The 128,301-nt window shown below is 40.0% G+C and overlaps 2 protein-coding genes and 2 pseudogenes across 2 annotated transcripts; all 4 read left to right on the top strand.

Moving 5' to 3' along the window:
• Positions 1–13,915: 13,915 nt before the first annotated feature.
• Positions 13,916–24,117, top strand: LOC140241211 (centriolin-like). The gene is made up of 4 exons (XM_072320966.1): positions 13,916–14,129; positions 18,550–18,680; positions 23,184–23,456; positions 24,106–24,117. Exons 1-4 carry the CDS (start codon positions 13,916–13,918, stop codon positions 24,115–24,117), a joined length of 630 nt encoding a protein of 209 aa, XP_072177067.1.
• A 333-nt stretch (positions 24,118–24,450) lies between these two features.
• LOC140240812 (centriolin-like) lies at positions 24,451–118,890 on the top strand. Its single transcript, XM_072320584.1, has 40 exons — positions 24,451–24,622; positions 25,979–26,172; positions 30,295–30,420; positions 30,897–31,107; positions 37,686–37,795; positions 40,761–40,958; positions 41,479–41,632; positions 42,014–42,228; positions 43,425–43,601; positions 44,445–44,579; positions 44,991–45,260; positions 45,516–45,602; positions 46,525–46,623; positions 52,118–52,282; positions 66,661–66,810; positions 68,267–68,420; positions 68,887–68,997; positions 69,498–69,659; positions 70,258–70,856; positions 74,357–74,410; positions 75,306–75,377; positions 75,610–75,773; positions 76,167–76,371; positions 77,502–77,773; positions 85,181–85,307; positions 87,034–87,198; positions 88,079–88,354; positions 89,192–89,409; positions 89,963–90,120; positions 91,154–91,227; positions 91,655–91,897; positions 92,726–92,897; positions 94,854–94,942; positions 96,702–96,785; positions 97,454–97,594; positions 98,558–98,755; positions 100,196–100,288; positions 101,950–102,567; positions 103,588–103,720; positions 116,675–118,890. Exons 1-40 carry the CDS (start codon positions 24,487–24,489, stop codon positions 116,755–116,757), a joined length of 7,092 nt encoding a protein of 2,363 aa, XP_072176685.1. The 5' UTR covers positions 24,451–24,486; the 3' UTR covers positions 116,758–118,890.
• Positions 47,299–48,632, top strand: LOC140240810 (uncharacterized; annotated as a pseudogene).
• Positions 50,390–51,371, top strand: LOC140240807 (uncharacterized; annotated as a pseudogene).
• Positions 118,891–128,301: the final 9,411 nt, after the last annotated feature.

Raw genomic sequence — 128,301 nt, 5'->3', positions numbered from 1 at the left:
TGTTTGCATAACACTCTGATCATTGCTGATGAACAAAAAGTAACAAACTTTTTATTTTCTCAGTAGGACCAGCCTGTCATTAAACTAACATTCTGTATGCATGTGTGTCAGATTGTCAAATTGTTCTGCACTTCCATCTGCCTGTGTTGTCATTTTAATATTTGCATGTCCATGTTATAGTTTCACTACAGTGTAGTCAAATCATCATGGGGAGGAGTGCCAACTAACACTTGGAAGTATTTCCCATTCTAACATTCTGTGCTCATGTAGAATGAACTGCTTATAGTTGAAACTTTACCAAAATACATTGGTATTCACATTGCATTCGAACAGGTAATTTGTTACAGGGCCACTCTGTGCTCATATCTAATCAAACCATTTTGTTTGAACTATGGAAATGTTTTCAGACACTTCCCCTGCAAGGCCATCAAGATCCTCATATTTCCCTTCTAGGCTTCCCTGCAAGGTGTTTGCTTCCGTAGCATCACTTATTCATCAAGAAAACATATCAAATTCTTTTTCATGGTCTGTCTATAATGTGGACAAAGAAAAAAATTAATTAGTCTCATTGCCACTGCCAACTGGGAAAATACAATTGACTCACTTCTTCATAGATTCTTCTTTGATGCTCGATGAAAATGACGGTACTATGAAGTAAGTCCTTCCAGAGAAAATCTCCTGACAGAATGGCATAATTGTATTGCATTGTGTTCTGTGTGCTTAAGCCATTTATTTAAGAATTGTTTCAGCCTTCATTTCTGTATATGAATATGCAGTGGACTCAAGGGCAAGGTAGAGTCATACAATCTGTACTTATGAAAGAGGTCCTATAAAACTTATTTTGTTATTGGTGCTGTTGTTCATGATTTTGTTTAATGTTATTCCAATGTGCAAGGGAATTAAGGACACAGAGACAGATTTCAGCACAGTCATAAAGTCCTTGCTTTGGTAATGCTACAATCATATCAGTGACCATCTATTTGATTTGGACAGCATTCAGAGAGTTTGCTACAATTATCACAGCCAAAAGCAATACCAATCTGAGGAAGGATTGCATTTGTTGCATGGAATGATAAATTTTCCAGTGGCTGTTGCCGTAAACAAAGCTTTCATTGAAAGTCCAAATTTTACAACAAACCATAGATAACTTGCATCAGATTTTTTCTTTTTAAAATTGTGATCACTATTGACAATATTTGTCTGTCTTGTAAATGTATTGATAACAAATTCAGATGTTGAATGATGTTGCAGGGTCTATTCAGTAGTTTGAACTTGTCATTACATTAAATGTAGCACAGAATTGTGACTTGTGTAATAAATGTATACAGAACTATAGCTTGCTACATGAAATATTGCAATACATTTGTACAACTTGCAGTTTATAGCATTTATATGAGTAAGTTTTAATGACTATGGGTGTATGTGAAGAGGCTCACTGAAACGGTTTTTGAGAAGTGACAAATGATGTTAACATGATCTTACAATTTCAAATGCTACCTATGATTGTCTCACCAGACGAAAAGCCGGTTTTGTACTCTGTGATGTTTATACACTGTTGATGCCCTTCTGGCTGTCAACTGTCAAGTTATGCTTGTAAATATTTTCAGAATATAAACTGTATCAGACATTTGTAACTTATTGATTTGTATGGTTTTGCTTCTTTGTCACTGACATGTATTTTCCATAGATGAATAAGCTGAAACATTCAAATTAATGAAATTTTTGCATCAAGTTGTTTTCATTGCCACTGATTGACAATTGCAAGTTTGTTTGTTTGTTTTTATTTCTGCATTCAATCAGATACAATTTGAATACAAATTTCAAAAAGTACAAAGACAAAGAATAGCAAGTGCAGTGAAGTAAATCAATAACAGTACACAAATAGATACACATAGGTGATTGCATTGAGCAATGTAGATACACAGAAACATAGAATACAATGTAAAATGTACAGTATTTTTCAGTAAACAACAGAGATCATTGAATGCCGGAGACCACCACTGTAAGCGATTAAGCTTGAAATGGATGGAGGCCTCATAAAAAGACTATCCAATGACAAAACTCTCTTGGAGGAAAGTGATCAGGTGGGTGCAGTGCAGTTGCAGGTGTGATTGCAAGATGCAGTTGAAGGAAGAAAATAGAGATTGACAAAAAAATGGCAATCATTTACCATAAATATTTGTTATCTTGATTAGTTTGGAGAATATGATTGTATCAAATATCATTTTAGTGAAGCTTTCAAAGAATGAATACTTGAGCAGGACTTCATATTGTCTGGGAGATTATTCCAAATGTCCGGACTCGAATGTCTTATAGATTTACAGTATGTGTCACTAATAATTTGGGATTCAAAAGATGGAAATTTCTACCTATACGAGTAGGGTACGAATGGACAGAAGTATTAAACCTAAACATGTTATTAAACGATGGAAGTTGATCATGAATATATTTAAACAGAATTACTGCTACTTGAATAATATTCAAATCAAAAACCTTCAATGTTTTAAGTTCATGAAATAAAGAATCAGTATGAGCCAGAAAATGCAATCCTGTACAAATACGTATAACTTTCTTTTGTAAATTTGAAAATAGAATTTATTTTGGTAGAGCCGCAAGTTCCCCATACAACATTGCAATAACTTATATATGGGAGAATTAAGGAATTATATAATAGAAATAAATGGAACGAGGAAAAAAGAACTTCAGCTTGGAAATAATCCCTATATTTTTAGAAATACATGTAACATGATGCAAATGCTCATTCCAAGTCAAACTTTCATCTATATATACTCCCAAAATTTTGAATTTGTTTTCTTTTCTAATGGGATATCATCAATGTTAATATGTATCAGCGTATCTACATTACGAGAATGAAGTTTAAAATAAATGAAATGAGTCTTTTTTTTATATATTCAAAGAAAGTTTATTAGACTTAAGCCAATTTGATACTTTACTAATTTCAATATTTAAAGTATTTAAAATCTTAAGATCTTTATGAGAATAAAATATGTTGGTATCATCAGCAAATAAAACAAAAGAGAGAAGAGAGGATGTATTAATGATATCATTGACATAAAGAAGGAATAATAGTGGGCGCAGAATTGAGCCTTGAGGAACACCACATTTGATTAAAAGGGGATCAGATTCACAACCATAACTGTTGTCTTCTATTAGATAATCTTTAAGCCATAAAAGTGCTTGACCCCGAATACCATAATGACTAAGTTTGGAGAGTAGAATAGAATGGTCAAGAGTGTCGAATGCCTTACTCAAATCACAAAATATACCTGCAACATGTTCTTTATTTGCAATAGCACTTGTAATTTTATCATAAATTTGTATCAATGCTAAATCAGTGGAATAATTCTTTCTGAAACCATATTGATTGGGAATAAGTAAATCATACTTAATGATAAATTTAAGAAGTCTACTACATGTAGAAACAATTTTTTCTAAAATTTGGATATACTAGGCAACAAAGAAATGGGACGATAACTGCTAATTTCATGAGGATCATCTTTTTTATAAATAGGATTGACTTTAGCTATTTTCAGCAGATCTGGAAAAAATACCTCGTGATAAAGAAAGATTAACTATTTCTTTCAAAAGCGTCATACTTATTTTGTCAAAACCACAAGATTTGGAACTATTTAAAGATTTGGTGATATTGATAATTTCACTGGGACTTGTTGGGTTGAAATAAAAAGACTCTTGATTTTGGTCAAAAAGATAATCTGTAAAATGAGCAGAAGTATTGCTAATTTTAGTAGCAAGTTCTGGACCGATGTTAACGAAAAATGAGTTAAATGAGTTTGCATACGTATAGGGATCTTTTATTTTGATGCCGTTTAATGTGATATTATCCGTTGGCGGAGAATCGGGCTTTTTACCTAGGACCTCTGATGATTTTCCATGTTGCAATTACGGGATAAACGAATCGATTTTGTCAATCTATTTCGATAAACTTTATACATATTCAAATTAAATTCAGTTGGGTTACGAATGTGTAACTCATACAAAAAAATTTCGAGTGTTTATAGATTTCAAAATACCTTTTGTAACCCAAGGATTTCTTGGTTTACTTCAGTTATTTTTTATTCTACATAAAGGAATATTATTTTCCTAATAATACAACAATTTATCATCAAAACATTTATATGCCAAATTAACATTATTAATACTATCAATATCTCTCCATTCCTCCAAAAATAAATTCTGTTTCAGCAATTCTACATTGCGTTTTGATTCTTTATAATGCCATATTTTATCAAATAATTTGTTACAACCCAATTTACGTTCACAAATTGAGAATATTGGTAAATAATCAGAAACTTCAGAACATAATATACCCCCGTAATTGTGTTATTATATACATTCGAAAAATTATCAATCTGAGTTGATGAGTGCGGATTTATCCTGATGGGTTTATTGATAATCGACACAAAACCATATATATGAGTACATTAAATGCATAAAATTAAGGGAATTAGATCAGATGTGGGGGAAAAATTTATGTTGAAATCACCAAAAATAAAAACATGTTTACTTTCATTGCCTATCTTATGGAGATATAAATCCAATTCATCGCAAAATGATTTCACAGTTCAGATCAGGGGGTCGATAAATTAAACCTATAATAACATTTTTAGAAATTGGGTTATCAATTTCAATGAATAACGTTTCTGCATATCTTAATGTGATTTCAGAACGGATTTTGAACTGTAAATTTTGTGCAATGTAAAACGCAACACCGCCACCCCTTTTTCCTTGACGATCAGCCCTAATAACTAATTTATAATTGGGTAAATTAAAGATATCTGGGGAGTTTTGATGTAACCAAGTTTCACTTATTCCAATAACAGAAAATTCAAAATTGTTTAAAGAGTGCAAAAGATTTTCCAAATATTCAAAATTTTTATTCAAACTCCTAGAGTTTATATGAAGAAGTGAAATATTATCTGGACTATACGGTATGGTATCATTGAATTCAAGGGGTGTGTTTACTGTCGTGCATAGGCATAACGTCAGCAAGAATATCGGGAGTATTCACCTGTGACGCCATTTTGAATACAGAAATGTAAATTATCGGAGATTTGAAAGACAACTGCATAGGTGCTGATGTGCATTTTGCAAGTGCATACTACTGTGCAGGTGTGTGTACAAAGTGCAAATGTGTGTGGGGTTTCAATATACAATACAAAATTCGATACAATTAGACCCATCTTGGTCACAGTTGCAATAATTACTCAATTACAACAGATCACCAGGGGATAGCCGAACCACCCAGTATAAGGGTGTTGTGTTTTAAAACTTCATTGGCTCGCCTTTATTGGATAAGCAGTTTTCAGCAGCTTTTTTTGCTACACTAAAAATCAGAGATATGGTTCACACTTTTGGTGAGATATTCGATTTTTTTATTTTATTAAAAGAGTAAGGAGTAAGAAAAATATAAACTAGTACATGATTGTATTCAGAGAAATGTGAGGGGATGGACTGTGCGGGGATACCCCCCCCCCCCCCACACACACACACACACACGAAGGAGATTTTACATTTTCACACCTTAAATTCAGAGATCTGGTACACACTTCTGGTGATAATTATGTTCGGTAGAGAGTACAAAAAAATATAGTTATATATATATATATATATATATATATATATATATATATATATGTACATATAATATTATATATATATACATACCGTATGTTAAAAAAAAAAATACTACGGGACCCTCCACTAAGATAACTCTAAAAATAGTGAATCAATCCAAATACAATTTCAGAGTATGAAACTATAACTTACTACCCACATCTTACAGAAAACCTCATCCGATTTGCTTCAGTGGTCAACGAGAAATTAGGAGTCTTGTAGAGCATGTCACGAATCCCTTCCCTCCAAATATGTTCATTGTGTTCACACATTATGCAGTTACAAGAGCATCCAAGTGTTTAACTTGGAAGAATCACTCATGACATGCGTTAATACAGTGATCCACATATCTCTGTGATCACTCAACCAAATTGAATGGGGTTTTCTACATAATATAGCTGAGATTTTATATTCTAAGAACCTGACGTAGCATTTAGACGGTAAAATCATATTGGAAGCTATCAATGCGAAAAACCGATTGTGATTTTTGGGGGGACATTATTTTGTGTGTAAGGGGATAGTGTGGGAGAGGAGACAGCCCCTTTCCACACGAGGAAGATTTTGCATTTTTCTATCTGAAATGCACAGATATGGTGCACACTTTGGATGGAATGTTAAATTTTTGTTTCTATGTAATAAAAAATATTGATCAAAATAAGACTATAGTACAGTTTAGGACTATGTTAAGGGATGTTGTGGGAGCTAGGGGGTATAGTGGGAGGGGGATAACCCTTTCTACGTCATGAGCGAGGGTCTTTTTTTTATTGCTAGTCAATGATCTAGTACACATTTTTGGTGTTTGCAGGATGTTTGGAAAGTCTGATCCTCAAAGATTATAATAAAGTTATAATCTCTGTATCACCTCTATCAACTCTATCAACTCTTCAAACACGAAGAAGCTTTTGCATTATTAGAACTGAAATGATTATTATGACAATATGTCCTTTGCACATTATTTTTTGACTGAGAATATTGGACATTGTCAATCAAAAATTAGGATATACTAAATCTATGTAAGGAAACCGAGCTTCGGAAGGGTTCATTGGAAAGGAGTATGATCCTCTCTTTTTATTATGAGAGAACTTTGGTATTTTGTAAGTGAAAGATCTCATGCATACTTTTTGATGAAATATTAGGGAATTTGTCAATCCCCAAAGTGTACAAACAGGGGCGTCGATCCGTTTTCAAAACGGGGGGGGGGAGGGCAAAACTTTGATGGAGCTAGAAGATCTGTGCGAGGGAGCAGAGCGACCGAGCTTGATGGAAAGAGTGTGGGAGGGGGTGTGGGGTTTAGATTGGCAGACTTCAAAATGTTTCATCTAAAAGAATTTTTCATCTTAATTCTATATAAAATTGTAAAAGTCCCCCTCGCCCCCTATGCAGGGACGTCGATCCTGGAGGACGGGGGTAGGGGAGAGCAAAAATGTAATTTTGTTCCCCATTGATTCCCGAAAATCAGAGGAAAATTTTCTCAGTGCTTTGATAGAAAACTGTCCAAATATTCAATCCGTGTGCAACAGATTGCTGAATTTCAAATTCTGAAAATGAAAAATCTCTCAAGCGTGGGAGGGGGTACCCCTTCCAACCCCGTCCCCGCTCGGCCCTTTACCTATAATAGACTTATACAGTACAACAGATTTCCAAATGTTGCATTTACGTGTGCATCAGATCTATTACTTCAATTAAGTTCGTTTGTAAATGTTTGTATATGTGCTTGTCAATAAGATTGTGTTGTTAACTTGTTATAGTCCATTGCATTCTCTTTTTCTTTGTACGTGTACTTACCTGCATGTGAGCAGGTAGTATCAAAGGATTGTTTATTGCATGCTTTGATTTGTGAAGAAACAAAGTATGATACATTTTATTATAATATATCCCTCTTCCTCTTTTAATTTACCTTTTCCCCGCTCGGTTCCCATAAATTGATTTAGACTCTGCACACTGTGGGGATAGACAATTTTCCGAATATTCCACAAAAGTGCGCATCAGATCGTTGTATGTCAATCCTAAAATTGCAAAAACTCCGCCGTATGGGAGGGGGCTATACCCCTCCCACCCCCTCCCCCTGACAACTTTCATGCATATTGGGGGAGGCCGGTCTACACAGTGGTGTCGCACACGCAGAACAAGAGCTGAGATACCACGATTTAGTCATTCGATTATCTGTGAACATTTCTTTTTCTTACTTTTTTGATAGGAAAAAAGAAAAACAAAAACAAAATCTCACCAAAAGTGTGCACCAGATCGCTGAATTTCATGTCTGGAAATGCAAAATCTGTGGGAGAGGCGACCCTCTCCCCTCCGACACCCTCCCCCCGCTCATACAGTCTCTCCATCACTCCCTCGCACAGATATTTCAACTCAAAGTCCCCCTCCCCAAACGTGAAGACGGATCGACGCCCCTGCCCCTCCCATTCCATTCTCTCTCTCGGTCGCTCCGCTCTCTCGCATATTTTCCATGTACTAATCGCCCCACCCCACATCATTAAAACGCAACGATGCCCCTGGGGATAACTGCTTTAATATTGACTTAAATCAAGAAAATTGAGAAACACAATAGCTGATGTAAGGAAGTATCTACTACATGTACATTATTACATACAAAGAAATGGATATCCTTTTATTACCATTTTAATGATTTCATTTGCGCATAATGCCGGGCGACGCTGCGTTTTGAAAGGGGGGGGGGGGTCAAAACATCGTCTGTCAAGCAAAAAGAAAAGAGAAATAACAAAAAAAAAAGGTCTTCATAATTATTTTGAGGTGTGATTTTCCGCCGAAAGTCGGCTGACGAGCAAAAACAAACAAAACAAAACAAAACAAAAAGAACAAAAAGTGTCCAAATTTTTGCCGCCACTTCCCTCACACTTTATATTTCATACAAAAAGTGGGGGATGCAAAAAAAAAAAAAAAAAAAGGGGGGAACAGCTCTTCCCCCACCGCCACCCCCCCCCCCCCCCCCCCCCCGTGGCCCTACCCCGGCCCACGGTTGCGCCGGCCGATTATGGGCTTGTACTGTAATCGTGATTGTATGTGATTGTGACCATCGCCGAACATCCCCCACTCCTCGGTACGGATTTACGCCGTTAGCTTATTCTTGGGACTCTGCGCGGTGGTTGGATGCTGTTTGTTTGTTTATATAAATTACGTGTTTACGTGTTGTGGGTCTCTTTGTCAGTCCATTCAGGCGTATAATCATATTCATTTTTAATGTCAATGGGCCCCACTCACATTAAGCTCTGCTTCTTGGGGACTCGTATCCATTTGCTTCTAGAATGTTCATTCATTACTGTGACTATATTATGATATGTCTGGTTTTCAACAAATTGAAAGTGAAATTGGAAAAAAAAAAACAACAACAACAACAAAACCTCTCTCCAGCTGGTGCTGTGGTGGTACACGGTCGCTTTGCACGGCTCTGGGCCGCTGATCAAAGAGCCCGCAACAGACACCTTGCCCTGCGTGGCCCCGCGGCTGGTCACCCCAGGCCAAGCCGCCTGGTCATTCGAAGGCCCCATCGGGCATCCTAGCTGCCTAGCAAGGACATCACATCGCAAGATCAGCAGACCGTACGTGCAGCAGCGGGCGGCATTTTTAACGGCTTCAATGATCCGCCGCTCCGATCCGCCGTTTGAGTACGGCCTGTCTCGGCCTTGCGTCCGTACGGACGGCCGCGCGTCGAGGATTTGTTTTGAACACACGAATGAAGACCAAACCGATGCTGCAGCAGCTCCCTGTTCTGTGTGATGGATAACCTGTAGCAGGTAAAGAAAATCGATGTTTCAAGTATTAGTAGACATAGGTGCATGTAATGTTTGTTACTTCAAATAACAAATAGATTTGAGTTTTGACAGGCTCGAACCATGAACCAGAGCTAGAAAGGTGGTACTGCTTCACCAAGTCAGTACTTCAGTCCCGCGTGTTCAAATACGTGTTACTGAAATACTGTGTAGTTTACATCTATTGCAGCAGCCTGCATAGGCTAGGCCCCTACGTAAAAATAGGTGCATGAAACATGATGTATGGGACAGAATCCCAACAATTTTTTTTTTTTTTTAAGGTAAGCTTAATGGTCCACAATGACACACGTCATCATTAAATTTACTCCTAGCTTGTGCTCAGCGTCAGACAGACGGGGCCTCGCCATCTGATCAAAGTGGGGAACCACAACACATAGGGTAACATCCCCAGTATTCGGTCACTTAAGCTTTTTTGCAATATTTTTCAAACTAAAATAATACATACATACATCATATCTACAGCAATGTATGTGAAATATATCAAATTTCTTTAATCTCAACTTTCATTTCGTTAAATATCTCACAGAATTGCACAAAATCGCGAAATATTTCACCTTGAAAATTCCCCAGTATACGGTCATCGGCTCCAGTATTCGGTCACGCGATGTGCGCGTTCAAAGTCAATGCGTGTTCAAGGCAGCTGAAAAACGCGCGCGCGCGCTACCTTGTTGGCGCAGAATTGCATCGGGGACGTTGCGGCGACCGTTGGTGACCGAATACTGGGTCCTCGGCACTTGCATTCAACCCTTGTACATTGGGACACTGTATCGGCACGTACGGACATTTTGTTTTTCTTTTGCGTTTTTGAGGATACCATTACACTCCAAGCTTGCGATAAGCGAAAAATCCCGCGAGAGAACGGCGTAATTTCTCGATTTTTAGCGCTTTTTCGGCGACCCGTACTCTTATAACTGGGCCTTTATCCGCGCGCGCTTTTGGAAAGTAGCGCCGATTCTGCACTTTTGACGGTAAAATTTGGGATTTTGGATGGATTTTTGGAGGGGGCTAAGGGAGTTTCCTATTGTGAATGAGTGTGGAAGTATGTGAATTAATGTGATTTGCGTGTGTTGTGACAGTTGAACTTACTGGCTGGTGACTGGTGATAAGTGACCGAATACCGGAGGCTGACCGAATACTGGTGCCCTTACCCTAATAATAATAATAATAATAATAGTGGCTACTTGTATAGCGCACAGGTCCACTTTTCAGTGCTCATGGCGCTTCAAAAATGAAAAAATATCATATATTTACATGCATATACATATTCAAACATTTCAACAAAGAAAAAAATGGTAAACAAAAGCAAATATATACCAAATAAAGAATACAACATATATCAATTAAAAATACAATATTAATCCAATATTAATGACATACAGCAATTACAGTCCTCAGTATGAAAGGAACAGATAAGTTTTAAGTTTGGATTTGAATGACTCTGTAGATGACAGTTCCCTTAACTGAAGAGGTAACTGATTCCACAATTTTCATAGAGTCTAGGCCTACTACAAAACTTAGGCCTATAACAATTTGTTCACTTTATCATATAGTAGGGAGTTCGATGAAACGGCACTTTCTGAATTTATATCTGTTAACACGTGAAATTCGATGTTGCAAACTCGCCGATTAAAACTTTTTCCAATGGTATTTTACCTTTTCGAAGACATCTGCGTGTAGCCAAGAAGTTGCTTGTTCTTTTGATACCAATTACTTGAATTGAATCTCCGGAAAAGTGGAAATAGAGAGTGTTGAAATCCTCTTACATCTGAACACTATGCAAACGCTCGAACGCAGGAGGCCGCCATTTTGAAAAAATTTTCTGACTGACCTCTGCTCTTCGATATTACTTCCGGGGTATCAAACTCTCTTAAGGCACGTTGTGATGGTAATCACACGCTTCGGGAGATTCTAAGCTTTCATATGGTACCAAGATTGCCGGGTATTAGAGCATTTTTTCCGCTTTTCAAAGCCGAAGAAAAGTAAGTTTTTAATTTTGGGGTCTATTTATAATTATAATTATAATTATAATAATAATTCAAATACCAAGCTAGCACAGAAAATACCAACCACAACAGCAACAAGCATCACAAAAATACCAAAAACAGACAGACGAACAAAAAAGAGCCATGGTGAAAATCTTATCATGCATACAGGACGTGTGAGACATGTTCAGCTCGCACCTCCCTGAACTCTCACATGTCTTCACCGTACACCAGGCAAAGGAGGCGAGTTATTTCACCAAGATTAGGTCCTATATACAGGGTTGCCCAAAAAGAACGGAACACCTAAGATCTTTAATTTCAGCAATATTGTTGCAAATATGTCATTATTTTGCATACTATTAAAAAGGCCATTCTTTTTCCAATACAATGACACCAAGTTCTTTGATTTTAGTTAATGTGTTATGATTTTAGGACAATTTTTGTCAACCCCTTGCAATTTCCAAAATGTGATCATTTTGCACTCGCAGAGATACCGAAACCAGCAACAATTCGGCTTGTCATAGAACCAGTAGCGTTCACAATGTGTGGAATGTGGGGCAGACGATGACAATCACACCGATCAGACTGACCTCTTTATGTAAGAGTTCGTTTACTTGTTCATTGGGGCACTGATCCCTTGTAATCCCGTGTTAAGTGATAGGGAAAACCCTCAGGGCAAAGTGCCCACTCCTTTTTGTGTCTCGCCTCCCTGATTGAACAAAAAAAAAATGACGCTCTCTAGCGCAATCCCCGACTGTCGCTACGTCGGGGTTCATCATTGCAGAATTCAAAATGGCGCGTTGACCACTCAGCAAATCCAAACTATGCGTGCACGTGCGTGGCTGGAAGTGCAGCAATCTACTGCGTGCGTGCGTTCTTTTTAGCAGCACGGTCAACAGCGTGACCTTTAAAATTGTATTCCCGATCGCATGAACTCCCAATTTGTACCGTTCGCACATGCTGCATATAATCTTCATTTTCGGTAAGTTGTGAAATGTGTATATGTCAATATTGATAACATAGCTATTTCGTGTCATAATGAAGATTACATTTAATGAGTTTGAGGTGACAAAAAATGATGTCAAGTATCAAAACTCAAAGCGATCGTAAAGTGATCACTGAGCTCTCTTTGTGTTGTGGGCCATTCCGGTACAGCCCTGATGCTATTTATACAGCGACTGGGCTGTGTATAGTTACATTATTCCAAACTGGCACAAGATCCTTGGAAGTGACTGTAAGATGGGTACTATATACCATCAAGGGCAAAGTGGTATAACTTTTAGCAATGTCTATGCGCAAATCCATGAGATACGGACTTCTTAGCCACAAGAGGGGAAAAAAGGCTAGAGTCTCACACCAGAAAAATAAAATTGGGCAGCTCTACTGGCTCTGAGGCTCATTTCATACAGAGATTGGCATTAGACAGTGTACAAGCCATGCAATAAAAAATGCTGCGCCAGTATATAAGGAGAAACATCAGACGATCTTGGTATGTGATGTTCAAGAGTTTATTGGCTGTGACCGAGTCAACGGCACACACGTAACACATAGCGCGCACAACCACAGAACTCTCTGTGCGCACAACACATGGAAACTGATCAGAGTATGGAGAGCCACTTGATACAACATAACTACAATTAATGGCGTGATCCCTTTCTTCTTTCCTCCCATTACTGAAATGATGGTACTACCCTGTACATACAATCTACACTAAACTTCTGTTTCTGAAATAGCCTTGATCAACAACATGGTGTCAGGTTATGCATGAACAAGACGACGATACGCATTATCCTTCACACCACATAGGGCCTAACTTTGAACAATGTAACCAAACAAACCAACTATTAGTATTAACATCCTTTTACTGAATAAGGCCAAAAAAAAATTGGGCAAGTATTTTTGAACAATGGTAAATGCTTTCCCAAATTAGGCAAGCAAAAACTTTTGAAGTCACCTTTTTTTTTTTCACTTATTCCCCCAAACAAACCCACAAAGTCAACCATACAGAAGCCCTAAGATAATGGCTGTTTTGTGCTGCAACCTGCAACAAACTTTATAATTCATTTCATCAACTTTCAAACACTTAATTGAAGAAGCCCCAGTGCAATGCAATGGCAACACTTTATCGGACCAAGTTTGTAGCTCCATTGTGATTAGGCATGCAAATCAATGTGTGCTGTTCATTCAAATGATTGTGTTTTATTAAGCCCTTGACTAACACATGATTTTCTATATTATTTCCATGTAATTTGGACTTTCTTTTTGGGCAAGTGAAATTAGTGTTCAGGCAAGTGTTTTGCATCAAATTTGAAAATCTGCTTGCCCGACGGGGCAAGTGGTAAAGTAAAGCTACGGTAAATAGTTTTCTTTTGACAATAATTGCTTGGAAATGATTGTAATAATAGTCACTCTAACAAAAGTGCTCTGCCAATTCAGAAGATCTTATTTTTGATTATGATGAATTTCATTAATTTTCATATGATTCTCTACTTTGATGTCAACCCTAAAAGGCAGTCAATCTTCTTGTGGGAGACTGAAGATGCTGAAGAAACTGCCATGAAGAAAACACAAGGAAATGCTGTGAGAAAGAGACCAGGTGCTGGTGGAACCAAGAAACTCCCAAAGACTCCACAGAGGTCCACATCCACCAGGATCCTAGCTTCATCCGTTAGCCGTGATATCCATGAAGATGGTATGTGCCCTCAGTCTTTTTGGATCATGGAAAAATTAGCCTTTGTTGGGTGTGTTGCTTCTTGTAGAAATAATGGACATTGCATATTGCAGTGAAGTAAAACTAATCATAATGGGACAATACCAAGGAACATATATTTTTCGACAGATAACAGGCAAAAAAAAATAATGATGGTGGTACTAATTATGATAATTGTCATAAAAACTACAGTAATGATAATGGTAATAATGAAATATATTCCCAAGGGCAATTCCGCAGTTAGGTGGACATGACATGGATAAAAGAAATGTGCCTCTTTATCTTACCCTTTAATCTAGGTATCAACTAATGCCATGGATGTTCACCAATCATTAGGGTCTTTCAAATTCAGTAGATTTTAGTTTTCGTATTCATTGATTTTGTGAGATCTACAACCATCATTTGAAATGTACATGTGGGACTGGGGACGCTGAAATTCACTTAAATACAAATTACAGTGGGTTCCTTTGAAATTTTTTCCTCAAAGTTTTGCTAAAGGGTAAAAGATGAATACATTTAAATACTCCAGAAGTCATGTGACATTTTGTCAATTACAAAAGGGTGATATGACCTGCGGAATTACTCCGGACAAATGTAACGTTACTAACCGTAACGTTACTAACCATGCTTTTGGGGGTCTAGCTAAAAAATTATTGGTCGAACTGCTAAAAAAATTTGCATGAACATTTGTCATGATGCAATAATTGAAATGAATGCAACACTTTGTTTGAAGTACCTTGAATTTTTGCACACTTTTTGTTACAAGACATTGATTTTTTTGTCATGTCCTTTTTTCGTAACGTTACTAACCAGCCCTTTAAGTTGCTATAGCAATTCTAATATTTCTTGGATTGTGTTCATTCTTTTCTGTATCATAAACCTGGGAAGGATGAACATGTTTTTGACAAAATTTTGACTTGAAGTAAATAAATGGTAATTTAGTGGTAAAAACAAATATCTAAATTTGTTCAAATGTAACGTTACTAACCGCGGAATTGCCCCCAAGGATCTACATTCGTCATTGCAAAAACCCAATGTGTTTCATCTATGTGTGAGAAAAGGCATTAGGAAATCATTGATTTGAACATTTATATGCCTCCCCACAAAGTGTTGCCAGAGACATAATGGCCGAATTCACGAAGGTGGTACAAATGAAACCATGGTTTAAACCATGGACAAAACCCATGGAGCGCCAAATGCCGCATGGAATATTTTGTTACAAAATCAGTCATTTCATCGATGAAGTGATTATTTTGTAACAAAATGACAACATTTTGTAACTAAATGAACATTTCGTCTACGAAATGATAATTTCATTAACGAAACGGTCATTTTGTTGACAAAATGACCAATTTAGTAACAAAATATTCCGTGCGACACTTGGCGCTCCATGGTTTTTGTCCATGGTTTAAACCATGGTTTCATTTGTACCACCTTCGTGAATTCGGGCCATTGTTTTCAGGTTGTCTGTCCATCCATCCATAATCAATTTCTTGGACAGCAAAATTTAAGAACCATATTTGAGATCTCTTGAGTCATATTTGGCATTAAACTTTTGGCGCAGGCAGGTCATAGGTCGAGGCCAAACACTAAAACAGGGCTGCACACTAACCCATTTTCCTAATGGTCCGACCCGTCTGTTGAACCATAAGGTACCCAGTCTTTATGCCTCCGCCACGAAGTGGTGCCGGAGGCATTATATTTTCGGGTTGTCCGTCTGTCCGTCCTTCCGTCCGTCCTTCCGTCCATCCTTCCGTCCGTCCGTCCGTCCTTCCGTAATGAATTTTGTGGACAGGGTAACTATCAAAACCTTTTGAGGTATCCTAATGAAACTTTGCATGTATGTGTATTAGGGGATGAAGTTGTGCCTATCAACTTTTGGGTGCTCATGCTCAAGGTCAAAGGTCAAAAGGTCAAGGTCAAATGCTTAAAATTTCACTATTTCCCTCATATCTATGCAATGCCTGAAGATATTTTCTTGAAACTTAGTGTATACATGTATTACCCGATTAAGATTCTCTGGTGAAAGTTTGGGGTCATGGGGTCAAAAGGTCAAATGTCAAATGGTCAATTAAAATGTTAAAATTTCACTTTTTTCTCTGTATCTTGAATTGAATTGAATTGAATTGAATAACTGAAACTGCACTGGTCTTGCACTCGAGACACAGTGAACAGTTCCAGCACGTTTATTTTCATATTTCACTTGACATCAAAATACATCCAAAAAAAGAATACAAACCAAGTAAGATACAAAATATGTCATACGTCGGGAAATGAACAGAAAAAAGTGTGTCAGCATACACAATGTACATAAGACTATTCTCTATAACTTGTGAAATATGATGGAACCGCAAAAGCAAAGCTTGTAAACGCAGGTTCCATGAAAAAATACCGGTGTAAATTTGCTATGCAATCAATGGAGATAGGACACAAAGTAATAATGACGAAACGATTATGAAAGCTAAAATATCAAAGTACAAAGGGAAAAAGAAATAAGAGAATAAAAAGAAAAAGTTAAAAAAAAAGCAAAACAAAAAAGAAGAACCCAAAGAATAAGAACTAAATGAAAATATGGCATATATTAGGTACACAAGTATATACGTGCACATTATCTATAATCAACTTCATAATGAGTTCAAAATGTTAATACAAATACGGGTGCAGTGATTATATAACGGGAGCATAAACCAGAAATATACATTGAACGAGGATACTGCGCATATAACATATTGAAATATTCTAATCAGACTGATTATATTCATTTATTAACATTAATTTCAATTTTTGTTTAAATGTAAACATACTAGAACAATTGATTAAATCGGCGGGAAGATCATTCCAGAATTTAGGTCCGGTAAAAACAATTGTTTTTTGAGCAAGGAGTGTGCGAGTACGTGGAAGGAAATTGTTCAAGGTATTTTTATGGAACAAAGTATATATGCATGTACTGACTGGCAGTGGTTATCTATTGAATTTGGGGTTCATAGGGTAAAAGGTCAGGGGTCAAAGGTCAAGGGCAATACTTCAAAATTTTACTATTTTCCTTAATTAATATTTATGCAATGCCAGCAGGATTATTTTTTTATTATTTGATGTATGCATGTATAACCCACTAGAGATTCTCTGGGATTTTTTTTTTTTTGCTAAGAAGGTCAAAGGTCAAAAGGTCAAAGATCAAGTGAAAGTGCTGAACTTACTTCTTTCTCCATATCTGGGAAGTTTCTCAAGTTGTCTTGAAACAGTACATATTTGTGTATGTTCTGCCTGACAGTGATTCTCATATGAATCAAAGGCCAGATGAAAATGATAACAATTTACTGTTCAATACAGAAATTGCACTTTTTCTCCATGCTTTGAAAATTACATAAGTGCGTAAACTTATGAAAGGGTCAAAGTCAAGTCAAAGTTCTTAAATCCCCAAATACATGCTCTCCTATTCATCCAATTAAACATAGGTCAAGGAAGGTGAACATTCGATACATTTGTGACAAACATGTCATTTTAATATTCTGCCAATTTTGTGAAAATGTAATCACACATTATCCACATGTACTATAGACCTATCAGGAGAATCATGCATTATGGCGGAGGCATACCAGTCGCCATAGCGACATTTCTAGTTCCTTCTTTTACTGGTCAATTCCTGAAAAAATTACTGGTCCAACAATGATTTTCAACCGGTCAGGAACCATCGGACCAGTGCCAGTGTGCAGCATTGGCCAAGATATCACTATTTTCCCTTTATCTCTGCAATGCTTTAATGTGTCATTATGAAACTCAGTGTGTACATGTATTGCCAAATTAAGATTCTCGAAGGAAAGTTTAAGAAAGGTCAAAGGTCAGGTAAAAATGCTAAAATTTCACTTTTTTCCTCCATATATTGGAAATGGCTGAATGTACCTTCATGAAACTTACAACAGTACATATGTCTACATGTATAATATTACATTGAAATGGATTCTCTTTAGAAGTTTTTGGTCACGAGGTCAAGGTCAAGGATCAGAGGTCAGGTTGAAATGCTAAGATTATACTTTTTATGCTGAAATTGACTGAATGCATTTTACACTTACACTGTAGCATATTAATAGACTTTGTATGCATTCCTGCACAGTGATAATATAGGGAAAGTTTTTGGACGTGAGATCAACTGTTGAGTGAATATGCTAAAATTTCACTTTTTTTCAATATTTTGAAAGTGGCTATGTATGAAGGATAATGCAATGTTGTCATTAAAGGGATTATTCTTCAGAGTTGTGAAGTCTGTGGTTTTCCTGAACATATGAACTCCTAAAATTAAGAGAAAACTAAGAAATGCCCAGGTTCTCTTCAAAAAATAATGTACCAGAGATATGCAAAGCTGTGCAGTGGCCACTCTTTTTCATTCCCTCTTTTTTGTTGACAGAACCTGCAGCAAAATCTCCTGTTCGCTATATAACTGAGGGACTTATCAGGAAGGCAACTGGCAAGGAGAGCCTCAATGATGTCCTCTCTTTGCACCTGTCAGTCAGAAAGGAGGATGGGAAGAAAATCAGAGTAAGAAAACTCATTAAATTGCAATGAACTACAGAACAGAGACTTTTACTCCTGTACCGGTATGTTTTGTACTGGTAAAGAAAAATGATTATCAATTACCATTTGAATCCATATTTCTTCCATCAAAAAAAAGGGGGGAACATGAATTGTGTAAATTAGTAGATGATATTATAAAGTGATAGGCATTATTCAGTGATAGCATTACCAGAAGTTGTTCAGTTTGATGATGACGATGTTGATGATGATGATGAAACAACACTTGTATAGCGCCATTTATCTGTAGAAACATTCAAAGGCACCCAGCTCCCACAATGTGTCACACATCATTCACAAAGTTGCTGAAAAAGATAAGTCTTCAGTTCAAATTTGAAAGTATTGAGGCTGTTGCAATTCTGAAGGCGACTGGTAGAGAGTTCCACCGATGTGGCGCAACAGAAGAGAAGGCTCTATCCCCATACATTTTTAGGCGGGTAGCGGGAACATGGAGAGGCAGTCCAGTACAATGTAGTCCTGGTCATCGCTGATGTACACTGATAAAAAAGCAAAGTAGTGAGGAGACAAGTTATGGAGAGCCTTATAAGCCTTATAATTTGCGAGCATCATTTCATCACAAATTAAGAATAATAATTATTTTTAAATGTTAAAGGGGCCCTGAAATCCACAAATTTGAGCTCTGAGAGGGCTAAGATGTGTTTATTCTTTGATATTCTTTCACCAGTTGTTTGTAGAAAGCACCTGTGTGAGAGAGAAACCACTTTTGCCACCCTGATATTGCACATTTTGAAGTTCCTAAGCCCCGCCCCTAAAAAGAGTCAACTTGCGACAAACGCGAGTCACATGACCGCTAGCCTTTTGTCAAGGCCCTCTCGCTGTATGGTGAAGAGAGCCCAGCTGAGTGGGGTTGCGCGAGGGCCTTTTGAGATCTACTTCGCATCCTTTTGTTAGCCCTTTGAATTACCGACTTTTGCTCCCTGATTTCATGAGCAAAAGTCGACCAATCAGCGTGTCTGTCTGCTAGAACCGGATTTGAATAGAGCGAATGCACGCCGCTGCCGCAGACCTCACAGAACTCTGCACACAGAGTGTGTAGAGTTCCATGGCAGACCTCCTCGGGTGATCAGTGATGCATGCGAACAGGCATGACAACACCAAGGCTGAGGATGTGGGGAGCGCGCCATTCCATTGGTTGACCGGAACCCATTAAAATGAGTATTCAGAAGGGTTCACGTGTCATGAATGATAATGTATGAAGCGGATCTCAAAAGGCCCTCACGCTGGCGCGCTCGGCTGGGCTCGCTTCGCTTGCCCATTACAGCGAGAGGGCCTTGACAAAAGGCTATGTGACCGCATACGTCATCTCAAGAATGAAGCTTTCATAGCAGACGACAGCTGACAACATTTAGCCAATGTTCGAAGCACTCGTACCGCATATACCCGGCCTTACCCGTACACATACCCCGCTGTTGTCGTGTGTTGATTGCTCACAAGACGTTGGGTTGTCAAACGTTTGATTGTAAGAAAAATATTGTTTTAGATCTTAGCTGCACCTTGTAAACCATGCCTAGACGATGCATAGTTGCAGGGTGTAGTAACACAGCAAAGGATGGGGTGAGTCTTCACTCTTTTCCCATAAGATCCAAATTTGCTGAAAATTTAGACAGCAAGAGTAAAGCTGACGAGGGCCAACTGGGATGGGCCCAGCAGCTCAAGCTTGGTATGCAGCGCCCATTTCCTTCGAAGTGGGGCTGCATACCCAGATTGTTATCAAACGAACGCATCAGAAGGCTGAAACCCGATGCTGCACCTGTCATTCCAGGCATGGTTTGCAAAAAGTATATGACAAGTTCACCCGGTCAATACTTACAATGCCCCCCCCCCCCCCATAATACATGTAATACACTAGTAATGTATATCATGTGCCACGTTCCCACGCCTGGCTCAGTCGACACGACGTGCCAAGTTCACGTATTCTTCTCAAACACACAAACCCATTAGACTAATCGATAAATCCCAAAATTCCACAGTACGATGAAATAGTTTCTTTTGATTCTATTCCTGTCACGTGTAGCTTGCATTTTATGTGGTGACTGACTATAAAGTGGTGTTACGTACTGGCTTTGTGAGTAAATTCCAGGTTTCTGTCGCTGTTTTGTGTGCAAAAATCTGTGCCTCTACAGTAATGTAGCTATTGGTGATTTAAAAGAAAAAAAAATCTTAGATTTGTCATACAATTTACATCAAATCAAAGTTCCCCACAATAATTTGTCCACAATACCGGTAAGTATGATTTTTTTTTTCATAGTCCATTACCATAATTCAACATCATGCTTATGCAAATATGATTGCTGAAAGTTCCAAGAACTTATTTTTATCATTTCTTAAGCGAAGCAAATCTCAATTCTGCTCATGCAGTTTGAGTTCCTAGCTCAGCTCATGAAAAAAACGATAAATGCCGAGGCTAAGCCTCGTTACATATTATAGCTACGGCCAAGGCGCGGTCAAAGTGCGGCGTGGCTAGTCTGGTTTACCAATCTCTGTTACCAAGCCGCCTTTCAATGTCTTCTCCATCATCAAACCGAGCGACAGCTATCTGCACCGTGGACTAGGCAAAACTGCAGGAATTTTGTCACAAACATCTGCATGTTCCGAATCTGAACTTGAAAAGTCAACCCTCTCTTCCACGCTACTATCCGATGAATCGCTCATGTTTGAGAAAGGGTTATCCAAAGAAAAATAGTTGTCTTATCCACTGTAGACGAACAACAAAAGCTAATAGAATCTGTATACAACATCGGGCAAATAGAGCTAAGTAGCGTCTGCTCGAACTCGCATCATTCTTGAGACGACGTCGTCAGGACGTACGCACACCGTTTGCATGTTTTGACAGAATTTCAAGGGGCGTTCGCAGAGCCGTAGCTTCTGTCAAAATAGCACTTTCATTCGTCAGAATCATCAAAAAGTAGTCGTAAATGCAAAATCAGCACATAACATTACGTAAAATTGGCCTAAACATGAAAATTAGGCTGATTTGGGCTTCAGGGCCCCTTTAAGGTCATTTCTGTAAGAAAACATGCTGAAAAAAGTAAGTTGTAGGTATTGCAATCCATTTGCGCAGTCAAGTTGATTTAGATGTAATATTATAATTGCTCAGGCAAAGTGAGTCAAAAGTTGCAAAAAAAAAAATAAATAGAATAAATTTCAATAACTGAGGTAACTGTACATCCAGAAATGGATTTATATGACAATAAGCTTTCAAGTTACATAAAATGAGACCCATTTCAGTCACCCTTTTAAGAATGAGTTTAAACTACAGTCAACCTCTTGTTAGTTTTATCTTTTCTTTTTCTTGAAGCGCCATAAGCACTGAAGGGGTGGACCTGTGCACTATGCAAGTAGCCATGCCACGCGTCTCGATGTCAGACAAAATAAAATTTTCACCAAACTTGGCAGGTCTTATCAGGGAGATGGGATATAAAGTGAGCACCATAACCCACTTGGGGCCCAAAACCCACAAATTACAAAATCTTTTTTTAAAACTGAAAATGACAGAGATAAAATGTCATAGTAAGTATGTTTGTGAGTGCAGATTCAAGTTTGTTCATGTCTGATCCAAGGGTGGCCTTTTGGGGGCTCAGGAGGACCAAATGGAGGGGGGGTGGGACGATTTCACATACTTACATCTTGAACAAAACACATGACCAAAATTTGTCACCAAGCTTCACAGTCATTTTCTCTAGGATGATAGAAAGACATTTGAACAAAAGGACCCAATGCACAGTGGTAAAATTCTGCAGTCCCAGTGGTTGAGAGCCGTGCATCAATTTTTTTGCTTGCTGCATGTTCAATATCATATAAGCATTGCGATCACTGGTGATAGACACTGAAAACATGCTGTCAAGCACAAGTTAGCGAAAGAGTTCATACACCTAGAGCAAACATTCAGGCACTTTAAAAGCAGGAGCAGACTAGCCGTGCATCCAGTAAATGTACTGTGGAATCCAGTAATTACTGATGCACAGTTGCATCTATGGCAAACCAAAAGGAAGTGCATCCAGTAAATTTGTGAAGCATCAGTACTGGGTATTTCTGTTTAAAGATCGACTTACATGGAACACAGTGCTCAGCATTGTATGTAAAGAATATAGGTTGTTGTTTTTTCTGTACCTAAACAATTATGACTGGTGGCAAGGAGTACAATTTTTTATCATCGTGTTAAGTAGTCTTGCCTTTTTTAACCAGTTGTACCAGAAGAAAAACAATCCTGAAACATGTTCTGTACCATTCATACACTGTAATTTTTCCCAATAAAATTTCATGACAGTCAATTTTGCAAAAACAAAGCGTTAATTATGCAAATCCTGTAAATGTGTGGAATTACACCTCTACACCCTCATAAGCAGTCAGCATCAATATAACATTTTTTTTTTCTGAACAGACTGTACATTTTGACTACTTTAAAGAATGCTGTCTTTTATACTTCCCTTCTATCCAATGCTGAGACAGTATATAGAAAATCTTGAAGGCTTGAAGCGGCTCCAGGTTCTAAACCTGTCCTTCAACCAGATCCAGAAGATTGAGCGCTTGGACCACCTGATTCGGCTGCGGGAGCTTGACTTGAGTTGCAACTGCATCACTCGCATTGAGGGCCTAGAGACCCTCCTTCACTTGCAGATCCTCAACCTGTCACACAACCTCATTGAGGCCATCCCTGCTTGGCTGGCCAAGAAACTACGGGCATTGAGGGAGCTGCGCTTAGATGGCAACATGCTGTTCTCTGTGAGTCAACATCCGGCATTATCACAGTTTTTTAGTTTGTTTTTTTTTTTCCCTCTGCCACAAAGTGGTGCCAGAGTCATTATGTTTTCAAGTCATCCGTCGGTCCGTCCTTCTGTCTGTAATCAATTTTCTAGACAGTTTATCTTGAGAACTGTTTTAGGTATCCAAATGAAACTTGGCATATGTATGTTTTAGTCCACAAAGCTATGCCTGTCAACTTGTGGGCACTCATGCTAAAGGTCAAAGGTCAATGTCAAATTCTTAAAATTTCAATATTTCCTCTTTCCAAGTGAAAATGCTAAATTTTCACTTTCTTGTCCATATCTCCAAAAAAAAAAAAAAAAAAAAGAAAAGCTCAAAATATCTTCATGAAACTACGGAGTTAATAACTCCTTGATGAAAATGAAATACATATACTGCCTGACAGTGATTCTCTTTGGAAGTTTTATGTCATATGGTCAAAATTTACGGTCAAAGGTCAGGTTAAAATGTTAAAATCATGCTGTTTAAAGGGTCCCTGCAATCAAATGTATGTTGGCTACTATTGATGTCTTTTGGTCTCTACATAACTAAATCACTAAATACTTCATAAAGATATGCATCATATATGTTTGAACATTTTTCTTCATTTTTTCTGCACCCTGTTAAGCCCCACCTCTAAAAGAGAAGCCTCCAGTTCATCTTTATTCTTGTTCCAGCTGTAATGTCATCTTCCAGTAACACCCGAGATGAAAATTAGGCACAGTTACACCATTTAATATTGCTATTGCTGCCTGCACTTACAACAGTATCACACATTCTTTTTTTAATGCAAATGTTTCTAACAAATGTTTGATGTAGTAATGAATGGTAAGGCACATTACTGTGATTATTGTTCAACTCACCTAATGTACAAATTTCCTTAACTTCCAAAATAATACTTATTGTTTTTCTCTAAGGATAGTATAAATTGAATGCTGATTTGTCTGTTCCTTCCTAGCTTACTGACATTTTCCGTCTGCGGCCATTAAAAGATCTTGTCAGCTTGTCCATGTTGAGTAACCCACTGTGTGACCTGGCCCACTACCGCCTGCTTGCAGTGTTTCACCTGAGAACCCTTGGAGTTCTGGATAGGGTGCAGATCAGCGGAGAGGAGCGAATTCAAGCAGAGGAAAGATTTGCTCAGGGTAAGACCCCCAGAAAAGGTTTGAAGGGAGTAATTACACAACAAATTATTTCTAGGAGCAAGTCACATTGGGAAAAAAAATGAAATGAATAATTTTAAAACTACAATTTTTTAATCTAAATTGGGCAAATAGTACACAGTTGCAAGTATTAGAATGTACATCATCTTACATGGTACGAGAGGGATAAGGCATAATCATAGCCCCACATTCATGATGAGACTGCAACACAGACTTGTGAACGTGAAATGCCCCTCATTTTTCTGTCTGATCTTTATCATTTTCTCACATTCTATCTACCTCTGTTCCTCATTGGTTCTCTTACCATACATCACAATTTTCCTTGTGAAACTTTTCTACTGCTATACTTCTTACCTCATTTCCAGAGTTTTCCTCACACCATGATATGAAAGTACCTCACTTAGAGGTTGGAATATAAAGTAACAATACTGTGACTATGAATATAAATGAGGGAGAAGAAAAAGGTGAAATTGTTATGATTTTTTTTCTCTGACATTACAGCATTGAAATAGTCATGATGAATAACTAAAATAAGTTTCTCAAAGCAAATGAGGAGGACTATCAATACATTGTCCATGTAGTTATGTACATGATGGTGCCAGTAGAATGCCATGTTGATAACACATTGAAACTTAGCTCTACAGGTTAACTTTCATTCATCTTGTATCATTTTGCTTTTTCTTCACTGATTCATTGGAATTGTGTGTAATTTTTAGGGTAGATACTTCTTTAACCAAAATTGTATGCAAATGAATGAATTCGAATTATGTTGTAAAGTGTCCAGATCCCAAAGTGATCAAAGATCATAAAGCATTTGCTAGAATGAATTACTCACCAGATTTTACACGCAAGTGTGTGTAGTTAGCAGTGTAGCGCAACAGGGGCCATGTTAGGAAGCAAGCGGCTAGATTCACAACGCACATATATTATGTGATCCTATGGAGTACATTTTGCCTCCCTTTTATATTCTCAGTTATGGAGGCATCCAGAATTCACTCCATAGGGTTACATGATATTGGCGCACCATGAATCCAGCAGTTTGCTTCCCAAAAAAGATATGTTGTGTGATCCTGTAGAGTGCATTCTGCCTCCCTTTTATATTCTCAGTTATGGAGGCATCCAGAATTTTTATACCATAGGGTCACATGCTATCAGCGTGCTGTGAATTCAGCAGTTTGCTTCCTACAATGTCACCCTTACACATACTACAGCTAAAGCATGTTAATGATTAATCTTAGGGTGTGTTATTCCTGTTCCACTTCATTTTACTACTCAAGATTTGTACATGCTGCTCTCATTTTTCCCTATTCCCTAATCTGATCTTATCCCATTTCCCAGAGGAGATTGAAAACCTTGAGATCCAACTGGAGGCTAGAGAGAAGCGATTTCAAGCCCTTGAAGCAGACCATACTACTGCCCTGGATGAGAAGAAAAAGTCTGAGGACCAAGCACTGATGTTAAAAAAGAAGACCAAGGCAAACCAGGAGCAGATCAAGGAGCTTGAAAATGAACTGAAGGCAAAGGATGAGTTGGTGAGACAAAATTCTATTTCGGTACATTTTTTAATGGTCTTTCTTGATTTCTCAACTACTTCTCACCCTCTGAGAGTGGAGGCAGCTCTAAGGAGTCCAAATGATGCCTGCTTGTAATCCAGCTAATATGTGAACTCTACGCATAGCCTCCATTATGACTGACCAAACTTAGGCTCGAGAAGGGCACATGGTATCTTCATTTTAAGCTTCTGTCCATGGGTCATGTATTATAGACCAACATTTTTTACGGTCAAATGTCATAGTTTACCTGTACAAACTCTTAAATGACAAATAACTTTCCAATAGCTTCTACAATTTTTTTACCAAATTTTGGTCAGTGCTGTGCATTTGGTATTATCATTTTATGAATGTAGCTGTCCAAGGTCACATTCTAAGGTCAAAGATCACTTCAGGTTACACGTAACCCCTATGTAGCATTACTTCAACTGTGAGCAAGCATGGATCAGAGATACACCTGGTGGATCTTGATGTAAAAACCCAAAAAATTGAGGTATCCTTACGCTGAGTTCCCACTGCTGTGTGATCTGCTATGCATTGTGCCACAATTGACCATTAGCAGCTCTGATCATTGGAATTTTGTGTATTTCTCACAGTTTGGGCCACTTCTAAAATCATGGTCTTAATCATGGAGTTGCCATGATGATCTCATAAGATCTGATCAAATCTTGAGGTCAGTTGTGGTGATCGCATTGATTGTAGACAATTTTTGAAATGTCCAAAACTTGTCTATGATCAATGCAATTGCCATGACTGACCTCAGGTAATAGTCTTCAAGAATGCATGAAAAGTGAACTTGCAATTCTCAAGTGAGCACTAGACTCACTTTGTCGCTTATTAAATCATTAGTCTTTACAGACCAACATTTTGTGTCGCAGGTGTTTTAGTCCTTGACATCCATGGTTTCTTGTGTGTGAGCTAAAGAAAAATAAATGACTAGATATTGCAAATTCATGGCTATCTTCAACACAGTTTTGTAAGTGTGATATTGACCTTTTTTTTTTTTTTATTTAAAATTAGACCAGTGGTAAAACGTTGAGACAGCAGTTGTTATGAAAATGTGATTACTGGCTTTCATGTTTGTGAAATTCGAACTAGGCTTTCAATATCTTTAGAAGTCTACAACCATGCCATCATCACAGAAACCTGAAAATTTGTTTCAGGATGCCATTGTTGTGATCATTATTTTCGTTATAACAGAACAAATACAGTGTAAGATGAAAACGTGCAAACCATTCATATTTTGCTTTTTGTTATTGACTACTCAGCATATACTGAACAGCAATGTGAAGTGGGATGCTATTTCATTAATTTCCTATGTTAAAAGTTGTTTGTACTTTCATGCTTAGTTTTAAAACACAAACGTTCGTTATTATGAGGATTTGTTATTTCGAAGGCTCATTGTTCCACATGTTTGCTATTCCCAGGATTCTTTGTTCCAAAGGTTTGTTAATTCAAAAATGAAATAAGGTTCATTATTCCTAAGGTTCAATATTCCAAAAGTGAGATAAAGTTTGTTGTTCTGAGGGTTTTTTAATTCGAAGATGAAATAAGGATTATTATTCAGAAGGTTTGTTAATCTGAAAATTAAAAAAGTTTGCCATTCTGTGAAGGTTTGTTTTTGCAAAGAAGATATAAGGTTCATAATTCAGAAGTACTAAGTGTATTCACCTTAAAGTATGGTGAACAAGAAAAAAATGTCGGTATTCATAAACAAAGTGATTTATATATTTCTGCAAAGCTTAAGTCTCTAGGAATATGAATAGTTAACTTTCAGAAGGTGAAAATGTCTTTAGAACGATTGAGAGATGGTGTTTTGAGGCCCTTTTTAGACCACCTGAACCCGATCTGATGGCGAAATTTTGGTGACCAAAATTATGACGTCATGACATGGACGAATCAGCCCTGCGCTCGCTGATGTGATACGATACCGCTAGCTAACTTTGCACCTAAGCTACGCTCTGTATCACGCCGCGCGCGCCGTGGTTCGCATTCAAAGCGTGAATTCCACATGATGGCCTGAGTGCACCGAGGTATCTGTACGTGTCTTGTTTACTCTATCAAGCAAAAGTGAGTTATAATTTCACTTATTTAATCCATCTTCCTTCGAATTACCATGAAGTATACCTTTTTAAATTTCTACTTGCGCTTTCGCGCCTCAGTCTCTAGCTCTTAAACGGCTTATAGTAACCGTTTAATAGGCCTAGTTAGTACAGTAGTAGAGCCTAACATTACGGTAGAACAAGAACTCTGACGTAGCTAATGAAGGATCTACGTAGTGGAGTAGCCTATGTAGGGTTGGACCTACTACTCATCGACCGCCTAATGTTTATTTGCTTGATAAGAATATTCAACACTGAAATTCACCTAAAAAACTTGACCTACGTGATTGAGAAAATCCAGCTCTATCAAATGCCGTTGTTCCCTTTTCGATTCGAAGTTTCAGTGCAAAAATGTCGCCGACGAACTAGCGTGGCCTCGTTTCAGCTCCCCGCGGTAAATCGCGTTATCAGGATCGACCGCTGTTTTTTTTTGCATTGACAATGCACGCAAACCGAGTTGTATTGAACACCGTGTTGTAGAAAACGTCAACGAAGCTTTTTAGGAACTTCCATAGACATTACATTGTGCTGTCATTACGATTCGGTGAAAATATTCATTCGAAATTTTGTCCTTGATTAAAACCATTAATGAACAGTGAATTATCGCGTTTTCCCACACCATCCTCATCTACATTCAAAGCCGATCCATTTTTATGTGCTTTGCGCGCAGACGAAGTGCGTACTAAGTGTTCAGTGTGCGAATTATACACGGTCGGTTTAAAAGAATGTGGTCGATATGTAGTGGGGCTACCATACACACCAAACTAGCTCTCCGGCGGGGACTCGGCGGTTCGCTACTGACGTTGCTTCAGACTATATTATTAGTATTATTATGGCTATTATTTATTTATTTATTTATTTATTTATTTATTCATTCATCTCTTCTTCTTTTTTAAATAATGGTACATTTTACCCTGCTGTTTCTGCCGATAAAGCAGATGCGACTAAAGACAGGCAAGGTACAGTATTGTATTGCATCCGCTCACAAAGAACTACGTGCTTTATGAATGGCGGACTCGATGTAGAGCTAGCTAGCGCTGCACACTCGATCGTAAAGGGTACGTTCGTCCATGTCATGACGTCATATTTTAGGGCCCCGAAAAAGACGGCCGTTCTGGAGCGAAAATCGGTGAAGTAAATCAGTCAGTTTTAACTCGCGATTTTTCAGTGGTACAAATATATTTTAAGAAGTCACATAAAAAATCTGTTTTAGCAGACATTTCCCTCTGCTTTGCCACCTTCTTTTGTATGATTTTCTTGATTTTAATATCTCGTTCACCATCCTTTAAGTTTTTTTTTTCCCCTTTTGGATTAACAAACCTCATTTCATGTTCTGATTAACAAACCTTCAGAACACGCAAAGATTGATATCAGTTTCACATGAAAGAACCTTCATAATGATAAACCTTATTTCATTTATGGATTGACAAACAAAAGGCAAAATGAACCTTCAGAGTAATTCCACAAATGTTTCTAATGACAGACCCTATTTCATTTACGAATGAAAGCACATCTAGGTATACATAATTATGGAATTTGTGTGTTTCGTAATAACAAACCTGTGGAATAACGAACCTCACTTCATTTTGTACTAACATGTACCAACACAAGTTCTGCTTGGAAATGGTGTGTGATACCTGCAATGAACGCAGAGCGCTTTCTATTTGAACACACTGAAATGTGAAGCATTCACCCATGCAGAGATGCTCTGTAAATGTTTGTTCTGCTATGTATTTTCGTAAGCAATCCGCATTTCGTTATGAAGGAACTAATGTCTTTTGTTTTTCTTTGTCAGTGGGGCTCTGAAATTACTTTGTTATAATGAAAATTTCGCTATAACCGTGTTTTGTTGTAAACAAATTTTGTACCATAAACCTTAATGATGACAATTTTGGGACCTGAATTTTTACTTAGAACAAAATTTCATTATTAATTATGTTCATTGTGATGAGAGTGCAATGTTATTAAGAGTGATACTGAGGTAACATTTGATTTCTTACAGCTTAAGAGGAAGACTGCTGAACTGACAAAGGCATGTGAAAAGCAGTTCAAGCTTGAGCAGGAACTGGCCTTCCACAAGATTGATGCCAAGTTTGAGCCCCTCCCTGATGCTGCCTTTATGGATCAGGTCAGTTGTAGTCCTGTCTTGGTGCAGCAAATAATTTCTGATATGACACTTTGTGTCTGTAATGTAACTGTACTGTTATAAGACTGGAAAGTTGATTTCACTTACATGGCTAATAAAATCATTTTGATATCAATATTTATCCCCAATTTGTAGCACCAGTACTATCCCCATTTGCTTTGTTAATTCTGTTTCACACATGCCCTTTTTGTCATAACACACGTAGTGCATAAGTGTTGATATGAAACCCTTCTGTTATTCTGATAATCAGTTTTTCTAAGCAGGAAAAAAAGCATTTTGTATCAAAATGGGTTTTTACAATGGAGGTAGAGTTGAATTTAAAAAGAAAAAAGGAGAAAAAGTGCCTTAAACCTGTGAGATACACCCTAGGCCACATGGTCTATTTTATGACCACTACTAACTTTTAACTTTCACTAAATTAGTAAAAATTGACAAAACTATAATTCTTTTTCCATCAGGTTGATGGAGGTACAGAGGAGAGCCCTTACATTGGTCGAGCAAGTTACCGTCGTAACCAGTATGCAACAGAGCAGTACTTGACCCCACGCAGTCAGCAGTTGAGGCTGTATCAGACCGGAGGGGAAGGGGATGTGGACCCCCTGGTGAAGAGGCAGTTGAATGAAACCCTGGACATAACCCTGGCAGATAAGGAAAAGGAGATAGCAAGGGGTAAGTGCACATAGCAACAAACTGGACACTCTTTTGATGAATTGACCTGGTTGATGATGTTATGATAAGTTTCAGGTAATATATTTTAGATGGGCATAACCAGATGTACAGGTATAAATCACCCAATACTTGTACTTGCCAAAGTATCCTTTATGACCTTTTTCATTTTGCAGATAAAGTTTATAATTTATTCATTTTCATATCTTTGCAATAAATCTCATGTTGGAGTTAATCTCCAAAAAAAAAAAAAAAAGAGAGAGAAAAGAATCAAATTATTATGTCCATAGATTCAAGAACATTGGAGGGTATTCATGCAGCTAATTGTGATTTATAAGAAAATATGGAATTAATGGTACTCATCAGTCTTGTCACTGATAAGGGGGATGACAGCAGGACGACCGGTGGCTGCATGTATGCTTTGAATAAATCCACAGCGGTCACATTCAAGTATGAGATCCTATCAGACAGTAGACAATGCTGTAGTGTACTCTGAGGTGTTAGTTTTGCGAGGGTTTAATTTTTGTGAATTTCGTGAATTACAGGAGAACCGCTAATTCAACAACTCGCGAAAATGTCGCCATGCGCTAGGGTTTTATAGCGCATTTACAATAGCCTCAGTGTCAATTCGCAGAAACAACATCATGCAAAAATGTCTCTGAGACCTCATTAGTTAAAATATATGTATGTGAAAATAACAGCTTCAAGTTCTTTTGGCACATGTATAGATAGAAACAACTTTGCTTATGGAGTGAATGATGTTTTGTGATTCAGACATGCTTGCGCACATCGGGATACTAACTAAGCTGGTAAATTTTGTACACAAACTGTAAAAGATTGGGAGAGACGTTGCTATGCCCACATTCACAATCGCTTTACATTTCCCTGCCAAGGTACGTGCGCAACACGTTTGAATAGTATGCCTTTTCACTCCTGAACTCCTCTCCTATGTGTGTTGCCATGGCCCCTTTCAAAAGAATGTTTCACTGAATGATGTACACAATGTACCGGTGTGTATGGACGTAATGTTCACTAAGCATACAGTACAGCTGCAGAATGGGAAAGAGAATGGAAGAATAGAGTGAATGAAGTTCTGTTATGTTTCTTTTGTCACATGTTTAAAAATGACAGGTCAAGAAATGTAACATTGTTGTATCCCGTCAGATTGCTTGTAAAGGTGCTTTTTTTTTTATCTTGAAGCACCAAAACTGCCCTGTTATAACTGGAATCTCATAACAAAGCTGTTCTGCCATACTTTTTGCATGCAAAGAAAAATGGGACCAACACAATGATCTTGTTAAAAGTAGATCCTTGTTATAAGCAAGCTTGTTATAAAACAGGGTTTCACTGTACTGTACAACACAATTGTCAATGAGTCACACATATTCTAGTTTACTCAATGAAATTTGTGTATAACTTTCAGAGGCATCGCTTGCGTTTTCACTATTTTGTCAGTCTTTATTCTGTCTTCTAATATTTTATTTGTATACTTCTCTTCTCATCATTCTTTCACTCTTAACTGTTAACAGCTAATATACTGCTTCAGCAGAATACTTAAAAAAGTGTGTGAAGTATTACTGGCATAGCAAATTGACAAATTATCAGACACTCTTTAAGCTGTTTTATGTCATTGTGTGGTTAGTTTGTATGAAAATTATGTGAATATGACAGGAGATTTAAAAAAAAAAATAAGGCATAACAAAATAAACTGAATCAAGTACTCAGAAAATATGCGTGTTGTGCTATCGGAATGAAGAATTAACATTTTATATACCTCTCTTGATGAATCCTTGTGTGTGATTGGTTGAAATTTTGGGCCTAAATTTAATAATGACCTCTGCAGCTCAGAGCTTCATAGCATCCGAGTTGCCCTTACAGCATTCGAGCAGCCCTGTTCATCCAAACTGCCCTCTATCACAAGTACCCGGATGTATGCGAACGTGTGCATGTACTGTTTGTAAACGCACTGCGTTGTGCATTTGGTCTTCGAATCACAGCGCCCACATAAACAGCGAAAGGTGCCAGGTGAACAACTTACCCAGTACCCTTGTCTGTGCAATATCATGTGATCGCCATGCAAACAGCTCTGCCTTTGCAGGCAGCAATTTGTTAACAATATACATAGATCATAGCAGTCTGTAAGCTTTAGGAACCACTGAATTTGCAACATGACATTTTATGCTGCAATTGGTATTAAAGTGCTATTCATTCACTCAGTAGCTTTATTTGGTGTATGAAGAAAGGACTTAGGGACATGCTTGCGTTTGTTACATGGCTTTTTACAGCTTGAGAGCTACATACGTGGCCACTGCATGAGTTGCGTACGTACAACCAGGGAGGTGGTACAACGCAACCCGCAATCACTGTGCAAAAGGGCCTGATCATCATGATATGTGAACTGGCTAGTATGATCGCAATTGACCAAGTGAAATTTCTTTCTTTATTTTTCAGTATACAAAAAAAGATAACTGACTACTTTTGTTCGGGCATGGTCGATATAATTGTTGCTCAGGATCTCAACTTCATGCTGTGACCCTTTGAGCAAGCTCCTCGGGTCATAGCATACAGTTGAGATCCCGAGGTAACAATATCTTTAATCATGCCCCGAAAAGTTGCTCAGATCAGAAAGTGACCAATGATTTACAAGAAGCTAGTTATCTCAAATGTCAATCATCTATGTCCAAAAATATTTATCATTATCCTTAATTCCTCGTTGTTGGATTATATATGGATTCAAATGTGTGGTAATTCTATACAACCCAACAAAGTGTTAGGGTTCATTATACCCCTGCCAAAAGAAATTTGAAGGTTGAAGGGGGTATACATATGAGAATTAATGTTTTGTCAGTTAGGTGTTGTTTGAGAGGTCTTGGAGATGTCTCAAAGACGTCTCCGCGACCTTGTGGAGTTTTAGTAGCAACCTATCAGAGATGTCGCAGAGACATCCTTGCAACTAAGAAGATGTCTTGGAGACATCAAGGCTACGTCAAGGCAACGTCAAGGCGTCTTCCGGACGAATACGGAGATGCCAACCATTACAGATTCTGATTTTTGTATCCTTGTTAAGGTGTTACTGTAAACAATCGAACAATTACGGAAAAGACAACAACTACACATGTAAAGCAAAAGGAAATGACAGATGAAGAGAGGGGAAACTTGACACCCATGCCAGTCATGCCATGCCAAGCTTGTGCAAATTTCCATGAAATGATAGAAACCTTTTACTTGTGACAGGAGTTCATTATTTTGGCAATAAGGCTTGTAATTGTTTGGATATCTTAAGTCTTTGAGATTTTTGAGCCCTCAGAAAAAAAGTTGATTTTTAAGATACAGATTGTATGTGTATCAGTAACTTGGTAGAGAAATTATAATGTCTGACTGAGTGGTGACTTTGAATTTCATGGAGTTTAATTTAGAAGCTTAAGTGATACAAGTAGTGTTTTGTGTGTTGTGTGTTGCCAGGCAGGGTAAAATCATATTATGAAGCTTACATGAGAAAGAGTAAACCATGCCTGCATAGTTGTCCTGCAGTCAGGTGGCAGGTTTTGAGATAAATATGTCACTTTTTAAAAACATTTAAAGGAAAGAATAACTATAATGTCAAGTGCTTTCAGAAAATCATACCAGAATTTATGATCAACTACAGCATTGCTTGAATCTTTAACATAAATGCTGGAGTCTAGCAGTATAACGGTCTTTGACATTGTACCTGCTTATAAATACGGTGCTTACCTGTGATGATAGTGGTAGACGTTTTTTTTTTGAGTGCCTTGAATACTTGTTTGACATAAAAATCCAAAGAAATGTTTCCTTCACTGCAACTCTGAAGAATTCACATGCTTGAAATAAAGTGTGTACAACAACATGCTCATATAAAGTACAGTGATATATAGCACTCCCTGACGTACTGAATAGAATTTGTTAGCCTCTTACAAGGTTCCCTGTGAAGTGCTGTAGAATCTTACCAGGGAACTGTTCCATGGGTGATCATTACGTTCAGTTCCTGAGTTTAATAGTTAGCACATCGCAGCTGCAAGTGAAGTGTCTTGTTGACTACGTTTCCTTGGCAATATGTTGGGTGTATTCAATGTGTGTCTGGTTGGAAGCTCTGCTATTCATAATGAATGACAATATTCCCCCAAAATCACCTGCTCTTTCCTGTAGATGCATTGTGAAGGCTCTGCATTATTACTGCCATATATTGATCTGGTTAATACAGAGTAAGAAATACACCAGCAACAACAGCAAATCCAAGTTGTACACACTGTATGATGATGCTGTGCAGCTACGGAACTCAATGTGCATCTTCAGGTGTAGCCAGATTTAAACAGGATCTCTTTAAAGGTATTAGCCCACATTTGTAAATCTGCAGCAATTGGTCTCATAGTTAGCATGGAGTTTGGGTATGATTGCAGTAACACCTGTGCAAAATTTCGTTCCAATTAGTCCATTACTTTCATAAAAATAAATGAAAATGCACCGTAATCCGTATGCATGCGTATAACGCTCGCTAGCTCCGCTCCACGTACGTGTTACATGTACAATGTACGTAGCTATAGCCCGCGCTCGTAATTCGATTTTGGGTCGGGTTGACCCGGTTTGAAAATTGATTTTAAAACGATGATTTTCTCTCTTTTATCGAATGGTATAGACAAAGAGCGACAGGTGAGGTATGTTACTGTTATAGCTTGTACTTGAAGTCATATTGGACCTGTTTTATGCAGTTTTGATTTTCGTGGGTTTGCAAATGTGGGCTAGTACCTTTAATAGCCTCTCCGAAAAAGATTGATGTTTCTGCAAACACCCAAGATTTGTGTTGGCCCTGTAGACCTAGATGCTGAATGATCTGCAACTGTGCCCTGATTTCTCCATCATGTGTGTTACGATTGAGGTCTTTGAATTGCAAGTACCAAATATTTCAAATTTTTGTTGTTTTTACCATTCTTTTGTTCATATTGGTCCTGTGTGTAATTACTGTACATTGTAATCAATGCAATACATGTATGTGGCAGGCTGTTATGTGTCATGAATTTCAGTTGTTGTTGAACAACAGGATTAACGACAATCTCTGGTGGTAAAGGAAGTATAAATCTGATTTCTGGAAAGGTTTTGTATGAATTCAAATATTTCAGCTCTTAGTCTTCACCTATCAAATTGTGAAATCTCAAGATTATTGTTTATGCCACAGTTTAGAGCAAAGAAGGGCAATTAGTCATTCAAGTAGGGGCACATTGTATGTCCAATGTATTTTTGCACATGTATTGAACACTTTGAATTATGTCATGTTATTCCAAGGGAAGAGATCTGCAGGATACTGTATAAGCCGTTATTGTTGAGCTCACCGGAGGTGAGGGGAGTCAAAGGGATCACCTGCGGCGTCTGTCCATCTGTCCGTCCATCCTTCGTCTGTCCGCCCATTGTCCGTCCGTCGTCCGTCCCTAACATTACAAAAACTTGAATAATTCTCTATTGAGGACTTCAGTTTCAATCAAACTTGGAGGGAAGAGTGAATATACAAAGTTACACATTTTACCAAACTTGGAAGGTCACTTCAGGGTAAAAGGTCACATCAATATCAGGCCAGGATCAATAAACTGTAGAGCCCAATGTTACGTTTTTGCTGCGCGTTTCGATTATGGCTCATAACTTTCGATCCCTATGTCCGTTTGTGACCAAACTTGGATGGTATGTCCAATGCATTGTGCATAAGAAGAAGAAGAAGAAGATGTGCATAACCGTAAACATTTTCATCTTATTCTTGAAAGCCCTATGACCAATTTTCACCAAACTTGGCAGGTAGCATCCTTGGGGGATAGGATCTTAATTTCCTCATATTGGCACCTAGACAGAAAGATCCGTCTGTCTGCAGGAGTCTTTTATTTTTTTGACGTTATCGCTCTCCTCCACATAAGGAGGGGATCCGTGAAGCCAGACGCAGTCTCCGTGGAACATTTCCCCGACAACCAGATACAGACCAATCTTTCGGTCAAATGGGCACCATCCCCCACCTGGTGGAATCAGTGGTCCCCCCCCCCCTCCGAGTTATGGGGGAGGGGCAGAGGGATCCAAACTCAGGCCTAAATTACACATTTTCATCTTCTTCTTGAAAACAAAGTAACAGATTTTCTCCAAACTTGACAAGTAGCATTCCTAGGGGGAAAGAAATGTGTTCAAATGGGCACAATGCTTCCCTTGGGGGCCCAGGGAGGCCAAACCTCCTAAATTAAGGAATACTCAATTATATTCTTCTCTAGAATCGGAAGTGAGTCCAAGTACAGTGTACTTGGCAGGTATTTTTACCAGTGTGATGGATTATGCAAATGGACACCATGTCCCTAGTTCTCAAAGCCACCCCCCCCCCCCCACCCTAGCCCCAAGTTTCCAATTTCTCAGGTAAGAGTCAGCAAGAATGCGTGGAAATGGAATGTGAACTTGCGATACTCAGGTGAGCACAAGACCCCGTCTCTTTTACTGAAATAGTTTGCTTTGGTAGAGTGCCAAGAATGTGAAGTATGCTGCTCAGGTGAGTTCAGCAATGGATTGTTTTCATGGAATGGTGTGCCTCTCATTTGTTCACACAGCTGAAGAAAGGCTGGACAAGTTACACAAGCAGCTGATAGAGACAGAAGGCAAAGTGAGACTGATGAGTGAGAAGCTACGTCAGGCAGAAGCCAGGAAACAGCCAAAACCAGTGAGACAAATGTTTCTCAATCAAACATTTTACCAACATAAGGGATCATGTACAACTTGCATTGTTTGGTACATGAAACTGCATCCATTTTCCCTCTGTTGAATATATGGGAGCATTCATAATGTTCAGGGCATAGATTATATCGATTTCCCTATTGCTCATAATACAGTCAACTTCGGATACCTCAAATTCGTCGGAACTGAAGAAAATGGTTCGAGGTGCGCGAAATTCGAGGTACGCGTACGTACAATGTACGTCGAATTTTCTTCGACTTATCCAACGTTTATCAATGTTCAACATGGTATCTGTTATAGTGCCTACCGATTGTTTGCATGCTTGTCAACTGGAATTGAATCGACTTTGATATGAATGAATTGAATGAAAATCGGAATTGAAATCAAAATATCAGAAATGAAGATTTTGGTGGCCCTATCACGCCACCAAAAAAAGTCGGATGTTTGCCTTTACTTTTGAAAATGAACAGCGGTAACAATCGGCTCCGTAAGATACTAAAATAAATGTTGGATGTTTGCTCATACTTTTGGAAAATGAAAAACGATAAGACTCAGCTCTGTATGGTGCTAAAACTAATGTCAGATATTTGATTTTGCGTTCGGAAATGAATAAGGATAACATTCGGCTCCGGAAGACGCTGAAATATATGTCGAATATTTGCTTTGACGTTCGGAAATGAAAAACACTATTCAACTCCGTACGATGGTTAGATAAGTGTCGGATGTTTCCTTATACTTTCGAAAGGAAATAGCAATAACAGTTGGCTCCGGAAGATGCTAAAATAAATGTCTGATGATCGCTTTTATGTTCGGAAGTTGCAGTAATATTCTGCTCCATACGATGCTAAAATAATTGTCTGATGTTTGCTTTGAAGTTTCGAAATGAATAACAGTAACATTCAGCTGCGTTCAATGGTAAAATTAATGTTTGATGTTTGCTTTGACGTTCGGAAATGAGTAACAATAACATTCAACTCCTTACGATGATAAAATACATGCTGGATGTTTGCTTTTACGTTTGGCATGTTTGGAAGTGAATAGCAGGAACATGCTGCCCCATATGTTGCTAAAAAAAATATTGGATATTTGCTATTACATTTCGAATTGAATAACAGTAACATTCAGCTACGTTTGATGGTAAAATAAACATCTGATGTCAGCTTCGACGTTCAAAAATGAAAAACAGTAACATTCGGCTCCGTACGATGATGAAATAAATGTTGTATGTTTGAAATGAATAACGGTAATATTCTGCTTGGTACGATGCAAAAATAAATGACAGATTGTTGCTTTTACATTTGGAAATGATTAAAGGTATTAATCCGCTCAGTTAGATGCTGAAACAAAAAGCGGATGTTTGCTTTCACGTTTGGAAATGGATAAGGATAGCATTCAGCTCCGTAAGATGCTAAAATGAATGTCGGTTGTTTGCTTTTACATTTCAAGATGATTAACAGTAATATTCGGCTCCGTAAGGTGCTAACAGACTAATAAATGTTGGATGATTGCTTTTACAATAAGAAATGAATAACGGTAACTTTCGGCTCGTTACAATGCTAAAACAAATGTCGGATTCTAACAAATGTCGGCAAATGCTCCCACGTTTTTCATTTAATTTCATTTCTAATGTTTTTCTCCATTTTTTTGTGTGTTTTGCCAGATTTTAATTTCGAGTAAATTCGACCACCAAAAAATAAAAATCATACTGGTGGCCCGATAAAAGTTAGTGTGGAGCCCTGTCTATTCTATTCTTTATTATGCTCCGCCTATACTTCCACATCATATTCCACAATATTTTCGTAATCGCATTGCTGAAAAAAAAAAAAAAAAAATTAGTGCTTGCGTTCACGGGGAAGAATAAATGAAACATACTTCGTGAAAGGCAAAAACAAAAAGTTAAAAAAAGGCACTATGCAGGAGATTGATGTTTGGACAGTGGACCGTGATTAATGCCAAAGATATAACTGTCAACACCTACGCAGGTGCACCACGACAATTAAGAAATCTACGTGCACGGTATGACTATCATGATCAAGAATTAAAAACACAGTGGTTAAAGAAAAGAAGATGATGGGCAGAGCGTAGTGCTATCGTAAGCACTCCATTGGCAAGGGTGCTATGTGCATACCGTGTACGTATGTAGGTAGGTGTTGGGGATTTTTCTTGTCGGCTGTGTACCGGGTATTTCTTTGGGTGCGCGATTGTTCTGGTCGGGAATATTAACAGTCGAGTGTGAAAAGATTTGTGACATGTCTTCTTCGCTGTCCACGCGCGCTTAATCGGAGATGCTGAGTGATGTTTGCAATTTCGATTCGAGCTACATGCTGGGAAAAACAATATTAAGATCGGGACAGTAGATTTCACTTCGAGGTAACCGAACTTCGAGTTATTTTCTTCGAGCTACGCAAATTTTAATACACGGAAACTCCATAGGAACAATCAGGACTTTCATTTTGCCCCCGAGGTAAGTGATATTCGGCTTATCCGACGTCGAGGTATCCGAAGTTGACTGTACATGGTCAAATCTCCTATGCCACCTACATTGTATGAGACAATTCATCAACCAGGTTAGCATAGACAACTGTAGCCCACAGTGCACATCCTAATTTGGCGGATTTGATAAGCCGCTAGCATTGGTATTAGTTATACTCAATTGAAACATTCTTTTGCGGCAGAAAATACATGTACAAGCAAAATATACTCATTAGAGTCTATAAACTCTTCTTTATTGCTCACATTTTGTTCATGTTTGAAGTATAATGTTAAATACTGACATAAAACAGTTAAAGGCAAGTAGAAAAGGATAGTTGTAGTAGTGACACATATATCACCAAACTGTAATTGCCTGAATAAACATGTACCTCCTTCAGTGCATAATTATATGACCTTTGAGTTAATTAATACTTCATCTTGTGGCATTGCCCCCCTACTCTTCATATCTTCCTGTGTAGGAACTAGAGGCAGGAGAGCGTCATCGCCTAGAGGACCAGCTAGCAGAGCGGCTGAGAGCCGTGGCAGGGCTGAAGAGCCGGATGAACCAGCTGGAGGACAGTATGCAAACAACCCTGGACATTATCGAGGCCAAGGATCGGGAGATGACAGCCCTCAAGGAGCAGCTTGCCATCCTTGAGGAAGGAGATCCCAAACATGTGAGCTCATATGTACAGCATTGTACCTGTAGCATCATTTGGGAACTTTAACATGTCTGGTTGATACTATGAGCTGATAGATGTTGCCTGGTTGACCAGAGAGGGCATGATATTATAGATATCTGTGCCTCTGTTTGATACACAAGTTGCACAAATCATATCACCCAGCTGTCACCCTGCACTCCATGAGATGTAAATGTGGCCCTCCTGCAATCACACCTTTTTACTTGATGTGATTTCCAAAGGAGGTAGGGTTTGCTCCTTGGTGTTGAAGAATGCATTTTCAATATTTGACGTGTGAAGTACACATTGAAAATATCTGTAGATCTACACACACACACACACACAAAATATCTGTTTCTAAATTATACATAAAAATATCTACACCTACTGAACCCATTTGAATGCATAATAACATGGGGGTCATCTCCTGAAATATATAAATCAACAGTACAGGAAACCAATTTACCATGTACCATGCAAAGTAATGAATTTTGTAAACTATTTTTGCACATGGCAGGCAGAGCTTGAGGCCCAGCTTGCTGATAGGGAACTACAGGCTGCTCAGACTGCCAAGAATTACACCAACCTTCAGCATGACCTGGACAATACACTGGGCAGACTGACAGCTGAGATGGACCGCGTTAAAGGCCTAGAGCAACAGCTAGCAGATGGTTTGTGGATGCCTTCATGTGCTAACCTTCTTTGAATTATAAAAAGAACAAAGAGGTGTAGTTAGCAACATTTCTACCATTTTTTGACAGCAAACAAATATATTTTGGGGCATGGTGACTCTATTATGTTTTTAGGGGATTTAAATCACCAACAAGGTATATGTTTAGGAAATTGACCAGCAATTAACTTGAATTACACCAGTTTATATCTACACTGATCAACATTGTCTAAGACTGCCATTTAGAAACAGGTTTTAGAGAAATTGCGATGACAGTTTGGATTCAGACTTACTCAGCTAGAATGAAACAATATCAGGAACATTTGTACAAACAGTTCTTCGTGAAGATGATTCATTCTCTGTCTGATACCATATATCACAGGACAAGCAAATTTGAATGATGAGCTGCGTGATGAGCTACAAGCCATTGTTGGAGGACTAACAGAGTACCTCAATCAGGTCAGAGGTCAAGTCAGCGACCAGCAGAGGGAGAATGCTAAATTGCAACAGGATCGGGAGGAGCTTCGCAGACAACTAGCAGAGGCCTTGGATAGAGAGAAGACAAAGGAGTCAAAGGAAATAGAAGCACTGCACAAGGTTAGACACAGCTTTAATAAAACATTTCTTATTCAGATTATGAATGTGAGGTTTTCTTTTTTCTGTTATGATGAGCAACAATACAATATGTGACCAGACCTGAACAGTTCAGGCAGAAGAATGTCTGGGATTCAAGGTCTGCTGTGAAATAAATGCCCCATATTTCAAGCTTTGATACAGTATAAAATATGTCTATACTTCATGAGAGTTGTGCCTCGGGTGAGCTGAGTGAATATGGAAAAGTACCTTCAGAGAACGACAGAAAAGGGGAGAAAACAGGCATCCTAGTTTCAGCTTGCCTTGGGAACTGAGACATGGTTTTGCGAGACTAAGCAGGATACGTGCCTGGTAAAGTTTGATATTGAAATGCTGCCATGTTTGTTCACTTGTGAATAATATGTTCACATGTGAAGAATGACTGAAGTTGCACTAATAATGCCTTCATTATTATAAACAGAGGCATTATGTTTTTGGACTGTATTTTTTTTTTTTTATCTCACCCAGTCAAGATGTAATATAGAGACCTATTGGGATAAAAATGCAGTATGGCAGAGGCATGTCAGTCACCAGGGCGATATATCTAGTTTTTTGTATGTGAACTTGTAGATAAAATGAAGTATTAAGATTAATGAAAAAATGACAGTAATGATTCAAGTAAAGCAAGATTTAGGGAAACACACTTACAAATCAATTTTCTCGGTTTTTACTGCAGTTATTCCCTGTGTGCACACATCACGCTACAAGCATGCCATCCCAAAATACAGCTGTAGCAGCACTATTTTTTCTTGAAAAGACCACAGTGAGCTACTCTTTTTGTGCCGTAAAGACAGTGTTTTTATCTCATTTCAAACTGATAACAGGACTGGAATTATGCACATGTATGGTCTCTTGTAATAGTCAGTTCATCTTTTGTATCTGTAAGTAGACCAAAGAGCCATTTTCAACACAGTTTATAAATGTCAGTTTCAAATGTTGAGAACCGGTAAAAAGCATGTGCCATCCAAGCACATGTAGAAACTTAAAGCAAAAAAAAAAAAAAAAAAATCAGAACTTAAAACATTCACCAGTTTACAGATGATTTGGGAATCTTCAGAAAGAAATATTGCCACAACTTTTTATCAAGTATTTGACCATGTTAAAGGATATATTTGGAAATCACATTTTAAGCTGATGTCATCAAAATCTGTGTCCTCCAGAAATTGCAGGATGCAGAAGAAGCATTGGGATTCCTTGAGACAGAGAACCAGGCTCTCCAGCACTCTCAACTAGAGCTAACCAGACAGGACCCTGAAAGGGATGCCAGACTCAAAGCAGCACAGGAGGAGGTGAAACAACTAAAGAATTCTCTCAGGAAACAGCAGCAAAAAGCAGAGGTAAATTCAAGAGTATGAACTTTTCAGACACAGACACATAGTGAAATATAGTAAAGCTTTATCTGATCTCTGACCTTTCATTGCATATATTGTAGTGCCAGATGGTACTTACAATGAAATTCAAAACTCTTACAGCACCAAATGTATACAGACATTTTGAATGCCCCTTCATCATTTTGTCTCGTCATCACACACTCTATATGATAAAACTGGTCTTGAAGAGAGAGATGATGAGTTATCTTGTCTTTCTGTCATAACCTACCTGTACAGTGTATGTGTGAATGAAGGGACTGCAGGCTGAAATGTAGTGAATGCAAAAAAAAAAAAAAACATGTTGGGTCTTTTATCTAAAGAATTTGATTCTGCTGCCAGCATTCTGCTGAATGCGAAATTAAATCCGGTATCAAAGCTCCTGAATTCTTGCTCATATGGACTGGCAAACTAGGTAAAATTTATCCAAAGACACAAATGTGTGATAATTCCAGCAACATGGATGCTTGTACAAATATGTTGGACATGTCATGTTATTTTTTTTTTGTTTCATCATTGATATTATTATTATTATTATTATTATTATTATTATTGTTATTATTATCATTATTCTGCTCTCCAAAACTATAGTCTTGCATCATGTGTGTATTGAAGTATAATGATACAATTATATTCAGATCACCACATTACATCTATGAACACCTTGGCATACCACTGAATTTAAATCTTGCTACTAGTAAGCAGACGCTTCAACACTTTAAAGGTATGTAGCATGAACATTGTGGTAGTGTTGGAGAGGATATGATAGGATCCTGATAGCGTCATCTTGATCTCTGAACCTTTTAATGACAGGCTGAAAGAGCTGCACTGGAAGAGGAGCTGGCAGCAAGTCACTTTGAGCAAGGCAAAGCAGCAAGGCAAGCCAAGCAGACCAGGGATCAGCAGGGAGAGGCAGAAGCTGCTGCCAGACAACTTGCCGATGTACAGGTAGAATGTGATATTCTATGCAGATGTCATAGAGTGTAGATGACTGGTGATCTGGCAGTGACAGTGTGCTTTGTTCAAAGCTGGGATTAATTCTTTTGAAAAATGGAATATTTGTTTTGTGGTTACCAGTAGATGGTGTTACCCTATGACTTGCTTACACTGGAATGGCAAATATTCTATTATTGATGCTATCCATTATCATGGTATAATCCTGTGTGTGTGTGGGGGGGGGGGGGGAATACACACAAGATGAGGGGAATGTTCTGTGCACATAAGAATTCATATCCTTTGCATATCTATTTTTTCTTTGCTGTAGTTAAAATGTCTGGTAGATGTCTCAATGTTTCCCTTATTCTCGTGACATTTTAGTGAATTACTATATTGCATTTAAACAAAAATCTGAACCTGCAGGCTGCCAATCGAGCTCTGAAGGATCGCCTCCGTGAACAGATGTCCCAATACAACAACCTCCTCAACACCTCTCTCAATCCAGAGGAGGTAGCCCAGCGTATCAACCAAGTGGGAGACTCCCTGAATGATGGTAGAGTCAACGGCTTCATGGGCCACCATGGGGACGGGGATGTGGTGGGGGATTCCCTAGCAGAGCTGCAGGGACAGATTAGGGGGAGGCTTGGACAAATCCAGCAAGAGGCAGATCGGGCCAGGAGATATCAACAGAAGGTAGAATTAATTATGTTTTATGATTCTGCTAATGATGATGATGATTATTGTTATCATTATTGTGTGTGTGTGTGTGTGTGTGTGTGTGTGTGTGATGGTGGTGTAAGTCAATCATCTTGTTACACAGAACTGTACATGACGCAATAAATATGCTTGAATATACCAGTGTGCTAACAATTTGCCTTTATGAGGCTTGATTGTGAAACAAGAGGAAATAAACTTTGCTTTGATGAGTATTATGTTATTATTCAACAGGCAGAGGGAGAAGCAAAGTCACTCCGCCATCAGCTGGAACAGATGCAAGCCAGACTCAAAGGCATGATGAACAAGGACAGAAATCGAGTGAGAAGAGCAGCATGTTGCATGGATTTCAACATGTGACTGTTACATTTATAGAGTACATGCATGGATAGTGTTTGGAAGTAGCTACATGTATTCAATGATTTTGTAGGAATCTACAATGTATGGTGGGACTCTATCAAAAAGATATGTGACTGCCCAGCTCAAAACCCGCAAAAAGTCTAGGATAAGACTAGCATTTTCTATAATGCACCACATAATGTCATTTGGGTTGACCGACTCAATTTTTTAAAAGTTTGTCTTACCTGGGAGAGTAAGTTTTCTCTACCTACTATCAAAATTGGCGGCATAAAACAAAACTTGAAATTGAAATATTTTAGCAGTTTTTGTGGACCATAGTTTTTCGGACAGGCACTGCTTTTATTGTGAAGAAGAACATGTTATGATTAATACTTCAGCACACCTGAGTGACCTTCATTTTTAAATCTTCTTCTCCTTTTCTGTGAAACTTTACCTCCTCAACTCTCTCTTGTATCAATCACTTTTTGAATGGGCTAGGATGGTCAGATTTTAAAAAGTTATACAGGTATTATTTTAAAGCTTAGAGCTTACCCTTTTACACAATGTTAAGTGTTAGGCAAGTTTAAACATTTTTGCCTACTTTTTGTGGGTTTTCGAGCTGGGCAGTCATATATGTTTAAGTTTGATGTTTTATCACGATATGGCCTTTTTGTTTCCATGTGGTCATAGTGTTTGTTTCAAGCTAAAATAAGCCTATTTCTGACTGGCAAATTGCCCTACTGTCAATCAGTTGCAATGAAAACATCTCGATGGAAAAATTTCATGAATATGAAGCCTATTTCTGTCTGAAACCTTCATAATGATCTAAAATCAAAGACTTTAGAATTGCATGCTTAAAACAATATTATAACATGATATGTTATGCATTATTGTTAATTGTCAGAGAAGAGAAGAGGACAGAGAAGATGAAGAAGAATTGAAGAGAATGAGAGAAGAGCTGCAGAGACTAAGACAGGAACTCGATGACTCTCAGAACCAGCAGGTAATTAATGAGCACTTCTCTTAATACGGTCTGCATTCTGAGAGGTTCTGGTGCACCACATTGAGTATTTTTTATGCCTCCACCACGAAGTGTCGCCGGAGGCATTATTTGATTAATGTCATACTGAAAAGGACCTACTCAATTGACATTTCAAACAGTATCAACCAGTTTTTACCAATATGATCAAAGATGAAGACCTGAATATACAGTGTACTTATGGAAACATCAATTGAAGAGGTTCTCTTATCGACCACAAGCATCAAAGAAGAATCTATGTGATGCACCAGAAACCAGCAGAACTATGTGCTGAATGACTTTCATCACCAATTATAGAAAAGGTACATGCAATGGAGTGCTCGTATATGTAGCTTTCCTGAACTCTTTGTAATATATTTTGTTTCGTGAGTTTACGCAAGAACTCACAGTGAGAGCCCGCTCGACGCGCGCGCAGTCATATCGCTTCTTCGCACGTTATGCACGAGAGAATAAGTTCCCTCCTCGCAGTCTAAATCAAGTTTTATTCGTCCCTTTTACCGTGCATCATCGCACAATCTTATCATATTGTGGATTGTTATTATCTGTAGCTCAGTTAGAGCTGTCTTTTGCTTCGGAAGTGGACTTTTATTTACGAGAATTGCGGGATGGAAATTCCGCTTACCGTTCCCCCCCCCCCCCCATCATACAGCTAAGCCTGTCGTGGGTGGCACCACTAGTTTGTGCGCCCCACAGCATACAGCTAAGTCTGTCGTGGCGGTGGTGACTACAGCCGCGCATCATGAACCTAAGTGTTCGCCGGCTATTAAGGCTCAGTCGAAGAAAGAAGGGGACGGGAAAACCCTTAAAAAACCCAGCAAACCAGGCTTAAGTAAGAAGGCAGCCCCCCTAAAGAGAAGACGGACGCGGAGGTACTTTCCCGCCTTTCAAAGCTTGAATCCATGTTTGAGAAAGTCATGGAAGTGCTACCGTCTCAGCCTACTCGATCAAGTTTTTCATTCGATCGTATCCAACAACAACAACTACGTGCCGGCCATGTTGGTACGGCTTGTACCGCAGACCACGGTGGTGTGCCGTTTGGGGATATGGATGCGTGTGCTACTGACGATAGTACGCAAGCACGCGGTATGCTGCGGGACCACAGCGGCAGCAGCTACAGTGGGGATGAATGCGATTTCCCTACGGCGGCAGCGGGTTACGCATCCGCAGAGCACACGGGGCGACCTGTGCAAGTACCATCCTTTGCTGCAAAGTTTGCGGTCTCCTCCTCTGTGGGCGAACCTATCAATGATGAATTGGCAAATTCTACCAACTATCTTATAATCTCCCATTGTCTGGAGGAAAAATCTATGGAAGAGTCAGCAGCAAACTACCCAGCACCGAGCAATTGCCCCAACTTGCTAGTCCCTAAAGTAAATCCAGTGATTTGGGATAATGTGACCCAGTCTACACGCAGCAGGGACGTTAAACTGCAGAGAGTACAGAAATCTCTCACCCGCGGGCTATGTGCATTCCTACAAACTCTCCCTACTGACTTGAGAGAGGCGCAACAGGACGCACTTGCTTTACTCTGTAACGCCAATTATGAAATGAACTGCCTGAGAAAGGAGCTTATCAAGCCCGACATGAACGCTGCTTACGCACATTTGTGCAAGCCTACAACGCCCATGACCGCGTTTCTCTTCGGTGACAACCTGGGACAACGTGTAAAAGATCTCAAAGAGGAGAATAGGGCTGCCTTAAGTGTGGTTAAAGGGCAGGCTAAGCGAGCAACGCATCAGCCGTATCACCCATAAAAGCGCACGGCCAGCGGTGGATTCAGCCGGAGGCAATATCGGAGCGCGGGCTGGCTCGCAGCTGGGGATACATCCAGGCGTATTTTACGCCAACAGCGGGGAAACAGACATTCAGCCCCGCACACACAGACTCGCCCACCTCCAGCGCATGCGCACAACCGGGGGCAGAGCTACTCAGTGATCCCAGCCAAGCCATGCACTGTGTCACGGAGAAAGTAGCTGCACTACCCAAAGAGGTAAGTTGCAGGCCTAGCTCTTGTTGTGAAAATACACAATCTACTTATACTGCACAGTCAGTTGTTGACATTGAACATGTAGACGTTCCATTAGACCTGCCCGTTGGGGGTCGACTGAGGCATTTTAGCAAGCAGTGGAATCATATTACCACTGATCCTGTCATACTTGATGCAATTAACAGTTACAAACTTGAATTTTAAGAGGCGAATATCCCACCTCGCAGAGGTAAACTGCCTTACCACTACAGAGTGGGTAATGCTGAGGAGAGCAAGATTGACATTGAAATTCGAAAATTGGCCGAGAAAGGCGTAATCGAAGAATGCCAACATGTGGCAGGAGAATTTGTGTCCAATATTTTTACATGCCCAAAGAAAAATGGGGACATACGCCTGATTTTAGATTTATCGGACCTAAATGACAGTCTGAATGTACAGCATTACAAAATGGATAACATCCATACAGCAACAACCCTAATTTCCCCTGGTTGTTACCTTGCCTCAGTCGACCTTCGAGATGCCTACTACTCTGTCCCTATTCACCCCTCACATTGCAAGTATTTGAGATTTGTCTGGCAAGGGAAATGTTGGCAATTTAGGGTACTCCCCAATGGCCATAGTACAGCGCCTAGACTCTTTACCAAACTTATGAAGCCGGTGTTCTCAAAACTGAGACAGGCAGGCCACCTGGTTGTGGGGTATTTAGATGACACTCTCATAATTGGTGAAACTGAATCGCAAGCACTAGAAGCGGTGCAAGCAACCACAAAACTGCTTTCTGATCTTGGTTTTGTTATTTTTCAGAGAAATCTACCCTAGAGCCTCAGCAATGGCTCCAATTCTTGGGGTTTGTCTTGGATTCAGAAAGCATGACCATAATGCTCCCTCATGAGAAATGTCAAAATATCAGGGCATTATGTGCGGAATTACTAGGGAAACAGAACCCTACTATCAGGCAGGTGGCGCAGGTCATTGGGAAACTGATTGCTACTTTCCCTGCAATTCAATGTGGCCCCCTCTTCTATAGTAGCCTAGAAAGAGACAAAATTCTTGCACTGAAATCAAGCAAAGGGCATTTTGATAGGCCTATGAATTTGTCTGAAGCTTCTAAACAGGAGTTAGCTTGGTGGTTCAATAACATTCACTGCCAGTCGGCACCAATGAGTCGAGATCGACCAGCTTTAGAGCTCCGTACTGATGCCAGTGGGCAAGGATGGGGTGCCACTGATCTAAGCTGTGAAACTGGCGGTAGATGGGATGATCAGGAGATAGTGTGTGCTCAAAACAATGAAATCAACTATCTTGAAATATTGGCTACAGGGCTTGGTTTGAAATCATTTTGGGGCCACCTGCATGATACGCACGTATACGCACAAAGAAATGTGGTACTCCCCAAATTGATCTCTTTGAGTCCAGACTCAATAAGCAACTGCCTGCTTATGTTACGTGGCTGCCTGACCCGGATGCGGTTTCAGTGGATGCTCTCACTCTGAATTGGGGTGATCTGTATTTCTACGCATTCCCTCCTTTCTGCCTCATCCCCAAATGTCTCAACAACAAAAAAAAAAAAAACGACAAGGCACATGGTCTCTTGATTATCCCAAACTGGCCGACGCAAGCATGGTTTCCTCGCATGAGGAGAATGCTAAAAGATGAACCACTCTTTATTCCTAGACACAGAAATTTGATTACGCAACCAGTATCTGGGGAACCACGCCCTTTACACGCTTGCCTTGATCTGTTATGTTGCATATTTTGAAGCTGCTGTTCAAGAACTCTGGCATGAGCAGCAAAACGGTGGACATCTTGGCAGCATCTTGGAGGGCATCAACCCAAAGACAATATTGTACATATATAACAAAATGGAAAAGTTTTGTACACTTAAGAAGGAAAGTCACCTTCATGCCAAGATTAATTTTGTTTGGAGTTTTATACGCAAATGTTTTATGAAGAGAACTTGAGCTATTCAGCTATTAATTCAGCACGGAGTGCACTTGCTGCCTTTCTAGTGTTAGAGGATGAACAATTCACTATCAGCACTCATCCGCTTCTCTCTTGTTTTATGAGAGGTGTGTTCCAGCTCAGGCCCCCAAGGCCGCGGTATTCAGAAATTTGGGACGTGAATATTGTTTTCAAGTATTTGAGAATGCTAGCTCCTGCAAGCTCGCTTAGTTTGAAGCAATTAACGATGAAGCTGTGCATGTTACTGACCTTGATATCCACCCAGAGGGTGCAGACTTTGCATTGCCTGAATCTAGACAACATGATTCTCAAACAATCTATGGTGTCATTCAAAGTTCATGAACATCTTAAGCAGTCTAGACCTGGGAATTTTGGATTGGACATACTCTTGAAAGAGTACCCCCCAGACAGACGTTTGTGTGTAGTTACATACATTAAGGCCTATCTTCTGAGAACCAAGGAGATCCGAGGTGAGGAATGACATCTTTTCATTAGTTTTCGCAAGCCTTTCAAGAGAGTAACGGCACAGACAATTTCTCGATGGATGAAGGAAATCATGACTAGCACTGGCATTGACACCACAATGTTCAGTGCACACTCAACCAGAGCAGCATCTAGCTCAGCAGCAAACAGAGCGGATGCACCTATTCCTCTGATCCTCGCAAAAGCAGGCTGGTCCAAAGAGCAGACATTTCGCAAAATCTATGACAAGCCTCTGCAAGACGAGGGAAAGTGTCTGTCACAGCTGATTATGAGGAAATGATGGCCTCAGACCCAGGTAATTTTAGCCTACATTTTGCTTGCCATTGTACATGCCTAAGATTGTTCAGTTGGAACAAATGTGACTTCTGTGCTACAAAATCTCACTGTGAGTTCTTGCATAAACTCACGAAATAAAATAGAAGGATTAAACGAGAACTTACCAGTTTGAAGTTTGATATTTATTTTATGAGGGAGTTGGAGAAAGAATTCACAGTCCCTCCTCTCCCTCCCTTTCATGAATATTATCCCAAAATGTATAGATCAACTTCAAGTAAGTTCTCAATCTTTCCACTCTGACAGAAGTCACATCTTGTTGCTTCGAAGTATGACTGCGCGCGCGTCGAGCAGGCTCTCACTGTGAATTCTTTCTCCAACTCCCTCATGAAATAAAGATCAAACTTCAAACTGGTAAGTTCTCGTTTAATCTTTCTATCAACATCTAAGAACCAATAGATTATGGTCAGCGAGATACAAGAATATTCAAGTTTGTTCAAGATGTTAGTGTTGTGTATTCAGGATTTTATTTTAATCTTAAGTCAAAATGCCGGTACACTTGTGTATAACAGCAATCAATAAATTAATTATCTTTTTATGTAACTTTGTATTTTGCTACAGAAGATTCTATCTTTGAAATATCTTTGAAAGTCTCATCTGGATAAAAAAATTGCAGAAAATTCCTAATAAAATCATTTGAATTTGAATTTGAAAAAAAATGTCATTTTTTACATGACTTTCTTGTTTCTACAGCCGCCACCATTTCCACCACAGCCACAAGTTGCAACCATCTCAGACACACAGGGCCAAGCCCCTTTGAATGACCCAAGGGTCAGGGGTCAAATGCAGAGGTTGCAAGGTGACCTAGCGGGACTTCAAAATCAGATCAAAGAAAAAGACAGAATAGCTGCACAGCAGGTATTGTGTATATGCAAATATTTGAGGTCAGACTGTTTGTTTCGGGCATGCACTATGGTGATTTGACATACTCATGTCAAAAGGGGATTAACATTATTTTCTTGAATTAAAAAACCCACTCTCTATGTCTGATACTGCTGTCCTGGGCCCCGTTTCATAAAAAGTTGGTATGATAATAACTCTTGCTGGAATGTCAATTGTCATTGTCAATTGTCAAGAATCCAGCTTCGTGATTGGCTGTTGCTATGGGAAGTTGTCATTCCAGCAAGAGTTGACATCCTAACATCTTTTATGAAATGGGGCCCAGGTCAGCACCAATATGCCCACTCTCCATGGTGCTTGATAACTCATTGTCAGCATCATGATTATCATTCATTGGTAGTAGTTATAGTACTAGTAGTAGTAGTAGTGTTGGTATTGGTAGTAGTTTTCATGATTTTCCTGATTTTTGTTAGTGGGGTCTCAAAGTATGTGCAAGATGTGGAAAGAAAAAGTCATGAAATTTCAGCCAAAAAACAACAACAACAATTTTCCGTTTTAAGATATGACCGTGCATCACAAAACCAATGGAAAGTCGCACCCCTTGATTTTACATGAGGACTCAAAAAAGGTGGAATGGGTCAAGCAAGTTAATTTTGAGTTTTCCGTATTTTCTGAAAGAGCTATTCTTCTACTACAACATTGATATTAAAGTTTGGGATCTTAAAATAAGTGGGAAAGTGGGTTTTCAGCAGTTTTTATACAACTCTTTTTGTGGTAGAGAAGTGTGATAATAATATAATGATAATAATAATAATAATAATAATAATAATAATAATAATAATAATAATAATAATAATAATAATTGCATTTATATGGCGCTTCATACTGGCGTTTCTAAGCGCACTAGTGCTATTCATACAAAAAGACTAGAAAACGAAATAACATTAACAAAACCAGCATATTAACAGTAACAAAAGAAGAAGAAAAAAACAAAATACATATGATACAATAATTGATAACTGACTGTGTGCACCTCCAGGAAAAAAAATTACAACTGATTAAACAGGTGAGTTTTGAAAAGAATTTTAAATGATTCAACAGATGAGGCATTCTGAATATAAAGAGGGAGTTTATTCCAAAGAGTGGGGGCAATGGAAGAGAAGGCTCGGTCACCATAACAGGTTTTTGTTCGTGGGCCATCAAGTAATTGGAGAGAGGAAGATGAACGGAGGGGTCTGGCAGAAGAGGAGGAGCGAAGAGAGACCATGCCGTCAATCCCTCGTTTGAGGCGAGTCCCCAACTGGGGGTCCCCAAAGTGAGGTTCCTATACCCCTTTCAAGACTTTCGTTTGGGAGTTGGGAGTCGAAGTATTTGTCCATTGCAAATAAACTTTCTGCTCGGCGTGACAAACCTGGAGGCCAAGCCAGGGTTTGATGACTCCAGCAGCTGTCGTATTACGTAAGAGCATGATAAGGATATCTGCCTGTGGCAGACCATTCAAAGTGAACTCAATTTTCTCTATCCTTTCTAAAGTTTTCAATTTTATATTCTATTGAGAAATTCTATGGTCATCCATTTTACATTTTGAACGAAAAAAATTGACCCGTAAATAACGAAAATACAGGAATAAGAAGGAGAGCATTGCCAGTTTGCCGGTGCTGACAATGTGCTATTTGGAGGTGAGACTACCTCCCTGGTTACAATCAGCCTGCTGACTGGATCATTGAGAAAGGGAGAGAGAGAGAGAGAGAGAGAGAGAGGGAGGGAGAGAGGGAGAGAGAGAGAGAGGGGGAGGGGAGATGGGGGAGAGACAAAATGGAATGACAATAGTTCCGGTCACTGCAGTACAGGCATGCTCTGTCTGCATACGCTGAATGTCTACACTCACACACACACACGTACACACACACACACGCACCATGGAGCTACATAGCCCATGCCAAAACTAAACAATCTCCTCCTCTCGCGGTGCCCCCCCCCCCCACCCCCCCGTGGCGCTGTGGCGATGACTGATACTTAGATTAGGCCACGGTCAAGAAACAGGTGTTTTATATCTTTGATTTTAAGTCATTGATTGCCAAGATATACACTGGCATTATTTGCGGGGGTTTAGCCTCTTCAAACGAGAGATTTGCGTCATGCTAGGTTTTGAAGATATGTGGGTGCAAGATTACGTGTGATTTTGTACGTCAGAAGTAGGATCTTGAAAGTAATACGGGAATGGACCGGTAGCCAATGGAGTGGGCGGAGAACAGGAAATATATGGTCATGTCTCCTACTAAGGGTGACTAATCTAGCAGCTGATTTTTGGATACGTTGGAGAGGGGATATGTGAGAAAGAGGGAGGCCGGCAAGGAGGGAGTTGCAGTAGTCCAGATAAGAGGAGACGAAGGCGTGGACAAGCCGTTCAGCTGATGATTGATCAAGCAGACGCCTGATCTTCCCTATTTTGAAAATACCCCAAGATGCAGACTTTCAGATGTTTGTGATATGGTGTTTAAGAGTTAAGTTTTGCTTGTTTTATTTGTTCATTTTCCATCTGAGAAGATGGCTGGATAGCCCATATTCAGCTTAAGTGTTTGTCCAAAGTAAAGCCAAGATCTCTAACACAGTCAGAGACCTTTATAACCCCATCCCGAGTAGTTGGATCTGATAGAGGAACTGTGCTCCTAAACTTTGATGAGAAATGGATGAATTCAGACTTGTCATCGTTCAGACGGAGTCTGTTGGCAGTGGACCAGGCTTTGATGTCATTGAGACATTCTCTCAGTGAGTTAACAGCAGCAATCCTATCACCAGGTGACATAGTTATGTAAATTTGAGTGTCGTCAGTGTACATAGCGTAGTTGACTCCATGATGACAACTGATGATTCTGGTGAGCGGACCTGTATAGAGGAAAAGAAGAAGGGGGCCTGCAACGGATCCTTGCGGAACTCCGCAGCTGATAGAACTAGGACGTGAACAGGTCCCATTGATTATCACCCTCTGTGTGCGATTTTGAAGATATGTCTTGATCCATTGGATGGCAGTGCCTGTGATGGATCAAGTCATTATCAAGTCGTTGTAGTAGCAACGTGTGGTCGAGCGTGTCAAACGCAGCCGAATAGTCAAGAAGAAGAGCAGCCTCATTACCCTTGTCGACAGCAAGAAGGAGATCGTTGAGCACTTTCAACAAGGCAGCTTCTGTTGAGTGGAGGTTGCGGTATGCTGACTGGTTTGTAGGAAGCAGATGATTACTATCAACATAAGACATCAGCTGTGTAGACAGTCCTTTCAAGGAGCTTACTCACAAATGGCAGATTGGCAATTGGTCGGTAATTGCTCAGGACATTGGGATCTAGGTTCGGTTTCTTCAACAGAGGGGAAATGAGATGTCTTGAATGGTATCGGAAGTTTACCCGATGACAATGATGTGTTAATGATGTTTTTTAGAACCGGAAGCAGCTCATCAAGGTACTCTTTGAGCAGCCAAGTTGGAAGAGGGTCCAGACTGCAAGATTTTGGTGGAGATAGCATGATGAGGCGTCAAAGCTGAGCATCAGTAATCCGCCTATACTCGCTCAAGTTACAGTTCAAAGAGTTCCCGGGAGCCTGGACGGATAACTCCAAATGGTTAACGTCAGATGCAAAGGAAGACACAATATCATCGATTTTCTTCATGAAGAATATACTGAACCTGTGCGCCAGTTCAGAATCGGATGAATGTTCAGGATAAATAGAAGACTCAGAAGGAGTGGACAGTTTCTTCACGAAGTTGAATAGTCGTTTAGAGTCAGCATTGGCGAACTCTTTTCTCAGGTACTGGGACTTTGCATCAGTGATCAGACTGTAGTACAACTCACATTCTTGACGATACAGGTCCATGTCAATCTGCATGCCGGACTTCAACATGCAACGTTCAGCACGACGCCTACGCCTCCTGGCCTCCCTAATCTCATCAGAGAACCAAGGGGCATTGGGTCTGATTGTAACAGTCACGGTTTTAACAGGGGCATGCTTGTCCATCAGATTACTCAGCATGTCATTATACATTGAAATTGCTTCTGTAGGACAAGATGTACACTGGGAAGTCAACAAAGCCTCTTTAATATCATGGCGGAAAGAGTTGGTGTCTATATTGCAAAGCTTTCTAAAGCTTACTTTCCTTCTAGGATTTGATGGGCCTTTAAGATTAATGGCGGAAAGAATGGCGAAGTGATCAGATGGCAAAGATGGCAATACAGTAATATGGGAAATAATATCTTCAGATTTCCTACTAAAGACTAAAATCAAGTGTGTGGCCTGCTTGGTGAGTGGCATCCTTAACATGTTGATGAAACCCAAAGGCTTCAACGGCACTGAGAAAAGACTGAGTGAAACTATCAGCAGAATCATCTACATGTATATCAAAGTCACCAAGAAGAATGGTTGGATGAGCATCAACAGCAGCACTCTCGAGGAGAGTTAAAAACTCATCAAGAAAGTCGTTGCTGGTAAAGGTGTGACGAGAGAAATGGGGTGGGCGATAAATGCACTAAACCCGAACAGTAGATGAAGAAGTGAGATTGATCATGAGATCTAACATTTCAAAAGACAAAAATTTGTGAATGTCATTGACAACACAGCGCGCAGCAGACCTACATTGTATACAGGACGCAGATACCACCTCCTCTAGATGTCTTTCTGGGATGATTGATAATATTGAAATTTGGAAGGGATAATTTCAATTCAGCAAGGGTAGGCTCATACCTCTGGTCACCTGAAAGCCATGACTCAGTGATGACTAACACATCAATATCATTATCTATGATCAGAGTTGACACTACATTGACTTTATTCGTTAAGGATCTTGCGTTCCATAAACCAATTTGAGACCCACTGGAAGTATCACAAAGGGATTGTGACCTTGGAATCCTCCGCCTGCGGTGTCCCCTGTGAGTACGCCACTGCTGCACAATCCCAAGATCACATACATATACCCTTCTCCAAACAGTCAAAGGAAGTAGATGACTGGGCTTCCCATTTAACTGATAGAGGGCATGTACATCATATGTAATACGATTCAGCTGAAAACTACTGCAATACTCATTAGCATGTTGCATTACATCAACTTCAGTACATGGACCTGGGTTTGTTTGAATGTCACCGGACAGTAGGATGGTGAATTGAAAACATGCACATGTGTTGCTATAGTATGCAATAGGTTTACAGGGTTTGAAATTGGCGATGGTCCGCTGGCCATTGGCCACCCAAAATCACATCGGACTAGCTAAAAATCATACAATTCTGAAGTTACTAGTCCGTCTGGCTAGCCAAAATATTGCGTCAGTGTTGTTATGGATACATGTGCATTGTATTATCATTTCTGGGCACTTGATTGTTCCGCGGAGGAATATGTAAACAAAGAGTTTTCGACAAGATGACCGAGATCGACCAAACACCTTGTTTGAGAGTCTGGGTATTTTTGGTGGTTATGATGGTTCGCTAGGCCAAGTTAACCTCCGTAACAAATTGGGGGCACGTCACAGGAGTTCGGCAGGGTTTCTGCGGACTTAGGTGATTTGGTCGGGCTTGATATGATCCCAGGAGTGTTTTTTCGTTCTCGCTTGGCCGATGAATTTCGGTGAGTAGCGTGGTGTAGCACTCTATGCTATGTCGTGGACATGGGCGATCGCGATACAGTTTACGTCGCGTCGCGCAACTACGTACAGTACTGTATGTAGTTTGCATCGTGATTGTTACAGTTTACTGTATGTGCAGGTGTTACGATTTGAGAAAGCATGATGGGTTTATGGCGTAGTGTGTGTGTGGACGCGGAGTGATATGTTATACACATTGATGTAAATCGGTCGTCTTTCTGTGTCTGCGTGAGGGAAGCACACGTTCGTATTTCTTTCGGGATCGAAAGGGTTAATTTGGCACGTGCGTAGTGTTGAGGATGGTTTAGTCCAGTTATACGCTGCGCGTGTGTAGGGGAAGTGTGGGAGAGTTGAGCCGCTGGGAGAGTTGATCCAGGCCACCTTACATCTTCATAGTGACTGACAGCAGTCAGCTGCTGCCATTTCTTGTTCATGCCTATGATTAACTATATTCCAGTGTATGAGGCAGCGACGTTGGACGAAGCATGACAAAATAGTCAAAGAAAAACCATTTTTGGTCACCAAAAGTGAATGTCCACTTGTCAGATATGTGGTTTTCTCTCACACCTGTGGTAGAGGATAAGTGCGAATCAGTTGGATTAGCAGATAGTCTGTATATCATTTGTTTCTTTCAGCAAATTTCAACATGTTTGGTGTGGTCATTTTCATAGGTTTTGAGGGTTAGTTTAAATGGCGACTGTGGGGAGAGTTGTGCCAACGTGTCGAGGGAGAGTTGTGCCATGGCTAAACCCTGTATTCCAATGGCTCAGCCCTCAAGTGGCTCAACCCTCCCTTCAAGTGGCTCAATGAGTGTCATTTTTTGGTCAAAGAAATGGGTCTGCAATTGGATGAGGTGAGGAATATTGGAAAGGCATGTGGTGTTCTCGCCAGGGGTGACGCCCTACAGGCGGTTTCTTCTTCCTAACACCAACAGTTGACTTATTACGCAAATCCAGTCAGGGTGCATCTAGAAATCCTGATCATGTGATCGTAGCTGGACCCCAACAACATCCACATTATCCATCCGATGACCCGTAAGTCAAACAGATGCCCCGCCCCCTCTGTTACCATTACACCATCTTTCCTTAGATAGGTTTCCATAGTCATTTTCTTTTATAAGCCTGTACTTCTTAATATGATATGTAGGGCCTATAGCATAGTGGCTCAACTCTCCCAACCTCGTGGCTCAACTCTCACCACATCAAGGGAGACTTGAGCCATTTTGCAAAATATTTTTGTTGAAGTGTCACCCCCAAGTTGTTTGTGCTAGGTGTCTTAATGGGCTATCATTTTATGCCTGAATAGTTGTAGTATATACCAGCGAACGAATAATCCATAAATTGTGTACAGTTATTGAACAATATCACTAAATGTAAAAAGTGGCTCAACTCTCCCACACTTCCCCTAGTGTTTGCGTGGAAACGTTGGTCAAACGTTGGTCGTTGGTCCCGTACGTGGTGGTTCGTGTGTGGTTCAGCATACGGGTTATTCTACGGCGGTTCGTATGTGGTTAAGCATACGGGTTATTCCACGGTGGTTTGTATGTGGTTTAGCATACAGGTGATTTCACGGTGGTTCGTGTGTGGTTTAGCACACGGGTTATTCCACGGTGGTTTGTATGTGGTTTAGCATACAGGTGATTTCACGGTGGTTCGTGTGTGGTATAGCACACGGGTTATTCCACGGTGGTTTGTGTGTGGTTTAGCACACAGGTAATGCCATTGTTGTTCGTGTGTGGTTGAGCACACGGGTTATTTTAAGTCGGTTCGTATGTGGTGTAGCATACGGGTTATTCCCAGTCGGGTCGTGTGTGGTATAGCATACGGGTTATTGTTTGTAGTGCGACTGGTTTTCTTCAGTTGAAAAGAGTTTTTCGGCTGGCTGGTGATAGTCAGGTTTTCTTGTTGCACTATTAACTGTACATTATTGGTGCATAATGGAGAAAGATCAAGATTTTTCCATTGAGAAGTTTGTGGATTCACCCACAGTTGAGGAGTTGCTAACCTTGAAAAAGGTCGATTTGTTGCGTGTTGCAGAAAACTACAAGGTTCCTGCTGTGAAGAGTACAATGAAAAAGTCAGAGATTACACAGCACACAATTAAATTTCTTGTAGATGAAGAAGTATTTCCCCTCCAGGCATTGCGTAGCATATCAGGTAGTCCCCCTGGTGATGTGCAAGGGAGTGTAGAAGTACGTCTGAAAGAGCTTGAACTTGAGAAAGCGAGGATTGAGTTAGAGAGAGAGAGAGTTTCTCTAGAAAGGGCTCGTCAAGTCGGTGAGAGAGAGTATGGTGTAAGCGTCAGTGGTGGGCATTTTGATATCGCTAAAAATGTCAGAATGGTCCCTGAGTTCGATGAAGGAGATGTGGATAGATATTTCCTGCACTTCGAACAAGTGGCGGATAGCATGGAATGGCCGAAAGAAAAATGGCCTCATCTCTTGCAGACTAAGTTAAAGGGAAAGGCATGTGATGCTTATGCTTCACTGTCGCGCGAAGAGGCTCAGCATTACGCAACAGTAAAAAAGGCAATCATGAACGCGTACGCCTTAGTTCCTGAAGCGTACAGACAGAAATTCAGGAACAGTAGAAAACTAGAGTCACAGTCATTCAGAGAGTTTGCAAAAGTGAAGGAAATTGCCTTCACTCGTTGGCTGCAATCAGTAGGCGTGGCTACTGTTGAAGATTTGCGGGAACTTGTGCTACTAGAGGAGTTTAAGAGTTCACTACCTCAAGAGGTGCGTACACATATTGAGGAACAAAAGGTGAAAACTTTGTCGGTAGCTAGTACAATGGCTGACGAGTATACTCTGTCCCGTAGTCACGGAAACAGGTATGTAGGAAGCAAATATGCAGCTCCTAATCGTCTAAGTGTTGGTAAGACAAATTTTAGCAGTAAGACAGAGGTGAAGGCTGGTCTGGTGGTAGAAAATGAGACTGACAAGAAAGGTAGGAACACTGAGAAGCCTATTGTGTGTTTCCATTGTAGGCAACCAGGGCATGTGAAGTCTACTTGTCCCGTTCTGAACAAGAAAAAACAGGAAAAAGACAAAGAAAAGAAGTCTCATCCAAATGGATTGGTGAGTCGTTCGGTTGAATCGACAGGTGATTGGTGTGAACAAGTTCAGAGTGTGATTAAGTCGGCTGATCAAGACAAGATTAAGTCTCAGTATGAACCATTCACTTCTGTAGGCTATGTGTCATTGGTAGGGTGTGATGAAGCCAGAAAGGTTACCATCCTGCGAGATACTGGTGCATCTCAATCATTGATTCTTGACAGTGTTTTACCTTTTGGGCAAACGTCGTCCACAGGCACAAGTGTACTGTTACAAGGAGTAGAAGGAAGTTACGTTGAGGCCCCTCTTCACACAGTCGATTTGCAGTCAGGCCTAGTTTCAGGAAGGGTGAGCCTTGGTGTTAGGAAGTCACTTCCTATGGATGGTGTAGCATTGATATTAGGCAATGATCTTGCAGGAGACAAAGTGACTATTCCAGTGGTCAGTGCAGTCCCTTTGGATAAAAAAGGAAATGAGACAGCTGCATTGGTTCAGGAATTCCCTGAAGTTTTCCCAGCTTGTGTAGTCACACGTTCCATGTGTAGAAAATCAGAGGAGTCTGAAATGAAGGCTAGTCCAGAGGATATCAGTCTAGAAGGGAGTTTCTTCTGTCGGTTAGATGATGTAGAAGCAAGTAGAACCGCAGCATCAAAATCACGTCAGATAGGAGATGAGTCTCAGCCTGTAGATGAAAATGAGATTGGGTTGAACAAGAGCTCTTTGATTGACGCACAGAAGAATGATCCACAGTTGGTAGCATTGTGTGATAGTGCTCTTGCTGAAGAAGAAGCACTGAGTGAAAGGACTTGCTACTATGTGAAAGGAGATGTGTTGATGAGGAAGTGGATGCCAGTTGACTCTTCTAGTGATGAAGAATGGCGAGAAGTTCACCAAATTGTCATTCCAAGAGTATTTCGTAAACATATCTTGAGTGTGTCGCATGAGTCAGCTCTTGGTGGTCATCTTGGAGTCAATAAGACGGTTGACAAGATTTTGAAACATTTCTTTTGGCCTGGCTTGAGACGGGATGTTTCAGATTTCTGTAGAACTTGCCATGTTTGTCAAGTGGTGGGGAAACCTAATCAGAAGATTCCTCCTGCTCCCCTAAAGCCCATACCAGCATTTGATGAGCCGTTTAGCACAGTTATCATAGACTGTGTTGGTCCTTTGCCAAAGACAAAGGCTGGACATGAGTACTTGCTCACTATGATGTGCGCTTCTACGAGATTTCCAGAAGCTGTGCCACTTCGGCGTATCACTGTACAGAACGTTAGCAAGGCGTTAGTGAAGTTCTTCACAACGGTTGGCTTGCCAAAGGTGGTGCAATCAGACCAGGGTTCCAACTTCACTTCAAAGATATTTCAGCAAGTGATGCGTGAGTTGGGTATCAAATGTGTTACCTCGAGTGCCTATCATCCACAGAGTCAAGGCGCTCTGGAGCGTTTTCATCAGACGCTGAAGAACATGAGGAGAACATACTGCTTTGAGGTCGAGAAGGACTGGGATGAAGGCTTGCCGTTGTTGCTTTTCTCGGTGCGAGAGTCTGTGCAAGAGTCCTTAGGATTTAGTCCCTTTGAGTTAGTGTTTGGACACGAGGTTCGTGGTCCACTGAAGGTCTTGAGAGAGAAGCTGTTGGGTGAGGATGAGTCACCTGGTTTGTTGAATTATGTGACCACGTTCCGTGGTAGGCTGACTCGTGCACGTGAATTTGCAGCTGGACATTTGAGAAACAGTCAAAAGAACATGAAGCAGTTGTTTGATAAGAGGTCCAGGGAAAGAATGTTCAGTCCCGGTGAAAAGGTATTGATACTGTTGCCCATTCCTGGTAACCCTCTGTGTGCTCGCTTCTCTGGTCCCTATGTCGTGGAGGAGAGATTGAGTGATGTGAATTACAGCATTCAGACGCCAGACAGGAAGAAAAAGAAACGGTTGTGTCACATCAACATGTTGAAGAAGTATGTTGAGAGAAGTGCAGGTGAAAGTGCGAAGCCAGTCATGTATGTGGTAGGAGCAGTCCAAGATGTCCCTGTTCCCAAGACGAGGAAGGAGCTGATGAGATTCATCGGCATGGCCGGATACTACCGTCGCTTCTGCCATAACTTCTCGGATGTTGTGGCGCCCTTGACTGATCTCCTGCGGAAGAATGTGAAGTTCCAGTGGTCAGCAGCATGCCAGTCTGCCTTCGATCAAGTGAAGGCAATCCTGTCGAGTGGTCCTGTATTGGCAGCGCCGGACTTCAAGAAAGGCTTCAGCCTAGCTGTCGATGCAAGCGATGTCGGAGCAGGCGCCGTGCTGATGCAAGCTGATGACGATGGAGTGGACAGACCGGTCTGCTACTTCTCAAAGAAGTTCAACGCGCACCAGCGGAAGTATTCTACCGTTGAGAAGGAGACCCTAGCGTTAATTCTTTCGCTCAGCCATTTTGATGTCTACGTGGGCAGCACAGCTCAACCCATTGTTGTGTGGACTGATCACAACCCACTGACATTCGTCAACAGAATGAGAAACAAAAACCAGAGACTGATGCGATGGAGTTTAATCCTACAGGAGTACAACCTTGACATTAAGCACATTCGCGGAAAGGAAAACATTGTCGCAGACGCCCTTTCTCGTGCTTAATTGAGACATCTCAGTATTTTGTCTTGTTGCCAGATGCAACAATTGTGCAAATGTATTTTATGTTTGCAACACTTTAAACAGGTGTAATTTGTTTTGCAAGTACACAGGACAGTGTGTGTACATCATGTATATGTACGAGTGGTACATGTATGCATTTTGCATACACTATAATTGTGATGCCAACAGCATGAATGGCACTTTGAATGTGTAAATAACAACATGGAAGTATCTTCAGACATGTTTGTGTTAATAAGGAAACACAGCAAGCTATAATTGTGCTTGAGTCACTCAACAAAAGAATACACTATGAAGGCTGTTTTAAGTTATGCTAGCCATCAACAGTTGTCAAGAATGTGAGTTGTTGGTAAATTGATTTCAAACAGGTAGTGTCGCTGTTTGTATAGAGAATGTGGTGTATCGAGTAATGTAGGTACAGTTCAGGTACTTGAAGTTTCATACTTGTACATGTACAGGTATTGGTTAAATTTGTTGTGGCATACACCCTAAGTATTGGATGTTGCCTTTTGGATTTAATTAGCATAAGTATACTGTATTAGGTACAGCAATTATATAGTTATATATTTACATAGCTTTTGCTCATTATTATAGCTCAATCATTGCCTTGGCAAGGTGTTCAGTATTTCACAGTGTATCCAACATACCAACAGGCATGTATTTAAGCTGACTGTGTTATACCAGGATGTATACAGGCAGGTATACACTCACTTATTAAGTTTAGGTGTACACACAGGTTATCATCAAGTATATCTCATTCAGGTTCGTTTGATGTTTTGTCAGGCAGGTCATACTCTTGGTGTTTTGTATGTTGACAGGAAAGTTTTCAGAAACATAAGTAGGATATATGACATTTGTCGATGTTTTGACGTTTCAATAGATGCTGACACAACGTGTACAGGTATATGTAAGTCACATATCATGGAATATGATGTTTGGTTGTAGGTTGTAATATGATTCCAACAGTTGGATTATACAATGTATGCAGTTTGTGGAAGAGATGACGTGTTTATGATCCTCGTACACAGTTTAATCATTATGACAGTGTAAAATTATGTGTATGCTCTCATGAGGAAACCATCTTATTTTGGTACAAGGTGTATTGTTTGTATGCATGACATGATTGCATAAAGGTTAAGGAGTTGAGAAAGTTAATATTGTAACATCAATGTTGCACAACTACATGCAATTTCATGCAGTATGCTGTAAATCACAAGCAGCAGTAACTCACGAGAGTGTTAGATTGGTACACGTTGAATGGTACTAAAGTCGTACAGGTACATGTTTTATCGCAGGATGTGATGCTGATATAGCCATAGCATACTTTGTTTATGTGTTCTTATAATGATGCAACCATGGTAAACTCATGGAGTTATAAGAGTGAATTGGAAGAGGAATGTACAATGCTGTTCCAAAATATTGTGCCAACGTACATAGAGTCCATTTGTGTTAAAACGTTAAATGCACTCTTTTAGGGGGGAAGTGTTATGGATACATGTGCATTGTATTATCATTTCTGGGCACTTGATTGTTCCGCGGAGGAATATGTAAACAAAGAGTTTTCGACAAGATGACCGAGATCGACCAAACACCTTGTTTGAGAGTCTGGGTATTTTTGGTGGTTATGATGGTTCGCTAGGCCAAGTTAACCTCCGTAACAGTGTCAAAATTGATTCTAAGTAGTCCGCCTGGCTAGTTAAAAAAAAGTTAAGTGCAACCCCTGGGTTTACCACAGTGTCTGACAAGCCTGTGAACAGGAGAAAGTAGACTGTGATTACAGTTACAAGCATCAGTTGGCAGCATGAATATATGGTTCACGTTCAAGAGAGATACAATCAGAGGTATACAAAAGAAGAGATTCCAGAGACGCCAGATCTTAATCCCCTCCATTGCTGTGGAGGTGATGCTATTGACATACACATGTGAAGGGTGTGACAACAAAAGGTGCTATTGAAAGTACTAAGCAAGTACACATACAAGATGCACAAAGCAAGTGTACAACACTGGACACTGAAAATGGCAATACAGAGTAGGCTACAGTATCAAGATACAAAATTCAACTGTAAAAATATAGCTAACTTACCAACAAATTGACTGGAAATGGTCTAGCAAGATCCTTGACACAAACAGAAAACAATATAAACAACCAAATTAAACTGCAAAAATGCAGCAAAAACCTGGTAAAAGAGACAATATAATCAGAGCCCTTAATGAGTGGAGCTACCTATGGAGGTGCCCACAAAAACAAAAACAAAATGTCTTAGAGGCCCCTTTTTATTTCTTGATAATCCTTCACACATTCTTCACTTTCAACTCTAAAAACTTTTGAAAGGATAATACTACTGCTTTGAAAGTTGGCATTAATCATTGACAGGACATGTTGATAGAGCATGCTAAATTTCAGCTTAATCTAATAATCCCTTGATTGTTGTTGCTATGTGGTGTACATCCTGTTTTTTGTCCCATTCATCACACAGCTAGCACAGCTTGGTAAAGATTAAGGGCTTGAATAGGCCCTGTTCTGATGATCCTCTTCTCTCAGTTCACACTTTTCCAGAGTATGTTCTTTCTTTCCAAGATTTAGATAGGTTAGGAGCGTTCATTTGAATTGAGTTATACATCATTTCAGACCTTAAAATCTTGTTTTTCAGAATCTACTTATGTACTCTTAACTAAAAATCCATGTGTGGTGACTTTTTGTTGGTTTTGTGATGCAGGGTCACAAATTGTCACGAAAAATGTCAACAAGGGCTTACTTAACCCGTGCTACATTTTACAGTGGACTCCCGTTATAACGAAGTCCTCGGGACCGGCAGTTTTCTTTCATTATAACGAAATTTCGTTATAACCGAATGAATAAACAATAAAAATACATAGAGTTGATAATGTTGCGGCCCTAAATTTTATTTCGTTGTAACCGGAATTTCGTTATAACCGTGTTCGTTATAACGGGAGTGCACTGTAATAGTGAACTGTTCATTCATATTACTGAACTGATGAATGAATTGGGATTAAATGCATTGCAAAGTATTTGTGTTTTCAAGGAATTAACTACAAGCAATGATTAATTTGATTTGCCTTGATCTAGCTTGCTGATGCTGAGAAGGAAATCCTCCAGCTGCAGGCAGAGCTCCGCAAGAGGGATCGTGAAGCTAGAGAAAATGAAAGAGTGCAACAGAGGGCAGCAGACCAGCAAGCCAGGGAATACGAGAGGCAAAAAGCATCAGCGCTGGCCAAGGTGAATAGAGAGTTCTACCACCAGTAAAGTGTCTAATTGTCTAATTGAGACAGTGAAGTGTCCTTGGAATTAATGCTCCTACAATATGCATTGGCACTCCGCAAGCTAACTAGATTATGAGTAAAGGCCCAATTGCACTGACCATCGTAGGCCTATGTGATCCTCAAAATACAAACATTTCAGTGTTCCGATGAGTTCTGATGAAATGATCCAACAAACTCCAGAGACCTGTACCAATGCTCACCGAGGATGATACAAATGCCAGAAGAGGCCCCAAACCAAACTCAAGTCTGGGACTAGTCTGTCCAATGAATGCTTAATAGTCAGAAACTCAACAGACTGTCATAGGACGTCAGCTGGACACGCCTGATAGACACAAAACACAAGTTTAGCACATATCAGATTGACTCTACACTTATTGGACTGACTCAACACTTATACAACACTGACTGGACTTGCGACTGGAAATGTCCGATGCTGAACAAAGCTCTGAGCTTAGTTCCTTCATGGGACGATCTTGCCTCATCAGTTCAAGTCCGACGTGTCTGACACTGACCTGATAGTCGACCAGTACAAGTCAGATTAATCAGACTGCTATCCGATACACTGTAGTGCGTGGCCAGAAGCGAAGAAATTTGCTTCAGGCGAATGAATAATGAGAAAAAAATCTCTGTGAAATGGGGTATAATCGTATTGAGGATATTCTCTCTATATTTACTACGTTGAATAGGAAGATGTCCTCTGTCAGCTGATGTACAGACATGTGAAATGGAAGCTTGCAAATAGGCACCTAAAATGGGTGGGGTGAAATGTGTCTAATTATGGGAATAAAATTAATGTGAGGAGTTTTTATCTCAGTTTGTCTTTTTCAAATGCTAATACAAATATTCTGTGTCTGACTTACAGTTAAATGTTTCATAAGCCACTGGAAAACTTAGGTTTCATACCTGTTAAAAGTACAGTGTATGTAGGGACTGACATTATAGACCTTGTGCCATGCCCTTTAGGATCTTCAGAGTTTATCAGCTCAAACCCATCTCTCAAGTTTGTGGTGCCCTCCCCCCCCCCCCAAAAAAAAAAAAAAAGCCAAGAAATTTTGGATTGGAGCCCCAGTTGTAAAAAAGGGACAAAGGGCTCAACTTAAAGTTGTGTAGGATTAAGTCTAACTGTGAAACACATATCTGACCTTCTGTCATGTGATCACCTGCATAGCTCAGATCAACAGGCTCCATCAACCTGTCAGGTGACCATAGTAGTCACAACGAAGATATCATTTGCCAACTTAATAAAGTCATGTAAGTGTGGCAGTCAAACATCAGAACTACATGGATATTGAAAAGGGTGTCAATTCAGACACAAATGATGTTACCATGAACCCATTACCACATTGAATCTCTCCTGCCCCTTTATTTGAAACCTAAAGACATAATGACACATTATTGATATTATTTCCAAGGCCGAAATCCAGGGGGGTCAGCTGGCCCAGCGTGCTATCGATGAACTTGCCAAGGCCCAGGAGGAGATCAGCAACCTGGAGGAGTTGCTTGGCAACAGGGAGAAGGAGCTTGAGGACACATTACATCATGGAGAGAGAGCAACCCAGGCCGTTGGTGGGAATATTTTTTCTCTTATCCCATTATGAGCCCATTGAATGTTATCATTTTTTTTTTTGGGGGGGGGGGGGGGAGACAAAAAGTTTATCATGTTTGTGATGTGACATACATTGCGATGTCTTGTCATATACCATACTGATAAGTGTTTTGTCAAAAAGTAACAGCTTGATTTATACAGTCATTAGATGGTAGCAGTTTTAACCAAAAAATGCTCAGGGAGATTTGACATGAATATGAATCACAAGATCATGTACATTGCAATGTCTTGTCATATACTGTATGTGTTTTGTTAAAAAGTGACAGCTAAATTACAGTCACTAGATGAAAGCAATCTTAACTAAAAAATGCCCAGGGAGATTTGACAATGTAGCATTGGATAGGATCCTTTTATCAGTCGCTGAATACCGGTAAAAGAAAGTTTCTTTATCATCCTCGATCACATATGTGGTGTTCACTTCTTTAGCCGAACAGGAAGAAGAAATCGCTGCCCTGCATGATGTTCTTGGAGCTCAGCGGGATGAAATTATGCGTCTCCAAGATCTCCTGGATCAGCTGACAAGGCAGCCGCAAACAAGTGAGTGAAAGTGCGATTATCTCTTAATGCTTGATGTCTGAGATTTGTAGTTTTATAGAATGTGAATGGTTATTGATCCATTCTGCACTGTTACAGAAATCATCCTGTTACAGGCATTGGTATCAGTAAAGCCTTCATTTTCATTTTGAAACCTGTAGGACAATCGCAACCAAACTTTTTTTTTTTTAAAGTCATGTCAATATTTCTTTTATTTTAACCAGAGACAGAAATGTGGGATACCAATACTAAAAGGAAAAAAGAGTCAAGTAGTAACCAACAGTTAGATGAGAAATTTGGTTTGTTTTGCCATACCATGCATTTTCATTCATAGGCAATTGTGTATTTTGCCACTGTTATCAATTTAAAGAGTGATTTGAGAAGATATGAAGAACTCTGAAATGTACAGTATGATATCATTTACTGGTGTGACATCTGTCATGTCATCAGTTCTTTTTTCAAGCAAGTACTGTAAAGCTTTAGAATTGAACTTTATTTTGTAGGCCCACAAACAACAACAGATTTGCAGAATCTCCTTGGAGAGATTGATGCTTTGAGGCAAAGCTTGGGAGGACAGCAGCACCATCTCCTAGGCCGTGGCATGGACAGGAGGGCATCATACATACCAGCAGACTCGGCACAGGGCCTGGACCCTGGTGGAAGAGGTACCTATACAGAAAGTGTGATGATCTCAGTTCACTTTCATTTCACACAAACTTTTTGTCTCACTTAAGAGACACCTTATTGCACTTACATGTATAAACTCTCTATGGCAAATCATCTTAAACAGATATTGCATTTGTTAAGATTTGAAATTATGGCTTTTTAAAAGAGATTTCAGGTGCTGACACATTCACATTGTAACTACAGTAGCTTGAAAAAGTATGCCCAGTTTATTTCTACTGGACATGAAGATATCAAAGGCTTTCTAATAAAACAAAACCAGATAAAAATCCACTGAGGTCACAGATATGAGAGCCATTTGGTCCGGGAATGGTATTTGATTCCCGCAAATAAAAAATATGAGCTGAATTGATACTTGTATATTTTTGATGCTGTAGATCAACTTGCATCAGATTTCAGATGCCATTACCAAGACACAGTAGAACATTGTACAGGCATATCTGTCATTAATCATTGAACAACTAACCACAGATTTTTTTTTTTTTTTTTTGAAAGTCAGCATGTGGGCTACACTGAGCATTTGATATCTAGACAAGTACAATGATTTAAATGTAATGTTTGATGCATCATTTTTTGCAGGATTTCTAGGAAACAGATCATCTGCACCTCAAGGCCAACCAATGTCACCTAACATCCCTGCTCAACATGGTACATCTTTCATGCCTATGTATCCTGGAAACATGAATCAGAGAGCTAGTGTTTCTTACGGGCCATCTATAGCACACTTATCACAGTACCAGCCAGCTACCTTTCCTTCCACATGGCATCAAGTAGGCAGTGGAGGGGTTGCAGGCGGACATGAGGATGGTGGTTACATGAGACCTACCAGTGATGCCCAGGGACAAGTAACCACCTCAAACCAGCCACCCTTTGTGGAGGTTCCCATGGTTCATCCAAGTAACTCTCATGCCCCACCCCAAGTACCACCGATGCAGACACATGTACAATCCCACCCCTTTACAGCAACAATGGTTCATACAAATGCTGAACCGCCTGATGGAGGTACCATTAGTGGACAGTATAGGCACCCTGTACAAGGTCGTCAATCATCAACTTCTGGTGTGCATCAGAATGAAGGGATGGATCATACCATTGAAGTCACCAGGAGGGGCATATTGAGGAGAGTGGAGGGACCATCTGAAGACCTATTTTGCAATGTCCCAGAACACCACAACATGGTATGTGATCATGTCTGATATGATCGTCTGATGATGCTTAATATGGCAATGAGGTCAAACTAATAAGGAGCTCACATACATTGATTTAAAGTTAGTAAACTTACAATTACAACATCAGCAAAGAACAAGTGATGATACACTGTATATATTGCACCTTTTTATTTTGAATTGTTTGTGAAGTCACATTTTAAATTTGTATAGGATGTTGCGACACGGATTGTCGCCCCTACACGGATTGTCGCCTGGCGACAATCCGTGATGCTTGTGCAGTTCCCAGTTTTTTACCTCGAAGGCGACAATCCGTGTTGGCAAAAAATTTGTTGCGACACGGATTGTCGCCCCGTCACGGATTGTCGCCCCGGGCTCGGGGTGGTTCCTCCGTTGTTAAGCTTTGGTGGGATGGGTATGACTGGTAAGTTATGCGTGTGTGTGTGTGTGTGTGTGTGTATTGTGAGCTGCATGATATGTGATGTGTATGATTTGTTGTGTGTGTGTGTGTGTGTTTGGAGTATGATAATACAATATGTAGAAACTGTGCATGTGTGGTGGTTGCATAGTGGTAGTGGTTTGTTTGTCTGTGTGTATACGTGTGCCTGTATGCTTACGTGTGTATGTGGAATATAATGGCGCTACTGTGGCAATACAAACGCCTTCAGAGTGTATGAGCACGTGTTTAAAGAATTCACACCAGCGTTGATCTAAAAATAGTATGGGTGTGTCAACCAAATATCAGCGGTGAGGCGGGCTAGGCGAGAGAGAGACCGAGAGAAAATACATACATACGAGGGAGGTACTCTCCCCAAATGTTATTTGTCTTTGTTCATTTTTCCCTGCAGTCATTTTCTTCCATCAGTCTTGTAAACTAGAACGTCCATACCACTATTCTTTGTCCCAGAATAGGTTTGGCATGCTTTATGCATGAGCGAATAATTTCCACACGCCGTAAAAAATTTGTCAATAGTTACTTGATTTTAGCACAAACGAACTGCCATTGCACACCGCTAATACATACGTAATACAAACAAACACCAACAAACACTCAAACAAACCTCATAATGCAAATAAACCAACTCAGCACTTTTTTCCTTGATATTTATTGATTTCATTCAAATCATTCATAAATCGACCCATTCTGGGTGCAACATGAACAAAAAAAGTTGCAAATGGCAATTCGAAACAAAAGCAAATCCATTTGTCAATTTATACCACAAATAATCTCACTTCAACATAGATAACTCGATTATAGACCAACCCTACTAATATTTTCTTCACAAGAAAGTTTTGACATGTATATAGGGCCCTACCAAACCTATATTGCTTGAATATATTGGTTTGGATCATGTAACACCTTCTTACTTACAAGGGCATATACATAAAAAAACACACAAATATATTACACAAATCTAGAATGAAATCAGTCATAAAAAACCCGACCACCACCTCCCCTCCCAAACCGAAACAAATCTAGGGCCTACATCTATCCTAAATATTAAATCCTACCAACATCTGTCATAAAATTTATAACTATCCTTCTTCAAATCCAATCCCCAACCCACCAACCCCTGATTAAACAAAACCTAAATCATCCCACACCCACATTCAGCGACCCAAATACATACATACACACACACACACACACACACACACACACACACACGAAGGTTCGTTATTCCGAAGTTTCGTTTTTTCCGAGGCTTCATTTATCCGAAACACACAATTCCCTATACCTAGTGGTTCATTGATCCAAAAATGAAATTTGGAATAACGAACCTTCGGAATAATGACCCTTCAGACGAATGAGGCTTCAGAATAACAAACTTTTGCAATAACGAAATGTAACCCCCTTCCCACATACCGACACACACCCGAACCGATACCACATCCTTCCTGATGAAACGATTTCCCAATGTTGATAAATAAGACATAATTGACCATATGCAGAAAAGCAGCATCCGCCCGACCGCAAGCTCCACTCCAAATTCATATACAAATCTGCCAAACAAATCATCAAATTCAAAGCTGCTGATAAAATCAATATCAATGTTTATGCCAGCAACAGCTTACTAGGACACTGTATCCCTCCCCACGCGCAGCTAAAAAACACATACGCAAAAAACTGATATAATAAACACATTCTTCCATCACACACACACACACACACACACACGCACATGCACAAACGGACACTAAATTATCATGTGCACGCGCACATACACTTCCTTGAAACCTCACCATGACTTTTTACATGGCATGTTTGCATGGATGTAGCCATGTAAGTTATGTGTTAGTATTTCAATGATTATGTCCAGAACGATATTACCCAGCAAAATGTGCTTCGAGGGCGGGTGACAATCCGTGCCGCGAGCCCCCTACACGGATTGTCGCCAGGCGACAATCCGTGTAGGGGGCGACAATCCATGCCGCCAACGCCCATCACGGATTGTCGCCCCGAGCAGGAGGCGACAATCCGTGTAGGGGCGACAATCCGTGTCGCAACATCCTATACAAATTTAAATTTAAATTTAGGATTTTTTTTTTTTTCATTATTGAGTTAGGTAATGGCCTTCTGACAATAGCAATGTTATTAGTTCCAAACATTAAACTGCCATTCCTCACCATGTGTAATGTGACCCTTGATAAACATATTAAAATCAGGTGAACAGAAGCATAGATTTCATTAAAATCAGACTTAATATAACAGTTATGTAAATGCAAAATTGCACATATTTTCACTGAATAGTGATACTGGTGGCAACCCAATGTGCAGTTTAGCTGAAGTAACATTGTCATCGATGCAAAACTCTCCCATTGGTATGTGCATTAAAAAAAAAAAATCATACAAATAATGTTGATAAAGAAGTAAATACAATCCTTCTCCTTCCCCTTATCAAAAGTTATGTTATACCTAGTTCAACATTTTACTTAGTTGTACATGAATTGTCATAGAGATTAACATTCTATAGACTGTAACAATGTATGCCACATATTTGGTGAGTCTAATTTTTCACAAATCAGGACTTCCTGACAATTTTACGTGTGGTTATTTTTGTGATTGTGGAGTACAATATTGAGTGGAAAATATATGTGTTCATGTCGTGATCAGAGGTAATAATTTTTTTAATTTACGAATAGCACTCAACTTGTGAAAATAAAAATGTCACAAAATATTCAGCATATACAGTATGAGAGAATGTTGTATGAAAGTGTTGACAGTGTCATTGTGTAAGAGTACTTTTTTGTTGTTTTGAATTTCTTCATAGTCATCTTTTCAGAGCAAAGATTCATTTTTGCTTACTTCAGTGCAGAGGTAATTGTCATCAAGTAAAATGTGCAAGAGATATTTATTCTCAATCCACTTTATACCTACACATCACACAGTACCCAGTGTAATATTTTGATTTCATCCTTAGACTAGAGTACTTACAGATGTAGTACCTGCAAGCCTTATTCATATATGAGTTGTTGTTTTTTACATCAATCCTCGGTTTGCTGTTGGTCAGGAGGACGAAATTGACAGACTGCGCAAACAATTGGAAAAGGCTAAGAAAATGAAGGTGGGGTACATGACATGTTTTCCTGATATTTATACATATAATCACAACATTACATTTCAATAGATCTACAGTCTGCTCACATTAGTTGCAAATATTCTGCTCATACCAAGGAGGACTGGTTATGAAAATCAAACACACTGGTTCTGTTTAAAAGACTGTAAATAATTGTAATTCAATTTTAGGGATAGTATGTAGCTTTGCTTTCATTACCCATTGTATTGGGTTACAATATAGTATCATAAATATTTGTTAATGTACATGTACACTGTATATGTATATGTATTTTTTGTGTAATCGTATATGTATGTATGTGTATGTACAAAAGTATGTATGTATGGTATGTATATGTACACATGTATATGTTTATGTGATTGTATGTGTATGCGACTGTCCAGCTCAAAAACTTACAAAAATTCATAGATAAGGATTCTCTGTAATGGACCAAAAGATGTTATTTGGATTGACTGACTCAATTCTGTCAAGTTTGTCTTGCATGGAAAAGTACTCCTTCCCCTACCTTGTATCAAAATTTGGTTGCTGAAAACAAAACCGAAAGACAGATATTAGTAGTTTTTCTGGACCATACTTTTCACTAGGAAGTAGAATGCATTTTCATCAATACTTCTGTACAGCACGAATGAATATCCGTGATCTTTAAATTTTTTTCTCTCTTTTCTATGAAACTGCATCCCCTAACTCTCTCTTATTTCAGTCTCTTTGGATATGTTATAATGGTCCAATTTTAACTAGTTATATATCATTCAAAAGCTTAGAGCATATTCTTCTAAATAATGTAGGAAAAAGGGAAATCCATTTTGGCCTACTTTTTGTAGGTTTTGAGCTAGACAGTCACATATGTACACCTTATCTCTCTAATGTTCCTTTGTTTGAATAGAGAAGAGAGAGGAGAGTATCAGATGTATCCAGTGCTATGAATTCCTCACACAGGCTGCGACAAGATCTCATGGTGAGTATCACTATTTCTACTGTGTAACATCAATGACATATTTGAGAGAAATCATTTATTCCAAAATTCATAGAACTACCAAATCAGTAACAAGGTGTGCATGCTAGAAGCCTCCATTTTTGATTGACAGCAAGTAATAATTGCTTCCACAAATTGGGAAAATACCTTGAGCAATGTGATATCTTGTTATGTCTTGTATTAGTAAGAAAATTTGAATATATTGCATATATAGGATAAACGAGAGGAACTGGATGCCCTTGACTTGGCCGTATCCAGACAACAGGGGGCGCTTCGAAGGTTAAGGGAAGATGGCAGAGACCTACAGAACCAGAAGGAATCTAAATTGAGAGAACTGAGAGATATAGACAAAGCAGTAAATGACAGGAGAAGCAGAAGGTAAGTAAGCTTTTTTCACTTGTCAAGAATTTGTCTTTAAGCACAAGAGAAATAAACACTGGTTTCAGGATTATTCTCACACATTTTGAGACAAATGCACACTGTCAATGTCCTTTCTCAACTCTTTATCGATTTCTGGACCATCTATTAAATTCCCAACTGTTGTTTGTTTGTTTTTTTCCAATTCAATCTTTCATTAACCATCTTTACTTTCTCATCTCCTTTGTTTGTATTGAAAGTTTTAAAATGCTTTCCCCATTCCCCCTGATGTAAAAGGTCTCTATTCTACCTCTGTGTAGTTAAAACTGTATTACTTTGTATTCTTAAGGACAACTTAATAGGCTGTCAAAATTGGAGAATTATTAGATTGTGACATATGCCTGCATGTCATAGGGAGTTTCTTGAGGGAAGAAGGAGGTTCATCCCTGAAGAGGATGACTTTGAAGTTGATGAAGATGAGCTGCTTCATCAGACTGGCTTCCTTGAGGATGAGGTGGAGTGTTTGGAGCAAACCCTGGCTAAGAGAAGGGCAGAGCTCAGGGAGGCAGACAGACTCCTTGTGGAGTGCCAGACAAACCTACATGAAGCCCAGGACAAGGTGGGTTTTTCAGGACAGCCAGGAATACAAACTGCTGTAGACACACTTCATGATTCCACTAACTCACTCTGGAATACACAGGAAAGACAGATACAAATTACTCACTTCTTAAAGTTGCGTGGTAGCAACGACGCAGGTGTGTTAACTCTTCATCAAGTTTGTACTTGGTAATATCATCATCTGCATATGCCAGTGAGTGAGGTTGTTGTTCAAAGGGTTGCATTTGTATATGAGTATACACAACTCTTGCACATGCTGCATTCCCTGTATTATTTTTTTATCATTCTCTTGTGTAATGGTTGACAACCATATTATAACTGTTTGGCTTGTTTTGTGCTTGTGTTAAGACAGTGGAATGAGAAAGGATTTTCTCTTGGTTACCCTGTTGCAGTGAGTGTTTGGGATGTATAAATGTTTCAAAATGACCATACTTTTCACACAAAAGATCTATCAGGATTCCCATCTCCATCTCTCCGCCACAATTTGCAAACTCCCTCCTTGGCACGGTAAGGGAGATAAACACCTTCATATGCACCTACATTGATGCAGAGACTCCAACCCAAAGCACCTTCTGATCTGGAGATTCTCCCGCCTGAAACCCCTAGCAAACGGGAGACTCCAACTTGATGTGTGCGAAGCGCAAAGTTCCTAGGGTTCTAGATGCTCTCTTGTGCTATCTAAGGCTTATTTTTTCAACATACGATAGAAATAAGTAAGAAATCCCTTCCAACGGGAGACAAAGAGCCAGGGCGGGAGAAATTAAATCTCACACGGGAGAACGGGAGATTTTGCAAAAATGGGTTTTCGGCGGGAGATCTCCAGTCAAAAACGGGAGAGTTGGAGTCTCTGTTGATGCCATATCAATTGTAGACTTTTAGTTACAATCCTTACCTTTGGATTGAAAAGACTGAAAACATTTTGTACTTGCCAAACCATGAGCTTCAAGAGATATCTATATCAATTTTATGTATGTAGTTGTTGCTCATTGATATATCTTTTTTAGGCTGTAGTTATTTTATTTTATTTACATAATCCAAACACTAGATGAGAAATGGTCATGACTTTTATAAGCAGTACATGACAGCTGACAGGTTTTAAAATCACACCATGGTTACTATTTGTCATTTAAGGCTCGGGAGATGGTGCATCATTATGACAAGGTGAAACGAGACTTGGCCCTGGCTAAAGAAGAGCATGAAGAATTGGACCGTCGAGCCCATGAAGCAGCAATTGACCTATTAAAGGCCCAGGAACAGGTCAAGTTGGCAGAGGAGGATGCTGAGAGACTTGAAGAGAGATGTAGGGCCAGTGAGAAAGCAGCTCAAGACATAGAGAACCATGTGAAGTCTAGGGAAACTGCCTACAAAGGAATGGAGACTCAACTTGAACAGAACAACACAAGGTACAGCCGCATGTTTCCCATCATAGTTCTTTTTTCTCCAAAAATCAACTTACCAAGGGGCTCTTAACACTATCTCATTATCCTAAATCTTAAATTTCATGTGAATACCATTACCAAGATGAGATTACTTTACTCATGTACAGGTAGTATTTGCAGTACTTGTAGTTAGCTTGTTTTTCACATATATTTTCTGAATTTCTCACAAACCTCTCATTAAAGTGTTGAAAGTTTTCCTGTGTAAAGAACATTGTGTGATATATAATATACAATTGTATATAACTATAATATCACTACTTCTCAGAACATTTCACTAGCAGTGTCTTTGCACATCCCAGTTGAATATTCCCCAATTTGCGAATAATCAGCGATGGTGCTATAATGCGTAATTTGTCTTTCTTCTCTCTCTCTCTGATGCAATAATGTTCTCAGAAATACAGGATGCACAGTGTTTGGACCAAGTAGAAGATATCTAATACATAACAATTAGATCTACCCATAATCACTTTTGAAGTGACAATGAGTAAATTCTTAATTTCATAGTCAATTTATAAAAACTTGCCAGCACAACACTTAGTCTATACCACACACAGAAGTAAACAACTTTTTTAGCTGCTAGCTGTACCTCATATGTAACTCGAAGATGAACACAACCATCAGGAGCCACAAATGTGCTTTAAAATTTTAAACAGCATTAAGAAAAGGAATATAACAAAACAGAATTTAAAGGACTTTAAAAAATGTCAGTAAATTCCCATCACAGGTATAGACATCTTGGCCAGTATTCAGCAAACTAGATAAGCATGCTTAATTCAGAAAATCTAAGCTATTTTCCTTATTTTCTGGCTAAGACAAAATTCTTAATAGTAGAGGTGGGCTATAGAGGGTCAATTTTAGGTTAAATTTTTAAGAATATGCTCATCACACCTTAGTTTAATGACTTTGTGCCTACTGACACCATTTCTGGAAAAAAAAAGAATTTAAAAAAAATGTGAAATTCTGGGTGCCCTGGCCAAGAATTGAAAAAATCCAAGATGGCAGCTGTTTCGGCTTAAAAAGACATTTTTTGCTATAACTCAGTCATTTTTTGGTCTATTGTGGTAGTTTTGTTGTCTAACCCCTGTTTTAGGGGGTCAAAGAAATGGTAATAATAATTTTAGTGTAAAACCATTGTACTAACCTTTTTCCCATATGTAGGGTTAAATTGTCCCTCTCCTTTACCCCTACCTCAACTGCCATTTTTTGAACTTTTTTCTGTATTTTCTTCAAGTCATGTTAATAATGATAATAATAATAATTGATATGATTTATATAGCGCCAAATCCACTTTGCAGAGTGCTCTAGGTGCGGAAGGAAGAGAAAGTGAAGGAAGTAAAAAACGTACAAAATGCAAAGTAATAAGTATTCAAAAGGAGGCATTAAAGGTATTAGCCCACATTTGTAAACCTGCAGCAATTGGTCTCATAGTTAGCATGGAGTTTGGGTATGATTGCAGTAACACCTGTGCAAAATTTCGTTCCAATTAGTCCATTACTTTCATAAAAATAAATGAAAATGCACCGTAATCCGTATGCATGCGTATAACGCTCGCTAGCTCCGGTCCACGTACGTGTTACATGTACAATGTACGTAGCTATAGCCCGCGCTCGTAATTTGATTTTGGGTCGGGTTGACCCGGTTTGAAAATTGATTTTAAAATGATGATTTTCTCTCTTTTATCGAATGGTATAGACAAAGAGCGACAGGTGAGTTATGTTACAGTTATAACTTGTACTTGAAGTCATATTGGACCTGTTTTATGCAGTTTTGATTTTCGTGGGTTTGCAAATGTGGGCTAGTACCTTTAAACAGGTGAGTTTTTAGACTGCTTTTAAAAGAATCTGATAAAGAACAATTTTTTATGGCTGGAGGTAAGTTATTCCATAAGGTGGGAGCAGCATGGGCAAAGGCACGAGTGCCCCATATTATAGAAAATCTCGGAATTATAAGAGAACCGGAGTTGGATGAGCGTAAAGATCTAACAGGGATGTAATTATGGAGTAAGTCAATGTTATACTGAGGAGCAGTGCCCTGAATACAATGAAAAGTCAGAAGTAAAATCTTAAAAATAATGCGATCTTTGACTTGTAACCAATGAAGTGATCTCAAAATAGGGGTGATGTGAGTGTGTTTCTTGGACAGTGTAATGATGCGTGCTGCCGCATTTTGAAGCCTCTGTACCATAGAGAGCTGAGTTTGTGGTAAGTTAAATAAGGCAGAGTTTCCAAAATCAAGCCTAGAGGATATCAAAGCATGGACTAATTTTTCGGTAGAAGATCGGTTCAAGTATTTTCTAATGAAGCCGATATTGCGAAGTTGGTATCTTACAGACCTACAAATGCTAGAAACTTGATGAGACATAGTCATATTACAATCAAGCATTACAACCAGGTTGCAACAGGTTTTGGTCACATTAATTGACATGCCGGAAAAGGAGATGGAATTTATGTCAATTTTACGTAATTGTGTCTTCGAACCAAACATTAAAAACTCAGATTTAGCCGTATTCAATTTCAAAGAATGTGAGTTCAGCCATGAGTAAACATCGTTCATTGCATTCTCAAGCTGACTCAAAGCATGTAAGGCATCGGCCTGGTTAGGTTTAAAAGATATATAAAGTTGAATATCATCAGCATATGTGATAGTTAATTTTGTGCTGACGCAATATGTGTCCCAGGCCAATAAGATAAATAGAAAACAAGGTGGGCCCGCCCACAGAACCCTGTGGAACACCGCAATTGAGAGGCATAGCATTTGATTTGCAACTGTTGACACGCACTGCCTGTGAATGGCATGAAAGGTAAGATTTAAACCATTCGTATGCCTGACCTTTAACACCGAGAGATTGGAAAGTGTTTAACAAAATTGTATGGTTAACAGTATCGAAGGCGGAGGACAAATCAAGTAGAATCATAGCTGTAACATTTCCCCGATCCATTTCCTGTAGGATGAAGTTCGACACATTAAGGAGAAGGGTTTCAACGCTATGGTAAGGGCGATATGCGGATTGGAAAGGATCAAATAACTTATTGTCCAAAAGATAATCTGTAAGTCTGGAGAAAACAATCCTTTCAAGAATTTTGAACAAAAATGGAAGGTTACACACAGGGCGGTAATTTTGGAGTGAATCTGGGTCTAAGGAAGATTTTTTCAAAAGAGGTGTTATAAATGCACATTTCAAACATGAGGGGACGTTACACTGGTCAATACTTAAATTCACAATCATTGAAATAATAGGAGCGAATGTGAATGAACAATCCTTTATCAGTGTGGTGGGGATTGGATCTAAAGGACATGACTTGGGAGGTAATCTGCGAAGGAGAGATTGGACCTCTTCGGGATCGGTGGGCTTCAGGGTTTCAAGGGAAGCTGTCGTGAGGGACTCCTGCGCCGATTCATCTGGACAGAGACTGTTACTGACAGTCTCTACCTTATTCCGAAAGTAATTAATGAAAGTCTCGGCCATTGCAGAACTGTCCGTGTGGGATGGTAATGGTGAAGATTGCTTCCGTACTCTTAATAAAAAGTTCTAGCTAGCAATCTAGTGTTTTCTACCAACAATACAGCAAGAAATACACAAATATTAAACTTACACTGTACATGTGTATGTCATGCAGATACCGGTATGTGGCTGGTGCATTCAGGATGCATGGTAACTGTGAAGCCAGTACTTATCTGCTTCATAGTGCCAATTAACATTTGGTCATTAGACTTGTAGTCAGAGTGTACAGTTCTACTGCAGGTGTACAAATTTCATTGTAAAATGACTTGAATAAGCCTTCTATGATATGCCAATTGTCAAGCATAAAGGTAATGTCACCCTCTATAGCCCACCTCTATTAATAGCCAAAGCGTGTATTCTATAAGAATTGGCCGAGAATTTGTCCTGGCATTTAGCTAAGAATTTTGCTAAGAATTTAAGACAGATTTTGGCTTGCTGGCTGAGCAAATATTCTTGAAACTGTGCCCGTTGGTATTCTATATCAACATTTGTCTAGGAAATCTACCCTAACTTTCAGACAGCAGACAGCTATGACTTGTCTCAAGTTGGCTTGTTGCAGGAAAATTTCATGTGGGTTTAGTGTAACAATATAGGGAAGGTGGCAGCTTTAGCTAATACATGAAATTAGACAATTTGCAATTTTCTTGTGAAGAATTTAAGAGTTTGCTAAGCCTTATTGCCCAACTTAAGAAAAATGCCCTATTTCTTTAAGGACGTTCCTCAGTTGAATTTGTGCGCATCCTAGCTGCGCAGGTTGGCAGTGACGTAACAGAGAGTGAAGAAATGCACGCACGAGTGATGAGCTGAGCTAGCTGAGCTGAGCAGCTGCTAGTAGATCAAGCTAGAGTGTGGTACATACGGTTACCCGACAGCTCCCCACTGCGGACGCGCTGGGCGGCCTCGCTCGGCTCGCGTGCCGACTGTACACAATGATATCTGTACGACCAAGTACTACGCAAAGTTCAGCAGTCCAAGCCGCATATTCATGGTCATGATAGTGCAACACTGATCGATGGAATCGGTGGGCTTGGAAGTGGAACTGAGCTGTTTCCATTTTCAATTCATAGATCTTTTTTGTGACATGCAGTTCATTATCTGTTCATCAACATGGTCAAGTCGAGTGCTAAGGTACCTAGGGCCTAGGCCCTATAGTCGGGGACTACTAGTCTACTAGACTAGGTGTTAACAACAACAACAACAAAAACAACAAAACAAACATAATTATGACACACATTTTAGCTTTAGGTCTAACAACTAAAACAATCTGAGTATCTCTGTTAAAATCTAAATTAGATCTAAACTTGTCATTACTAATACAAAATATTGTGTGTGTTTTTTATGTCTGGTTACAAAATACAAGGTCACGAAAGTATTATCGAACAAGTATTTATCACTTTCACCATTCAGATATTTTGGATTACCAAATCTGGTGTAACAAAAGGAGAATCAAAGAATTTTTTTTTGCGGGGGGGGGGGGGGGGAGGGGAATAGTCAAGGTACATCTCCATAGTTTACAACACGCACTTTACCAACCACTGCAACAACCAACACATGCAATCTACAATCAACGTCATTATATTAAGATTTGTTTTTTTTTTTTCAAGGAGGACCGTCAGACTAATGCCAAAACTCCCATTTCCTTATATTTATTCTTCTTCCTCCATTATCACTTTCTGCACATGGTTACAGCAAGTGGGTAAAGCAAACAAACAAACAAACAAGAATGTCAATGTGCAGGAGTTTTCCACTTGCGTCCACATAATATCATTATGGCTGTGTAAGGGAAATAATAACAAAAACGCACATGGACCTTCCTTTCTGGCTATTTTTTCACCATATCACTGCAATTATGACATGTTTTTTGTTTGTTTGTTTTTTTTTAAGAAAATGGGGTTTCGAGTGAGCCGCATGAGATTCATGCATCCTAGCAGGGTATATTCAGGCATTGGTTCCTGGCCAGATTTGGGGGTCTTACGATGAATTCTGTCGCAAGGAGGCTCTGCTAGCACTAAAACGAGCACATGAACCCCCCATTTTTACAATTGTTCTGCATTAAGTAACCCTTCTTCTACAATTTGATAAAGTTTCGTATAAATGACATGGGTTTTGAATGTACAGCATGACATTCATGAACCCCATCTAATCAGGGCACTCACGATACGTTCCTGACCAGATTTTGGGGTCCGAGGATGATTTCTATCATGTGGATATGGGGGTGTGGCCAGCACAAAAACTAGCACATGAACCCCCACTTTTTATTGTTTTTCTGGAATTAGTAAGCCTTCTTTTACAATTTGGTCAAGTTTCGTAAAAAAGTCATGGGTTTTGAATGTGCAGCATTAGTTTTATGAACCCACCCTGTCAGGGCATTCCTGCATAAGTTCCTGACCAGATTTTGGGGACTTACGATGATATATGTCGCATGGGGGTGCTGCTAGCACAAAAACTAGTACATGAACCCCCACTTTTTATTGTTTTTCTGGAATTAGTAAGCCTTATTCTAAGATTTGGTCAAGCTTCGTAAAAATGATATGGGTTTTGAATGTACAGCATAAGTTTTATAAACCTTGTCCTTTAGCTCACCCCTAACAGAAAACGTCGATGAGAAGGATTTGAGAGATTTCGGTGTTTTCTGCCGCGTGAGGGCACTGCTTGCTCAAGAATGAGAGTGTAAACCCTAACTTTGAAACCTTTTCCTCGTTTTGGGTACCTTTTTTCTGCAATTCTTGCAAATTTGGAGAAAATAACATGGATTTCGAAAGAATTATGGGGATTTAAGTTTGTCATCGCAGATTTTGTTGCCAATCATATTCTTGATCCTGTAACGCTATCATTTTGGTACAGGACGGCAGATTAGTCATATTCTTCAAAGTCCCGTAGAAGAAAAACAAGCACACGAACCTATGGTTTTATTTACATATTAGGGCTTCGGATGGGTCAAAGTTACTGCATGGAAAGTTTGAAGAAAATGACATGGACTTCACTTTAACTGAGGAACGTCCTTAATAGACAAGCCGATGGCTATGACAGATTGCTTAGACTTAAGCATGTCTTAGAAGTTATATTGAATACTGGCCTAGGGTCTCGACACTACCTTTTTTTTTTCTATTTTTAATTCTAAAATCTCTAAATCTGAAATTTCATTGGCCCAAAATACATGAAAACATAACAATCAATGTTTAATCTTAAATGCCCAGTCAGGCCACCAAAGACAGCCTTTTTGGAAATTTGGTGGCCCTACATCAATTTTTAGTGGCACTGGGCTGTCAGACATGCACTTACAGTAGACATATTTGTGTACATGTATGCTATAATAAAACCTGAGGTGTGAGTTTTCTTCACTTTGTCTCCCTCTGTGCAATTGTAATTTGTAAGAGGACAACTGCTGGTCTATATTTTTAACAAACATGTCAGGAAAAAAGAAACCAGCAGGAATCGAACCTGTCATCTACTGCTTTGGGGTAGCAATACTTCCACCGGGCTGTTCCTTGTTGCCCACAGTGACGCGATGAACTTGGAACAAATACCCAAGGCTCTGAAATTCTGACATTATTATGTTAAGTAGTCCAAAGCAGACAAGGCATGTTAGACGAAAGCAAGATTTTATAAAGCAGAGAGGTAAAGGTTCATATGTGAGTTTTCTTCACTTTGTCTCCCTCTGTACAAATGAAACTTGAAAGATTGCAACTGCTGATCTACATTTTTAACACATGTTGGAAAAAGGAACCAAAGGAAATTGAACCTGTCATCTACTGCTTCACCACTCTGCTTAATAATCTCTTGCTTTCATTGAATAAAAATGTGTTAAAAAAATACTCATGTCAGCATGCCAACTTATTTTCCTTTTTCTTTTTTCTTGTTTGCTTCAGGCTGATGAATTTGAGATCAGAAGTAATCTTGTGCGAACAGAAGCTGTCTGAGCTGGAATCTTCCCTGAGGGACAGGGAGAGAGAGCTTGCCAACAAACACAGAGAGCTGGACTCTCTAACAGATCAGGTACGTTTACAAACACTATCAATTTATAAATCCAGTTAATCACTCAACATTACAACTTATGATTACAACTCATCTTGGCAATGTTTTTGGCCCTCAATGATTAGCAAAGCATTCTACATTTAGCCCTACAATTTAACTCTTAGTTTAGAGTTTCAAAAGAATTGTATATGAAATGATGTCTAATAAGAAAGGAAAATCTGAATCGATAAAGACTGTATGCATGATCAAATCATATCTAAATAGTAGTTACAGTATTGGTTTAATCCATGAAGACTTGACACCATTGCCTACTGCTTCCTGTGATGTAGCACACAATTTGGGTTGAATTGAATTTTACCAATGCAATGATAGACAAGGAGAGATCAACTGTGATATGAATGTTGAGTATAGTATTGAATATATATTGAGCATCTGATCAGTGCCATTAAAATCTTGTTGATATGAATTCATAGCACCTCTTTATAGCCTTTTCTGTACATGGGAAATATTTCATCTACTAATGATTTATGAACGGTCATGTACTTTATGGGTAGTCTCTGTTTATGAATGGCATTGTGACTTGATTTTACGTGAGTTATATCGCCATTGCAAAAAGCTACAGCTGCGATGTTTCACAACTTTTTTTTTTTAGTCTCTCGCATCTTTTGAAATTTGCAATGCTAAGGCATGTGGTTCCAAAGTTACGCATACATATGAACATGTATGTGGAACCAAAATTGCACAAAAATGTGAATTCGTGTGCAATTTCATTGCAAATTGTGCTTTCAGTCAAATTTCATTTTTTTTAAAAAAGGTTTAAAACAAAGAAATATAAGGAAACAAAAAATAAGAAACTTAGCAATTTTTTTTTTTAATGACACTAGTGTTTTCACTTTTATTTGATGGAAACACAAGAAAGAATATGTACACCAAAAAATGCCTTTTTGAAGCTTTATCTAGTGTTTCATAGCAAGTAGTCTGATTTTATGCATATGTTATGCATGAATCAGCATAAGTTAGCCAGGCATGATATTCTGTAGATTTAAATCTGATTTCAGATTTGTTTTTCCTCAAGTCTATACACATTGTGCTTTTTCCATGTATCAAAATCACCTGAAAATTATGACTTCCAATTTTTTTTTTAACAAACCTCAATATCATCCCTGATTAGCATAAATGATAAGAAAAAAAATAAAATCTACAGTTTTGTAGATAACGTTACAGGCAATGTGTGTGCCAGTTTTCATTGTGATTGCCTTGTTGACAGCGGATATCTGGGCCCCATTTCATAAAAAGTTGATACTATGGCAACTCTTGCTGGAATGACAATTGTCATGGTAACGACAAGAATCCAGCTTCCTTATTGGTTGCTGCTATGGGAAGTTGCCTTTCCAGCAAGAGTTGTCATCCTAACATCTTTTATGAAATGGGTCCCTGGACACCACGCCCCCCCCCCCCCCCCCCAAGTCTATCATCTCTCAATTAATAGCCCAGCCTAGTTGGGGTTAACCGCCGTAGTACCAGTGAGCTATTTGAAGTGCTCTCTCCATAGTTGTGACTGTCTGCAAAATTAAAAACTCTAAAACTGTATTTTACCTGACCTGACAAAATGGCAAAAAATCAATCTTGCAAAAATTTCTAACTTAACAGTAACACAATGTGTGGATGATATGATTGCCAAATAAAATGCATCATTGTAGTTCTGGCTGTGTCAGTCCTAACCCTTTCCCTCTTCCTCCTCATCTAGCTTGATCAGCAACAGCAAAGCTTGGAGCAGGTCACTCATGAGGTAGGAGCAAAACAGACTGACCTTCGCACTTTGACATCAGAGGTTGACAAGCACCGCAACCAACTGGTATCAGCTCTGGAGGAAGGTGAAAGAGAAATTACAGCCACTGAGCAAAAAATCAAGGTACCTCATTTTTCCAGGTGATGATCTATGGCCATTCAGCTGTCCCTGCCAAAATTTGATTTAGGTAATGTCAGATCAGGACAACCCATTATAAGGCCGCAATGCCACATTCCTGCACAATGAGCGTGGTCCTACAGATTATAGAGATCGAAGGTTTGCATCACAAGTATTCATTAACAGCTACACGAGACGCACAATTAATAGGCACAAAGAAAGCTAGCCAGTGGATATGCTGATTGACGCAGAAAACATATTGAGGACATATGGACTTGGACTAGACAAAAGCTTGCAAAAGCAGAAATTCCCTTATGATAGATGGGACCTTGAAACATCAAACTATATTTGGCAGGTATCTGCATAGGTCATTAGACTGCCCCAGTTCTTGCTCTGATTCTTCATGAAGACAAAGGCAAGTAACCAGTGTGACCTTATTTTTGAATTAATGCTGTATTCAAATCTAATATTAAAGGGATGTTACAGTATTGGTGGAGATGAGAATTGGGCTTTTAACTTTTTGCGAGATACCAAGAAAACACTTATGAAAGTGAATAGTACAGAGCATATCATTTTAAGAGGAATTCAAAGTTTATTGGATGAAAATCGGGTTTGGAATGACTGAAACATCCAAAAACAAAGTAAAACAAAGCGGGCGTAATAAAGTATGGGTCCCACCCTTATTAGAATCGCTCTGTTTTGGATATCTTAGCCAGTTCAAAACCAATTTTCATCACATAAACTTTGAATTCCTCATGGAATTACATGCTCTTTCATATTTCATGAGAGGTTTCTCATTATCTCACAAAAAAATTTTAGAAAACTGAAATTAGGTCTCAACCAAAATTATATGATCCGTTTAATGCTATATCCTTTCTTTGTCTAGGATGCCAAGGCACACCTAGTCCGCCTGAGGCACCAGAAGCAGGAAACAGTAGATGCTGTAGAGCAGCAACGAGAGGTCCTTGTGCGGCTCCATGCACGCTGTGAGGAGGCAGAAGGCTCCCTCCAGGAAACACAGTCTGCTATTGACAAGCACAAGTCAGAGCTTCAGCACACTCTGGAGATGGTTCAGATTGAGAAGACTGAGCTGGAAGCTCTCCGTGTCCAGCACCAAACCAAGATGGCTGAACTGGAAAAGGCCCAGCTAGAAGCACTGCAGGTTTACTAGAAGCAGATTTTGTATTCTGATAAGGAGTGTCTGTAGTTCTTCATCTTGCAAATTGATTTTTGCATTAAACCTCACATACCAAAAGTCAAAATCACGATAGTCAGCAAATCACGTAATTCAACACCATGCTAAAGTCATAAGTTTATCTTTTTTTTCTTTTGCCAATTTTCGTTATACTTCCACATTAGTTGACATTCATGTATAAGTTGACTTTTTTTTTTTTTTTTTCTTGTCCCAATGCATCTTAACTTACATGTATTTCTGTAATATAAGCCTGCATCCACCAACATTCCAAATGTGGGGAAAAATTCTATGGAGCCCTTTTGGAGCAGAATGAATAACAACAGTCTATAGGACCTGGAAATGAGGTTGAGTACAAGATTAGGAAAACAGATTGGAATATTGCCAAAAGCAAAGCCAAAGAAAATATTCATAGAAAAGCAAGAAGCTTATGTAGAAAAATAATCTCAACATTGGTAGTATTTTCCGTGAAGTTTTGCAAAGGTCCAGACAGCATGTTTTGATATTGTTTTCTTTTGTAGAAATGACATATGCAAATTGCTTGTTCACTTTTCTAGGACGGGAGAAAGCATGCTGAAGATAATTATAATACCACAGAAAGATTTTATGATTGGGTTTGTTGGTAAAATATGTCTGTAGCAGATTTCAAGCAAGAGGTAATAAAAATGACACAGAACTTTTCACAGTAAAGATTGCTATCACAGAAATCATGGCCTCTGCATCAACAGCAAACAGTTCCCGTAAGATGTTAATAGGATGTTAAGTTCATGTTAAGAAGAGTTTGAAACTCTGTCATCTCACCTCCAGGAAAAGACCTCCCTTGAGAAGCTGCAGGGTGATACCCAGAGGAGCCGAATGGATGCTGAACTAATGAGGGAGGAAACGAGACAGATCAAACTAGAACAGGAGACCTTGATAGCTGAGAGGAAGGTCTTAGAAAGTAACATCTCAGAGCTGATGAAGGAGGAGGCCATATTGAAACAAGACTGCAATACTCTAGAAAACAAACTCAGCCATCTCAAAGTGTGGGTCAATATTTGTCACACTTTTGTTGTAAATATGACATTTTCCTAGCAGTCAGTAGTACATGCACACTATACTCCATATCCTGTGTCCATGTTTTTTCCAGGGGGGGGGGGGGAGGGGAGAGGTAGTTAGGTTTGGGTATATCCATTCTGATTTCTTTGTTATAATCAAAAGATATTGAAACACATTTCCATCAACTGTAGCTGTCCTCAATGCAACACTTTCTCTCTGTGGACTGAAAGTTATATTTAATGTTTTGCATTTTTAATGCTGCATTCAATCACAAATATTCATTTTATTCAAAGGAGCCAGTGTAATGATGCATTTATGATTTACAAAGTGATGTCGTACATCTGTGCTAGTAGAAGGCTTAACGGTGCACCACGTATTCTTTCTAGGGTATGTATTTGGCCATGAAAAGGGCCTACCCAGTCCTGACGTTTCAGCAAGCATGTTCTCGCCGTTCTCAAGGGAACTGTGTAGGCCTTTTTCAGGGCCTACCCTTTTATAAACAATTAGTAATGTTCTTCCTTTCATTTGAATACTCCACAGAACTTACAGAGAAACCACAGAATCTCTTCACACCAACCAGCACAAACTGGATGGCGTCCGCCAGGAATTAGTTTCCACAGAAGTTGACCTGAATGACACATCCAAGCAAAAGTCAGAAGTAGTCAGGGAGCTTCACAGTCTAAGACATCAGGTCAAAGGTGCATTTGTCAGATGAGATCTACTAAACTAAAGTTTTGCTCTTCAATGTGCCATTCATAAGACACATTATTTTATGTCATAATCCATTCAAATATGATAAGGCAATATAATGGAACAAATAAATATGCCCTTTGAGATATTTACAGGTTTACATTAGAATGTGTGGCTTCTAGTTGGTATTTTTCTCAAAAATTTCATACTTCAGAGGGAATATTGCTTTATGACAAATGCTACTGGGAGTTTAAATCTTCAAAGAGTATTAGACCTGTTACAGTGCATGGCCGGGCTGAGCCTGGGCCGAGACGCGGCCGAGCCTGGCCTCAATTGCAGTACTCGGCCCTGCAATTCTGTCTGTTTACAGTGCTGGGCTCGACCTGGGCTAAATTGAAACCTTTCAATATTTTGTCATGGTGGCGCTCTGCTTGTAAACAAACGACTATTACTGGGAGCGCGCCGGTCACAATTTGGTACAGCATTTGACCCAGTTTGCATTTACAGTGAGAAAGGGCCAGGCTCGGCTGCGGCAAATTCTACCTCCAGAGCTTGGCCAAATGCACGGCCAATTTTGGTACCGCATTTGGCCTTTTGCACGTTTACAGTGAAATGAAGGCCGGGCTTGGCCGCGGCCGAGCCCGGCCCTTTCACTCACTGTAAATGGGGTCTAAGTGTTGTTTTCAGAAGTAATGCCAATTATGTTTGTTTTCATCGGTCTTCAGTATCGCAGCCTTGCAAACCATGTCTAGTCAGTACATACATGTACATGTACTGTGATTGATACATATTTTGCAGTAACTCCTGCATTCAACCAATAATTATTTTTTGGAGGAATGGATTGAATGGTCCGAGGAATGATTGCTGGACTAAGTGCATTTTAAACTGAAAATGACATAATGATCTAAAATATTGAATACAATACAATACATAGCCCAATCAATAAAGGAGGAGAAATTAAGTGATAAGGTGCCTTTGTGACAGAATGAGTTGCTGAATAAATTACTGATTGAAGAGTTCAAATTATCATTTTTCTGATAGAGACTAGATCTGATTTAAAGCAAATGAATTCTGATGTCCAAGAAACCCGGGGCCAAAAGACTGGACTACAGCAGGTAGAGTATTTGCTAATTTTTTATTCATTTTATTTTTTTTTTTTTAATCATTTTTTTACTATGTGTGGTGCATATCTTACCCTCCTGTGCATGCTGCATTTGTTAACAGTAATATATTTATCCATCTTGCATACGATCAATACCTATGAACACCACAATCATGTCATCGCATCTTGTAGTGATGAAAGCTAGGTAGTTTAGTGCTTTACCCTGTTGGACTAATGTCCTTCCTTTAGACCTTTTGATTTGAAAACATTTCTTGTGTTGGCCATTGCTAGGGGCTTCAAAAAAAAGAGAAGAAAAGAGGATTCGGTGGGTTATGCTATGAGTTAGATGCATTGCTGTATCTGTACAGTGCATAAAGCAACTGCTGTTTGATAGGCATACTAATTCCTGTGACCACGGCTGATGATTTGACTTTCACCAGGAGATTGAGGTATTGGTGAGAGAGAAAGCCCAACTCACTGCCCAGCTGGACCAGTTCTCCAACAGACTAGAGGAGCATCATTTGACCCTTGACAAGTGTGAGGATGAGAAGAGGAGAAAGGGAGAGGTCTTGCAGGAAGTTGTGATACAGGTGGAAGAGAAGAGGAATGAGCTGGTTGTCAAAGAAAGGGAGTTGGAGAAGTTGGTGAAGCAGGTTACAGAAGAGGAGAATAGACTAGCAAAGGTAAGACCAATAATCATGTCAGGAGTCAGCGATGTTCATATTTTATTGTGGGAAATAAGTCCAAGATGAAAGATTGATTGGAGATTGAGACACTACATTGTCATTCTGATAGAAGAGGGGAATCTTGGCATGAAAACAAAGATTGAACATATGAAGAACTAATCTTTGTAGCTTCAAAGTTTTAACAGGCAGACAAGATATTTTGTGAATTCGAGAATATTGCTGAAATTTCATTTTGAGGAGTAGTGGTATCTCAGACCTTTCCTTTTAAGGGGCAAGTTGTAAAATTGTGAAGTTTTGCTAATATTTGCCAAATACTTCTCGAACAGTTGATCTGAAATTGCAAATGAGTAAACTAGTGATGTTATCACAATTTTTTATTGATGGTATACAAAGAAGTGATGAAAATTCCATTTTTTGGCTATAAAAGTGTATGTAAAACATAATGTTGTTCCTAGCTGAAAAATTTCAAAATAATGATCAGTTAGATATACTTGGATTGGGCATATCTGCATTTGAAAAAAAAAAAATGCTTTAGATACTACTATTTAATTAGCCCACATTTTGCATATAATCATCCTATTATGCAATGTTTTTAACACACCTTCCCAAATTTTAAATGCTCATTCATCCTTTGTCAAAACACTCAGCAATAATAGTCATTCTATCAGCATTTTGATTTGAGATACATTTATGAGTATACGTTTCTTGCAGGTTGCATAATTTGGCATTTACTGAATGACTTTACACACCAGTTAAGGTGGGAAGATGAATATGGTGTATGAACACATTGAAAATAATTTGCTGTATATCATATTGCTCCTTGAGATTTTGAGGAACATTGCAATAGAAACTGAGAGCAAGCAAGCAGAACTGGAGTCCAAACAGAGAGAGTTGGAAAGACTGGGTGAAAGGAAGAACTCTATGAGGGCAAGGTTAGACCAGAATCAGGTGGATCTGGAGAGGTTTACTGAGATGGAGGACAGAATACATGAGCTAGGTGAGCTGTTGAAATCTTTGGACTAAGCAAGGAATTAGAAAGAATCTGTACCAATATGGCAGATTTTCAGCATAATCACAGGGGGGCTAAGCTATGCTGAAGAGAAGAAGGCCTTACTGTTCAAGGGCTAATCCAGGTTTGGTTTTGTGCATGTGCATGTGTGTGTGTTTGTGTGTGGTTTTGTTTTGGATGTTAAGTGATACAATGTTCATCATGAAAAGATGATAGATTCCAAATCTTAATTCTTGAGATTGTATACTGTTATATTGTAGCATGTTTGTTTAAAGAAATGTCGATGGAGTATAATGGGAGATTCATTATGAAAAAAAAAATGACACTCATTTTCTTACTTTAGCTGTAAGATGTGAGAGATGAGCTAAGAGAAATCCCGTCTGAATTAGAAAGGTTATTATCTCATTTGAATGTAACTTCAGCTCATATATAGATTGAATGAAATAAGCCATGAGTCTTTGCATAATTGGATATATTCTGAAGAAAAAGATTAGACACAAAAATTTCCCAATGGAGGGAGAGTCTCTTCTGTAAACTGTTAAAAGTACTGGTACTGTAAAACCAGAAACATTTGCCTCATGAAGCTTTAACGAATTGCGATCATGTGCTAGTAATATAGGGATGTGTTGAACACACACTGCTGGTCACTATAAAATGCACAACAAAACTAAATGTGCACTACTAAACATGTGTAGTTGAAAACAAAAAACAAAACACCAGAACGCAGTATTATGATACAAGTACATTGTATAGCGTTGTACTGGCATTCAATGCACTGTGTAGACAAAAACTTTATGTTACTTTTTTATCTTATCTTACTTTTGCAAATCTTGGCTCACAAAAAGTTTCATGCAAAAGGAAGTTTCTTGTTTTACAGTATTTTGAATGAACAATATGGTATATACATCATTCATAAATCTAGAAAATTTGTAAAAGGATATAAAGCAAAAAAATTCTGAAGCTTTAACCCTAATCAGGCCAGGCTTTTTTGGCTATGCTAAAACCTGAGGGGGGCGGATTCTGCCCTCCCCCCCCCCCCCCCCCCCCCGGCCATTGGTGGTGCGATCGCGATGAAATTTGGCATGTGTGACACCCACATCATAATTTACAAGCACTGTTTTCCATAGGAAATGTACACAAAATCACAAAATTGTGCCTGTTTTGGGGTGACATGCCGTTACAAAAATGAGCGTGGCCTCGAAAAAATATGCGCGGACGTTGCAAATTTGGTCTCTAAAGTTGCGCGAGACTTGAACGAAGAAAGTCAAGAAGCCTCGCGACAAGGCCTTCTCGCGTTACATAATTATAGCACGAAACGTCGAGGGGGGGGAGCGGATTCCGCCCCGGCCCCTTTAGGGTTAAAGAACTGATGCATCAAGTAGTGAATGACTCTTAGGCATCAGATGAGAACTTTTTTACTAACAGCAATAAAACTATGTGTACTCACTGTCTAAAGCCAAATTTTCAGCAATGCCAGTAGGGGAAGTTCACTCTTCATCACTGACTCTTGGAATGATCTAATACATGCCACGTCTGCTATGATTAATTTGAGCATTCTTTGGAAGTATCAGTGTCTACTATAACATCATTTTTCATTTTTCAATTCGATGCTATTATTGCTCTCATCAGTTTCATGTTATGACATGTAGAGATGTCTTTTAGGGGTGTTTTGCAATTTTAATCATGAGATGGCTGTGCTAGGTATGCCCTGCATACCATTGTAAACATAAAGTCTAGACCAGTGAAGGAGTACAAATATAAGTTCTCATAATCAGCGTTTGTGCACACATCTTAACTAATTGTATATGATGATATTTGCTCCACTGATTGTCATTCCCTATTATCATTTTGAAGTTCCATCTTGCTACATGCCGTATGTCCAGTATAAAGTTTACACCGTATTTAGTTCTAAATGGGAAAGGTTGATTTTTTTGTCACCTGCAGAAAGTGAGATGTCAAGACAGCAAGACACAAAGCTGAATGTACAGACTGAGTTAGAAGAGACAAGACAAAATGCAGCTTCTCTCAAAGAGGTCAGTAACAGCATAAAGGGACCTCCAGGCAAGGGAGATTTGTTCATCTGCTGTTGTTTTTTATTAACATAATTATGCAAATGACATATCTACACCATATCTCTGATTTGAAGAGCAAACCTATAAAAAATTGATGGCTTGTGCTGAATTTATCAAGTTTAATCTGTGCACAACTTGTGTCTGTTTGTGCTTGTTAATGTTACACATACATTCAATGCTCATTGCTTGTAAATCATCAGGGCCACTGTATTGAGACTATTAGAGGAGCTTGTACTTCATAGTGGAAGTACTGCAGGATGGAGAGTTTAGAGGCCATGGTGGTATAACACATTTTTATCTCTCTGTACTCTGGATGACACATAGTGAAACACTGGTTTAAAAAAAAAAAAAAAAATGTTAGGCCCAATCCCCTCTTTTGTCCTACCTCAGACTTCTGTTTGTGCATAGTATGCATTAGTAATTGAGACATTTATGCCATTCCAACAAACCATGTAGATTGATGATTTTGTTGATGATTGAGCAATTGAGCCTTGCGTGTGGGACTACTAGCAGTACGTAACCTTGGGATTTGACGCTGTGATGAAAATGGTTCCATGTCAAAATTTGTCATTGAAATTTGCAATCTATAAATTTCTGTAAACTACTAATCATGAGCCTGATTGCCATGGTTGCAGATTTTGGACAAATACAAAGCATTACCCATAGAAGGATTATTTGAATAGGTAGGATTATTTTTTGGTCACATACTGTCAGCAGCACACTAAATTTTTAGCAGCGTAATGCTACAAATAGTGCTTAAGAGCATCAGCTGCATGCACATACTTATATTACGTAAGGAACACTGAACTCAAAAGACAGTACATGTATAACTAGCTTTTATCATGCATGTGTTGGTTGCAACTGGGTTCATGCCGGGACAAACAATATAATCACTTAGTTTTACATACGTACATCTAATAGGAAGGTTAGAAATGAATTAAAGGGATGGTATAGTTTTTGGTTTAGGTGAGGATTCGTTTTTTAACGTCTTGTAAGATGTTTAGAAACCACTCTATGAAATATTAAAAAGCATACAATTCTAAGGGGAACTGAAAGTTTATTTGATGAAAATCAGTTTTGAAATGACCCAGATATCCAAAAACAAGGTAAAATAAAAAATCCTAATAAAAGCATGTCCTGTGGCATTTAATTAAGATCACTTTTTTTGATATCTCAGCATTTCAAGACCAATTTTCATTAAATGAGATGTAAATTCCTCTAAGAATTACATGTTCTAAACTTTCATATTTCATACGGGGTTTCTCATTCTCTCACAAACACAACACACACACACACACACACACACACACACAAAGTTGGAGATGTACTGCCCCATCTAAACCAAAACTGTACCATCTCTTTAAAAATTATGAACATGAAACTGCATGATGAAGGTCAAGGGTCAATGTACTTATGCCTTTTTTTTTTCTAGCCATGACTCCAGCTGGGAATGTCCTAGAGTGATGTCAGGTGGTGGATAGGGTAGAGAGCATTGACAACTCTTTGCATGAACATGATAGTGGTGAAAGGTCATTTGTCATGATTAAAGATTACTTTACTTTTTGAAAATGATGTCTTTCCAGCCATTGCTTGAGCAAAGTAATGCCCAATGTTGATGTCAGTTATGTGTCATTGCCTCTTTCACTCAAAGAGCTACTTGCTTTTTGCCATTAGCTACACCATATATATCTTGTGAATGCTTTCTTGCATCATAAAACAGGAAAAGGACAACTTGCAGTTACAGTGTGCTCAACTAAATGAAGAATTAAAACAAGTCAAGTCAAGAAGGAGTCTTGAGCAAAAGGTATCACAGTGGGTTTTCAATATTGTACTTTGTAATATTGATTTTTCTTTTCCAGAATGATATGTGTTCTAAGCTCTTTCTTTTTGTTCGTTGCAGCATCAGGGAAGTTCATTAGGACCTATTGAAATTGTTCAAAAACTACCTTTTTATCATAATCTTTCAAATGCACAATTATAGTAGGTGATACTTGTGGATAGGGAATGCACAGTCATTATAAATGTGTGTGGTCACATGGCTATGTAGTGCCTCAATATTACATCTCTCTTCTACTTTAACAAGTAAATTGCATCTTGTGTAGACACCTTCTTACAGGCAATGATTTCTAATCGTTCATAAGGCTCAAAAGAAGAAGGTACAATTCAGTTTGTGACATACCTTGAAGGTACTACAGGGTTATACCAAAGTCAAATTTGTGTTACATGACAATACATAACACCACATGATGATCATTCAGATGTAACATATTGTTTTAGACTTCACAACAGAAGGCTAAAGAATCATCTGAAAGCATGCACTTTGCATGGGAAATAAGTTTTTAAGAATCAGTGTGTCAAGTTTATTACATCAGAAGAAAAAAAAAAAAACCTCAAAGGTTAAATACACATTTTGGCACAGAACATGGCATCATTGTTATTGTTTCACTCTATTTTTAACCAAATAAAAAACAGGATTTCAGGGATGAACATAGAAAATTGGTGCAGGACATTGAAAGGCTTAAAACAAGTCTGGAAGAGGAGACTACACATGCCAGCAGAATGAACAAGGAGGTACAGCTGTGGAGGCAAGAATATCTCAACCTTAAGCAGCAGGTAGGTATTGACAGGGGTAGGGGAAACATGAAAGATTTTGATTTGTGGAGATTTGTGTGTGTGTGTGTGTGTGTATGCACTTCATGCCTTGTGATACTAATGCAAGTATGAAAGTTTTGCAGATACTGATAGTTTCATTTCTTTGTTTTTACACACCAATTTGTACTATTACTCATAAAAATGATAAATGAAAAGGACAGCAAGATTAAACATACATCAAGTAGACCGAGTGCAAAAGAATCAATCTCCCAAAAATGCCCACTATGACTTAACTTGCAAGTGACTCAGTGTAGTAATGGCTGATATATCTCTCCTCTTTCAAACAAGTAATGCCAGTACAGGGTAATGACAACACTTCAAAATGTAAGGTAGGGTCCTATAATAAACCAAATTGTAGATTTCTATTTGGTACCCCAGGGTACCAAAAACTGAAACAATGAATAGCCATCTAAATGAAGCCTGGGTCAAGGGATGTAAATACTCAACACTTTTTAGGGTGTGCCAAACTTTCAAACATATCTCTTCAAATTTTTGCAAATCATGTGAAACTGTTGTCTCACTTTGTAAAGATGTACTACATCCCAGACCTATGGGAGAACCATGTGATATAACAGGCATACCAGTCGCCACAGTGAAATTTCTAGTTATTAGTGAAATTTGCAGAAAACAGTGGATTGAATCTATCAATGATATTGCCTGTCTTCGATCTGAAAAAAAAAAAATGATACACCTGACTAGCAAGATCCTTGATTTTATTTCTTTTTGTTCACAGCAATTCATTGGCATTTCTTTATCAAAAGTAAGATGAGTTTTCTCTTGTTTTTTAATTTGTCCTTTTCTGTGACAGTGCAAATGAATGTTAGAGTATCATGAAAAATAACATGTTTCTTATTATTATAAGCTCATACCAGTAAGTTGTGTTCATTTGCTGCATGACATCCCCCTCCCCCTTTGCTACTGTAGCTCCACACTCATGAGGAATTGATGGACCAAGACACTCAGCTGGACTCTCAGCTTCAGCACCTTAAGACTGAGATCCAGAAGGAGGTCCATGAGGGTCTCTCCACTCTGGAGTTGTCCCGCTTGGAGGTGTTGGATGAACTGAAAGAAGTGCACCATCAGAAGGCTGAGATTAACAAGAAGATCCACTCCTTCCAACAGGTTGGTCTTCTTTCTTTTCCTTCATTTGTCAGATAGTCCAGTTTTTATGCTTCACTTCTTTATTTGGTTTGTGTAAGTATTCTTATTCAATGAGATCAGGTCAGATGGCCTGATTTGTCAGATGTGCAAGAGGCTTTTGTCTGATGTTTGTAGTTTGGTCAGCTGTGATTGTTTTGCTTACCTGTATTTGATTTGTTTATTGTTATGCCTCTGCCGAGAAGTGTCATCGGAGGCATTTTTTTTTTCAGGTTGTCCATCCATCCGTCCGTCCTTCCGTCTTAATTCAATTTTGTGGACAGTGTAACTAAAAATCCGTTTGAAGTATCTTAATGAGACTTAATGAGGTATGTATGAGTGGGCGAAGGTGTGCCTATCAACTTTTGCCTGTCAATTTTTTTGTGCCTATCAACTTTTGGGTGCACATGCTCAAGGTCAAAAGTCATATTATATATCATAGGCCTTCTTTCACAAAAGAATGGTGTATGGACATTTTAGATAGTCCCAATATTCCTTCTACGTATATATACTTAACAAACTCTTTCTAACTCACCTGAGCCAGAGGCTCAAGGGAGCTACCTCGATCCATCATTGTCTACCTCGTGTATTAACTTTGTACACTTTCAGCTTCTCTTTGAATACTCCACATTTTAACCAAACTTGGCAGGTAGCATCCCTAGGAGGATAGGATCCCAGTTTCATCAAATAAGTGGGGCAGGAGGGCCGAAAGCCTCTTAATTAAGGAATCTTTAAAAAAAACTTTTGTGGAACTACACTGTAGAGAGCTAAGTTGAAAGTCAAGCATGTAGAGTGCAGCTGAATTTTCGTCCACTTCATAGTGCTGTATATGGTCTGATTTTATCTGTGTCTCTGCATGTGTGTGTTCATGTGTGAAAAGTTCAAATACACTGCTTTTTCATATAAGTGTCCATGGCACTGATCTTGAAATGTTTTTTTGAAACAAACTATGTACTGGTGGATAAATAACTACTAATATTGATTTGAAAGAGATAGAAGAGACATGAAACATATCTTCCATCCACAGCCACATTGTATGATAACTTGAATTTCAGGTCTGTGGAAAATATTCTGGCATGACTCATGAGTGGGTTCATGTTCATACTAAATTTCAAAACAAGCTATCTACGAGATGTCACATTCTGAGTTACTGTCCCAGTGATAAAAAGTCTCCATATGTTGTAATGATTTTAATGTGTCAGTGCACTATTTTCTAAGATAATGAGATGAGCATTCTCCATTTCAGAAGTTCATAATGATCCTACCTGTTAGATATTTAGCAGATTTAGACACACTGGGGGCAGTGTTACAAGAAATTTACCAGTATGTATGAAGTGTTCCGTAGTATCATTCAACTTGAGTTGCCTTGAGACAAAGCATGTGATAAATCCTACCAAACTATATAGTTGTCTTTTTTATTTCCAGCAAAAACTTAGAGATCTCCAAACTGAGGAGACAAGCAAGAGTAGACATAGAGATCTGAACTTCCAGTTGCAGCAGGAGCAAGACCTACTCAAGGTAATGTCATACACAAACATAAACAATATGAGCACTATGTTGTACATTTACATCCACTTCTCACATTTTGCAATCCATGCACCCTCATTCAGTTCAATGCGACAGTCGATTTAGCGCATTGCTCTTTGGGAGATAGGTCAACAACCCAAGTGTGCACTTGATTGATACAGTACACACTAGACATGTACATACAGTGATACACAAGTATCCAGAATTGCTGTTCATGAAGTATTATGATCCAGTTAGTTACATCGCTGTTTACATTAGGACGCTGTCACAAGCAGTTCTTTTTCGTCATCATTTTTACAACTCAAAATAGTTGTCACTGAGTGTAAACTTCAGAAGTTAAGAGAGTACATTACTCCACTGCAGACACTATCATTCAAGTCTGTGAGTAACACTACTGCACTGACAGTATGTTTAACACGTTTCACTCATCTTATTCTACATGATTACATTTAAACTTCATACTTTCCTTGGGATCTCACTACTAGTTCTTAGTATTAACTCAGCCTTCTTATTCCCTGTGCTGGGAATACTGCGGTTATTTAAATATTTTCTTCAATGAGGCTTACTTTCATTTCGCAAAACTCACTGTGTCTGCCATGTTGAAACCAGCTGTTGTCTCATTGTGTACAGTAACATTTCCAGTACCGATATGTAGGTAGTGCATACTATGATTAGTGTATTATTATGTTGTCGACCAAGAAGTGGGAAATATGTCTCTTGCAATATGGACATTGGTGGCATATGGATTGTGAAAAGGGAGAATTCCACATGTATGTGTTGCAAACTTTTATGTAAAATAAACAGAGCATGGTATGTTTGGTTTAACACAGTCATTGTGTCATGAATTAGTTTAAAAGCAATATCTGCTGAGATATGTTGGTTCAACCCTATGTAGCCTGGGCTATTTTGAAATTGTATTGCCTGGGGAATTAATAATTAATTTTCCCAGAATATGGTCATTTTTTCTAAATATGCCTATTATGCTAATTTATGCATGATATTTTTGTGAATCAAATTTTAAGTTTTCTAAATCCCTAAATATAGCTTCAAATAGGCTAATTTTTTATTCAGGTGTTCTTTGTAGTGTTATAATATTAATCTATTTACTAAGAATTATGAGAAGAATGTTGCCATGTCAAAATAAATTTCTTATGAATTATATTGTTTTGCATTCTTGTTTTTCATTGTTTCTTTTCATCAGGAATAGTTGATGATAACCAAAATGGATGTTACCTGAGAAAACCAGAATAAATCATTCATCAGACATTTTTTTTTTTTAAACCAGTACATTGTACACACAAAAGTCATTTGAAAATGCCATTCATGGTGACACTTTTCATAAAAATGTGCTGTGTATATCTCAGCAACTGTGTGCCAAATTTGTACAAATAAAGTCTCAAAATGTGCACAAGATGTGAAAAAAAAAATCGTGAAATTTCAGCGTAAAAGAATCATGTTTCCAAATTATCACGAAAAAGTCGAGTGGGCTATTTAGCCCTCTTCCACCCTCCCCCCCTCCCCCCTCGTCTGCATAGGTTTTTTCACACTGATCAACATTAGCATTACAGGTATCATATTTTTATATTTCATCAGCGCTGTTTAGCATCTGGTTCTGCCTCCCCAATGCTTAATCTGTTCTCTGTATATTGCAGCTACGACTAGAGCAGCAGATGTCACGACAAGCAGAGATCTTGACCAGCATTAAACAGAAATCAGAGACCACCATTCTGTCTCTTCGCCACAAACTAGATCACCTTGAGGACCTTGTCAGCAGCAACTCCTTGACCCACTCAAGGGCCAGGGATCTTCCAGAAAGATTAGAACATCATGTCAGCTTGTCTCATGATGAGATATCAGCAGGTGATTCTGAAGCAGGAACAAAGGATGCAGATTTTAGAAAGGATAGTGCACAACAAGAACATCTCACCTGGAGACACCAAAGTAAACACTGGGTTAAAAGGAGTGAAAAGACCCACACAGACACTTCAGTGGACATACCTAATCAGTCTAACGTTGTTGGGAGCAGCAAAATGGTTAGAATAAAGTTTGATGCATTGTCTGAATCTGAGGAAAGAACTAGAAAAGATTCCACACAGAGAGGCCAAAGTAGGACAATACATGGCAGTCGTGAGCGAAGCATTTTGAAGAGAAGACTGCCCCCTGCAGAGCAAGAGGATTCCTCACATCATGTTTTACAAGAGAGATCGGCAGACAGGATGCAGGCAAGAGGGAGGAGGAAGTCAGAAGAGTTGTCCTCTCCTGCTGAAGAGGTTTGTTGAAGATTAGCTAATGACTTGGCGAACTCAGGAATAAGCCCCCTGGAGTCAGTGTATGGTTGTGTATGATCAGCCATTCTAAGCACAATAGCAGATATAACTCAACAGTTTATGAAGTGCCTGCATGATTTGATTCTCAGAGGGGAACAAAATGTCAAACCAGTGCAGAAGGAATTCATTCATTTTTTACTATGCTAAACAGGATGGAATACGTTTTGCTGTTCTGTACTGATTTGCCAAGAAATAGTCCCTTACATTGCTGATTGTTCATATATTTTTAACTCACCTGAGCCAAAGGGTGGGGGCAGGGCACACCCACCCACTCCCCCCCCCCCCCCCCCAATTTAAGGAATCTTTAAAAATCTCCTGTAGAACCAGAAGTGGTAGAGCTGAGTTGATACTATGATTTAGTACATTGATGAATGTATTTTTCATGGCGAATCCATTGAGCACGGGAAGGGGGGTCCAAATGGGGGCTTAAAGAGTACATTTTCATCCTCTTGAAAACCCCATGATGGATTCAGAGCAAACTTGGCAGATATGCATCCCTAGGGGGTTATGATCTCAATCTATACAAATGGGCACCATGCCCCCAAGAGGGGTGGGGGGGGGGGGGGGGAGGGACTCAGATTTTGTGCTTCCTGATGTTGCTAAGCATTCTAATATGGTCTCGAGGTAACATTTTCTATGAGCAGTATATGAAATTGGGAAAGTGAATGTACAAGGAAACATAGTGGACTTAATATAAGAGAGATTATTTCTCCTGTTAAATTGTAATTGGGAAATAAGCTGTCATCAAAAATATATGTAATTATGGTCACCTATCACCAATTAGAAATGACATACATGTAATGTTCCAACAGAATTTGAATCAAGATCACCTTACAAGATGAGGAATCTTTTCTGATGCACATTTTTAAGAATTATGTTTAATAAATTGTAGTGGAAGTAATAGATGGGAAAGATGTATTAGTGATGTATGTAATCTTCATTGAATATGTATTTTTCAAACAGGTTACCCCTTCCCAGCGCCCAAGGTCCCATTCTTACAGACATCAAAGAAGACTCAGTAGATCACCTGTGCTACTTGAACCATTTCCAGTGATGTCCTTACAGGCTGCAGACAAAGGACCTTCTGATAGCCATTGTGAGTATCCACATTGCATGCATTTAATTGCATGATATGGAAGCATAGAAAATGGTTAAGTTTTTTTAAGTCACACATGGAACAGGAGAAACTCTGTCAACTTCACATAAATTTGGATTTATATGTTTTATATACGGACTTCAATACAGAGTTGAATGCAGGAGTTACGAGAGCCCCAATACAGAGTTGTCAGTATTTTAGTCACCTCTAGTGGTTAATGAAGTTGTATAGTTTTGAGATGATAGCCACACCTGGATTACTAATATGAACTCTTGCAGTTAAATTGATCTTTAAAATTCTTTTCTATTACAGAGGTCTGTGAAGTAAATGAATGTGTTGTGTTGGCGGGCCGAAACACATGATTGCCATTGTTGACATCCTTTCTTTATACCTTTGTCACACTTTGAGCCAATGCATTTCTGTTTGGATGTGAAAGCCCCTAAAATACAAAGATGTTGATCCTGAAATGTATTATTTGAATTGGGACTGATGTGGCATTACTATAGCTTTGCTGTATTTCTGATGTCTTTAGAGGAAAGGGATCAACAGCACAGACGCCCCACAAAATTTGATATACCATTAGTCACGTTTTTCTTATTTCTCCACATCAGTAAGGCATGGAGACATAAAAGAGACAATATCATCGAAGAGGATACTCCAAAGAAAATAGGATATGATAATGTGTAAGATTTGTAAGATTTGTAAGATTTTATTGACTCTATCGACCCCCTCTCGGGTATGAGAGTACAAACATATTTACAATATATGAATACAAAAATATAAGTGATAATGTACATGTACATGTGAAAATAACAGATATAAATAAATATGTTTACAAAACAAGGCGTAAAGGACGTTTAACTACTCTACCACTACGTGTACAAACATTCACATCTACTTGTGTAAATTACAAAGTGAGTTCATAAGGATGATTGATGAATATAGATAAAAAGTTCTCTAAACACATCCAATTGTTGTATTTACATGTGACAGTTTTGACAACGGACTGTCACCTTTCTCAAACAATGGTTAGTCAGCAACTGATGTTTTGGCACCAATTACTGTAAAAATGGATTTGCGTGACTAATTTTTTGTGCTCGGCCGGGTAAGATGAGTTTTGCCTGATTTTGATTCCGCAGAATCAAGATGGCAACTACTGGAATGTATGGCAAGCAAAACAATTTGCATGCTTCTATTTTCGTGCTAGTTTCTGGTCGCGCGAAATGCGTGAAAATTTCCACTTTTGCAGGTAGCAATCACCTAGTTGTGACATCCAGGTGATAGCACCATCATAAAGTCAGACAGTTGGTATGCCCCCCATCCCGGTTCATGTTGTGGGGAGTTCTCTTTACCCGGATGGCCTCTCTGATACGTCTGTTCAGGTCCTGGCTCTCCCTCGCTACTAACTGCGCACCACCTACCGGTTGATGATATGATTTTCTTTTTCAGTATGGTCTGTTATGGAGGACTTGTTCGTTTGGCTTGCTGATGCCCTCTGTAATCGGGTGTATGATTGTCCATACAACTTTTGACTATCTTTCTTGTGTTCATCAATAGAGGCAGTACAACTTGGAGATACTTAGGAGGCAGCCGGCACAGGTCTTGCTTGTACGAGATCTGCTGGTGAACTGTCCTTCCCAGCAATTTTATTGTATATTCTATCCAGGCACTTGCCATTCAATAAATATTCATCGTATACAAATAAGACACAAGAGGATCTGAATATTCAAGAGACTCAACCTTGCAGGTTGGATTGGTCTGCAGCATTATGCCAACTGGACTTGAGAAATGTGGGAGTCCCACTCACCTCCTTTGTCTGCGCGATATTTGGCTAGTTGCTCTTTTATGACTCTGTTCGTCCTTTAAACTATGCCTGCTCCTTAAGGGTGGTATGGGGATGACCTCGATTTCCTGATGCCGAGTTTGTTGCATAAATCTTGCACTATTCTAGACTGGAATTGTCTGCCTTGATCTGTGTGGAGGGTTTCAGGTACTCCATGCTCTTTGATGTAATCCACGAAGATATGTTTGGCTACTGTCGGCGCAGTCTGGTCCTTCATTGGATATATGTTGGTGAATTTACTGAAGTGATCGATGACGACAGGGATGTAGCGAAAGCCTTTCCGTGAGATTGGTAGCTCTGCAATGTTAGCAAACACGATTTCGAGAGGATGGTCAGACGAGATGCTTTGTAGTGGAGCTTGGTACTTGGGATTTGGTAGACAAATTGATTCGCAGGCCTCGCATGTCTGACAGTAGTTCAATATATCACGATGCATGAATGGTAAAAAACAGGTTGCCTTCTTTGTGTACTTAAGTGTCCAGCAGTTGGATCTCCATGCAGTTGTTTGAGAACGTAGGGACCAGTGTTCTAGGTACAACAGCTTGTAGCCTGATATTGCCGAGGTTATCTTGTGTCTTACAATACGGGATGTCGTTAGTGATGACTAGATGATCATAGTTCCAAAGATAACATCTCATGTGAGGAGATTCTTGACAAATTTTTCTGGTGGTTGGGCGGTAACCTTCCGTCAAGTATGTCATAACTTGTTGGATGTCATCATCTTCTTGTTGGTACTGTCGCAGATTGAGATCTTGTGCCAAAAGACTGGAATTTTCGGGTGGTCCTTCCACCTGTCTGCAACTAGATTCAACCTGGCTTGGTTTGTAGTAGAGCGAGTTTGGACGAGGCTGCATTGTTAGCTTCACGGAGAGTAAGCTCGTCTGTCGTGGCACATGTCTGATCTGTAGTCTGCGGAGGGCTTGGTGGCACACGAGACAGAGCGTCAGCATGGTTGTTTTGATAACCTTTGCAATGTTTGATTTGAAACTGGTAGGCACTGAATTCTATGATCCAACGGGCCCATCGTCCAGACACGTCATCTTGGATGGATACCTTGTTGTATCCAAGAAGGGGCTGATGGTCCGTAAAGATCGTGAACTCCTGTCCTCGTAAGTAGTTAGACCATTTCTGTTGGGTAGTGGAGAGCATCTGACTGAAGTAGGCAATAACTCATTCTTTCCCCTCTTGTACTTGGGAGAGTACAGCACCTATGGCAGTAAGGGAGGCATCAGTAGAGAGGGTGAATGCCTGTTTGAAGTCCGGGTACGCCAGTAAGGGTGGTGTGGTGAGAGCTTGCTTCAGTGTCTCGAAGGCGACTTCACATTCATCCGTCCAGATGAATTTCGCCTCTTTGTGAGTCAGATTGGTCAGTGGAGTTGCAATCTTCAAGAAGTTTCAAATGAAGCGGCGATAGAAGGTTGCTAGTCCAATGAATGAGCGAACTTGAGTCGGGTTGAGTGGGCGAGGCCAAGATGCTACTTTCTTGGTATTGCTGGGATCTGGAAGTACACCGTTTGTGTTGATGGTGTGACTGAGGTATGTGACCCGCTTGCGAAAGAATTGACATTTTGATGGCTTCAGTTTGAGGCCAGCCCCTCGGAAACGTTCGAGAACATCTCGGAGATTGTGTAGGTGGTCATCAAATGTCTTTCCAATCACAATGCAGTCATCCAGATAGATAAGACATGTAGACCAGTGGAGGCCATGTAGTACTGCTTCCATTACCCGCTGAAAAGTCATGGAAGCATTGACTAGACCGACCAGCATGACGTTTAAATTGCTACAGTCCAGTCGCTGTTGTAAATGCCGTTTTGTTTCAGTTGTTGTGTTGATGTGGTGGTGCGCTAAATGTGTCTGACCAATGTCCTCAGAGGATGAACTAAATATGTCAGAGTAAGCTGAAAGTAGCTGATCTGCCTTCTCTCTCTCCCTCGCATTCATATCAGGTGGAAGTAAGGACGAGTCTTGGAAGTGGTGGACTGGATTTTTGGGTGCTTGCAATTGTATGTGTACCATCCAGAATTTCATACTCCTCTTGTACATCGCCTGTTATGGAGTAGAACTGTCCAAGCGTGGTGTCAGCCAGTATATCGACTGGCTCTTGCGAAGGGTTGATCTACTATCAGTACATCCGACCACCTATCTGTTATAGTATGCTATTATATCCCTATAATTGCCCAAACGTCGAACAAAAAACTTTTACACAGATGGCCTACCTTACACCGCCCGTGTCCCCCAGGCCGCACGCACGTAACCCGTCACCCGCCATGACTCTTCCTCTTTCCTGTTCGCCTTCCCAACGTTCGGACGTGTTTATATCTACCTCTTGTGAAATCGCAATTGTGAAATCGCACCGCATCTGCGGATTCGTCACTCAATCAGGCAAAATCCTTCCATTTTTGCACTCATTGATTGTTGTTTCACACTTGTAGATCATTTTGTCAATTTCTGTGACCGAGAAAAGGGAAAAATCGTGTTTTTTCTTTCGTCTCAAATCCGGTGGTTTGTCTTCGCGTTGCCCCATACGTTTGTGTGGTGTGTGCACCGCGCCTCGCTTCTCGCCACGCTCTGGCGGGATTTTTCCCTTTTCTCGCCTTTGCCTACCTGCAGTACGGCTTCTAGTCGTCTTTTTCATGTTTTTTCCTCCCGCTCGATAATTTTCACACTCTCAGGAGTCATTTGGTGTTTTTCGATCTTTTTGACGTGGTTAGAAACACCGAGGATATCACGTAGGCTCTACGCCACGAGTTAGTATCTCGCTCTCGTAGTTAGCCTATGGCTGGCCACTGAGGCCATATTTACCGTTTGTAGACCTATGGCAATCCACTTGGGCCATAATTACCATTTGTAGACCTTATGGCAAGCCACTTGGGCCTAAATGCTCCTTGTCTTTAGTTCTCCCAACCTCAGACTCGGTTCTCTTTGCATGTTTCATGTGTCCCATACCCCTGCCAGCTATGGCGGGCCGCTTTTGGGCCTTTATTAAGGTGATCCTCGCCTATGGCAGGCCACCGGGGCCCAAATTAACTTTCTCATCTATGGGTTTTGGGGCTCTTTACCCCCTTTTTCACACATGTCTCATGTTCCTTTGAATTTCCATGGGTCTTTTCGTGCTGTGCTTTCAACGATAGCTTGTCTGCCCAGCTCGGTTCTTAATTCCCGCCCCTTGTACGCTTTTATAAGCCTACTTGACATGGTTTTTGCTTTTTTTACGCTTTCTTGTTTTACATACACTCTCATTCTATATTTATTGCATGTATATATTTCATGTTCTGATATCCTGCGCTCCTTGTCTGGTACGCCTTCTAGCATACCTTTCTTTGACTTGGTTTTTGCGTTTTCGCTCCTTTTTACATACACCCCTTGTATAAGTTGTGTTTGTATGTAATTGTTATGTTGGATGCTAACTCAGTCCTCTTCTCTTTTATACAGGATGACTCTCAGATGCAAATCATGTCGCCGGGCCATTCCAGACTGGGACGCACATGCAGTCTGCGCACTGCACCGCACATGCTCTCGGTCTGATCCCTGCGCAACTTGCTCCACTTGGTCAGACCCATTGTGGGTCACGATGGAGGCTTGGCTGTCCTCTCACCCCCCCCCCCCCCCCCCCCCCAACCAGAGGGCTCCGGCCCTGGTTCCGTCCGCGGCCGCACGGCCGACGGATACAGAGCTTTCTGCTCGGAACCCCCTCGTTGAGGGAGACTCTTTACCGGTCACTGAACCAGAGGGGCAGGGATCCGGCTCTGCCGATCCGCCCCTTGAGATTCTCGCTTCTGAGGGCAGCGATTCGGAGGAGGGTGGTCGTCCTTGGTGACATGACAGGAGCCTGGCTAGCCTCTCTTCCTCCGGCTCTAACAGGCAAGGCCGGCGGGGGGTGTGTTCGGGAGCGGTGGTACGTCAGCTGCGGGTCCACCCCGCGGGCTCCCTCCCACCCAGGTTGGTAGCTGCCCGCGCTTTTAACAAGCCGGCACCTGCCACCACCAAGACCCTCCCCGCCCCGCCCACCCGGGCAGCGCCGGTTGAGCCTCCCGTCCGGGACTGGCAGCTTTCGGCGGCGTCCTCGACCGGCACCCCACCAGCCGGACAGCCCTTAAGCTCGTCCTTTGGGATGCTGAAAAGGCGCGGACTAAGCCAGAGAGGGAGGGGGCAGTAGAAATACTGGACCCGTCCGCAAAACCGGTATGCACTGCCGCAATGGCAGAGCGATAACCACAGATGGTTGAGATGGTTAAACCCTTATCGAAAAGGGAAACCAAAAAGTCTGCCACATCTCTCAAAGGGCCTCAACGGGGATCCACCCCATGAGGTTGGCACCAGGGCCCCGTTGCTAGAAACTTTGCGTTTAAACGCAACTTGCAACTGATTGTCACTGGCCAATCAAAATCATTGTTGCATGCATGTCTTCTTGATAGGGCAGACCCTGAGCCAATCAGAATGGTCAGTGACAATCAGTTGCAAGTTGCGTTTAAACGCAAAGTTTCTAGCAACGGGGCCCAGGAATAGTATCCAGCCAAACGGGAATTGTAAGCCTCCTGGGTGGATTCCCTCCGGCTGAGAGCAATGAACAATGCAGCTCGTTCTGACAGGCCCGCCTGAGTTCCGGATTACCTGATAAGGGCCAGGCAATCAGGTGGAGCGAGCTCGGCCGGGGATGCAGAGCTCCCGACACCGGCTGCGCTATTAGGTCTGGGCGAGCGGGAAGGAGCCTCGGGCTCCCCACTAGCAGGTTTGAAAGCTCCAGAAACCATGACCTCCGTGGCCACCAGGGGGCTATGAGGATGGTCGCCTGGTCCCATCTTATCTTCCGCAGGATGCGGGGAATGAGGGGAAAGGGTGGGAATGCATAGCCTCTGAATCCCTTCCACTGGAAGGAGAACGCGTCCAGCTGCCAGGCTACGGGGTCCTGCACTCTCGTGCAGTACCTGGGTAGCTGAGCATTCAGCTCCAAGGCAAAGAGATCCACCTCCAGCTGTGGCATCCGACTCACCAGCAGGTTCATGATCCGCGGGTTGAGTCTCCACTCGGAGGGGAGGACCCGGCCCCGGGATAGGAAATCCGCAATGAGGTTGTCCCTGCCCAGTATATACGAGGCAATGGGAAAGATCCTCCTGCATCTGCACCATCTCCACAGTGTGGCAGTGAGGGCGTTCAAGCGTGTGCCCCCCTGTTTGTTAATATACTTCGCCACTGTGACATTGTGCGTATCAACACAGCCTGGCCCTGGATTAGGGACAAGAAGTGGTGGAGGGTAAGGTTAACCACTTGGAACTCCAGCACATTGATGTGAAGGAGGGTAGCCGAAAGGCACCAATCTCCATAGGCATGGAGCCCCTGACAGTGACCGCCCCAGCCCATGTGGGAGGCATCGGTAGTCACTGAGCGTGGGCTCCAGGGGGTTGCCCCTGCTCAGAAACTCCGGGCAACACCACCGCCTGAACAGCAGGCGGGCGGCCGGGGGCAGGGGAATCATCTTCATCAAGGGGTCTCGTAATGGGTGGAAATGATTGAGAAGATGGATCTGCAGAGGATGCATGTGTAGGCGACAGTCCGGTAACACATCGACCAGGCTCGCCAGATACCCCAGGAACTGAAGTAAGGATCTGGCGGGGACCTGCTGCTGCCGTCTGATGCGGCGGGTATGATCGTAGTCACCCGAGCTGGGCTGGGGCGCGCCAGCTGGTGGGGATATCGATCACCGCACCCAGGAAGATCGGGCACTGTGAGGGCACAAGCTCCAACTTCTCCCAATTTATAAGAAACCCAAGTGACTGCACCATTCTCAGCAGGTACAACTGGTGAGAGAGCAGAGTCTGGGAGCTGGCTGCTAACAGCCAATCATCGAGGTAGCAAAATACCCTCAGGCCTTGCTGCCTGAGAAAGGCCGCTACACACGACACAAGCCTGGTGAACAGGCGTGCGGGTTTCAGGCCAAAAGGCAGGGCACGGAAACGGAACACGTCCCCCCTGAAGGAGAAGCCAGCAGGTCCCTGGATGCTGGTGCTATCGGGATGTGGAGGTAAGCATCCTTGAGATCTATGGATACTGTCCAGTCTCCTGGTCTGAGACGTGGTAGTATAGATGCCAATGTCTCCATTTGAAAGTGCTCTGTACAGATGTGCCGATTGATTCTCTTGACATTGAGAATGAGGTGTAAGCTCCCCAAGCGCTTCGGAACCAGAAAGGTAGGGGAATGGGAGAGCCGCGGGTGGTCGCGGATCCGTTCCACTGCCCCCTTCGCTATCAGGGTGGCGATCTCGGCCGCCATGCCTCGGTGCCTGAGCGGAGGGAAGCGAGGAGGGGAAAGCCTCCGCGCCTTTTCCTTGGAACGCCCCCCGACGAGATTACTCCCATCTTGGAGCCTTCCTCTAGTGCTGGAGGCTCTTGCCAGGGCACCTTTTCGAGCCCCTAGCCAAAGCCTCCCTTACTGATTTAACCATCAATATGGTTTTTCTTTGGGCTATTGCCTCTGGGCAGCGCCACAGTGCACTTCATGCCCTGTCTACCCTACTGGGCCACATACATGGGGAATGGGCTGGAGTGCGTCTAATCCCTAACCCTTCGTTCGTGGCCAAGAACCAAACAGCAGCCTCCAGTCCGGTTGAGATCTTCATCCAACCTCTGGCTGCTCATTCCTCTATTGCAGAGGATAAGGTCTGGTGTCCAGTGCGGGCGCTCAAATATTACTGGGCGCGCACCAAAGACCGACGCTCCAGGGATCAGCTTTTCGTAGTTACGAAGGAGCCCTTCTCTCCAGCTTCGAGGGACACCATCTCGAAGTGGATTGTGGGCGCTATCAAAGCGGCTGGCCCAGAGGCTCTCTCCCCTGGCGTGGCGCCCCGTGCGCATGACACTAGGGGGATTAGCGCTTCCTGGGCCCTGTTCACAAGAGTGTCGGTCGAGGAGATCCATAAAGCAGCCTGTTGGCGTTCTCCCAATTCTGTCATCTCTTTTTATCTTAGGGACGTTCCCACCGCAGTGCCCTCCTCTCGGGCAGCCCTTCTGTCGGCGGCTCAGTCCCGCTGATTACACCGCCTTACAGCCAAGCCTCCCTTGTTAGTCCATGTCGGTCTAGCATACTATAACAGATAGGTGGTCGGATGTACTGATAGTAGATCATGAGGATCAGGCGTGATCCTCTTATCTACGAGGTACATCGACCACCTGTGTCCCCCTCCTTCCCCTCGCCTCGAGGCGCGACTTAACTGTGTGTCCCGGTTGCGGGTGCCTTGGTTACGTGGAACTGTAGTCATGGCGGGTTACGTACGTGCGTGCGGCTTGGGGGACACGGGCGGTGTAAGATAGGCCATCAGTGTAAGTTTATTGTTCGACGTTTGGGCAATTATAGGGATATAATAGCATACTATAACAGATAGGTGGTCGGTGTACCTAGTAGATAAGAGGATCACGCCTGATCCTCATGATTAGTCGGATCAGAGTGAGGCCATGTGGAAGGTAGAGGTAGAAAGGGAGGCATCATTCTTGCAAAAGAAATCCCATCCAAGAATAACTGGGTGTGTGATGTTTCTGGCGACCATGCATTTGTGCTCACGTGTCATGTTTCCAAGATGTATCGTTGCATAAACTGTCCCAACAATGTCGATTGATTCTCCAGTCACTGATGTGGCTGCTGTCATTGACTTGATGAGGGGGCTCCTTTGGGATTTTGGAAGAGACTACCAAAAGTCATAGCTGATGATTGATGTATGTGCTCCGGAGTCTAAAAAGGCTACGATGTAGGTATTGTCTAGGATAACCAGGATGTAGGGTGGCTTTGGGTCAGGTTGGTTGTGTTGAATATTGATATGGGCCTTGGTAGGCTGGGCTGATGATTGGCCCTCATCACCAATTAATGAAAGTTTTCCGTCTCATCAGCGAAGTGGACTTGACCGTATGCTTGTTGGCGCCAATCCCCTTGTGATGAATGACTAGGTGTACAGGTGGAGTTGGCGGTTACAGCTCATTCTGAAGGTTTGTTATTCCGAAGGCTCTCTATTCCTAAGACTCGTTATTCCGAAGGTTCATTGTTCCAATTTTCATTTTCGGATTAACCAATCTTAGGAATAATGAACCTTCGGAATATCGCCACAAATTTTCGGATAAACGAACCCTTTTTCATTTTCGGAGTAACGCACCTCTAGGTATAGGGAATTTGCGTGTTTCGGATTAACGACCCTTCGGAATAATGACCCTTCGGAATAGCGAACCTTCGAAATAACGAACAGCACCCGGAGTTGGTGTAGGGTGGAGTACTATCTCGAAAGTGTCGACTCATTGGTTGATAGGCAGCTCGCTGCGGGCTGGGAGAACGATGTCGACTGTCTGAGCGAGGACTTGGTGAACGTCAGTGGTACTCGGCTCATGGACTGGGAGATTGAGAACATTGTTCATGTCCACTGTGAGAGGACTGTGCCTGTGATCTCGGTGGATGACGAGGCCTATTGTCTGGTGCATATCTGTGTTCTGGGCTTGGTGACCTGTACCTACTGCTATTCTGTCGGAGGCTTCTTCTACCATCGTGATTATCGCTGCAGCATACACATCAAGTGGTTCCTGAGGGTGACGCTTACAAGCTGTGATGCACGATCGGAAGGTCTGGAGGTCCTGCTCTCTTCCAAAAACCTTCGATAATTTCTCTTTCATCACTTTGATATCTTTCTTTTCTGATTCGGACAGTCCTTCCCACAGAATAAAAGCTGGTCCTGCTAAACGTGCTGGTAGGAGCAAGTGTATCTTGTCTGATGCACCCTGTATAAATTCTGCAGCCAACTCAGAACGTCTGATCCATTGATGAAAATCTTTTCCATCATCACCTGAAAAAACTTATGGTAAATCCATCCAAAAAGAACTCATTGTGGTCTATATCAATGAACTGGCTACTAGTTAGCATGGGAAGATTCACTACTTGTCTGAAGAATACCAGCTTTGACAGGCTAAACTGATGGCAGGTAGTGTATTATGCTTCCTTATTGAGTAGCAGCAGATTCAACATAATTGCACAAGTTTGTAGGATGGAGGAAGTACTCACCAAAAGCAGTTGATTGCAAATCAAAAATTGGCTGAAGGAATCTCTATATACACAAGTTTCCAAGTCCAAAGTGCGAACAAAATTCACCTTATGTAATTCAAGATGGAGGATGCATGCACAGAACACATGGGCAATCCAAGATGGCAGATGCAAGCTATCTGCACAATGGTATAAGTACAGGGCTACATTCAAGATGGATGGTGAAAACATGTGCTTTCCAAAATCCACTTGAGTATATGAAGCAGAATGAATTCACAGATTGAGTGTAGAATGCTGCAAAATCTCAGTGATCCACTCCAAAAATGTCTGCCTGCACAAAATGGGAGCACCGCTGCCACCAGTTGTAGGGCTCCGGGTTCGCTCTCATATTCTTAGAGGCAGTACAACTTGGTGGTAGTTAGGAGGCAGCCGGCACAGGTCTTGCTTGTACGAGATCTGCTGGTGAACTGTCCTTCCCAGCAATTTTACTGCATATTCTATCCAGGCACTTGCCATTCAATAAATATTCATTGTATACAAATAAGTCACAAGAGGATCTGAATATTCAAGAGACTCAACACAGGATCTCAACAGAGGATGAATAACTATTCATGACTCCTATATGTAAATTCATAACAAGGATAGCTGCACAGGTAAATATTCATTACAGAGAAAACCAATCAGAAGAAATGGAGGGAAATTCTAAGAATGGTTCATGTACTGACATGACAGGGAGATGTGCCTTGGTGGATATAGGAGAGTGGAGTGTACCATGCTGTGAAAGAGGTGTGACATGGTGGATGGCATAGGAAAAGATAAAATCTGTCTGAGCTCACTTGTAATAGCACAAGGAAAATAAATTCGGTTCAAAATAAGTCTCTACATTAGTTTTCAACTAGTTTCTCTAATGTATGTAGCTTGGCAAGAATTGGTTTCTTGTCTTTCCATTTGAACATCCATTGAGGATAGCTGCATTGTGACAGAGCAGCAGAGATGGTGGTAGCTTCATCCTTGTCTTAGGGTCAGATACTCCTGTCACAGTGGTGGAAGAGAGTATGAACCACTCCTAACTTTTGATGTAGGGGGTGATGAGACTTGGAAGTTTAGATACTTGTTAGTATGTGTTGGTTTCTTATATACCATGAACGTTAGGTGTCCATCTGGCTTTCTGGTGATTTGTGTGCCTAGGAAGGGAATCTTGTACAGTGATAAGAATATGCAACTGAGTGAGCTGATGATGTCATCATCTCACAATTTTCCATTGATTATGTGCAGAATAATGATCAGTTAGATACATCAGGATTTTAGACTGGGTCGTAATTGTGTTTGAAGGAAAAACTGGAAATTTCGAAATTGTACATACAAACTTATGTGGCAAGTTGTGAGGGAATGACATCATCACTTCACTATTTGCATATTCATATTGACCATTCAATAATTGTTTTGTGAAAAATTAGCAAAGCTTCAAAATGTAATAACTTTCTTATTTTTCATGTGATTTTGATCAGAAAAGAAAAGAAAATTTGACTCCTTTTTATACTAACTTTCAGCTGCACTTGACTTTCCCATTGAAAACAAAATTCAATCATATTCTTTTGAGTTACAACACATGTACCTATGAAAACCATACTTTGTGTATAATACGTATGGGCAATTTTTCTTTGTGCTGAATGGATAACATACGTCCCAATTTTTTTAATTAGGTATCAAAAGACTTCTAGCTAAAGTCATAGAAGTGGGAGCGCTTTAAAACAAAACAAAACAAAAAAAAATCTGCAAAGATACAGCAAGATACGGGTACATATTAGGGGGGCGATTCCGCCCAACCCTGATTACTGAACTTTGAACTCATTGGGTACCTGACATTTTAGGGGCAAAAAGTTAGATATCATGTCTTCCTGACTGACTTTTCAAATAACATTATTGCTTCCAACAATTGTTTGCAGTATTAGTGTAAGTATTGTGGAATTCATTAGACCATTTGAATATGAAATATTGTAATGTGGGGGCTCTTTTATTGTACAAATCGGCTTTATTAATGATTCAGTGATTACCATGTTCATGCAACAGTCAAATATAGAAAACTTCTTTTGTGTCTCAACAGGGTCTGAGTTCATGGATTCTCTGAACCAGCTGAAGACAGAGAAGGTGACACACCTCAATACCAATGTGTGGAAATCCCAGTGACATACTGGAAGGTTGCAGAATACTGATACATTCTTCATAAACAAAAAAACAAAAAAAATGTATCTTGAGACCATGTTGTGTGCTAATCACCTATTAGCTGTTGTTTTTAACTATGATGAGAATGTATGTTGCTTGAACCCTAAGATGTTTTGCAGATAAAAACATTGTTCTGACACACTTTCATTGATTAGATAGGCTGAAAAGTGGAAGAATTAACTATTCAGTTTATTGAGCTTAAAAAGTTGAGTAAGAAAATGTTTTGGATTTGTAATTCATAGACGATGACTGTCTTGGTGTAAAGTATCCAACGGTATCGCTCATTTCACTTGTTCATTATTTCTGTAGAAACATGCCATAATAGTGTATACTACCTTCTTCTTTAAATATTTTCACTGAGACCATTTGTGACCATGCATCAAAACCCCAACCTGAGGACTCTAAGTAGGTGAAATGGGTCAACCTCAATTTTTTTTTAGCTCACCTGAGCCTTCGTTTCAGGCAAGCTATTGTGATCACTCATCGTCCAGTGTTCGGCATGCGGCATCTGTTATTTGTCCTTCTTATTCCTGAGGGTTATAAAGTCTGACCTCTCTTATCCGGACATGTTTTGACTGGAGACTCAATGTTTAATACACGCAGCTGCCTACCCATTGGTAGCTACGTGTAACCTATTGCACATAGCATTCACTAAAACTCTGCATTTGCTATCAACGCAAAATTATAGGTGGGTTTTTAAATCAAAATGAAATCAATTTGTTGTCAAACTCTTGAGATGATTTACCTGCTTAAATATTAAGGGATGTATTAAGCAGGTCTTGGAAAGAGACAGAATGAGTCAATGAAACTAAATTTCAAAATGTGAACATCATGGCTCGGTGAAGTTGACGCACTGACAAGTTGTGCAATGCTGTGGACTGCAGTCCAGCCATGCTAGCTAGCACTACCTTTACCATTCCAGGCCTGATGCTTGGTGCATTGCGATCGGGTCAAACTTTTGTGTGATTGTAAATGTGTGTTCAAATTGTGAGTGTTAATGTCATTCATCGCTCAGCCAATGAACTCAAACCAGTGCGAGTCTAGTCATATCGACAGCTGTGCAAGTGGCCTACATGTGGCAATAAGAATGAGAGGAGCACATAGGCTGTACAGTATTGTATATCAATTTGTGTGAACATGTCACATCCTCATCAGCTGGTCCACATTCAGAATTCTCTGAGAATTTGCTCAATGAATGATTGCCTGTACTGTGCCCTGATTTAATGAAAAGTTTGCTTCCCATGTTCTTACGGTGTTTTGGGGATAGTATAAGTCTGAATGCATGTTATACTTAGTAAATGAAAATTTGATTTGAATGTATGTTAATTGTGTTGTGAATAATATGTAATTCATGTGAGTTTGTGTAAGAATTTTTTTTAGTTTCAAATCAACCTTTCCTTGTAAATATTAGATTTGGGGTAAAAAAATCACAGTGAGATCATGTCCAGATAATAGATCCAGATTAAGGGAGGCTGGATAAGAGAGGTCGGACTGTACGAGCCACAAGTTATACCATGAGAATGACCACAAATCTTAACTTGATGGCCTTTGTCAAAATGGAATCAGTTTAGTTCACACAGAATCGTTATACAATAAAAGTGGTCTTATTGTCGGATTGCTGAATTCTGTATGCAGCACAGTTTTTTTTTCATGGAATTGTTTGTATCAGAAACAGTTTGAGAGGACTTTGTGTGTCTTTTTCAAGTAATAATGTAACAACAACAAAAAGAGGTGCTAAATGTACAATGTTTATGTTTTTCTGAGCATTTTGGACTTAAAAGAAAAATCATTCTTGTACCATAAGAGCTCTCAGTCGCCTTCTTTCCCTACAGTGTCTCGACCAGTTTGTTTCCTTATCTATGCTGACATTAATTAATGACGAAAAGCATCATACTTATCTGCTGATGTAGAGTTGTTGACATGACTGCCGGGCTTGTCCCGATTACATAGAGAACAAATTAAAGCAAAGACAGTGTAAACTCCAACACCATAAAGTAGAATGACTGTGCATGCGCGTGGTTACTGTGGCTTTGCAGGCTGCCACTTGTGCAGGTGCAAAACACCCAATGTCATCCTGACCTCTTACATCAATAAAAAAACGACTTTGTGTATTGATATTTTGCAAAGTTTTGCTTGTGTGAAAATTTATTGTTGTGTATGTGGTATGAAAGTGAGTACATTGTATTAGAAGTTAAGTGAAGCATCAACTGGGACCCTGCACACACCAAAATTCCCTTGTCATGATTCAGTTCACAACAAATCCAAGTACAGTAGTGTGCTAGCGCACTTGTGAGATACTGGCTCTTTGTAGGTTTTATTGTTTTTATGTGTGTATTCATATATTGAGTAACATTTTTCAAGGTCAGTAAATGATAGTAAATGGCCAGGTACCATGTTGTGATGATGAATTTCTTCTTAAAGGTATTAGCCCACATTTGTAAACCTGCAGCAATTGGTCTCATAGTTAGCATGGAGTTTGGGTATGATTGCAGTAACACCTGTGCAAAATTTCGTTCCAATTAGTCCATTACTTTCATAGAAATAAATGAAAATGCACCGTATGCAAAACGCTCGCTAGCTCCGGTCCACGCGCGTACTACATGCATGCGATACATGTGTAAGTTAATGTACGTAGCTAGCCCGCGCTCGCAATTCGATTTTGGGTCGGGTTGACCTGGTTTGAAAATTGATTTTAATTTAAAACGATGATTTTCTCTCTTTTATCGAATGGTATAGACAAAGAGCAACAGGTGAGGTATGTTACTGTTATAACTTGTACTTGAAGTCATATTGGACCTGTTTTATGCAGTTTTGATTTTCGTGGGTTTGCAAATGTGGGCTAGTACCTTTAAGAGTTTGAATTACCATATTAACAGGTATTTGTACATTTTTGGTATGTCAGAAATCTGAAGTGACTGGCATGTTTGAATTTTAATGTCTCATTCATGTTCAGCTATTAGTAGAAGCTACTGTCTAATCCCATAAGATTTTCCAGCCAAAATTGATTTTTTTTTTTTTGGGGGGGGGGGGAGGGGAGCTATCCAATTTGAGGGTGCTGATTCAAAAAAAAAAAAAATCAATAGCAACAACAACTTTGGCTCCATTTTTTCTAACGACATCTTCATATCAGCTGCCATTTTGAATTTCAAAGTGGCCAACATGGCAAACTGTATTTTGATGCATACATCTCATAATGTGAGCGTTGTTCAACTTTGGTGCAAAAGCATGGCTGTGATGTCAGACATTCTGATACATCTTTTTCTGATATTTTGGATTGTTTTTAAACAATTAATAGGCTCATTCCAGCCCCTATCTCAGGACAACCCCCCCCCCCCCCCCCCTCTCAGGCAGGTAGGTATAAGCTGTCATTATCATGGCTCCATGATGTCAACCATGATGCAGGACAAATTACAATCCTGTTGTGCGCTAATACCATGAAAACATTTCATAACATAGTCTGATGAATGGACAGGTTTTTCTTTTTTTTCTCTCTCTTTTTTTTTTTTTTGTCCTCCAATAACATTTTCATTTTTCTTTTCGTTATTTCATTTCCAACAATGCAAAACATTTTCATACACACACAAAAGAACACAATATCAATACATTGAAGTAACAAAGAAAAATACGTGAAGTTAGCAATACTACACATCACAAAAGCAAATGAAATTGAATTGAAATTAAAGCTGCAGGAAATGGAGGAGACATGCTGAAAAGCTGAGCTTGTATTTTGCAGTCTCCTGGACAAAAAAGACTAAATAACATCGAGGAAGCAAGTTGCTAGATATAATATAAAAAGTGCAAAATACATACAGACCTATACCAAAAAAAAAAGACGGACAAACAAACACAAGCAACCTCTCTTGTTAAAGAGAAAGAGAAAAATAACACAGTGAAGGAAAAAGAGGAAAGTACAATGTATTTTGAAAGAAGAAACAGAAAGAGACATGAGGACAGGAAAAAGGCGAGAAGGGGGAAGAGATGAAGGGTCTATACTAGAGCACACTCGAGGCACAAGATGCGATGGATCACCGAGGTAAATGTAAGAAAGGAATAGATAAAAGAAAAAGAATTGAGTATGACGAATAAGAAAGGAAGCTCAAAATTAAGGCCAACTAAAATGTAACTCATTCCGCTATATAAGAATTTATGAACAACTTCTTCAGTTTGAATGTGAATGTGTTTAAACCTACAACTTGTTTCATACTATTATCAAGAGAATTCCAAAATTCTGCTTGTGGGAAACCTCTACAGTACTCTGTATTCCTTAGCAGAGATTCTTAATGTTCAAAATGGGGTCTCAGAACTCAGTGCAGTCGTATAAGAAGCCAAAGAAAAATTAAAATCTTATGACATGAGTGTTTGTTAACCACTGGTGTAGCCAGGAATTCACGTTTCAGACAGTTACAGTTGACTGTCCGTCCACACTTCTGAGGACGGATCCAGTCAACTGTCTGAAACATCGAGCCCTTCTCCTTGCTCCATACTCTTCTCTGGTTCACAGTCCTTTTTAGGACTATACACTCTAGAAAGAATGCTCTCTCGCTCACTTTCTCGCTTCTTCCTATCCTTTTCATTTCCTCTTTCATTCCAACAGTCCTTTTCAGGAATAACACATGGTGAACCATATAAACCAATAGCATATATGAAAACCAAGTTATAGGTAAATTGAAGTTTACATAATGTGTAATTTCTGTGCATGTTAATTTCTTTCTTATGAGGTTTTGTAGACAGTCTGCAATGTTAAAGGTTCTCCAAGTTTCGCTCACGGATGTTCAGTCCGAGAAAAGAAATATCTAATACTTTAATTACAATTAGGCCTATATTGTACGATAAGTTAGTGTACTGAATTACTGAGTCTCTCATACCCAAAAGCGAATAACATTCAGCATCCAATTTACCTGTAATTAAAAAAAAAAAGAATCAAATAACTTGTAAAACGTTTTGCTGTCGGATGTACGTTCGTACAGAAGAAGTCCATGGAATAGGCCTGTATAACAGAAGATAGCGCCACTTTTTAGTGACAGATACACTCCCCGTGCTTAGTGTACATGTATATCTTTTGAGTAAGGTAAAGGCCGTGTCACACCTTTCCGGGCAAGCCTTGCGTGCGACTTGCAAAGAACAATTTTTACTATCCGGAGGTCCCCGGAATAAGCCGCAAATGACAGTACCTAGCACGTATCTCACCCGTAGTCACCCGGAGGTGTGCACGCAAATCTTTTTACCCGCAACCATGTTTAGGCCCTGTCGCGTGCAGGCTTGTTGCGTGTACGGATATTCCAGCATACCGGCAATTTCTGAGGGCGAACAAGGATTTGGGCGAGTCAGTGCATGTGTCTTATTTGCTGGACCCGTTCTACTTGAATTCTACTTGCGGGTATACTGTGTGACCTTTGTACCAGTCGCGTGGGGGCTGACAACACAGTGAAGGAATTCCTCTGAAGGAATGGCAAAGTCCCACGGAATGTCATTATCTTGGCTGCAAACGGGGACTGCGAAGTACCTGCATGGGAGTTGCATGCGACGTGCTGCCGCTAAGGGCCTCCTACTGGCGTTCTGCGTGGACCTCTCTGGGCATCCCCGCGGCTCACCCGGAAAAAGTTTTGGTCATGCTCAAAACTTGGTTGCGGTTAAATCGGACTTGCGTGAGCACCTCCGGGCAACTACAGGCGAGATACGCGCTAGGTACTGTCAGGTGCGGACCAACTGTGGAGAGCTCCGGGTAGCAAATTTGCTTCCCCGCAAGTCAAGCCGCAAAACTTACGTACCACAGGACAGTACCACAGGATAGTACCACAGGACAGTACCTCACGACTTGTCCTGTGGTATTTTGGGACGTACCACAGGACAGTACCACAGGGCAGTACCACAGGAGAGTACCACAGAAAAGTACCACAGGATAGTACCACAGGACAGTACCACACGACTTGTCCTGTGGTATTTTGGGACGTACCACAGGACAGTACCACAGGGCAGTACCACAGGACAGTACCACAGGACAGTACCACAGAAAGGTACCACAGGATAGTACCACAGGGCAGTACCACAGGACAGTACCACAGGATAGTACCACAGGAGAGTACCACACGACTTGTCCTGTGGTATTTTGGGACGTACCACAGGACAGTACCACAGGGCAGTACCACAGGAAAGTACCACAGGACAGTACCACACGACTTGTCCTGTGGTATTTTGGGACATACCACAGGACAATACCACAGGACAGTACCACAGGATATTACCACAGGACAGTACCTCACGACTTGTCCTGTGGTATTTTGGGACGTACCACAGGACAGTACCACAGGGCAGTACCACAGGACAATACCACAGGGCAGTACCACAGGAAATTACCACAGGATAGTACCACAGGACAGTACCACACGACTTGTCCTGTGGTATTTTGGGACGTACCACAGGGCAGTACCACAGGACAGTACCACAGGATAGTACCACAGGACAGTACCACACGACTTGTCCTGTGGTATTTTGGGACGTACCACAGGACAGTACCACAGGATAGTACCACAGGACAGTACCACACGACTTGTCCTGTGGTATTTTGGGACGTACCACAGGACAGTACCACAGGGCAGTACCACAGGGCAGTACCACAGGACAATACCACAGGAAAGTACCACAGGATAGTACCACAGGACAGTACCACACGACTTGTCCTGTGGTATTTTAAGACGTACCACAGGACAGTACCACACGAATTGTCCTGTGGAATTTTGGGACGTACCACAGGACAGTACGACAGGAATTCCTGTGGTAATTTTCGATATACACCACAGGAGAGTACCACAGGAACTGTCCAAAATCCCACAGGAAAATCATAATATGGTGCTATTCCACACAGAAGTACCACACAGCAAATTAAATTCGTAAGTACCACAAAAAAATGCTACAGGATATACTTTTTTTTTTCTTAACATTTTATACCAGAGGACTATCACATCAGGAGAATATCAAACAGCAGTACCACACAGGAGTACCACACAGGAAAATTGTAAGGCAGAATCAACTGAAATTTATAACAAAAATACAAACAAAAAAGCACATATTAATATTCCTCAATTAATTGATAGATGAGTTATGCTGTGAATTATAACAATTGATTTGCCATTACTTATCCTGTCCTATACTCCTACAGTATTACCTATTTAGTGAAAGTGCTGATGTAAAGCATGAGAAATTTCATAAGGACTTCTGTGGTACTCCTGTGGTACTTCTGTGGTACTCCTGTGGTACAAATTTTTACATAGCTCATGAATATTCATAAAAAGCACTCTAGATTTTAGAAAATACATTTATGACTTAAAATATCAAAGTATTAATGATGGAACTTACTTTGAACTTTATGAAAGATTGTCTAATTATGTTATGTTATTCCAAATATCATAGATATTGTTATGAAAGTGTAATTTCATATCTTGATAATAAAGTATAATCGAGTTAGTAACCATGCCTTAATGCTTTACGGATAGACGGCCATATATATATGTACTGATAGGATCGATGGCTACCTAGGAATAGAATATGACTATATAGATCTATTATAGGACTAGATTGGCACTTGGCCATTAGATTCTCGTTTGAGGATATATGTTAGGAGTAGGACAGGTTATTAAGTAGGGCCATGTTTGTCCTGAAATCCATCACTCACCTATCAGGAATATTCCGTGAAATGTGGCTAAAAGTCTCCCAGATTTTTTTTTCGATCTGTCCTGTGTGGTACTCTCCTGTGGTACCATGAAAATGCTGTGTGGTACTGCCCTGTGGTAATGCTGTGTGGTAATGATCGACCTGTGGTATTGTCCTGTGGTACTGTCCCAAAATACCACAGGGCAGTTCCTGTGGTACTGCCCTGTGGTACGTCCCAAAATACCACAGGAATTCCTATGGTACTGCCCTGTGGTACGTCCCAAAATACCACAGGAATTCCTGTGGTACTGTCCTGTGGTACTGTTCTGTGGTACCGGTCCTGTGGTACTTTCCTGTGGTACTGCCCTGTGGTACGTCCCAAAATACCACAGGAATTCCTGTGGTACTGTCCTGTGGTATGTCCCAAAATACCACAGGACAATTCCTGTGGTAATGTCCTGTGGTACTGTCCTGTGGTACTTTCCTGTGGTACTGTCCTGTGGTACCGTCCTGTGGTAATTACCACAGGAGTACCACAGGACTTTTTCGTAAGGGAATTGTTCGCCCACGTAAAATCTTCTACGTGCTGGAAACTACCTCCTAGCCACAAGCCCGCGTAGCTTGCCCGGAAAGGTGTGACACGGCCTTAACTGCCATCTCAAAAGGAACACAACCATTTTCGGTTTCCATCAAGGACGTTCGCTGTAATTGTCTTAACTATGCCTTTATACACTCTATTTTTCCCTTCACAACGATTTTTTATCATTCCCGATATGTACAGCATAAACATGCTGCAACCAAAAAGAAAGAAAAAAAATCAAAGCTATAAAGTGATACGCAATATCACAATCGGAATATACACTGTATTGAAAGGAAATGATGAAATGACGGAAGAAGTCTGTAAAAGCGCAAGAGACAAGAAGGAACGTAAAAGTTCAAAAAGAATGTGGAAGCAGTTGAGTGGAGAAGGAACGGAAAAGGGATCGAGCGCCAGTGCGCAAGAAAACAAGTGCAAGTGCACTCCCAATATACCGAATTCCTCTGGAGGGGCTGTTTTTGTTTTATTTCACATTTAAGAGACATGGATATCATTGAGTTGTTTGTGCTTTCATGCTTACTTTGAAAACACATGTTTGTTTGTTGTTGTTTTTTTGTTTTGTTTTTTTGTTGTTGTTTTTTTTTTTTGGGGGGGGGGTTATGATGATTCACTAATATGTTAATGGTCGCAATTTGATAGGTTCGCTATTACAACGGTTCGTTATTCCAAAGGTCCGTTATTCATTGGATTCGTTATTTCGAACGTTCGTTATTCCCACAATGAAAAGAAAAAAGAAGCTTCGTAATATATTCAGAAGGCTCCATGTTCCAAAGGTTCTTATTCTGAAAGTTTGTTAATCCGAAAATGAAATAAGGTTCGCTATTCCGAAGGTTCGTTCTTCTAAATGGAATAGGCCCGATATTCGTTTAGGCGAAAACGATACTAAGTTTTTAATCCCATCAGGTTTGGTTGTTAATTTGTTTCTCCACAATGGATTAACTAAACTTATTTTATGTTTCAATTAACAAACCTATGGATTTATGGATAAGATTCCTATCATTACCGGATAACGATGCTTCATAACGAAACTCATTTAATTTTCGGATTGGCAAATCGCATATGAATAACGGGCCTTCGAAATAACGCGCTGATACATAATTATGTTCGTTATAACGAATCATATTCCATAATTAATATCGAAGTCACAAAGATCAATTAAAGTTATACGGACTTTGCGTGTTTTGTCATGACGAACCTTCAAAGTAACGAACCTTCGATTATTTCTGATTATGCAAGTTCTCATTTAACAGTGGTAACACGATGAGAAGACGAAGAGCGATTTCTGTTTTTACACACTGAAACGTGAAGCCGTATATCTCCATGTATTGTTAAATTACTAAGGAACGTGTGCCGAGTTTGTGCTGTCTTCGAGATCAGTATAAAAGGATACCACGGGTTGCACCCCGTGTTTACATGAGGCTTTGGGAGCACAGTTATCCCGTGTTCATCCCAGACTCGAGTCTGGTATGACATCCGAGGATGCCAAAATGAAAGGGGTATTACGTTCTCAGCTCATATAGCTACCGAAGCGCCGCAACTTCCAATTTTGCACATTGTATGGAGTAAAGTCTTAACGAAATCATGTCCACAGCTGTCTGGATGAACGCCGGTACATTTCGAACCTTCTACCTTAAAACAATTGATTCCACCTTTAGCTCAACAATCCTCAGTTCTGCTGAGTTAGAAAGGCGCATGTAAATTGTGATAGTATGGGTTATACCTTTCCGTAATACGAGTCAGATAAGACACAAAGACTATAGAACGTTACGTTGTGCATTGGAAATTGGCTACACATAACTCGGTCACCCATTTAGCAGATTTGGTTCACCAAACTGACGAATTTAAACTCTAACATCGACCCAAAATGGCAACAGAGTTGCCTCTCACTATGCTTGCTGCAATATACTGTGTATGAACTGATTAATGTGTAATTCTTCCATCAAATGTATATTATGGAACCATGATTATGTCTTGATTGGGAAATCGGTACAAGAGGTCCATTGTATTGATTTGTCTGTGCGTTATCGTGCTTAATCTTGTTCCAGTTAAAGCGCGATAGGTATCAAAGTGATAATTATCATACTCAAAACATAATCTTGCACCTTATAGGTTCACAAGCCAGATTTGCTTTGTTCTCCTGTTTGCGACAATGTGTGTCACCATCGATAGTCACTATCTATGCATGAGGTGTCATGGTTAAAGTTTCAACCTTGTTGTGAAAACAACTGTCCATCATCCTTCTTGTCCTCTTGTCCTCACTATAGACTTTGTTTTATTTCCGTCATAAACATACAGAAGTATTTACAGATATAAAAGACAACATATTAGGTACAGGGGAAATGATACATCATGCATAAAATGAAACATACATACATAGCAAATGAATAGTGTGACACAGTCATCATCGATATACAAAAAAAAAGAAATAAAATGTACAGTAGGATTATATAGAAAGATAGCGGCTGGATAGCCCATAATCAGCTGCACTTTTCTGGTGCCGCTGGTCTTCCATGGGGACCAGTTATAAAGAGGTATGGAAAAGGAAAAAAAAAAAGAGTAGAAGATTTTTATCATATAAATACAACATTATAATGCATTTTGTAGTCTCTTGAAAACTTATCATGCAATAATTATACAAAATCGCAAGGCAAAATACGCTTTCTTGAAAAGTGTAGATAAATTTCTTGTGTATCAGACAAAAATATATATATAAATATATCTAGATAAGTTTACACAGATGAAATTAAACCAATTCAAAAAGGGACCGTTTAAAATCCTTCAGTGACTTGCAGTCACGGACAGCATGAGGAAGGCTATTATATAGTTTGGCTCCCCTGTAGAAAAGTGCACGTTTGCAAAAGTTTGTCCGAGGTTTTGGAAGGCTGAGGCTACTGTGCCGAAATTGGTAGGGTTTGAGGGAATAAAATTTTCGTGTTAATAGGACAACTTAGCTAATAGGTAGGTGTTAAATTATTCAAAATCTTGAAAATCATTACTCCGACATGAAATTTTTGACGGGATTTTAACGTTTCCCACTGTAATATATCATGTATTGACCTGACAGAAAAATGTAATTTAGGATTAATCTTCAGAATAATTCTTACTGCTCTATTTTGCAGTTTTTGCAATTGATTTATATGTTTTTCACAAGAAGACTCCCAAATAACATTTGCATAATCCAAATGAGGAAGAATAACATTGCGATATATCAAATTTAAGGAATTTCTGTTTATGAAATATGTCAAACGACGAAGGAAAGAAAT

The sequence above is a fragment of the Diadema setosum genome, chromosome 17 (assembly GCF_964275005.1).
Source record: "Diadema setosum chromosome 17, eeDiaSeto1, whole genome shotgun sequence".
NCBI lineage: Eukaryota > Metazoa > Echinodermata > Echinoidea > Diadematoida > Diadematidae > Diadema > Diadema setosum.
Note: the sequence above shows the minus strand (reverse complement) of the source record. Positions and strands in the feature narration are given on the sequence as shown.

What these genes read in the sequence shown, in the direction of transcription:
- LOC140241211 (XM_072320966.1), top strand. Translation starts at nt 13,916, where the DNA reads ATGATTCTCTACTTTGATGTCAACCCTAAAAGGCAGTCAATCTTCTTG. An exon ending in CCGTGATATCCATGAAGATG is followed by an intron (nt 14,130 to 18,549) that starts GTATGTGCCCTC and finishes TTTTGTTGACAG; the next exon opens with AACCTGCAGCAAAATCTCCT. An exon ending in AGGATGGGAAGAAAATCAGA is followed by an intron (nt 18,681 to 23,183) that starts GTAAGAAAACTC and finishes ATGCTGAGACAG; the next exon opens with TATATAGAAAATCTTGAAGG.
- LOC140240812 (XM_072320584.1), top strand. Translation starts at nt 24,487, where the DNA reads ATGTTGAGTAACCCACTGTGTGACCTGGCCCACTACCGCCTGCTTGCA. An exon ending in ATGACTCTCAGAACCAGCAG is followed by an intron (nt 46,624 to 52,117) that starts GTAATTAATGAG and finishes TTGTTTCTACAG; the next exon opens with CCGCCACCATTTCCACCACA. An exon ending in AGGAGAATAGACTAGCAAAG is followed by an intron (nt 91,898 to 92,725) that starts GTAAGACCAATA and finishes TTGCTCCTTGAG; the next exon opens with ATTTTGAGGAACATTGCAAT.